General features: G+C 39.5%; 2 protein-coding genes across 3 annotated transcripts in view; both read right to left on the bottom strand.

Moving 5' to 3' along the window:
• Positions 1–29,693: 29,693 nt before the first annotated feature.
• LOC150087391 (serine/threonine-protein kinase 32B) lies at positions 29,694–90,909 on the bottom strand. Of its 2 annotated transcripts, none has more exons than XM_090371166.1 (12): positions 90,320–90,909; positions 75,913–75,968; positions 58,105–58,269; positions 57,716–57,876; positions 49,820–49,857; positions 46,177–46,266; positions 41,592–41,695; positions 39,817–39,933; positions 37,074–37,199; positions 36,727–36,861; positions 31,353–31,420; positions 29,694–30,258 (listed from the first exon to the last, which is right to left on the bottom strand). In XM_090371166.1, exons 1-12 carry the CDS (start codon positions 90,396–90,398, stop codon positions 30,186–30,188), a joined length of 1,212 nt encoding a protein of 403 aa, XP_090227292.1. In that variant the 5' UTR covers positions 90,399–90,909; the 3' UTR covers positions 29,694–30,185. The 2 variants fall into 2 exon arrangements, with proteins under 2 accessions (XP_090227292.1, XP_090227291.1); XM_090371165.1 differs by having other exon boundaries at positions 31,353–31,423.
• A 42,713-nt stretch (positions 90,910–133,622) lies between these two features.
• Positions 133,623–144,179, bottom strand: part of LOC150087392 (dynactin subunit 1-like) — a gene marked incomplete in the record, with an annotated part of 260,166 nt that continues 249,609 nt past the window's right edge. The window contains 2 exon segments of the mRNA XM_090372464.1: positions 133,623–135,744; positions 141,980–142,075. Coding sequence (XP_090228590.1) covers positions 135,604–135,744; positions 141,980–142,075 — 237 coding nt within the window.

Below are 144,179 nucleotides of genomic sequence, written 5' to 3' on the forward strand. Positions count from 1 at the left end.
TCTTATTTTTTCTAATTTTATCAATTTATTCACTAATGATTTCACTCCTGAACACCCACCTGGATAGAGGGGTGTACGTTAAACGGGAAAATTAACTACAAACAATTTTCTTACAACTGAAACCGATTTATAACGTGTGATATACTTTCTTCTTCTTTTTTGAAACAGTAATTTGCAAGTATTCGTATTAAAATCTTAAAATTCACGGTAATCTCCCTTCGAACGAGTCTTCCATCGACTACCCCCCCCCCCCCCGTATTCAGTTCTAATGTGTTATTTATGGAAGTAGAACAAAAGAAAATCTGCGTATGAAAAATGGACGTGATCTGGCGGACTTGAAAAAGGGATGATTGTTGGGCACGTGTTGAAGGGTTATGGAAACTGCGAATCTTGTGGGCTGTTCGCAAAGTGTTGTAGTTGGGGTGTACCAAGGGCGGACAGAGCAACAGTCGGCAGCCCAGTGGTGGGCGTCCACGCCTCATCGATTAGCGTGGTGAATGCGAGCTGCGCTGTTTTCACGATACACGGAAACGGTGGAACAGCTGACTGTGCACTCTAACCAGAGGACCATGAGCCAACGAACTCTCCTCTGAATGAGACTGGGGAGTAGGACAGAGCCCCGTCAAAGTACCCTTGCTCACGGCCGCCCTTCGCCAACGAGGCTTACCTTGCATCTGAACGACACCCTTGACGACTGCAAAAAAGTTGCCTTTTCTAGTGAACCAAGTTTCGTGCGGTGACGGGATTCGTCTGATTTGAATCGCGTAGAATATCTCTGGGATTACGTGGACGACAGATCCCACGTTTGGGGCCTCCACCATGAACTGTACGTAGTGTTTAGGGTGAGGCGCCACCGGCGGTTTCCCACAACTGCGCCTTTAGTAGTCTTGTGAGATGAACAGTACTCTGTAAATGCCAGAAGTGTGTGGTTTATGTAGATTTGTGCCATGTTCTGTTGTTCTTCTGGCTACTTGGCTTCGGGTCCCCCTAGTGGGATTCCACATTGCCCGTGCATGCCACTAGGAGATGAGCCAGGCAGTAGAGATTGCTTCTTTGGCTAATTGCGCCAGGGTCACCTGAGCTTCCAGGATGGAGACCAAAAAAAAAATATATATCTATAATAAAAGTTAGAGTAAAGTGTATTTAGTGTCCGAGGGGTTCCCCCCCATCTCCGCGTTGCTTTCATTGTAGGTGTAATTGTTCACTGTAAAGGACAGAGATTTAAAAGTGTATGGATCATGTATATGTGTAATGTTGTGTACTGTTGTTGGTTTGGGCCCCTGATGGGACCCAACGTTGCCCACACTTGGCCTCGTGGACCAGACCAGGCACCCAGTAGCTCTATATTTTACTGCGGCAGGCCATGCCGCCTAGTTTTCTGAGATTTCATTGGCTAGGACTTATGTAAAAAAAAAAAAAAAAAAGAGAGGAAACGCTAGAAGTGGAAAGCCAAATATCGTTGATCGCGGTTCAGTTTTGATTAAATTTAGACATGTGGGACGTACGCCGGTCTATAGATAGAGTAGGGGGACGACACTGAAGGCTTGGGGGAAAGACAGAAGTATAGGGACGACAGAGAAGATGCCCCCAGGTGGTAAGTGAGGCATGCTTATGCCTCACCAGGAGAAAAGAGGAGCAGCAGGAAGGGGGAGACAGTTGTCTCTCCCCCCTTCCAGGGAGTATGAATTAAAGTGAGCAAGGCTAGGGCCCGGTTCGGATCCCCCATTGGCGCGCTTTCAACAAGGTTCGTTGTCCTACGTTGGCAGTTGGTCTGAATCTTGTGTTGTCACGTCAGGTCGAATGTCATAATTCTGTTATCTCGCTGTAAATAGTGCTGTAGATGTGAACATTCTCTAATTCCTTGTAAAATTGCAAATTATGATTGTGCTCTCTTTCTATCTGCCTGTCATGTTAAATAAGGCAATGATATGTAATATAATTTAAACAATGTATAATTTGTATGATTTATAAAGACGATTTGTATAAATTATAAATGGATAATTATGTATATAACTTATATCTGTATATATGAATGTGCACCCCCTGGTTAATAGCTGTAAGCGGGTGTCTCTTAGGAGAAAATAAAGATAATAATTCAGGCGATTTTCTTGTGCTTGGTCTCATCCGTGTTGTCGGTCACATTCAGGAGGTGTCATGTCCACTATTACTATAGGTCCACTTCCTTGGGATACGGCATTGGATTTTCTTTTCATTCTTGCTCTATTTCTTGATACTGCTGCGGCTCTTCTCGTGAAGGGATCTTGCGCATACTTTGTGAAGATCTTGTACTCCTCACAGGAGTCCAGGTGGTGGTGGTTTTTCTGGCTCTGGGGTATGTAAGCAAGCTGTGCGATGAAGTTCCCGCGAAGGTCCTCATAATTTGCGCGTTGGTGCATCAAGTGATGCCATGTCTCTCTTTCCCCACATGAGCATTGTGGGTCCTCAAGCAGTCCGAGCGCTACAAGTTTGTCGTTGAAAGATCCGTGGCCCAGTAGAAAATATGTTGAGTATAGTCCTGGTTTGAATCAGGGTGGTGATCTCGGATAGAATTTGTCGACATTAGGTAGGAACTTTCGCGTTATCTCTCCTTTGGTTGAGGTTGTCCAACAGTTTTGCCATTCCTGTTTCATTTGAATCGCCAGTCGATTCTTTTCTTCTGTCTTGCCTTATGTGGGTACCGTGGTGAAACCCACAAATGTCGTTGAAACTCATTTTAACAAGTGATAGAGTAGGCCGCGTCTTACAATCTCCAGGTCTAGAGGGATGGTCCCCACCAGGACCTGCAGTGCTTGTGTACTGACAGTGTTACATGCTCGGGTCATTGCTAGGAGTATTGTTCTTTGGATTGAATTCAGGATTCTTTTGTTTACTGCCATCGTTGTTTTATGGTATCAGATTGTGGCCGCTTAGCAAATCATTGGTAGGAAGGTTGCTTTGTAGTATAGGGAGAGTGATCTCTTATTGAGGCCCCAGTCACGCCTGGAAATCCTGGCGACCGATTAGAGAGTAGTGAGGGAACAGGGCAAGAAAGGGTGGGTAAATGGGAGGATGTAGAGGAAAGCATCCCCCAATAAATAGTGGAGGCGCGAACGGTCCACTAGGCAAAGGAAAGGAGGGACCCAGGAGAGAAACCCCAGGGATGAGGATGAAAGTTGTACAGCAAGTTTGCTGTGTAGATCACCAGTGGCATGAATAGTCAGGGGCTGCTGGCAACTGAAAATCCTCCCAGCAAACCGGGTCAGCAAGAGCAGTCCATGACAGGTACGAAGAGTCACTGTCCTTGAAGATAAATGTAGGGGTAAGAGCATGTGAAGGTAAGTGTCCAGGTTTGTCAAATCCAGAGTCAGGTGTCAAGTCCAGGTTTTGTCTTGTTTAAGAGATTAGAGTGTAGTCCGATTAGTCTCATCCTGAAAAAGGTGAGGGTGTTAATTACTTGAAGAGGTACATACAGTAATTTCAAGTCAGTGGTTACCTTTGTCCTTTTATAGGGGGTTTTCGGCGTAGTTGCGATCTTGGGTCTGCAGACGTTTCCTTCGAATAGGTCCTGGGCAAACTGAGAGAAGGCACGATATTGCTGCCCATCGTTAACTAGGGGGTGCTCATAACCTCGTGATATTTGCTGGATTCTGGTGAAGATTGATCTTATGTCTTCATAGGGCAGACAGTCACAGAAGAGGTGCTCCAAAGTTTAATTGAGCCTGCAGAGGCAGCTAGGATCCTGTACTATGCCCATTGAGGCGAGTTTGTCATTGATTGAACCATGGCCCGTAATAAGGAATGTTGGGTACGGTTCCGGACTAAACCATGGAGGAGGCTTGGGACAGAGCTGGGCAACATTTGGCAATAATTTTTTTTAGTAATGGGGCCTTTGGTTTTTTCTGTCCATCCGTTTTGGCAGATTTGGATTAGTTGGTTTACTGTTCTTTCTAGTTCCTGTTTGACATTTTTGGCTGGGTCAATGGAGATGTCCAGGGTGGATGCAGGAAGTCCTCTAGAGAGGCGATAATGTAAACTCCCCGTCTAATTACCTCCAGATCCAAGGGGAGAACGCCTGCTAGGACTTGAAGGGCAGGCAGGACTTCTAGTCCTGCAGCAAGCACGTGTAGTAGCTAGGCGGATTCTACGCCGTATAATGATCAATTTCCGTTGATTCTTTACCAGAGTGGTTCGCGGATACCAGACTCCGGCACAATATGTTATGGTGGGAGAAAAATGGACCTGTATGGTAGGGCAAGAGTGCGACGTTTTAAGCCCCAGTGACTTCTGCTGATTCTTATGACCCTGGCTGTATACTTGCTTACTTTCTGATGGAGATATGCCAAGTGGGGAAAGAACGTGAGCATGGAATCCAGGATAACTCCGAAGTACTTTATTTCTGTTTGAAGTTTGCTTGTTCTTTCCGCTATCTTAATTTGTGAAGGCCTGGTGGTTGAGTCACAATCCGGTCAAAAAAAAAAAAAAAGAAAACAAAATCAACTTTCTCCATAAAAAGCTCTAACAATTGTGCGGGACACTCTTTCTTATGGGGCTTTTGAAGAAGTGAATGCAATTTCTGAACCCATGTTGCTTCCAAGTACGGAAACTCGTGCATTATGGTTCAAACAGATCCATGGCTAATGTTCACTTCTGTCTTCAAGAATTCTCTGTTCCATTTGAGCCACAATGGCGGGCTCTGTGGCTGAGGTGATCTTCCTCCTCCTCTTGGGTCATCGTGCACACTGCTTCGACCACACATGAACCCTACTTTCCACTTTTTCACAGTCCCATGATGGGCAATCCGTATACACTTTCGTCATTGATTTGTTTCGCTTCTTTGCCTCGCAAATTTTATAACGGATCTTAGCTCTCGCTGTATTCGTGGCTCTGGTTCAGTAACTGATGGATCCAGAACAACAAATATAAGCAAATATTAACTCGTGAGATTTATTAATGTAATATGAAATCCCTAACTGAGATATTTCTATTTGGGTTGATGGGAGAGATGAATAAAGTTATTGTATATAATATGTAATATATTTTGAACTGAGATAGGAAGTATTAACGAGGCCCCTGCCCCACATCGAACGAGGGCTGATGATGACAGGGGGAAAGAGAGGGAGACTTCATTTCCCTCACCCGTAATTAAATGATAAATTTAGCTCCTGCGATTGATTTACGATTGGTAAATCAGCTTACGTTCGGTAGATGGCGCCACTGCACAATGATCATTATTATCTATTATAAAAATTACGAACAACCGAGTGGTTTACTGAAATCTCTGGATGAATGTACTGTTTATATTTGTGACTATTGTAAAACTGCTCTTCGAAGCACAGAGGAGGGAGTCAGAACTTCGTGATCTCGGAAGCTTTGTTAAAACGTCGGTTCTTGTTAATCAGCGTTATTAGCAAGTGTAAGTTTATGGATCGATCTTGCGTTAACATCGCTTAAGTTTTTCACACACAACTATATCTTCCACCTGTTTTGTTCGCTAGCCCTTAATAAATAAATCGGACTACAGCGAGTTGCGCAGTCCGTTTGCGATATTTTCTGTAGAATGGCGAATCCGGAAAACCACTCGAAAATCAGGAAATTGTTTTCTGTAGAATGGCGAATCCAGTAAGTTCAGTACGTTTAGTCAGAATTTCCCCTTAAATATCCCGCATAAAAAGAAAAGCAAGCGCGTTATTAAAGCAGCCCAACAGTGGACTTCGATGGAGCAGTTGAGGGCAACTTTCGGTTTTAATTCATCATCTGTGCATGGTGCGAAGAAGAAGAGACACAAGGAAACGAATGTCAGCGTACTGCATATCCCTTTTTTTCTTGGTATAGGATATGCTACACCAGTGTTGTCCAACCTTTTCCCGTACAGGAGCCACCTTCAAATTGGCGTCCCAAATTTTCAACCACATTTTCCATATCTTGTTAAAATTTCTGTTTTCATGTTACCGTTTTTCATTTTCAGGCTAGTTATAAAAAAATTCAAATTCCCAACACTTATGTGCAACCAATCTACGTCACTGATTTATTTTTTAGATTTTATTAAAATTATATAAATAAGACTTTTTTTTAAATACCTTAAATTTGCTTTTAAATGCTCACTTTAGAAAATTTACAGCCTAAAAAGAATCGCTGCTTTTCGATATTAAGGGGAGTAAATAAATAAATATAATGATACACCTAAAGTTGAAAATTTTATTAAGTACAATACACAATTACATTTACTGAACAGAACTTAACGTTTAATGAGATGATTGAGGCTGGATATTTTTAGATAATTGTTCAAAATTTGGTCGAAAATTTGGAACGCCAATTCACAATACGGAATAAAGAGGCTCATTTGTTATTCTGTTTCGTTTTAAATAATTATTTGATTTCATGGATGAAATAATTTCCTCGCAAACATAAGTTGATCCGAACACAGTAGCCATTTTCGTGGCATTATCTTTTATTAGTGGGGAATCTTCAAATGGGAGAGCCTTGTAGAATTCAAGTAGTTTATTTTCGAAGTCCATATACACTGAGTGGAGAAATCACAGGATACCTACCTAGTAATGGGTAGGCCCACCATTCGCCCGGTTAAGGGTAGTCACACGGCGAGGCATTCAGTCCACAGGTATTTCCATCCATGATTTATGCACCGCTGTCCATAATTCCATCTCATTCCTGGGTGGAGGATCCAAAGCTCGAACGGACCTTTCACCCCACAGCATCCCAAAGATGCTCCACGGGGTTCATGTCCAGTGAACGGGGGTAGACTATTCCATGGTGGTAAAATCTGCGGAATGCTCTTCGAACCATGTTATAGTCACCACGGCTCTGTGGGGAGGCGCATTATCCTGCTGGAAGAGTCCATTGCCCTGTGGGTGCACAATGGCCATGAAGGGATGCAGGTGGTCTGCAAGGATGAACACTTAACCAGAGATTCGTCTAGACGTACCAGAGGTCCCAAAGTGTGCCAGTTAAACACGCCCCAGACCGTTACCGACCGTCCACCTGCCTGAACAGTTCCATGTTGACATGACAGTACATAGCTTCGTGCGGTTTCCGCCAGATACGCACCCTCCGGTCCGCACGAAATAACTGGAAACGGGACCCATCGGACCAAGAGACCTGTCTCCAATCATTCAAGGTCCAGTACCGATGTTCTTTCGCTCAGTTGAGGCGTCGAGTCCTGTGTGTCGTGGTGTTAGCAATGGGACTGTGGTGGGTCGGCGGCTTCCATAACCTATTGCGGCTAATGATCGCTTGATGGTCTTGGTGGGGATGTTTCTGGCACCTCCCTCGTTAAAATCGGCGGTGATTTGTGCCACTGTCGCTCTCCGGTTGGCTGAAACAATGCGAGACAGACGTCGACGGCCACGTTCATCCACCAACTTTCTCCGCCCACAGCGCTGTCCACGATAAGATGTTACTCCGGATGTGGCGTATTCCCGATACACTCTTAATACCGTCGAACGGTGATAGTACAATTTCTGTACCACCTCCGCGATAGAGTGACCCATGCGTCGGGTACCCACTATCGTCCCTCTTTCAAAGTCGGTTAACTGAAGACGTTTATCCATTCTGACATCGAATTACTGTCCACGTGAATGCAGTGAACCTATATACCTGCCAAGCGGTGGGTTCGCCCACTAGCGAGAGAGATGACAGCGTTGCGTTTCCCAGGAACCTTTCAATGTATTTCTTTTTGAACAACGTTTGTCTTGAAGAACAATAATTTCAGGTTGGAATCTGGGATTGTAGTTTTCAGCCATAGAAGTAAATGGATTCTCAAACAAGACATAACCGTATGTCTTTTTCATGGGATCTTATATCAGCAAATCGACTTTCAAACTCGTCAAAAAAGTAATTGTAACAACGAAAGGCAACGATTCTTTGGAAATGTTTCTCTTTTTGCTCGGTATAATATTCAAAGTGAACTGAACGTTTGCCCAATTTGGGATTTAAATAATAACAACTTATTCTGAAATGATTTCATGTCACCATACAAATCAGAGACTAATTTTCCCTTCCCTTGTTTTAAATTAAGGGCATTTAACTGACTAGACATGTCTGTAAGAATTGCAAGATGAAACAGCCACTCGGTATTTTATTGGTTTTCCTTTTTCTGTTATCAAAACATCAATTTCATGACGCAGTTTAAAGAAACGATATAACACTTTACCATGACTAAGCCACATCACTGCGCCATGTAAAATTATATTTTCGTATTCAGCTTCAATTTCTGAAAGAAATTGCTGAAACATACGATGATTAAAGCCACGTGATCTTACAAAATAGCCACATGATCTTAGCGTATATATGGCTGCATTGGACTACAGGTACCCAAGTGATACAGTCGAGCTCTACGCTTGCATGCCTGTACACGCAGCGGCGCGACTCTCTAAAATGCTGTTTAGTTCACTTTCTGCGCGGGCTGTATAAAAATTATTTTATGGCCCTCAAGCCATAGGTTGGACACCACCAAAATTCCAGCGGCGGATTTTGCTATGTCAAAGACAGTGTCTTCTTGGTTTTGTCCTACGATGTTTACAAGTTATATATTGACCGGACACGGATCTTTTCGTGACAAACTATTTTCAAAAGGATTGGAGCCTGATCCGTGGTGTTCTTGTGGTGATGCAGAAACTTGGACGCACGTGTTGTTTGTTTGTCCTTTTTATGGATCAGAGCGTCGTCGACTTTTCGACGAGGTTTCTCCCTTTACTGAGGATAACGTGGAGATCCTTTTACAAGATGCATCTAGCTTCCGGGCTCTGCAGAGATTTGCTGCCGCTGTGTTTGCCAGAAGAACAATCATAAGGAACTTTTCAGATCTAGAGTTGGCAGCATATGTGAATCATGCATGATTGCATCTGGGTTCGGGTGCTTCAGTCTGGGAAGCTATTTGTCCGGTCTGTGGCTCCTGAACATGTACCACTACGGTGGTTTTTTTTTTTTTTTTTTTTTTCCTTGGTTCTCGGGTTTGGGCGGCCTGAGACCAGGGATGTTGGCACCCAACAGTATTGCACTTCCTCTGTTGGGTGCAGGTTAGTGCCTTGCACTTCAGTATACAATAGTAGAGACAGGTCCGGCTCCACGTGCCCAGGGTCGGGCATCAGCCTACAGCTGAAGATATCAGCTGTTTCCTGATGGCAGAGTGACCTGACATAAACAACATACTAAGTTCATAAACATTTCTTTAATACAAGTTTAACCTTTCCTATACAAAATTTGACTATTTTTCTTTAGATATAATTAGTGTAATTTATATCTAAAAATGCTCTTGTTTTGAATATTCAATTTCTTAGCTATGTTTCAGGCCCACTTTACAGTTATCTGTTTTATTTAAAGAATTAGGTGGAGATGGGCATATGCCTGGGAACCACCCCGACACAGTATACACACACACACACACACACCACCGTGCTACACAGTAAAAGCTTAAATATTTCTGTTTATCAGGCTTGGAACTGTGCCAACTGTTTGCAACGTTAGGAATTTGGCTAATGCTTTCACGTTGGCCCCATTAGTTTAAACTTGAACAAATATTAAATTTCGGATGTAATTTCAGATTGTAATATGCATTAATCTAAAATTTATACTTACTATCAGATTTCATACCAATTTTATACAGCAGCATTATGTTCATATAAAAAGGCCAAATTAAACCATTTTATCAAGGACTGTAGTATTAAAATTAATTAATATATATAGGAGGCGGGCAAAATAATGGAAACACCTGTGATAAGGGTTACAGGTATGCATTAATATGGCGTTGGGCAATCCTTTGCTTTTAAAACATCTATTCTATATGGAATAGACTTAAATAAATCTTGAACTGTCTCAAGTGGAATAGTGGAGCATTCTTCGTGGAGAAATGTTACAAGCTCCTAGTGATGAAGGTGGAGGAAGTCTGCTTCTTATTATCCTCTGCAAATATGCCCACAGTATTGTTTGTCTGGTGATTGGGTGATGTTTAGCCTCGGTATCGTACTTCTTAAACCAAGATTGAACACATCTAGTTGTGTGTAGAGATTATAATCTTAAAACATGGCATTATTTATGGGAAACAATGTTTGCATCATGGGATGAACCTGATCACTCAGAATCCGTTGTTGTGGAAGTTAATAGCTTAAATAAATTCAAGGAAGAACTGGACAAACTATTGTAGGCATTGGATAAGTGAAACGGTTGGCACAAGACAGTCAGGCTGATGTACAGTACTTCTTTTGGCATTCGCCAAAGGTAAACCCTCCCTGATGTTGGAAAAAGTGGGAATGATGATTCGTCTGAAAATATGAGATGTTTCCAATCATTAAGTGTCCAGTTTTGTGATCCTTAAATCATTGCATCCCCTTTCTGACATTACCACCAGTAACGAGTGACTTGGCAATGGCGGCCCAGCCATAAATTTTAGCTTTGTGAAGTTCTCACCGAACTGTTTTGCCATAAAATGGATTTCTGAGACTCGCATTAAGTTCTGCAGTTATTTTTGAGGCAGTAGTTTTATGTTTTCGGACTACAGTCCTTTTCAATGTCCAGCAGTTTCTTTCAGTCAGCTTCCATCATCTGCTACAGTTCGTCCTGTCGGATTTTGTTTTTCCATACTTGGTGGATGCAGACATCACTTTCGATTCAGTTGCTCTGGAAGATACATTAAGAAAACCAGCAGTTTTATTCACCGATGCCTCTGCTGAACCTTCATCAACAATTTGACCTCTTTGGTATTCAAACAGGTCGATCATTTTCTTCATGTATCATTTTTTTATTACCTCTAAATAAATATCAGCTTTTATCGTCTTTCCTTAGGGCGCTTACACGTAGAACGCAGGTAGTCAATTACCGCAAACCAGCAGCGACATGCAGCTGTAGCTTCTCACTAGCTATGAACATACAGAAAGCAGTTGACCAGTGCAAACTTCCCTCCATCGCATACTGAGAAGTTGCATTGTTCAACTGCTTTCTGTGTGTTCATAGCGAGTGAGAAGCTTCCGCTGCATGTCGCTACTGGTTTCTGGTAAGCGGCTACCTGCGTTCTACGTGCACGCACCTTTACACTACCACCTACAAGAAAAAAAAGGGAGCAAAATCATCGTGGTATGTTCATAAATACGTCATATAGCCATCATAAAAACTATTACTTTTATATCAGGCGTTTCTATTATTTTGTCCACACTGCTGCTGTAGACGTGTGTGTGGGTGGTACTTTGATACTCTTAGTCTGTAGTTACTTCGGTTGGCCACTAATTACTGTCCTCCATGACAGTATAAATGTTGGGTTAAGAATGAATGCGGGTGTTGTATAGTTTGTCATTTGTAACTCCTTTGTGGAGAGACTTGGATTCTAATCCCCTTCGAGACTGGAACTATTCTTGTGTCTCTTCAACGGCGTTGTAATTAGGCGTGTTTAGAGCACTCGCCTTTGTCTTTACTGAACCTTTATAGTTGATTATTCTGCGATACTGTAGTTCATCAACCTTCATTAATCTCAGTTAAAGATGTTTTAGCTGAAATGGAGCTGCTGGGGCGTCTCTGATTCTTAATTTGTCCACTAAATTAGTTTTAAAAGAACATCTAAATAATCTCATTAAAATATTTTTTTATGAGAAATTTGCGATGAAGATTTTTGGCTGTATTTTTTCTCATGGACTTAAGAGAAAAAAAATGCAATTTATTTATGCATTAACTTGCGAACGTCAGTAGTTAATGTGATCTACTCGCAGTTTCATAAAAAGAGGTAAAAGGGGAGAGAAAGTGTCAATAGCACGTCTGTTACTTGGTCTCGTCAAACTTTTCTTGCCATCAAGCAATCCGATGTGATGGAAAACCGAGTGATGCCAGAAGTTTGAGTTGTAATTACACTCTTGGTGTGTTTAGTTGATTTATTTTTTTCATGGTTCAGCGGCAAATAATAAAACCATAATGAAGCAGAACCAGATTTATCTCAGATCATATTTATAGCCGTGTAGCGGACCATTTAAAACCGTATTTGTTGCATACTAACAACAGGGTCTGTCAGCGCATCCTCCATTAATAGTTGTCTTATCTGTGCACTGTACGTGTGTGCAGTGTGCACGCGCGTGCCTGTGCATTGTACGATATATATATATATATATATATTTTTTTTTTTTGAAGGGAGTAACGGATTATCCAACGTTTTAATTTAAATTAAGAAGAAAGATCTCACTGCCCTCTTTTTTTTCTTCTAGAATTAAGAGTAGCTTTAAATTACCCACACGTCTCGAGCGATTCTTCTTACTATTCTTTGGCGGCTACTGAAAATTAAGTGGCTCCTCGAAAGATGTAAAGGCAATTGGGCATGTAAAATGTGGGACGCACTATCTTAAATTACGTGGCTAAACATTTATGTACGCACGATTTTATCTGTTGTGGGCTGCTCCCCATCCTCCGAGATGTTTCTCTGCTCGTTGGTCTGTTCCGAATGCGCAGATTTTTCCCCCGCTGTCCTTTCCTTTTTATTCAACGTGTTATTAACGCGTTTCTTCCTTGACTCGGGCATTCTTTCCTTGCTGCTTTCTTCAAGGCTGCCTCGCCTTTTTTCTTTTTTTTTTTCTGCCCGTCAAAACAGTCACTTTTAAATAGTGAGGAGTTGCGTGCGTCGCTTGTACTGTGGGCAGTATCGTGCATTCCCAGACAGCGGCCCTCGACAAGAGAAAGGAAGTGCGCTGCACCCTTTTCTTTATCGAACACACTTAGGATGGCGCGAGTCACGTTTCTTAAACGCCGAACATATTTTTCTTTATGTCACGCATAATTATATTTCGCTGTTTGTATAACCTCACGTGTGTGCCAATTCGAGCCCGACTACTCGTTCGACTTTACTGAGACTTTCCAATGCCAAATTCTACTTTTGTGCCCTTTCGCCGCTCAAAGGAACACCTGTGGACAACCATTAGACTCCACGAGAAGTCTGATGAATGTCCAAATAAAACTTTAATAATGGCAGGCAAACCAAGATCTGTTTCTTCTTCTTTTTTTGTTTCATACCGTTTTTTTTTATACTTTTACATACTCAGTATGGATAAAAGTGATGGCACTTCATTTCAGAAGTTCAATTAATAACTCAAATTCGGAATCAACGGGTTTGTTGTGTTGGTCTTTGGGGAACTTTTAGGCCCAATTGCATAGTCTCCCTTTTTAAAAGTACTTTTTCAGTAATCCCACCGATGTCTTCTCATCACGTAGTGTACAAGCACTTCCTGAGTTGAGTCCTCCGTGACAATATACGTTACTCTCCAAAATGTCATTATCCGGACACTCCTGTTTTCATAGGCAGCTGTGCCTTCCTGGACAAACACGCGACTCTGATCCACATATAAGGATGAACCACATTTATTCTCATAATGGAATTGTTGATTCTTGCAATGGCAATGCAAAGTCCATCGTCGACGATGATTTTCATGAAATATCAGCCAATAAAGGACAAGAATACTGTGTAAAGTCATCTCGTGTGACCAGAGGGTATTCAGAAGGGCAATCTCGTCAGCTTTACCCTCAACCTCAGTTTTAATTGGAGAGCAGCGGCGCATGGATGGTTCGATGAACTCGCCACCAGTTCAGTGTGAACCAGCAGGAATTGGAATTCGTCAGGCAACGTTTTGCCAATCGTCCAGCGTTAGTATTCTTCAGCCTGCTTTAACCGCACCCTATTTTTTTGCATTCTAAAATGCCTCTTCGTTTAGCACTGATGCACCGGGTTGTTATTTAATTGATTGCAACCTTCTGTTACCCTGCGCAATTCTAGTCGTCCTCCATCAGCCCCAGCAAGGTTGCAGTTTCCTAGATAACGGCCTTCGTAGCCGAGTGGTCATGAGCGGGAGTGCAGTAGCGCACCTTCTTTGAGTAGACCAGGGTTCAAGCCCCTGACTGCTAAATACGGTTGATCTGCCAATCCGCACTGGATCAGCGTGGCAGATTATGGTCCATTTCCGTCAACATGGATTGTTGAGGAGGCTTTCATTCTGCAGTGGATTGATAATGGCTGCAGTTTACTTTGATACCATCTTTGGTACCATCCTTTGATATCATCGCTTGATACCATCCACAGATCTGTCCTCCTTTTGCTTACTCGTGCCTGCCGCACAGTGAGTACGCATGCCCTCCAGGTGCTGGCGGGTGTTCTCCCACTGGATCTTGAAGCTGCTAGAACAGCGATGATATATTACCTTGCCAAAGGAGTACAAATTACTTATGTGGGACACACCACCAACCCCGCAAACAACCATAAGATGGAGAAAACCAAGCTGATTAAACACATGAGGTAGGAATGGCAGAGTAGATGGGCCCCACTCCACCAAGGGAGAGTCACAAGAAAATTCATACCAGACATTGACAGGGTGTACCCCCAGTCTCCTCCCTGGTTCCTCCCAGGACTAAACACAACCTATCTGATAACAGGACATGGCCCTTTTAATGCAAAATTGACAGCATTTGGGCTGGTAATTCTGCGGAGAGGCAGAGACCTGGCATCATTTGATGCATAGATGCGAATACTACGAGGATCTACGATGCCTCCTAATTACCAGAATGAGACATACGCTGCAGGACCAGGAGCTATATCTCCTAGACACAGGAGGAATACAGGGCACTTTCGCGATTTGCCCAAGACTTCTTCTCCAGAAGAAGAACACTACTTACGATTCACGGACCAGACTAATTAAAACAAGATAATTAACACCTTATAACTTGGATGCTAGGCTGACTTCATCCTTAGACCTCCTACAGCTTGACTAAGACTGCAGCTCTGCTGCCACCACCAAAGAACCAGGAACATCATCTCCTGGACACAGAAGACGAGCACACACCATTCAGTCGATATGCGCAAAATGCCTACAGCTGAAGAAGAATTGAACTTGCCTTCCACAACGACCGACAAGCCAGGACATTGACTTTACCTGACCAAAACTGAAAGGAACAGCAGAAAACCAAAACTGATGAGAAAACATACCCACCAGGATAAGAGTGAACGGAGGATATCCCCAAATGATGTTGGACGGAGTGCAAAGTTCAACCCTCCGATTGCACACTGGGACATCGGGTTCGACTCGGGCTCATATCTAGAACTGAGATAACCAGACTTGATCCTGAAATAACCTTTGAGAAAACGAAACATAAGCCGACCAAGTGGACTGGAAACCCTAACATCACAACCGAACTGAGTAGCAGCGAATGCTGCCACATGCCCTATTGGTGACCTGTGCTGGGCTCTAGCCCAACACACTTTCATTCCCTTCCCTGACGGGGGGGAAGTGACAGTGCTCCTGTCCCCCTCCTCTCCTCGCCACCCCCTATTTTTCTCCTGGTGGGGCACGGGCATGCCCCACTGTTCTGCCCTGGGGTCGCCTTCCCTATCGTTTCCACCCATACTTCTCTCTTCCCACCCCCCCAGTCTTCAGTCTCCTGCCCTACTCTGCCTGTATCACCAGCGACGCCCCACACAATGAAAAATTTTACCGCATACGTGAACCCCTTTCGGCTTAACTAGATTCTAGCGTTCATCACCCCTATTTTTTTTATTATACACATATATATATGTGTATCAGGAAACTAAGTGGCAGGGCCTGCCAGAGTAAATAATTTCTCAATACTGGTGTACCTGGTCTGCCTCCACAGGGCCGAGTGTGGGCAACGTTGGACTCCAGCAGGGGCCTAGCGGCTAATTGGCCAGAAGAACAACAACAACGATACACAACACTACACTCATACAATATCCATACACTTTTAAATCTCTGGCCTTCCCAGTGAACTGATACGCCTATAATGAAAGCAACGCGGAGATGGGGGAAACCCCTGGTGCCGTGTCACACTAAATACACTTTACTTTTGTTTTTAGATACTCATACAGGTCTGGTGCCGACTACATTATCACATTGAAAGTCACTTAAATCTTTCTTCTGCCCATTCTGGCATTGAATTCCATATGTACAGCATCCCTACGTATTTTCCCACCCGCTTTATATCGTATGCTACGGACATACGGTATGAAGCGGATGCTGTTACTCAAGGAGCACTCCATTTCCTGAAAAGGACAGGCCTACTGCATAAAGTAGCCGCTTAGTGTTCAAGTTTCATAACTTGCGACTTTGTTCTAAATTGCTGCGCTTTGAAATAAACTGATTAAAAAAAATCGGAGTTTTCGATGGCAAAGCTTTCCTCTCCTTTGTCCTGTGGAAAGCGCTCAGCGCTCTTTGATATTCCTTTACAAATAAAGCTCTTTAACATTCGTAAAGCTGTCCCTTTCGAAACGGGAAGTAGAACCCACGTTGAAGACCACTTGGCGAATGATGGTCTAATAAACAGCGCTACATTGTGGCTGTTGGAACTGTTGCTCAGAGTTGTTCCGTTTTTCTTTTACCACCATTGTTTTCACTTTGAAATTCCAACGAGTTCATTCACGGCCATTAAACCAGTTTCGAGTCTTATCCTGTACAAACGGTTCTGGTGCTCCGAATTTTGTGAACAGTTTCCTTGGGCACGAAATGCGCGCGGATAATTAGTGGCAAAAGTGATATTTATTCAGTCGATCTCAGAACGTGACGAATGTCTTGAAGAGATTTATGGACTCTCTCGTTACTGCATCCATCTCTCTTTGCCGAATATGAGTACTTATTTTGGTTTCTAATTTGGTCTTCTCGAGAGCTTCCTGCGATTTCTTCTGTTTCCTCGAACATATCGCGGGGAAAATCTCGTGCGGTGCCCTCAGAAACTGCCTCTTTTTATCACACGCATGAATTCCCCTTTTGTGTATCTTTTGATATTCTCGTTTCACGAGTTTCGCTTTGTACAACGAGTGGTGTGTCGTATCGGCGATCCTCACGCATGATTGCTACCGCCTTTTGAATGGGGAAGTGCAACGATGCTTTTGCTGCCGGTATCCAACGTCATTTGTATTATTTCGAGGACAATTTTAGATACACCACCCCGAACTTGGGACCTTTCTTTTTCATTCACTCGGCATGATTTATTAAAATAAGGCTTTTTCTATCTTGCTCGTTGCAGAACTATACTTTCCTTTGTTGCAATCTTCTCCCGTCTATTGACATCTGCACATCCTGGCAGCCACAACAAGACAAATCCTCTCCTCATCCCCAAAGCACTTGCGTGTAGCATAGTGGATATAACCATGCCCTGCCCAAACCGGGTGACTGGAAAAGGCCCAGTTCCAATGTCTTCAGTGACGCAAGGAAGTTTATGCGCTTGTTTCACATCGTGGTTAAGTTAGTCAGTCCCAGTTGAGGGTTGCATACTTTACCCCTTTTGGAAAGTCAGGTTTTCCGTCCAACGAAACCGACCGTACAATCACGTATTTGTTTTTTGTTTTTTTCCCTCGTGGGTAGTACAGTTGGTAGAATCGCCGTTCTTCCATAACAACAACATTATTATTATTTTGTTGATGCTGTATAAGTTAGCTTTCTTTCATCATTTGCCCCTACTAATATTAATTCCAGACACGATGTACTGACGACTTAGTTGCTTTACCGTTTGACACCACACTGTGTCTCGGTGTGTAAAGATTTGTCCAATAACATCCAGCCGTTGGCTATTTGGTTATTGGATCGTTGTGGAGATACTGCGATCAGTTCCAGAGGCTGACAAGATTGTCAGAAGGGCTCGTCAGTCAAATAGCAACCGAGTACAGCGGTGATAACCAAAGAGGTATTACAGGATGCACAACTCGTACCTTGTCACGGATCGCAGCCGACGATTGAACCCAGTTCAACAGCTATATATTAAATAAATATATAACAAGAATGTACAGTTAAATGGGCTCAGGAATACCAACAGTGGAACAGCATGAAGAAACAGTCACCGAGATTCTGATGAATTCCGGTTCCCATTGTTTCACGCTGATGGGAGTACCAAAATATGGCGAAAACAACACGAGGCCATGAACAGATTTGGCGAGTATAGACAGATGGTGTGGGAAGTGGTTTTGTGGTGCACATTGGCCTTTTATATCAGAGGAGGAACATTTAGACTTGGGTCATTATGATATTGTTTTCGACCAGGCACATCCCTTCATAAATACAATGTATTATCCTATTTCATCCAATAGGATAATACATTTTACGAGGCCAGAATTGTACAGAACTACTTCCAGGAACATGAGTGCATTCATCCTATTGCGATGGCCTTGCAGTCAACAGATCTCAATCCAATCGCGCACCTGTTGATTGAGTGGAAAGAACTCTTCGGAATAGAGAACCATGCAGTTACAGCAACTGGAAGACGGATGAGTCAGCATAGACCAGCATCCCTGTGGCACGGTTTGGGCATCTCATTGAATCCATGCTACAATGAATCGAGTCTGTTTTTTTTTTTTTTTTTGGGTGGGGGAGACTATCAGGTAGGTCCTATTTGTCAGTTTCGTACTTTGGTCCTGGCATCGCATCTCTGCTAGCATCAGAGCAGTGGTGGGATGCCAGCACCAGAGAATTGTCACGAAAGGCTTTATTACTTGAGGTCACCGTTGTTTCTAACATCACCCACAAAAAGCCAGGGTTTTATTCTTCTTTCACCCATGACTCTTTAAATGAGAAATTAAAAGAAAGAGGTGCTTCTGATACCATTTCTCAGAAGACGCGTCACTACCGTTGCAGAGTTATTGAGGATTGGGTCCATGTCTAGTACGACTGCAAATCTAATCATATGTACTAGAACCGTTGTTGTGATTAATATTAGTTCCTCCTTTAGGGGAAAGGAACAAAATCCGATTAAAGACAAAATAAAGTTCAGATATTTTAACACCTTTTTATTGCAGCTTTTTTAGCAGGATTCCAGTTCTCTACTTATTTAATTAATTAATGGGAGATGTGTAAGTCTGCTGACCTCTAAGGGTGGGATTCTTTTATTTTTGCTAACACCTTTAGGGGTGGGGATCGTGCATTTCGGTTGTCTTCCAATTCATTTAGGGAATTGTACATTAATGAGCCCTTTGGCAGGGACGGGAACCAGCAAGTGACCTTCCTGATGATCACTACTGGTTAGTTGCTAAGAGGCCGGTCGTAACATAATATTGTTACTATAACCATAAACTAACATAATACACGTGTGGTCGACGAAGATTTTGTCCAACAACCTTAAATGGTCTTCAACCTCCTTTGCGCACTGCAGTGTCCCCATACCGAGCTAACATTTGTCAGTGGATCGAAGGGATTCCCTCCTTCAGATGACGAAAATCGACCTATTAATGCACGTAGCAGCGTGGATCAACTATTTTAATATACACACTGGCCAAAAATATACGAACCTTTGTATTAATCACAGTCAGAAGAAATGAGAATAAATTCAAATATATGCAACGAAATCTGTGACGTGGCATGACTCTTTTTGTTCACAGTAAAGAATGGGGAGAACACATGATCTATCAGACCTTGAAAAAGGGTCTTATCGTTGGTGCACGTTTAGCAGGAGCCACGATTCAAGAAACAAAAGACCATAACTGGCTTCTGAAAAGTATCCATCTCAAAGGTTTTTAATCACTGGAAAGCAAGCGGTTCTTTCACATCTCAAAGGCACATATTGTTTTTCTGCCACAATTCTATGTGGCAGAAAAACAATACCTCAAGAGCGAAGCCGTCGTACTCTAAGGAGGACATCCACTGTGCAGCAAACAACGTCTGAATTCAACCATCTCAGAACTCCACTATTTAAACCGTACCATGCTCAGGGAATAGAAGAAACTAGTTATTTGCAGTCGCCTGCCTATTCGGAAGACGCTTCTTTTTTTTAGAGAAAAAACAGAAAATTCCGCTTGCAGTGGTGCCGAGAACGTTATGTACGTTCTCGGCACCAGAACGTACATAACGAACGAGAACGAAGAAAGTTTTATGTAGTCAGACAAATCACGATACACTTTGTTTTTCACCTGATGGTAGGCAGAGAGTGTGGCGAGAGCTTCACGAAGCGATGGACTCTGCTTGCCTTGTTAAGACAACCCAATCATCTGAAGTTGGTATCGTGATATGGGGAATGTTTTGTTGGCACGGACTGGGTCCGTTGTTGCCGATGGAAGGTAGAATATCATCCAGTGGTTACCTTAATTTTGTATCAGATGTACTGTCCCCTGATATGTTATACAGCGATCTTATTCTGAAGGTGATGGCCATTTTATGGATGACAATACAACAGCACATCGTGCAAGAATAGTTCGGAGAACATGACACGTATTTACACCATCTTCCCTGGCCTCCACATTCATTTGATCTTAGTCCTATTGAGAATGTGTGGGATATGCTGGAGGGCGCTATTCGGCAACGAAGTCCTTTTCCTCCAACTTTGAGCCCAGCTACGCGATATTTTGTTGGAAGAATGGTGACAATTAGACCAAAACGCACTAAAACGCAGTCTAAGAATCCAGCGAACACTTGCTGTTATTTGAAATGAAAGTGACCCGATTCGATATTGACGAATCAAGGTTCATATTTTTTTGGCCAGTATGTGTGAGATACTCTCCTTATATAAAATCTCTTGGCTTCCCAGTATATGTTTCACTGCCTTCTGCACGGATTATCCTGATGAGCCTTCCGTTTCGTAGATGTTTCCATTTCGAAACATGTAACACAAAAAAACTTATCGATTGTTTAAATTCACAATTGTAAATGGAGGAAAAGATTAGTTCTTACTCTCTTGCTGCCACTACGTATTGGGTAACTAATCCTAATGTGGAGATCAGTGTATCATTTCTGTAATAACACACATGTTTGCTGGGATCGGGTTTCCTTTTGCAGGATGAAAAACCCATAAATTCTATGGGAAACCGTACACCTCCATCTGAAACTGAGTCCAACTTTCCATCAAGGGTGAAAAATCCGCCATAATCCTTCCACTCTGCGACGTGAATCGCATTAACTTCTTTCCAGACTCGTGAGACTGCGTATCCCCTTCTGCCAATACGGAGGCCTTAGTTTCAATAAGCAAAATGTCTCTTCAGGGTTTATCCCTTAGTAAATTGAAGCTACCGAATTTCGCGGTTCAAGTCCCCGCTACTTTTTTTACAAATTCAGTCAAGTTCGCTTAACTGGCACGCCTCTTTTCAGCGAGTGGCTGCAGATGTGTCAAAAAAAAAAAAAAAAAAAAAATCTGAACTCGTTTAAAATAAGAAAACGTTCAGCAACTTGGACGTTTTCCTATTTCATCTTAATCATTTTTTTTTCTTTTACGCATTTCTCATCGCCACACGCACACATGCATTAGTCAACCCGGCGGCCATTTTCACTTCCTAAACTTTCGAAGAAAATAATTCCTCTCCTCCCAAGACGTTGCTGGAAGGCAGAGAACCAAAGAGAATCGATCTAACGAAACAAAGAAAATGAAAAACTTCGAAGCCAAGTGCTTGAAGAGCTCCATTGACAACAGATAATTAAAGCGATTTCGCATTGAAGGAATTGGCTCAGATTCACGCACAAAAAAAATAGTAAATCGTATGCGATGTTCGCCGGGTGTCGGAGATGGCTCATTTAAGGAAAAACGGGAACATAAGTGATAAAGATCTTTAAAAACTAATTAAGTCAGCTTCCTTAAATGCTTCGGACGAAACTCTCTTCAATCAGATAAAAAGGGGGTAAAAAAGATCAATGATTTCCCTCCCCCCTCTCAAGTACTGCGCTTAGCACATAACCCAACAGGAATAACCCTTACAGGTTTCACCTTCATCCGTTAGGTGGCATTTCGACTGACAATCAATTTAAACTGACCTTCCACAGAAGACTTATCGTAATAATGCAATCATTTTTTTAAAAATTATTTACTGTTTTTTAATTGTTACGAGTAATCAACGCAAAAAGGCACGAGAATTATACTCTGGACACAATCTTCTGCTGAAGGACCGGCAAGATTCTTGAGAGACCGAGCTGTTCGCGTATAAACTTTGTATGCTCGCAGCTTGGTGGATAATTGATGTCGTTGTTATTGAGATCTGCTTGTCTGTTGTCTTTTCGAATTCTTTCCGGCCTAATTCGATTATCCTTTGCGCTGTCTAAGATCAGCTTTCCAGTCTTGAAGGGGGGGAACGAAGAAAAAAAAAAAATGGATTAAATATCAATTTTCTGTGAGTGCAGTCAACATAATGGGATTAAACGTAATATGGAGTAAGTTAGGAAACACGTCAGAAGGAATTTTCATTTTTGATTAGATTCGTCGCATAACTAGGCAGGGATGCTTTTGTCGACAAAACATGTTAGTGGGTGTGGGGGCGGGGGGGGATTCTGCTCAAAGGCACACGCGGTATAAAACATATTTTTCTTCTTACAATATTTACTTGATGCCAAAAATAATGTTTAAAATTGTCTCAGGATTTTTTAATTTAGATTGAACTTGATGTTCCGTCTGAAAATTATTATAAGCTATTCAAGGTATTGTTGGTTGTCATGGTCACCCATTATCAATTTCCTTTCTGAGCAATTAAGTCCACGTCATGCTTGATGGTTGGTTTTTTCTTTATGCTTAAATTGATTTCCTGTCTTCCAAGATTCTTTTCACAACAGAATGAGGAAATCTCTAACTGGCTCAGCAGAATGATTAAATTGTGTTTAATAACGGAATGGATTAGATGATGACACCTAAATATAGCCAATTAGGCTAATTGCTGTAGCTGAGATTGAATTTATTTTTCTCGCAGTAATTGCTGTACTTATTTAAAGATATGATGCTCTCTGAGGAGATTCATGCGAAAGTTTTCCGTGTGACGCCTTTGCCATTGTTCAAATTTGAACCCTTCCGGACTAGGTTTGAATAGAAAAGCCCAACCTCTTGAAATCATGAGCTTCTCAGACCCATTGGATCTTATAAAAAAAAAATCTCGCAATTAGAATTTCTTGATTATAGCAAAAAGAAATTAATAAATTTCAAGAGGTCAGTGTTTTAGATGTCCTCAGGTGTAATGGAGGACACTGCTTTTCCATCTGTATTCTAATTAGCCCGAGGGATATTGAATGAAAGTTTTTTCTTTTTGCGAAAATAATGGCCTCCATTGTGATCGAGTGATGTTGATTGATTGATCAAGAACAAAATGAAAGAGCATGTTCTCGCTTTCAGTCTTTGTGGGAATGCACGAAAATTGTCCAAGATATTTTTGCATTTGTTGACCCAAACTCTTTTGTAGAGATGGGATGCACGTGAATAGAATGCAAAGATCGCATATTTAATACTTGCACCGTCATATTTGGGATGTTCAGTAACTTCGAAAGTTGTCGCGAGATTACAGGGGCAGTTCTTTAATACGAATGCAGCACAAGGGTGAACTCGGATGTAAGACAGTGCAAAGTTAATGGGGAATTTCGAAATTACAAATAGTTGCAAATTCGTCTATTGATAGGTGAATGCGCAGTCGAAATAAATAGATGCTGCATAGCTGACAATAGTAATAATTCGTATAAATAAATAAATTGCTATTTTTAGATTGATTTCAGTTGTTTTGTGAGTGTAATTGAAGAAACTGCGCACCTTTTTATATCTTTAAAGCGTTGTTGTTCCAGGCCTAGAACAAAAATGAGCATTGAGTTGAAGCTGGTAACAGACAAAGTTGCGGGGATAAAATGTAAATTTTCAAGGGGCTGAACAACAGGACAAGTATAAATTATTCTGTGATAAAGTTATTTAGGGAGCAGTGATCCGTTTATGCATAGGCACATTAGCCATGCGACTAGGATCCCCGAAAAAGTTGAAATATACGAGGTGCATTCAAAAAATTTCCCGGAATTTTACTGTAAAAGTTTGAGTGAAAAATTGGACTTATTAACCTAATCACCTTCAAAGTACCTTCTGCGCGCGCATACACACGTTTCATCGGTTTTTCCAGGGTTTGAAACATTCTTTAAAATTGTGTGTGTGTGTGTGTGTTTTTAAGCGCATGTAGGGCCTCTTCGGCCTTGTTTCTTTGATGTTACCCACTGCAACAAAACGACAACCCCAAGCCCCATTTTTAGTTTATTCAGAAGTCTGACGGTGCAAGGTCGGGGGAGTAAGGAGGCTGTTGCATGAATATGATTTCCTCCCCCTCCCTCGCAGCTAAGAACTGTTGAGTTGCCATCGCCGTGCGACTGGGCACATTGTAGTACGACCCAACCATTCTGCCATTTTTGAGGTCCTCTTCATCTCACGCAAACGTATCAAAACCTCAACGTAGTAAGCAGCAGTAATTCTTCTACCCTAGGTCACAAATTCGTGGTGCACTATGCCCTTGTCTTTGGAAAAAAAAAAAAAAAAAACCCGATCAGCGTGACTTTGACTTTGATGTTGGATTTTGTTGCATGAGACTTCTTGGGCCATGGGGACATTTGTGTGCCATTCTAATGATCTCACCTTGGTCTTCGGGTTGTAGGCGAACACCGAACTCTCATCCACAGTGACCACTTTTCTTAGGAAGCTCGGATCCTTCTAGGTTTTTCGAACCATCACCTGCAATGGCTTTCTTGCAGTCCATTTGAACGTCCGATAGCAAGAGTGGAACAAACTCGGCACACACGCGACGCATACCTAAATCTTGCGTTAGGTTGTGTACAGAGCCTAGACAGTCCAATTTTATGAGCAATCACAACAATAGTTTGCTGGTTTTTTAAAACATCATCTCCATAAACTTTCTGTAATGCTTTCAGCGTCTCTATAGCACTTTTCCCGACTTTAAAGAACTTGATGTTGGCATGCTGCTCACACTGCGACGTTCCGCATTTACTCAACTGTGGCGCACGATTTAAGTGGTTGAGCCAGTTCCTATTTGGCATGTGTGCGCATCAAGGTCAACGTCCCACGAAACTTCGTGGCAGTAGCGCAAACCATTTAAATACCACCAGCGTGAGATTCCGGGAACCTTTTGACTGTACTACGTACAGCTAAATACACAAAATTTTAAATAAATCTTTATTTGTCCTACCAAATTTAAAATATATGAGTACATTGGTAAGCGACAAATTCCCTTCACGGCAGATAATGCCAGGGGATTATCATAAAATGCGAATAAAAGAATGTCTAAAATATACAAGAAAGGTTAAATATACACGAAAAGATGACATTTAAACTACATTTCTCTTCACTACATTTCTGTCTAGAGTCCTGGCAATTGTAATACAAAAGTTCATCTTAACATCACATCCACTGATCAACTTGTGCGAGATTCAATTGCGTACACATAGTTCTTGACAGAAATTCACACAACTACTAGGCAACAGTAGCCTCAGAGAGCCACACTGCGGTTTGTTTCCTATATTTCGGGTCTTCTATGAGCTTTAGTAGGTCAATTCCGATATGTGTTAGGCACTGAATTGATTCTAACGCACTAGCGGGTATAAACCTGTCGGCCATCTTCAGTCTGTTGGTCTTCATTCTCAAGGATTTTGTACCTCTTAATGCAGATCGCGGGATGTGCCACTCACAAACCTGCCAGAAGCATGGTGATGATATCGTGCCAGTCATCATTTTGATTGTGGTTATTAATCGTTTCCAGGAAATGATGTCTGGTAAACGCTGCAGTTTAAGCTGTTCAGAGAGCTGCGTGGTCCTTAACTGTTGTGGGAGGTGGTGCTTATGGTTTGCCCACTTCAGCAGCCAGAATTCATTTGCATATATTCTCCTAATGTGGGTAGGGGTGGCTGACGCCCACTAGGGCTTGCATAAAACCGAGAAATTTCAAAACCGAGTTTAACCGAAGTTTACTCTTAAAACCGGTTTTAAAACCGATTTTCTCAGACTTAGGGAAAATAATTAAAAGCTTATAACACAGGTATTTATTTTATCTTGGGTAGATTGTACAAATCGTAATCAAATCTTTTAAACAAAATCTATCACCTCTTTTCACTTCTACTGCTAGTTGCCTCCACAATTTTAAATTCTTTGCTGATTTCCAATTCACTCGGATATTTTGAAGGCTATTCAGTTAATCTCTTTATTACACTATCATACTCTCGCACGAGTGTATCTCCAACATCGGAACTAGACGAGTCTTTGTTTTCTTCTAAAGGAACAGTTCGTTTATTTTCAGTTTATTCATTCAACGCTAAGACTCCTTCCGAATGTTTTGCAAATAATCTCTGATAAATCTCTTCAGCATGATTTTTCAAAACTTGCTTACTTGGAAAATCAAAAGTTCTTGAACCTGAATCTTCTTTCCTAAACTTTTTGGGGTTGTGTAGATAGCTCAGCAAAGCCACAGTTTGGCAATTTCGTCTTGCATTGTAACGCTGCAAAAGGCTTTGGTGAAACTTTAAAGCAAATGGGTTTTCTGCTGTATCAAGCTTAGCAAGCAGAAATTCTATTGAAGACTCTGCTTTAAGTAAGTCTGTATCTTCTGAGGTTATAGCCTTCAGAATCATTTCAACTGGTCGCAAAGTTTCACATAGCAATTCAAGTGTTTTCCAGTCATCGTCAGACACAGCTTCAGTTGACAGTACTGCACATAGAGCATTTGGAATGCAATTTTTCAATTTCAAAAATCTCTCAATCATATAGAATGTGCTATCCCATCTAGTCTTGCAATCTAATATAAGTTTATATTCTTTCCCATTATATTCTTTCCCATTTAACAAAATTTTGTAATATGTCATTTTTGGTAGGCGATTTTCGAAAAAGCTTGCAAATTTTTCTGACTTTGTTAATAGTTTGTGCAATATTGGCCATTAGATTGAAGAAATAAATGAGCTCATCGGTAAAGTCGGTTTGATAAAGCATGCCTTGCTGTCTTTCTTCAACTTCTTCATCATCACTACTTTCTTCATTATTTTCATTTTCTTCATTGTCTTTGGGAGACTCAGAGACTGTGGCACCATAATTGATTGCTTTTTCATAAAGTACATCTATAACTGACAGATGTATACAATGGGCGTAATTTGCTTTCCAAACTTAATCATCATTGCTGCTCCATCGGTGATGCTGGCAACAATATCCTCATCCAAGTTCAAACCAAATTCCTTCAAGTGTCCATTCACAATTTGTTTAGTTCTTCTGCTATCAAGTGAACCATTAATCTCAATAAGACCCAACGACCAATGATTGTCTTTTGAATGCACATTTATATTCATATACTTTTTATTTTGTATAGACGTATATTCGTCTAGAGTCAATGAATACCGTGCACTCAAAACCAATGAATTTTTGAAATGCTGAATGAGTTCTTCTTTCTTAGTTTTATAATAATTCAGAACCATATTTTTAATTCCATTCACTGAGGCTGGTGGTAATTTGTCGTATTTATTTCTCTGAAGGTGAAGGCTTGATTGTATAAACTCGCTCTTGGCAATTGAATTAAAAGAAAATCCATCTAAAGCAGCTAATTTTGAAATCTCTTCTTCCATAGATTTTTAACGATAAAATTTTCTAATGTTCTTACCATTTTTACGGGAGGTTCACTGTTATCTTGTTTAATGTCAATCTGATGCATTTTCTTTAAATGCAACATCAAAGATGATGTAGATCCTCCAGACGACTTCATTATCTTCTGACATTTCGAACATTGTGCTTCATCTTTGCTTTTTCTAGCAAAATAATTCCATACATTTGATTTCATCTTAGACATATTAAGAGTAATAAATATTAATTAGTAGGAATTTATATCACCGACAATTTTAAATAAAAATATTGAAGATAACAAAGGCACAATATTACGTCACTCCCGCAAGCACTGAATGACGAGTAAACGAGGCAAGTTTCAAAAGATACAAGTGGGAAGATAAAAGGTACCCGTCCTAGATTTGGGCCACTTGCCCATGAGATTCGTACCTAAACATAAAATAAAATAAAATAAAAAACATGTTTAAAACATAAAGCAGTTGAACGATCCAGACAAACGAACAAACAAAAAAAAATGTGCGTAACAAAAAACTATATTCGAGGGCTAACTAAAAAAAAATATTCGAATCCGGTTTTAGAAGCTCGGTTTCGGTTTTAACAACTCAATATGAAAACCGGATTTAGCCGGTTTATAAAACCGGTTTGCAAGCCCTAACGCCCACAATTCAGCGCCATACAAAATGGCTGAATTTATAAGAATAGAGGGGCTCAAAATCTTACAGCGCCTTAGGTCCTCAACTGATATACTTGCGCCTTTAGGGAGTAAGAAATGCTTTGGAAAGGCACTGGTGAAGTGCACGATAAAGAATTTTTTTGAAATTTTTTCTGTGATGTGTGAACACTAGGAGGAAGGGGTCAAACCACATTGGCCCATTAGAATAGCTTATAGCTTTTATTAACATAAATTTTGACTTAAATAAACGGATAGCTGATGATGAGCTAAATTTTTTTTTTTTTTTTTTTTTGCGTCAATATTTGAGCATTCTTTTATGCATGACAGTGCTATTTGATCAGGTGACACATATTGGGAACTAGCCGAATGCGAAATAACTCAGAATTTAGAGAAATTGTCATGCTTGAATGTGAAAAAGGAGTTAATTGGGTGACATTGAACGAAGCAGCAGAACGGATTGTTAAATCCCCATCTGTTATAAAGAATGCATCTCTGGATCAGGGTGAAGTCTCAGCAGATGTCTAATTCCCAAAAGTGGTTCCAAGGGTGAAATGGTAAATACAGACCTGTAAGTTTAACTTCTGTGGCAGGGAAAGTTATGGGATCCATGATAAGGATATACTTGACAGGAATGGAATTATACGAGGAACACAGCATGGGTTTGTTAAAGGCAGATTATGTCTCGCCAATCTGATAAGCTATTATCAAGTTCTATTAGAAACATTAGATGCGAAGAATAATTTTGACATACTATAAACTTTTTATGCTGCCCCCACATGAATGGTTTTTGTACAAATGGAAGAACGTGCCAGAAGCGAGAATAATTCTGTTGTAATAAATTATGCACCACCACCAGATTATCGGATGGTCCACGTTCTGCATATGTTGGCTTCCCACCCCCTCGCGGTGGGGCACCTGGCGGTATTGGTAGTTTCCCACTGAATGTGCGTGGTGAGAAGATATCGCAGTTCATAAAGAATTGCTGAAATGATTGAAAACAAAATGATTATAAAATGGCTGTTGCTGTGAGGAGATCGGCTTTCACCAGGGTTTAGTACTCAATCCCTTATTGTTTCTGATATTCGTTTACTTATTGTTTCTTGACATCCATTAATTTAAGGCATGATAATGTTTTTTAAAGTTTGAGTCGCTAACTGGTGGTGCTTCGATAAACTGTTCAGTAGGTTTGAAAAGTGATGGTTAAAATATAGTAGTGCACTGATAAATGTAAGGTTCTCTATTTGGGCAACGGTAATCCCACATTACTTTATTACTTGGGAAGCAACAAGTTTAAGGCAAATGACGGTTAAAAGTACTTAGGAGTAATTGTACAATCCGGCGAAGTTTTCCTTTATATCCATTTGTAGAATGGATATAAGATGATGGATCTTTGGCAGAACAAAAATTAACTGCTCTAACAACTTGCCACCTACTCTTGTTGAGCCAGAGCTTGTATAAATTTAAGGTAGGGTTTGATAGATACTTGGATGAAACCAGGTCAGCACCCCCGCCCCAAGGCCGATACTAAATAAGCCTTGCATATTTGCATCACTTTGCTTCTATCTAGCCTTTATAGTTCAAAGCTAGACTCGGTATTTCAGTATTATGTACTTTAAGATTGATTAGCAGACCACCTTCTGATAACATCGTGTCACAGCAGCCTGTTTGCAGATTGGACATCAAAAAACAGTGCCTTAAAAAAACCTGTTTCTTTTTTTAAAAGTATTTAATCTTTTTGTTTATAGTACAGAGTGTCGCCTTAATTTTTTTTATTGTAAAACGTACGCTCAGTCTATTACATTACATTACAATACGTGAAGATGTAAGTAGGCATTTTGCGCTACCTTTTGGTTTCCTTCGGATGTGATCCAGCAGATGTTTTCATTGACTTGAGGTAACACAAAGATGCTTTGGTGCGAGGTGATGTGGAAGATATCACATTCCAATAAAAACGACAGGAAAATAAACTGTAGGATGAAACCAGAGTGGAAATACAGCAAGCGTGGCCTTCTATCCCGGTGAGCTTTCCCGCATTCAGTCCTGTGGAAGCTTAGCGAGGCGTGCGACGGTGAGATCTGTGGATTTCCTTAACTTCTCTAAACGCCAATGTTCACCTTTTCAGTATCACGAACAGGCTTTCAGTATCACGGGATTTTCTTTGAGCTGTTCGGCATTTCTCTCTTTTCGAGATAGTGGCGCGCACCATCACCTACTTTTTCAGGGATCTTTTCGTGGCGAGGCTCCGCTGTCATCAGCTGACGATCTTTTGTAGTTCCTCGTCCCACTGACGTTCTTTCTCGGCCATGGATTGTTTATAAAGTTCCCTGCATTAGAGGAAGAAACGAAAATTACTGTTATGTTTCTGATATTTCTTTTTTTATTCAACTCAACGCTTCAGATAAAAATATATATAAAAAGACAGATGGCCAGTGATTCTCAATCTAGTGTGTATAACGATAACGGGGTTACATTTTAAGTTTAACCTCCCCTGTACCGTATTTACGTCACAGCCCCTCAATTTTTCAAAAATGACCTTTTTCAGTATTGAAAAGTAACTGCATTTATTCAGAAAAATCCATTAACTTTTAACCTTCAGTGTTTGTTTGTTTTCTGTTACAAAGGATTTCTTAAAATAATCGACTAAACACGGGAGTTAAAACCTATAAATTGCCACATATAAAATATTGAATAAATCTATGCGTATTAGAAAGAAAAGTGGAGGCTAAGAATGCCTGTAGCAGATATTAGTGTTCAGAATAAGACATAGGCTGGTTAATAAACCTGAAGCAAAAAAAAAAAATTACTAAAATTACTGCTAATCATTAGAAACGGATATATTGAATGGTACTTTATCAAGGGCTAGCACTCAATACATCCAAATAATAATCAGAAAAATGTATCTGTTTCTGATTGCTACTTGCAAGTAATCACGGGACGTAATGATAAGCCACGAGGTGGGCCCTGATTAATAAATCAGGGCCCATGGGTCCCATGATATTTCAGAAGTCATGTACTCGTAGAAATCGAAGAATATGTAGTGAATTAAATAAATGAGAATATTGAGAAAAACCCTTAATTTTAAAGAAATGAAAACATCAAATATTGGAAAGGCCTTAATGTAATAATTTATTAACAGTTTACAATATTTGATGTTTTCATTTCTACTGGATTTTCAGTTTGTGTCAGTTTGTCACATCCTTGTTGAGAAAGACTGGATTCGTACAGCTGCTTAAAAGTAAAATATTAAGTTCTCAATTTTAATTAAACGTACCGTATTAATAAATTAATTTTACTGGCTTTCTAGATACGTCGTTTATTTTCTACACAATTTAATGCAAGCTAAGATTAAATGGATACATTGTATAAGCACTACATCAGGTTTGGTAAAACAGTTATGGTTAATAAGAATTTTACGTACTTCTGTCTGTTGTATATAATAAACTGCTCCTGGATGGAGTTGAGACGTTTCTCTAAGGCACCAACCTCCTGCTGGAAAAGAAAAATAATGCGATGTATACAGGGATAAGTTAATTACAATATATGACAACGTGTCCTTAATTAATAAGAATAAGGCAAATGCTAAATGAAATTTCTAACCATAAATAGATAAATGCTAAAATATAGAAAAATAAGATACACCAAAGAGCGTAAAATACAAGAGGTATTATCAAAGATTGTGGCGAACAAATTTGAAACAACAAGATAAAGAAAACCGTTAAATGCAAACCATCCAGCGAAAGAATATAATTATTTATAATTATTAAATTTCATAAGTACATCTGCGCCTAAAATATATTGGTTTATTCCGCCTAAAATATATTGGTATATGATAGGTTTCACATTCCAATGTGAAACCTATCTGTGGATATATTTTAAAATTATCAATATACTGTATAAATATTATGTTGGGAGAGAGAAGAGATTGAGAGTTCACTAAGTAATGATCAAAAGCTAATAAGATATGCAGGTTTTTTGGGATTACTGGAGAAAAAAAAAAAATAAATTGCCATAACTAAATTTTGATTATTAAGGAACTACGAAACTTCCAATAGTTTCTGTGAAAATCTTTAATTTCAACTCGGTTTAGGATGTTATTCACCAAAATCTTTAATTTCAACTCTGTTTAGGATGTTATTATTAAGAGTGCAAATAGAAGTTTTTCTTAATAAAGATTTAAATGGCAATTCTTGATGTAATGTGTTTTGCAGGGTAAATTGCTTACAGAACAGATTATGACATGGTGCATGTTGTTCTTATAATTTTAAATTGTCCTGTAATTGCAGTGAACGTTATCGATTACCTTGGGAGGGTTTTATTAATAACTTTTCTACGATAATAACTATTAGTAACGGCCGCACGGCGCAAGAAAGCTCATGGCTTATGCTGCACCAGGAAAAAAAAAACCCGAATAAAACAATAATAATAAAATATATATATAAATAATAATAATTAATAAAAGAAAAGGAAATTAAATCTATCATCCTCTGCGCTTCCCTCACCCGAAGGTACTATCCAGATGACCTTTGAATTTCCCCAAACTGTCAGCCTCTACCACCCACGTAGGCAACTTATTGCAGTAATTTATAACTCGCTGGCTAAAATAAAACTTCCTGCAGTCCAATCTAAACATTTCCCCCCGTAACTTGAATTTATGTCCCCTAGTTCTAGCATCATTTATAATCTTGAAAATTTCGTCCTCATTCATTTTACTGATGCCTCTCAGAGCCTTAAACACATCAATCAAATCTCCTCTAAGGTGTCTAGTTTCCAAACTCTGCAACCCACATATTCGAAGTCTTTCTTCATAAGGACGCCCTTTTGCCGATCTCACCAGGCGAGTTACCTGTCTTTGCACCCTTTCAAGAAGCTCGATGTCTTTCTTTAGGTGAGGTCTCCATACTTGAACACAGTATTCCGAGTGTGGGCTAACAAAAGCCTTATATAATGGGATTATCACGTCCATATCTCTACTTGGCAAAGTTCGATAGATCATCGATAGGACACCATGGGCCTTCCTTGCAACCTGTTTACAATGCTCAGAGAATTTCATGTCTGACCATATCGTAACACCCAAGTCCCTTTCCTCCAGTAATGGGTTTAGTTGAACTCCACCAAGTGAATAAGTTATTTTGGGATTATTGTTTCCCAGTTGTAAACCTCACACTTTGTTGGATTAAAGCATAGCTGCCATTTTTCTGATCATTCCTGAAGTCTATCTAGGTCTCTCCGAAGAAGCTCAGCTTTGCAGTGATCATTAACTACTCTACCAATTTTAACATCATCTGCAAATTTAGACATCACGCCCTTTATCCCTTCATTGATGTCGTTTATGAAAATTAAAAACAACAGTGGTCCTAATACTGATCCTTGGGGAACCCCACTTCTTACCTCAACCCAATCTGAAGAATAGCCATTTATCACAACCCTCTGCCTCCTGCCCTGAAGCCATCCTGCTATCCATCTAAGGATTTTCCCAGTGATTCCAACCTGTTCCAGCTTATAAAGCAACCGCTCATGTGGGACTGAGTCAAAAGCTTTGCTGAAATCTAAATAAACAATGTCGAAATTATTCCATAAATCCAGCTCGTGAGTGACCCTTTCGAAATAGCGAACCAGATTTGTTAAACATGATTTTCCCTTTACAAAACCATGCTGAGTATCCTTGAGAATTTCAATTCTATCCAAATGATCCTGAATTCCACCCTTGATCATTGCCTCCATAATTTTCCCTACTACTGAAGTCGGACTGACAGGTCGATAATTTCCCACTTCACTCTTAGAGCCACCCTTATGTATTGGAGATACATTGGCACTTTTCCAATCCAAAGGAATCTCCCCAGAGTCTAGTGATGCTCGCATAATTAGCCTCAATGGTTCAGTTCACGCGCTTGCCGCCTCTCTTAAGATTATAGGGTATATTCCATCAACTCCAGGAGCCTTACTGGTCTGTAGGCCCGAAAGTTTTTTCATTAAATAATCTTGCGAAATTTCAATATCATTAATTACATATTTTTTAACTTCGCTCCCACAATTTCCCATTGCCACAAAAGGCTTTTCATTTGTAAATATCGATGCAAAATAACTGTTGAGTTCATCTGCAACGGCAGCTGGTGTATTTATTACTATCCCCTTTCCATTACGTAAAGGTCCGATCTGGTTTGTCCTTCTCTTCTTGGCATTTATATATGCGAAGAATTTCTTATCCCCCCCCTCTTTGCTCTGTTTGCTAGAAATTTCTCATAAACTGCCTTTGCCTGTCGAACCTTTTCTGTGGCTCTATTACACATCACCTTGTAGCTGTCATGGGCTTCAGTACTTTTTTTTGCTCTGTAACCTTTCCATGCTACCTTTTTCTGCTCAAGTAATGTGGCAACTTCACTATTCATTCAACTTGGAACCCTCCTCGTGGAGTATTTTTTTAATGGTATATACGCATTCAAGGCATCTGTGATTAATGTTTTAAAAGCATACCACAGTTCAAATGTATTCATTCTCTGCGCGATATCTACCCAGTTAAAGAGATCATGTAGTACCTTAAGGCATCGTAATTTCCTTTTTTGAAATTATAACCCATTCCTTTTCCTATTACTGCTGCTATCTCTCTCATCATCATCCACCGTAGAACTCCGTGATCACTGTCAGCCCTGTTAGGTAATCTGATTCATGGGTGATGATGAGTCTAGGATATTCTTTTCTCTAGTACTTTCCCTGACATGTTGATACAAATAACAGTCATCTAGTTGATTTAAAAATTTTGTTCCCTATGTCGAGTTTCCTTCCCATTTACTCCAATCAATTAGAGGCAAATTGAAATCACCCATAATAAGACATTGACACTTACTTGCCCATTTCATTTGCATGTAGAGGCTTTTGTCATAATCTTCACAATCACCTGTTCTGTAGATTACTCCTACTCGCATTATACCTTTGTTTCCAACTGTCTCACACCATACAGATTCTATACTAGTGTGTGAAACGTCTGGATCCGGGAAAGCTATCGTCGCACTCAGGCTGCTTCTGATAAGAAGCATTACCCCACCACCCCTTCTATCTATCCTATCCTTCCTAAATACATTATACAAGCCGTACTGAAACTCATCATCCCCAATTTCCGGATTGCACCACGTCTCTGTAAGCCCTATTATGTCCGCGTTACTTGTTTTAGCCAGCAGTTCGAATTCGCTCATTTTATTGACGACACTTCTAACGTTACTGTATAAACAATTAAGATTTACTGTTCTTGTATATTTAACAACCCTAACACAACCCTTGAAGTTTTTAGGCTCTCTTCCCTGGGATTAGCTACCCGCTCACGTGAAATGTTTCTGCCCCCAGAACATGTAGATAATACGTCCAGTTTGGGTAACAGATAAGAACTCTTAAGTAAAGTATCCAAAGAAAAGTGTTAGCGTATGGGGGGGATGGGCTATTTCCCCAGTCCTCAACATAAATTGGTTAAGTATTTTGACATTTTCAATTTTTCAAGTAACTTAATATACATTTTAAAAGAAAAACATTTTATTAGGGTTATTTATGTACCAAGCAGGAATTATTAAATGTATATTCTGTGTACCGAACGTGGCATTTGATGTATGGTGTAGCAGTTTCGCAATGGTCAGGGAATAATCTGCTACTTGCAATTGTCAGTCTTAAAACGCTACTTTTAAGGCCATTATTTTTTAACCATAAACCCTTTTAGCTTGCTGATGTCACAAGAGTTATTAGTAATTAAAAAAAAAAAAAGAATTAAGAGACGTAATTCAACATCTGTAAATGTTTAGGCTTAGCAAAACTTATTTTGATAAAATATTTCATATCCTGCTCGATTATGCATTCAGATTAATAAAGAAATTCAGATAAGCGAACACACCTACCGTCCGTTAAAAAGCGTGTGTTAATAAGCCAGCAGCAGTATTTCTCGTGACTGTTCTATTCAGCTTACCACCACTAGAGGTCAGGCGTCAGTATAAGAATTCAATACTTTTATCGGTAAATCTCTCGCCAGTTTGTCAAATTACTCGAAGTAAAATCATCGTGTAGAAACAGTGGGTTGTTCCCTCAGCTGACTTCACTTCCTCTTTTTTTAGCCTCGCCAAATGAATCACAAACGGGAAATTTATGTTTTAAAGTTTAAAAGAAAAGAAGGCGTGAATATTTTTTTAAAATAATGAGTTTGCAAATCTAATTGCTGAATGTATTTTTAGATGGAGCCCTGAAGTCGTTGTTCGAGTTAATTCGTCTTTTCAAGAAAAAAGAACAACAACTTCAGTTTTCTTGAACTGTCAGAAGCGAAGTGGCATTTACTTCTGCAACCAGAGGCATTCTAACAGTAATTGAAAACAATTTTTTGCCTTCTGGCTGAATTAGTCCGTTTTTACCCCATATGAGAGAGATAGAGAGTGGTGCTGTTTTTCATTTCAGTTTGTTTACTTATTTTTTTCTTTACCAAGTCTTTAAAAATGCTAAATGGAAGATGATTTTCCTCTAGCATGGCCGAGGAATAAAGAATAAGACCAGAAAAATCATTATAATTGCGAAATATACTTTTGTATAACCCGAAGAATGTTTTAGATATTATCCAGAGATTACTATATTGAGAGAGTCAGCTGGAAGTGGCTATTTTATTTTATTGCGGTAATCACACATCAGCTGTAAGGCTTTGTGTGATTGCTGTAAATTAATTACAGTAATTGATTAAAAAAGTAATTGACACACGTGTCAACTGTCATTTTGGGCAAATGACACAAAAAGGCTGCTTACCACTACTCTAAAGTGTCGATCGTATCCCTTACCTCGCAGCCATAGTTTGAGTTCCCCCGACGAGAGGAATTCTTCTTCGACAGACGCTTCTTTTTCTTGTGTAGGGGTTTCGTTTCTATGATCATCTCTTCGAGCTCGAAGGTTGGATCACAGTTCAGTTGATTTTTCTAGATGGTAAAAAGAAGATAGTTGCGGCTAAATATCATTTAATGATTATGACAGATCAACAGTAAAGAAGGAACCTTGCGAACTCAGTTCCACAAATACAAAGTCACATCACGGAATCACAAAAATGTTTTTATGACAATCGCCACGCATTATTTTAATAACTTTCCAAAAAACTGATTACGTTTAAAATCAAGCAATTGTACGAACTTACGTCAGGGATGAAGGGTGGTGTTATCTGCATGTTTTTAACAGCTTGGAAATCTACCACAGTTAGATAGGGATGGTGTTGCATCTCTTGTAGAGTACCGATCCTTTGAGAAGGGTCCACACATAGTAACTGCAAATAAACATGATTGTCTATCAACCGATATGGCATTTCTTGCTAAAAGGACGCAATCAACAAGTACTCGTGTCATAAGTATTGTGCTATAAAAATGTATATAAAATTAATTGCTATTTGTTAAGCCTCGGATGATGGCCCTCATAACTCAATAGAGTTCAATGTTTGGGTGTGGTCTTTTTATGTGTTGATCTAATATATTCTAGAGATTAACTGTTCTGTTGCAGGTTCCAGCCTGACTATGATAGTTTTTCGGTGAAATTATCAAAGATTCAAGGTGATTTCAATGTTATTGATATTCCCTTAAATATTTGAAAAAATTTCAGTTACTCGTAAAAATTAGAATTTTCATATTTCGAGATCCTAGTCAACTTTTTGGAACTACCTTGGTGTAAAAATACACGCCTTTTATGGAAGTTTGCTTTAATTTCTTTGGTAACTAAAGGAATTCAGTTTAAATAAAGTCTTCTTTTTTACAGCTTCACCTCGTTTATTGCCTACTTAATATTCTACGGTTCGAGACAGATTTCCGATATACTAGTCATGCCTACTAGTATTTTTTTTTAAATACACTATTACTGTTTGTTTTAATAAATAATGATAGTGTTATTTTATGAAACTGCTTATGCTGCACCATCCAAAAAAAAAAAAAAAAATCTGACTTACCCCAGAGAGCGAGAGCGAGAGCGAGCAAAAGTCAAACGTAGAAGGGAATCACTAAAAAAGAGAAGAATGATGATATCCAACTCAGGATCTTGGGTGTGCAAAGCCCATTCTCACCAGATGTGAGTCCCTGGGCTTAAGAGAAGTATTTTTTGATTAATTATCGTAAAATACATTTTACAGACGAAAATTACAATATCGGAAGCGTTTAAACTCGTTAAATTATGGTATAGATATAATCATTTTGAATCCACTAAAGCCGCATAACCATTTTATGGTTATATCCACGGCTGGTTAGAAATCGAATACTGAATTATTTGCAAAATAAATTCTATCGCGGCTGTTGAATTTTTTGCGATCATTAGGTATCAGGGGTTTAATCCTGTAATTTCAAAATAAAGTCTTATAGCAGTAGGTGGGCCGCAACCCACATTATTATACTACTTTTTGAGCCCAAGCAACTAAGGCTTTGCCGCAAAATAAAAAAAATAATAATAAAATAAAAAGCTCATGTAAGGCTCCAGTGTATTGTGTCTGTATTCTGTGGCTGGCTTGCTTGTTTTGTTGGATGAAAAACAAGTTTCCAGGGAAGGTGGAGTTATGTGCAATCTCGCTCAGGAATGACCAACTCAGCAACGCTATGCAAAATAAAAAAGCCCATAAAAAATTCCTCTAGTCTTGACAAGATTCAAGTCCAGGCCTTTTCCATGGTATGGAAGGATAGCAATTTTAACAATTGTCTGTAAAGCTGTCATCAGCAACCCACTCCTTTTCTTATATTACTTGTTCATGTTTTCTCTGATTATGTCATGGTTAGCTAGGTTTAATGTATTCTTATTTTTCATTCATTAACTTAAATGTTAGGAGGGTTTTATCATCAGCAAGCCACTGCCAGCTTCTATTGTCACTAATGTGGAACAGCAAAAATAGTTCTCAGCACTTGACAACTGATGTTAATAAAATTGGAAATCTTGCATTGTTTAATGTGGGACAAACTAACATTACTGTACTTATTATTAAATATCAAGGATATTTAATGACAGACTTTAATGTGTCCTTGCCTCTAATGGCCGTGCTGTTTGGTGCTTATCGTGTATATTTTTTTTCCATGTAAACCTCAGGAATTCACCTAGATTCCGTCAGTTGTGTATATTTCCCATTTCTTTTCTTTTCTTAAAGATTTTCTAGCTAAAATAAAGGACTTTACACACACACACACACACACACACACACATACATATTTGTCTTGGATGTCTGCACAAGCAGGTGTTTGTATTGCCGATTGTTGTTCAGGCGGAAAAAACTGCAATAACTGACGGGGGGGGGAGAGCCCCACTTCTCTGGATTCCTTAAATTCCTATGATAATATCTAACGCTATGTATGTTTACGTAAATTACTGTGCGATAAGTTAACTCTTCCCTACCCCAACTACTTAAAATATTTGTCTGAATTCCTGTGCAAAAAACCTAACGTAGTCTCAAGTTACCTTAATTCAGAGAAAATATAATATAACCTCACATACGGAAAAAGGTTTTAAAGTACTTGAATCCCATGAATAAGAAACATGGTTTTTATGGATCCTTGAATTATATTAAAGCGTTTCCAGTTCAAGTTGAAAAATTTGGTTATGCTAAAGAGTTTAAACCTCATTCGGTTTGATTGACAGTCGCTGTCAGTCACTCACTACCAGAAACGACGAATCAAGTGGATGCTGAGTGCAGATTGTTTGTCCAACGTTTCATTTAAATTAGTTTAAACGGCTACGACAGAGTTGTCAACTAAAGCTGACAATTTTTTAGCATTTTAAAGATGCGTCTAGATAATCGCATGATTTCTAACCCTCTCTAAAAAGATTTGAGCGAGAACTGCTGATATATATAAAGCGCAACACTACAGTCACCAAATCTGATTCGTATTCTGTGTTTTCGTATTCTTCGTTCTTTTTCTTACCTGCTGTAGCAGACTTGTCATCCCTCGGTTGATAAATTTGGGAAACCGTAAACACGTTCCGTTGAACATGTGACTCACCTCCTCCGCAGTGGTACCCGAATGGATGTCGTAGGGCCTCTGCAAATAGAAATTATGATCGAATTAAATGCAGTCTGTAATTTCAAGTAATTTAAGCAGCCAGCGCTATAAAAGAAGTAATTTTTAAAATTGAAGAGCGTGAAGGAACTTTTTTATTAATTAAGACGCTTGATGAATTTGTGATGCCCACAAATAAAATCGTTTTACTTCGGAAATTATTCTTGAAAACTAATCCAGTTGGTCCACAAGATCGCCAGTTTGTTTCATTTAACAAACGAGAATCGCATCTTGGATGTTTCCATTTTATTTTAAATATGCAAGATTCTGCATGCTATATTGCATAACATGCAGAATCCATACTTTTTGCTGAAAAATTGCAGTAACTCTCAGAACCAACTTTTCATCATTTACCACTTCTGCTCTTTGGAACAATCTCCCTTGTATTTCCCGAAAATTGCAATCTACAGAAATCCAAGTTCATTGCTAACAAGTGTCTTCTTAGTCCTATGTTGGAACTTATGTTATAGGTTCCGATATCTTGAGTGTTTAGGGTCACCATAAAAAAAAGTCTTTGCACTCCAGAGCAGTAGAGCTGAAATTCACAGGGTTTAAAAAGAAATCTTTTTTTTTTTTTCTTTCTCTGTGAGTCGAAATTTTTCTTTTATCACCGGCCAGCTAATTTTTGCGAGGATTCATTCACAGATAATGTTAAAAAAGCGAGCATCACTGGCAGGCAATCAGTCCAAGTTTAAGAACACTGATAGAGCTAGAAATCGAAAATAGGAATTAGATTTTTATTGATAATAAGAGGCTTGAAACAGCTGCGTCTTTATTTCTCCGAGATACAAAATTACTAAAGTAAATTCTTATGGGTATACTTGACAGTAGAGGGGAAGAGGAACAATGTTCAGATCCCTATTACATCCCGATCATTAAATTTTATTTCCTAAAATTGAAAATCGACTTTTATATTGTGCTTTTGTTGAACAGTCGCTTCTTACTGTTGAGTCACCAACCTTGCTTTTTCACATTACCATTTAGAAAGGGTCCAGAAGAGAAAAGTCGATGACTGTGGTATAACATATGACAAAGCCTCTACTGCAATCGATAATCCATTGCATTAAAGAAGCAATTTTACCAAAGGGGTCGCTTAAAAATATAATTTGCAGGTGGAAATGGAATTCGAGCAACTGGAACAGGGGTCCGTTCGAAATAAAACACGTTGGGGAGAACCTTTTTGTTGGTAAGGGCCAAACTCGGATTTGTGGAGTTCTGAAGAAGGTGCCAATTCATTAACTAGTGAAAGTAGAACGACTTTTATTTTTCTAATTAATCAGAAGATGGGATCTACGTGATTGTTCTTCATTGTGCGCTAATGAATTGATTGGGACTACGCTGTTAATCAAATGGTAGATTTAAGTAATATATTACTGAATGCTACAGGTGAACAATTGAAACATTTTCGGAAACTCATTGTTTCCTGTCTTCAGGTCTGTGGTTAGAATATTGGTTTGAGATTCAAATTATACAAACTTTTACAAATTCTATTAATAATAATCTAATTATGTTAAATAATTAAAATTATAGAACTTAGCGAGGCATAATTCATTAGCGCACAGCGAGTTTTATTTTATTTTTACTGTGAAGTTGGTTAATGAGAGAACGCAGAATAAGCAACGAGCACGATTATTACTCACGTGTCCGCAGAGCATTTCATACGCTGCTACTCCCAGAGACCACCAATCAGCCGGAAAGGAATAGCCCGAAACGACGTCAATGGCAGTTTCGAATACTTCGGGAGCTGAAACAAAGGAACGCTCATTTTATAAAGAAAAAACTTTTTGGTATTATTTGAAATAAATTCAACCGATTATTCAAAATACAAACGTAAGAAAATTTTTAATCATAATGTCATCAGATTTTATCTTAAAGTATTCAAAAATCAATCCATAAAATGTTTTTTTTTAATTAGGCGAAACACCACTTTCAGTCAATTGGCAGCTGTTCACTTCAACTTGACCATTTCGGTTTTCTGATTTTGCTGCAGCAAGATTAAAATTAAAAATGTATTCGGAAATTTTAAAATATATCATACTTAAAAACAAACGCTTCCCGGATCATCTGTCGTGAGCTCAGGTAGCTGGAAAAATTACCAAAACGATCGCCACGTAAACCACTTTCAATGTGGGATTTTAGAGTCCACTTGAAGTACCACAATGATTCTGTATCGTAGATTGAATTACTCGCTGTTATCAGGTTGTTAAATGCTGAAAACACACATTCCATTTGCGCACTGTGTACACAGAGTGCAGATTTATTGTAATCCTGCCGCATGAATTGATCTAGTGAGATCAAACATCAACTCCTTTAGAGGATACTGGCTAATTAATTTAGAACCAATGCGCATCCTTCTCGCCACATTAACCTTTGGCTTTCTCGGATGTTTGTACGAATTATCTCTTCTGTTGTGACATTGCATTTAAGTAAATTAACCTTGGATATGGCACTCATCGCTTATCGCTAATCACCAGACTCCTGTAAAACTATGCCCCGTTTATCAAGAGGTCTAAAATAGCTTGTAATTCTGAATAAGACAATACTAAAACATCAACAGTTGCACACTGGCTTTTGAAATATAATTTGTAAAACAGGTTGTTGGTACTCGTGGCATGACATGTCAAAAATATCTTATGCCCTTGCGGGAAACACAATATTAATAATTGCCGTTCTCCCATAATTGGTGCCCTCGTGGACAGTACAGTTGGTATAATCATCATCTTCCCAACACCGGGTGGAAAGGATCTAAGTTCCAATCCCGTCAAACTCTACAGGAATTTTTATGAATTTTGTCACAACTTGGCTGAGTCAGTCGGTCTAAGGAGATGGTTTCATGTTCTGCCTTTCCCCCGCAAACTTGAGTTTTTCATCCAGCAAACCGACGAAGAATAACACCGTTACGCACGCAATGTACTGATGCCTCAATAAACCTATCCCAAATTTCCTTTTTCCCAGATAAATTGTTATTCTTCCTCATAGTGAACCCTGTTTATATATCACCGTTTAAAATTCTTAAAGTGTAATTAAACAGAGCGCAACCTCCACAATGTCAGATATATATTAGAATATTTTCAAGAGGTAAAACAAAGAACCAACAGAGGGACATGAAAGTCTAGAAAAACGTTGCCTACTGGTGAAATAATAGTTATCGTGCAATACAATGTGATGTTAATCGGGTTGCTTAAATTTTACATCAAGGCAGCTAATGCCATGAGGTTGTCGGTATATAGTGTAAATTGCGTTTATTCTACTATACATGGTTCGGTTTGTTTGTTTGTTTGTTTTGCCGGATGAAAAACCACCCTTTCTACTAGAAGAAGAACGTGAAACTATGGCCCAATTGTAATTCCGACAGTATGGAAAAAGCCCATAATGTTCCTCATTATGTGGAGGACGGGACTCGAACCCATGCTTTTCCGTGCATTATGGAAGTACAGCGTTAAAACAAACACAAATAGCGTTGATCAGTAGGAGAAAATAACTTAGCAATGCCTAGTACTCTGTATGTAACATATGATCTTTGATTTAACGTTTATCAAAATAGTAGTACCCATCACGGCGACAGTGTTGGGGTTTCGCAAATGCGCATCATTTGATATGGGCAAAAATTACGGAGGTGCAGCTCTTGTCTGTCCATTCAGCCGTGGAATAAAACGCAGCTTAATGGAAAATTATAAATTGAGAGATGGAATTATTACAATATTTACATTGGAAGTCGTCTTGCTGCTGCCATCTCAACTTGGTACTCTCGATGTTGCCATTCTCTGTGATAAAAAAAATGGGGCATCGATATTTTCTATCTTTTGCGGACTCTTAATAGTCTGCATCAAGGTTCTGAGCAGCTTGAACATTTGACCTGGGAGAAACTTGTTAAGGGAGAGTTTCCTAAGGAGCATAAGGACTGTTTAGATCTGGCATATATTTTCCAGGATGTTAGGGGGGGGGAATTAGTCCCACACGCAAGTATTTCTACCATCGTGATGTCTTGTATTTTATTAAGGATTTCATTATCTCTAGGGATGTAGTTAACTCTGTCATTACTATTGGGATCGGATATTAATGGAATGGAAAGTGTTGTTTTTTTTCCTTCTTCTTTGAGGTGTAAAAAGTAGTTATCCATTTTTGTGTTGAAGGACTGATGGATGAATTTTTGTTTTTGTCTGTAAAAATAATCGGACGATGAGAGGAGATTTTTGAATTTGTGTGATGGAATTCTGATCTGATTTTTCACGATGTTGCTCTGCATAGAAAGGACGCTGTTAGTTGGAATTAAGAACCTCTATCTGGACCCAACAGGACGCGAATCGGATTAAGAATGCTGGATGGGCATTATGAGTTATTAGCAGATAGCTATGGTCTCTTATCAACTGGGTTGGAACCATGCTCAAATGAACCATGCTGCCTTGTCAGCAGAAGAAATGCCTAATCATCAACTATATATTCCTTCCAGTTTTTTGCCTGAGGTAGGTGGCTTGTAACAGTAACTTCGGCTCTTGTGAATTGTATTCTCTAGTCATTTCATAACTTCTGGATGATCAGATGTTATGATTTTTGATACCCTTTTATGTTTTTCTTTTTTTTTGCTGCATTTTCTATACTCCTGGCCAATGTAAATTTTCTGAAATTGGCATTATTCCTGGTATACTAGGTTCTTGCAAAGGATGGAGGCGTAGTAATGCAGTTGCTCTAAGACCCCAAGTTTGCGAGGGGAGCCCAGACCACAACCATTACTGTTTGTTCAAGGGGAACCCCCCCTTTCAACTTCGTATTGAAGCGAATATTATAAGACTTCTAAAATATGTGCCCCAGGTTGTCAGACTACCTAAATCTGGAATTCGATCCCTGCCCTATTTGAACAATTGTTTAATATGATTGGCTCCACTGAAGAATGTTATACTTTCTATCAATTTTATTGCTAGAAAGTATAATATTCTTTGTAGAGAATGATAATATGGGAATAGAGAAATTGCTGATGATAGTTGGGGCACATTGGGACTGTTCGTATATTTGAAAATGGACAATTTTGGTAAAAATTGATTGTTAATGAAGGTGGATAATGAATTTCTAAGTAGGAACCTTTACATAAACTGAAACACTCAAGATTTAAAACCGGATTGTATTTGTTTTTGTGTTGTTTGACTGGAAATTCAGAAGTCTGCCTGAAAATCATTTTAAGAAAATTATCAGATGTTTTCGGTTTAGCATCCAGAAAGGGGAAAATATTTTCCCCTTTCTGGATGCTTACCTGACAACATCTGAAAACTTCGATTTTTGTGGCTTAAACTTATAAGAATATCGTCAACCAATGCGAATCGGTTGGGTCTTAAAGGTGCGAGCAATGAATAATTCCGAATTTGATATAAACGTCTTTGTTAAGACACTAAAGACATTTTGGTGCATTTGGCCCGCCCACAGAAGACTGGTTATTCACAAATCACTGAGACGTGTTCTGATATCTTAATAGTGCATCAGCAATATTCATGCATGAGTTATAGTCCATTGCTAGCTGCTGGAATGGAAAGTGTTTTGTTTTTTCCCTTCTTCTTTGAGCTGTAAAAAGTAGTTATCCATTTTTGTGTTGAAGGACTGATGGATGAATTTTTGTTTGAAGGGGAAAATCCTGTAAGCGAGACAAATCAAATATTAAAGCAGATTTGCGCGAATAAAGTTGTGTACAGCAAGAGTTTTTTTTTGTGTTTTTTTTTTACTGGATTAGAAGATTCAAAAAAAGACAAGGAAGACTTGAATATTATAATTCAAGCGGATTTCAATAATTCGTAAGATTGATGAAAAATATTAAAGGGTGACAGATTTTGTTCTTTCAGGCAGATGGCTAAGTTGGAATTAAGTTTGGCTAAAGAAATATAGCTGGTGGTGAAACTGGAGCGTTTCTTTATGCCCCCTGAATTATTAGGGAATGGGAGATAACTTATTTTACTGATGCGACTTATTTGATAATTAAGATAAACGTCATCAAATATTAAGAATAATCTACTTTAAGAAGATCGGCAGTATTTGCGTCATTCCTTTTCTCTTTCATTTGCCTTAATAGAAACATTTTTGATTCCAAAATGAAAGCAGGGGCATTGAACAGTAGGGAATTCCACGCTTAGCGACCGTGAATATTTCCGCGCATTTTATTTCGAATCCTGTCTATTCCAATAACCGCCTCTGTAGGGTGGAAGTGAGTCAGGAAATGAGTAAAAGTTTAGCGGACAAGCTTACCCATATACGGTTTCGTTCCGGACATGGAAACAGCCATTTCTCCATCCTGCAGCACTGTGGCAATGTTGAAATCTGTGATATGGGCGTGACCTGAATGGGATAAGAAAAGAAATTAGAACTCATTTCCTGCATTGAAACACGAGAGTGGATATGATAACTAACATTTGCTGAATTTTTAAAATATATTAAGTTAAAAGCAGAGAGAAACAGACGGACAGAGGTTAAACTAGATTAGCTGTGCGTCTTTCTATAGAACCAGGTATTGCACGGAGATAGAAAGCGGGCGAGTAAGTGCGCAGATGTCGAAGGTTCAGCGTTCACTGAAAGGGCTTTAGAAAAAAAGCCTCTTCATCGTGAATGTGACATTTGCCGAGGTCCGTGCATCAATCTTGCTGTCCTGGAAGGCGAAAGAAATCGCATCGTTCCAGCACGGCAGTCTTTTCCGCCTCCTCCGTCTTCCGAAGCAGAAAACAAGTTTACCCCTCGTACGAGTTACAATATAATTCAGCGAAGCGGTGAAGAACAGCCGCTTATTTCGGAGAAGGAGTTGGCACCGAAGGTAAAAATATACAGAAAGTCCAGTAGGGGAAGAATTGAAAAGAAGTTTCTAGAAGAGTTCTAAAGGAATTTATCAGAAGGCCGAATATGGAAGGTAAAACAGCGAGGGCAAGTGTTGCGGAATGATCGAAACGTGTTATTGGAGAGAAGAGAGTTTTCAGACTTCCAGCTGGAGGATTAAATCGAAAGAAGACGAATATCACTTGAGGAAAACATCCCTTAAGTGATATTCGTTTAAAATTAAAGAAAATGCTACCTCTCCTGGTGGCAGGTAATTTAATGCGAACTAAAATTAAGTAAAGTAAATATGAAAATCACATTGTCGATTCCTTTTACTTATAGCGCAGAATCGCAGTACACTGATTGATTTCTGTGAAAGTAGTTAAGAGAATTTCGCTGCAACTTTATTTAAAAGAATGGGTTCTGCTGTACTAACAGCGCTTTTAATAACAACAGATGGAAGTTTGTTTCAACAATCAACTACCGCTGGCTGAAGGACAACTTCCACACATCTATCCTGCAACCATCCTTCTTCAATTTGAATTTGTCCGCTTCACGTGTGCAGTCTGAGCAAGAGGAAGAATGTAGTAGTAGATCAATGTCATCAGCATTCCTAAAATGCGGCCTCCAGACTTTTTGCAGTGCTTAAGATGTGGCCTGACCATTGCCTTCTACAATGGGACAATCACTCCTTATCCTCTCCTGGAAAAATTCCTGTATATCATTGACAAAACTCTGAGTTGTCCTGGCAACCTGTCTGCAGACTGGCTTCACATCTGACTGCGCAATTACCCACATGCCTTTTTCATTTTCCTCTACCCTGGGTGTACCACACAGTTGGAATCTGAGATTACTGCTACCATATGCCGTACCTTGCATTTGTCAATGTTAAACTTCAACTGCCATTTGTCAGCCCATCGACCCAATTTTATTAGATCTTGTTGCAGTAATTCATCCTGATTACTGTCGTTAATACCTACCAACTTTTGTAATATCTGCAAACTTAGACATTAAGCCTGATATGCCTTCATCAATATCATTAATAAAGATAGCAACGATGGACCCAGAACTGAGCCCTGGGGGAGACTCCACTAATAACATTAGTTCACGAAGAGCAGTGTCCATTGTTAACCACACTCTTCTTCCACTCAACCACCCCTTTATCCAGAGCAGTAACCTCCCCTTAATGCAACACTATAATTTATATAGCAGTTTTATGTGCAAAAGTATCAAAAGCCTTTCTGAAATCCAAGTATGTGATATCAGAGTTATTATTTGCATCCATTCCTTTATTACTACATCGTGGTCTCCTCTCAGATTTGTCAGACAAAATTCCCCATTTAACAAATCCATGCTGTGACTGCAGTATAATTGCACTCCTGTCTAGAGGTGGTCTTGCATTATTTCCTTAACCAGCGACTCCATTATTTTCTCTGGAACAGATCTTACGAAAGTATGTCGGTACATTACCATTTCTTTCTTAAAATCACGTTTATAAATTTGCCGTACATTGCCTGTTTTCCCATACAATTGAATGACCCCTAAATCCAACGAATTTCCCACAATTAACCATATTGGTCCGCATTCCTTCGTAACTTCTTTCAAAAGAATTGGATACATATCATCTATCATGAAGGTCTCGCCTTGGGGCTCAAACATTTTTCAATCAACCAGTCCACTGCAATCTACAGATAGTTGATTTAATATTCAGGATCATCAGCACAGCTATTCCTTCACATGGTGGGCTTTCGTCTGTTAAGATCCATACCTGTAAAACGTCTTTCTCTTGTGGTACTCTCTGGAGCACAGTTTCTCGTTTCAGCAACTTTCAAATCTTCGCTTTTAGTGCCGTTTCGCCAACTACAAATAATCTCAACTTTTTGGAAGTCCCATTTTGCGAATATATTCTTGCTATACCCTCAGGGAAACTTTTCGAAGTATAAAGAGAAGTATTGTATCTGTTTCAGTTAAAGTTAGAGCTCGGAATGGACGGAAACTCATCGGAACGCCGTTCTGTTTGTTGTAAGACTCGCTCAGAGGTGGTACATTTAAGAATTGTCATTTTGATCAGCTGTACAAAATTCATGGTGCCTTTGGCAGTTGTAAATCTTCAACCAGTGTTATGCCTTTAACATATACACTTTTGTCAAATAAACAAAAGTACTTGAAGACCATGACGTATCGGTTTGGTTTAAAATTGATTTTGAAATGGCTGCTCTTGCAGGTTTCAGAAAAGCGCAACATTTAGGATTAACCGAGATTTATAAGGAGGATGATCATGGTGTTATATTGTAGATGTGTGTAGCACATCATTTACTTTCTCCTCTCAGAGGAGAAAGTAAAACGAAGAGAGAAATTTTCGCTGTTAAATGATTCTATAATTAGGGGCCACTTTCAATTATGGTGGGATTGGTTTAGACTGGATTGCAGAAAGTTTTATTTTAGCCAGCGAATTGTTGATTATTGGAACAATTTGCTTCCATGGGTAGTTGAGTCCGACAGATTGGGGATGTTCAAAGGTAAACTGGATAGGTACTTTTGCGAGGAGGGAGTCAAAGAGGAATTTTATTTTTGTTCATCTATTTTTATTTATTCAAGAGAATAAAATATCAAGAGACGAAAATATAACGATGATTATATCAAGTTTCGAATGTACTGTGTCATAGGCATTACATTTGTTTGAAGATCCGTTACCTGCTCAATTGGTAGGAAATAGATTTAAGTTCTTTTGTCTTGTTTTTGCTTCGGGGATTCAATAAATCATTCAAAATTACGTAACTTCGAGTCGAGTTTCGAATTTTTAATAAAAGTTGACTCTATCAAGTGTGCTTTTCATAAAGTGCATCATCATACAAACAGCAGCATGAAAGAAAGAAAAGAAACATCCACAGCTGTGGCGTAATAAGAAAACTTAACAGATATTTCAACTGATATTGAGTTAAACTTTGTCTAACGAGCTTTTAGTTAGATTTGAAACAATAATAACCATTCCTTTTGCGAAAAAGCAGTTAAGAAAAGTAATTAAGCATTATCCCCTACATAAATGAAATGGAAAGATATTTAACAACAGAAAGATTGCACTCACCAGCATCGTCTAGGAGGATGTTGTCTGGTTTGATGTCTCTGCAAGAAAAGTAATTATGAACTTTTAATCACTGGTGGACAAAATGGAGATAGCAATCACAAACTAGAATATCTTTTCTGTTATGCACGATATATAAATGAATGTAACATGCAAAAATAAATATTAACTACAAAACTGCTGCCCTTGGAAAAAATGCTCCAACAGTCAGAAGTCAATATGGCACAGGATCGCTTTGATGGCTACGTACTTCTCACACTGCATTTCATGCTCTGACTATCCATCAGAGAGCGAGGCAATGAATTCGTTTTGTACACGGGAGGTAATTTCAACTGACCAACAGTCCTAGGAAGTGAATGACAGCTTTCAGTTAGCTTCCCTAAAGCAGCCCTTTCTGGTTCGATAAGGTTTAGGTCAGGTGACCATACTGCCATTCACAGATATCTCCATTTCCAAGCGCTCTTATTCGCGTTTATCTACCGGATATGCATGTTCTGTGTCGTTCTCTGTATCCACACCTACGTGTCGCTTACTTTAAGCAAGATATTGTCTAAGGAAGGAATTCTCAGCCAGGATGCTTTGGCGCTAGACTAGTCTAAAGACTTGAGTTAAATTTCGAAGAGTGCCTCGAGCAATAAAAGTTCGAAAACTCTCCTAAAAAAAGTTTAGGAGAGTTGTTGCTCAAAGAAGTTCTCGGAAATAAATTGAGCTAAAACGGGGTGTACTTAATTTGGAATATCATAGCACTATAATATCCTAAATCGTCACTAAAATCATTCCACCTCGTTTAGCAGTTTAATTTTTCGGCGACACTATTTTGATACGGGTCCGTTCTTGTTTTGGTCAGTAAGTTTTTGTGCCTCCTACGATTGAGATTGTGTTTTTTCAAAATTATATGCAGTATGGGACATCGGGATCAAGTTCCATAGAAGGATGTTCTTTTGTGATGGTAGGCGGTGAGCTAAATGAAGAAGGTTTTGATTTTCTAAATTTAAATTATGTCACGGGTGTAACTTTAGGGATCGACTATGGGTGTTCGGACTCACGTGACTACTAGATACGGTGCTATCTCTTTTGACCATACGTCTCGGAGAATAAGCAAAAAAACTGCTTGACCTGCACTTATCTTCAGTTTTATCGGTTTCAAGACATCCTCCTTGCGGAATCCGTACAATCCCAAATCAGTCTTCCCGTGAAACATTTTTCCACGTATTAGGAGAGGCACCTAAATCCTCTCTATAACCCCTTCTCAACTTCTTACCAGAAGAATCGAGATGTATCTATGTACGTGTTTGATGTTCGGCAGCACCTGAGACGCCATTTAAACTCCGTGTATACACACACTGTGAAGGTACTCTGTAAACTACGCCACCTGTAATTACTATATTCTTTGCGTGCTCGGTATCATGTGTTGTTTGGCCTTTTTACCACCGGGAAGCAGCGATCACGAGGAAACTGCTGTCCAGTGCCCATCCCTGGCATGTGGAGCTGGCCAACTGTCTCGTACGTCTCCATACCAGGGAAAATACCGCAACCACTGAAGGTAGTGCTATAACAGTGGGTGCCAATCGAGAAGAGCTATAAAGAGGATTTAGAAGTTGATGGGGCTGGATCTGTCAGACCTACGTACTCTCTAGCCTAAAAGTTTGGAATCACAGCGTATGACAACAGTTTTCGTTAATTTTTTTGAAATTAGTTATGGTAATGTAAGATGTAATATTAAAAAAAAAGCACTCGCAACAAAGTATTTTAAGATTTTTTATTTTATTAAGCATTAAAAAATTTACTGCAAATTTTTCATCAAAATGTCCTCCACGAGATTTTACACTGCCTTACTCAGACGCGGCATTATTGCAAATAATTTAAAAACTAGTGTCTTGACTAACATTATTCCAAGCCCTCTGCAAGGTTCCCCACAAATTTTGTGAACATGGGCAGGCTTGGCGGTCTAGATGATCGCATTAAAGTTCTGTTGGTTCAAGTCAGTCGACTGGAGTAGTCACACCATAATTTCAATATCTCCTGTTTAGTTGCTAGAAAGTCCCTGCACAGCTTAGTTTTCAAGTCATTGTTTTGTTGTAACATTAAATGTCGTCCACAAAGTCGAAGTCCACAGGATATTTCATTATGTTCAAGAATGTTTTTATAGCCTTCTTTTCTTAAAATTGCTTAAATTCTGACGGTGTCACCCAGTCCAGAAAAACAAAGCAACCCCAGATCATGATGGAACCAACCACCGTGCTTGACTGTAGGCACTAACAATGTGCACCCATTTTTTTCTCCCTTCAGTTGATTGTCTCACAAACTCTATGCATGAATCAAAAATTTCAAATTTGGATTCATCCATCCACAGTGCGTTTTCACACTCTTCAGTTTTCTCCAACGTTGATGGCTCTTAGTCCAAGCTAACCGTTCCTTTCGATTTTCCGGTTTTAATTATGGTTTTCGGACCGCTATATGACCATGAAGTCCAGCTTGTTTAAAACGAAGTTTTAGAGTGAATGTAGACAAGGGAGTTCCTCTGTTCCTATTGAACTCAGTCCAGATCAGATTTCAGGTGCAGTAAGTCGTCGATTAAGGACTCCAAAGGGGAAATTTTAACAGACGAGAACACAATCAAAGGAAGGTGGAAAGAATACTGTGAGCAGCTCTTCCGAGCACCTGTTGGCACTAATGATCTGCCACTCCCTTTTCAAGAGTGTGATCATGAATCAGTTCCACTGAATGAAGAAGTCTAAAAAGCCATCAGAGAACTAACGTGTGGCAAGTCACCTGGAATTGACGAAATACCAGCGGAATTGATTAAAACTACAGGTGTGAAGGGCGCCGAGGTTTTTCATAAAATGATTGTAAGAATTTCGGAAACGGGACGGTGGCCATCAGATTGGAAGAAATCAGTTTTCATCCCCTTGCCGAAAAAAGGAGATCTGAAAATTTGCTGAAATTACGGGACTATTAGCTTACTTTCTCACGCTAGCAAGATTCTTCTTAAAATCATATTGAACAGAATCTCAAGAAAACTTGAAGAAATGCCAGAAGAGCAAGCAGGTTAGTTTCAGAAGGGGTAGAGGAATCAGAGATCAGATCTTAAGTCTACGACTGATTATTGAAAAATGCAAAGAATTCAATGTTCCAGTTGTTTTGTGTTTTATAGATTATGCAAAAGCATTTGATTGTGTTCAACATGAGAAACTATGGAAACGATGACTATAATGGGTTTCCCAATCCACATAATTCAGCTGTTTAAGCTACTGTACCAGGAATAGGAAGGAACTGTGAGAACGAAAATGGGAAACACGGACTTTTTCACAATAGATAACGGTGTCAGGCAGGACTGTATTTTGTCACCTCACCTTTTAATCTTTATGCCGAAGATATCATGCGTGAAGCTTTGGAAGATTTAGAGACTGGCATCAAAATTGGAGGATTGAAGATAAACAACCTTCGTTATGCAGATGATACTATGCCCATTTGTAATTTAAGGATCATCTTAAAGAAACTCTGAGGAGAGAATGTGAAGCAAGTAAGAAAAAAGGATTGTTTCTGAATGTGTGTAAAACTAAAATTATGGAGAGATCATGATCTGCCCCTAAAGACGAAACTGAGAATCACTGATTCCTTAATTTTTCCAGTTGCCACTTATGGATGTGAAGGATGGAATCTGAAAATAGTTGGTAGGAAGAAAATTGAGGCATTTGAAATGTGTTGTTATGGGAGAATACTGCGTATTTCTTAATTGGACCTAAGAACAAATGAGTGGGTATTGAATAAAATTGGCAGGCCTAAAATTCTTCTTATTCATAGCATCAACAAAAGGACACTCAAGTTTTTTGGTCATATAGTAAGAAGGTAATGGAAGGAAAAACTGAGGGGAAGAGGTGCAGAGGAAGACCTGCAACTAGGTGGAAGGATGCGATCAAGGAATTTCTGGGCATGACACTTTGCGATGCTGCTCGTATAGCACACGATCGATGCAGTTGGAGGAATTTGTTGGTAGCCACAACAGCTCCTCAGGGAGCTATGTGATTGGAAGAAGAAGTCGTCGATTGTGTTTAGAAATCAGTGTTATGATCTTAACTAGTATCTCTGTTGCTACGCGCCATCGTTCTAATCGTGATTTTTTCCTTAAACTGCCAGTCTCCTTGAATCGTCAAATAGCAGTTTGTACTCCTTTAAAGGAAACACCTAGTTTTTTGCCAATACTTCTCATGGAATAAATTTTTTTATACAGCGTTTATAATGGCACTTCTTTTTCTCAACGCTCAGTTCCGTGTTTTTTGCCATGTTTATCAAGAAACTTTGATATACAGTGCCGTGCCATTAGTATCCGGATACCCCTCCATGGATGGGAAACGTCCTATGCATGCAGCACACGTCACAGAAGCTGCTATAAATATGCATGCTGGGCTTCACAGACAATTGCAAAAGTGAGTATGCAAGATGACACGTTCAACAGAATTACCTCAACAGTTCAACAGAATTACCTCAACAGTTCAACAGAATTACCTCAACAGTTCAACAGAATTACCTCAACAGTTCAACAGAATTGATCACCTCAACAAATGCCAGACGCCGATTAACATGGTGTAAGGAGCGCGAATCCTGGACTGTGCAGCATTGGAAAGGAGTCCTATGGACAGACGACTCGAAGTTCGTACTCTGCCAGTCTGATGGCCGTTCCTGGGTGTGGCGAATGCCAGGGGAACAGTTCCTTCCTGATTATATCTTACAATTGTCGTATACAGTAGGATTATGACCTCCCTATCTACAGGAAAACGTTCGATAAATCATCGATAGGATACCATGGGCTTTTCTGGCTTCCTGTTTACACTGTTCAGAAAACTTCATATCTGTCCGTATTGCAACTCCTAGATCCCTTTCCTCCTCCACTGTTTTTAATTCATCCCTACCAAGTGTATAATTATTTTTGGATTGCCGTTTCCCAAGTTTAAGACATTTAGAAGCATTAAAACAAGTCTTCCTGAAGGAGAGCTGCTTAGCACTGATCATTAACGACTCTACCAACCTTTACGTCATCTGCAAATTTTGACATCATGCCTTCTTCCCCTTCATTGATGTCACTTATGAAAATGAGAGATTCAGCATTGATACACGAAGGCATTAGCCGCACTAGAGGACTGACAGTGGGCATGGAGCACCCCACTTCCACTCTTTCTTGTATGCGTCCATCAACAGTTAACAGGAGGAAGCGGGATTTTAGTGGGGTGGTATTAAACGTTTCACATTTTACGGCGATCACTGTTTCCATTCACGCATTGTTGAAAAGAAATATCGATATTCTGTTCAGACACGAGCTTAGTGCAGTGCCTAAACCTAATTTCCTTTACTTTTTTTTTCCTCCGGCAGATGTGGGTAACCACAGGTGGCTTCCCACAAAAGGAAAGAATACGCATAGTAGAGAGAGAGAGAGAGAGAGAGAGAGAGAGAGAGAGAGAGAGAGAGAGAGAGAGAGAGACTGCAAGCCATTTGGCAGGAATCTTGGAATGAAATTAGAAAAGGTGCCACCACCACCACCAAAATTTTTTTTTCTAATGTAGAATTTCCTAGCCCAAAGCCTCCTCCCTGGTTTTCTCTTGGGCTACAAGTAACATTTCTGTTAACGGAGCATGGTCCATTTAATCACAAGCTGACAACCCATGGAATTCAGCAAAACCCTATGCACGTGTGGTGACGCTGAAAATTGGGACCACGTTATGTATATATGCCCTGAATGTGAAGAATATCGCATTAGACTTATAACTAAAATACAGCAAAACCCACGAAACCAAGAGTATCTCCTCCTACAAGAAGAACTCTATTCCGCACTTACTGAGTTTGCACAATCAATATTCCAATATAGACGCTATTCAGAGGCGGTCTCCATAATTTGATATCCATAGAACTGGGCAAATGTGTGCTGAGCTAAAAATTCCCAAAGTCATATTACACGCCAACTCCTATATCTACTGGATTAAACTGTAACAGAAATTATACAAATGGATTCCGGACCAATAGACTTCCTACATGAAATTGCAAACCCTCAATGCTTCAGGGTATTATTGCAAACCGTTAACCTCTGGATACAATTTGCAGTTCGCTAGTAGATTGCCAAAAGTGCACCTGTATACTGTCTGGTGGGTCAGGTACTGCTGACATCTGCCTCTCGAGTGTGGGATGCCATTCTGGCGCTCCACTTTGCAGCACACCTTTGCCCTGCAAGCTTTCTACTTTCCCTAGGTCTGAGTGGGCCTCTCAGCCCAAGGGGGATCCAACCCTTTACTACCTCCATCATCAGGAGGATGCCTTATTTCCTCGACCTCCCTATTTCTTTCCCACATTGCTTCTCTTCTTAAACTGTCTCCCTTACTCTCACTTTTTTTTACTTGGTCTCCTACAGAAAGCTTGGGCGACTCTGGCGGAGACTATCCAGAGATCGATGGACTGCCTGGCTCACCGGTCGATGGGCAGTGACGGGTGATGGTGGTGGCGGGCAACCTAGGGTTCCATTAGGGGCACTACGGCTAAGAAGCCAGAGAAACAACCGAACCCAACACAATACTATACTGTACACTTACAACATACTACACACACACTTCTGGAATTTCCAGAGTACTGTATACTTCTCAAGAGTACAGATGGTGCAGATGTGGGAGACCACCGGTGGCGTTCCTCCCTGAACAATATGCCTTTACTTAGCTATACGCGTGCGGTGCTAGATAACACAGCCACCTCCCTTCAGCATCGATGGTGGACTCATATTGATTACAAACATACAGTTCATTCTGCTGTAACTGTTGCTCTGTAGTTCCTTGTGCTGCCTAGCTGTTGGAATGACTAGTATTTTATTTATCCTGCTTGTCCAGCTCACTGTGCTCTGGTTAATTTCAGGATGAACATTTCGTCGTCAGTAATCAATACTGCTTCTTCTGCTGCAGTGGAATCAGAAGAACATGCTGCATTGCAGCGCAGTTTCTTATGTTATGCAGCTGTTGGAGTAACTTCGGTATTCTATTTGTCCTGCTTGCCCAACTGGTTGTGCTGCAGTTGAGTTCGGGATAAACATTGCAGAGTATGGTTACTTTGTCGTGTTTTTTCATAATTGAATTCATTGATCAGAACGTTTTTGGCTTAGGAGCCGATTTACTCAGTAAATGAAATTGATGGTGGACTTTACGCATTTTTATATTTTTATTTAATTACAGGAAGGAGGTCTCGATCCAGACCGTGATGCTTTTTCTTCTGATCTGACTTCTGCTTTTCGTTGGGGGCTTTTCTAATCGATGGGCAGTGATTATAAATTTTGGACACATTTCCACCAATATATGTCACCTTCGCTTCCTTAGGGATGCACAGCCCCCCATAATCATGTCCCTCGTAAACTCACTAATGTCGCCCGCTTTTCCCTCGACTAAGTATTCGTGGCGCCACCTGGGCTATGCAGCTCCTTATAAGTACGTTCATATTTTTACATTACTAAGGCCATTCCATTTATATTCGATAGGAGCCGTTCACATATTTGTAATATCTGCTTCTGAAATATTTTGCTGCGCAGTGAGTCTGAGTTTCAGGAATAAAATGGCTAAATTGAGGAGCTCATTAGTCTAACGAGTTCGCCCGCATAAAAGCATTCGGAAAGGAATAATTTCGTTTATTGTACAGCGGGTTAAACTGGTTAACTCTTGTAATGATTTTGATAATAATTCAGCTAACGCTGCATAACAGAAACTTATTTTAAGCAGCGCTTGCGTGACTAACTATCCTAGAGTTTGCCGATTGCACAATTTACGCTGAACCTTGCCGAATGTTATTTGCAGCTTCAGCGCTCGAAGTTATATTTATTCTGGTAATTTGATCACGATCGGCAATTATTTGAAAACTACTTCAATAATTTAGTCTTACCTGTGTAGGATTCGTTGAGAACGTAAGTAGTCTAACGCGAGCGCCACCTCGCAGATGTACAGAGAAACGCGTTCCTCATCAAAAGGGTTATTCTGTTGAAGGTGGTACCTGAGATCTCCACCAAGCAGCAGGTCCACCACCATGAACATGTCCTCCTCGTCCTAAAGAGAAAAAATAACGGATTCATTTTTATTCTCGGTTTGATTTCTCTTCTTGCTGGGTTATTTGCTAAAGTGCAAAGACCAAACATAGTTGTGTCCATGGAGGGTGAGGCAATGTTATCTCGCTGCCAATTTTTTAAAAATATTTGACTGCGTTCGATTATTAACTTCGTTAATAGGCTTAATGAAGTGGCATAGGTTTTGGTAGAATTGAACGAAGACACTCACCTGAAAAGTAAACCAAAGATTCACTAGGAATGGGTGCTCCAGAGTTGAAAGCACTTCGATCTCTCGGAGCACATTTTTGAAAGCGTCTTTCTTTACGCACTGCGTTTTGTTCATGTACTTCATGGCGTACATTTTCTTGGTGTCCTTCTTTTGCACAATGCATACCTGGAAGTTCATTTAAAAAAAAGAGTAAAACTAAGCTCTTGAATTATTCGTCAAGTCTGTATGTTGGAAGTAAAAAGACCTTAAAACTCAGAAAAGGCATGCATATCGTTTTTTTTTAATTAATGTTATTACAGTATCCTTAATTAACAAAATCAGTTATAGTAATTTCTATTATTTGGGATTGTTACCAATCAATAAACTTCTTGCTACCAAGAGTACAAAATAAACGAAATGCAACTCCCATTTAAGCATCTTTATTTCGTTAAATACTTATTGACTTTTTTTGCAAATTATAATTACAATTCCACTTGTACCTCTCATTACAACGTTTAAGAATTTTCTAATTCTCAAAATTAGAAATTATCTTCGATCAAAAAAATCATATTTCATTAGAGAGAGTGAATGGGTGAGGTTCCGATGGAAAAGCTATCGTAATCAAGTTGTGATTTGAGATGCATAGAGGACCACTAACTTTGAAAGGGTTGAGGAAAATATCCGGAGCATGGGATGAGTTTTTAGGATTGTGTGTTATCCTGGTAAGTAAATGAACAATCTGTGTGAGGTCATTAGTAATTGCAAAAACTTCGAAATTTCGACCAGCGAGGTCTGTGTAACTAGAAAAGTGAGACGAACTGGAGTTTTGAACGTTAGAATCACCAAGGAAAAATTACCCCACTGTTAAGAAAGTTGGACTGAAGAAAGTCGAGTTTCAAAGAAAGGAAGTTAACGAGGTCCGAGTGGTTATGCAGTTAGGAAAACGATAGAGACAGATGGTTTTGACAGAATTGGGTAGAGAGATTTTAAGCCAGAGGAGATCAGAAAGAAAGAGAAGGTGGCCAAATTAGGAAGTTTCTGACAAAGAGAATCAGATCAGACATTGTAGAAGGACCATATTTGAAGCCAAAAGAATCGTCGAACAAATAATTAGGGCAACTGAGATGAGTGGAGGTTGAGGCAACCCATAGCTGAGACTGTCAGAAAGAGTAAGTGGGCTTGGCGGACCATAGATAGAAATGGACATCATTAAGATTGGACCGAAGCCACATATGATTGTGAAAGTTTTTGGGAGGTTTAGATCTTTTCGCAGGTGAATTTGTTCTTTTAGTTTGACTATTCATGATGCGTTCAGTAGATAAAGTGAATATGTTGTTTGAACTTTGGATATGGCCTTCACACAGCCAGAATGCATCCAGCTCCTTGACGTACTGTGTCACGAGTTGGTATAGTAAAGGTAGCGAGATTATACACCATCTGATCCAGATGCCCTCTATGGAGTTACCATTGGGTTCTGTTTAGCAGATTATCCAGCGACCGGTCTGGAAAACCGTTTTACCTCTTGGCTGCCGAGATATAAAGGGACTCGCTACCTAATTAGGTAGTAATATTGCTGTAAAATCTCACCCTAAGATTTTCAAGTTCATCGTTAGTCAATAGGTATAGGTCGAAACAGTGATTACATTTCGATCACGTTTTTGGCAACTATTCGATAATGCCGACACAATTAAGTGTTTTCGCTGGAAGTAACATCAAACTGCTGAACTCCATCACCAGATAGTGGAAGTTTTCATCCAGAGAACATTATAGAACCCGATAACGTGGCAACATTCCACCGTATTATGCATTAATGAGAAATTTAAAGACGTAAATACCCGAGTTGGTGTGTAAGGGAGGGAAGCTTCTGAAACAATACATGTTCCGACCGAAAAATCTACAATTTTAAGTTGTAAATAATTCCTCATTTGGGCTATAGTTCCACCTTGACTCCATCAAAGGATTTACATCGCAGACAGATCACAAATTTCTGTTACAAAGACGTAAATTAAATTGCTTTTCATTGTGTTTGGATAAGCGAGTAATCCGCTGTAAACCACGTTGCTGTTTACTGCGTTATTTTTGTTACAGTGGAGCAGTTGATGTGGACGATACAAGGGAATCTTGATTTAATTAATCCCATTTTGTAAAGTGCAACGTTTTCAATTTTTGCGAAATGTTAAAAATAAATAATTAAATGAAATCCATTAATGAAAGACACCCACCCTGCTGTGTACGTTAATCTCTTTAAGTCGCGATATGACCACAAAAGTTGTTCAAGTCCAACACAAAAGAGCTTTTGTCTTTTTGTAGCCAGTTGATTCAGTGGAAATCCCTCTCTCATTCAAAATGGGCTTAACTGATTGTTGCAGATACCTCGATGTTTTTTCTCCTTTTCCTTTTTAATGTTTGAACAGCGTGCCATCAAAGGTGAATCTCCTAACGCAACTCGAAGCAGTTTTCAATAACCATCCACAGCATCGAGAAATTACAAACCCTAAAGGAATCGCATAGATGGGGATGGTTAATGGATTTTGAGCCTTAACTGTAATAAGTGGACGAGGTTTCCTCTTGTGTGAATATGAATTGTTTTATTGCGCTGTTGCAGCCTTGTACTCCCGCTCCTCTCGTACTGAGCCGATTGATTTTCTCGTTGTCGTGGTAACCACCGTCCGAGGGTATTATTCCGAGATTTTTGCGGCCACCGAGCGGCACGTGCCATTCGGCAGTCTCTTTATCACGGCGTTATCTACTCGAGTTCATTTCAATCAACTAATTTGACTTTGGTTAAAAAAAAAAAAAAACTCTCGAAGCCCCCTTCATTGTTTTTGTTCTCGGATGAGAAGTGCTTTTTGGTCCTCTCCTTGGCAGCTTGCCAATTATCCGATTCATTAGTTCTTCGCGCGCATTAATAAACGCTCATTCGTCGCAGCTGCCTCATCTTTTTCATTAGCCTTAATGGCCGATCTGCTTGTGACGTGTGCACATTTGCAGTTCTCATTCGACCCGCTTATTTTGCCCCCGACAGCAGCCAGAAACGCGTCTTCCTGTACAACGGCAGAGTCGTATCGGAGCAATCTGGTCCTGCCATGTGCACGCGCTCCATTACACAATACGCTTTGAGTGTGTAAGGTTGACTGGGCACGTTGACATCCGCAGTCGTAGCGAACCGATCGGGCACGTTTGATGCCCGCAATGCTGCGCCGGATTTATTTGCGAGAATATTGAAGCAATTAATTCCATTCCCGGGCGCTTAAACAAACAATGATGGCTGTCCTTCCACGGTCAGGAATTAGAAATGATCTTGTCAGAGTACAGACGGGCACTTTGGCAAATCCATTAGCTTAAAAGAAATGCTTAGTAAAAAGCCTCCTATAAATAGGAATTAGTCTACGCAAGAGTCAACAGTGTCAATGCCATGCTCCTCCCCTCATGGTCCGAGGACCAAGATTCAGGCTGGTGGCAGTGCGGGTCTGGATAGCCCTGGTGTCCCACTCCCGAGTGTATTTATTGCTCGCTGGATAGTGGGCGTCCTGTTTGTGTTCATGGTAGATGGGGAGTCCGGGCACTGAACAAAAAAATAAATAAAAAAAAAAACCCAACAATTCTTCTGCTGGAACCTCAACAAGGTCGCTATCAAGAAATTATAACACCAATTCAGAAAATGCTACTTCAGCAAAAAGACCCAGAACCGAAGATACATCAGGTTCAACACCTCGATACCTGCCCATAAAATACTTGACGATAAAAGCCCATATGAAAAATGTTGCCCTTCTTCATCTGGAAGAGCTAGCAGGCTGTAAATCGGTTAAATTGGCGTCTTTCTGAGGACATCTTTGTTGAAACTAAAACTAACAGGCACCAAGGACAGATCCTCCAAGCAACATCTATTGGGGGAACACCGATTGTAATTATGCCTCCACAAGATAGAAGACATCAAGGCACTCCTTTAAAAAGCATGAACAAACCTGCTTTTGCTTACAGGAGACTTATCTAAAGGCAAATATGACCCCACCATGCACAACGTTAGTATTATTCATAAGGATGGAATTGTGGTTTGCCCTGCTCATGGAGGGGTCACTACCCTCATGGGCAACCAGATCCCATTTCAGCCTTTGCTGCTTACAACCATCATACAGGCTGTTTAGTTCGCCCTACACAGGCATTTTTATTAATAGCCTACTCTATTTGTTTACCACCTGTGACTGACATCCCCAAAAAGACCTCGCTCTTGTTATGCAGTTGCCTCCCCTTTCTTTCTTCTTGAGGATTTTAATGGACATAACGCTCTGTGGTATAGTGCTGACAACATCGATGGAAGGAGACAAGTCATCGAGCATATGCTCACTAACAATTACCTCTCTCTTCTAAATGTGGGAACAAACCTTTTCCACATGCCTATCCGTTTACTTTTTGCCATTCATCTTTCTGTCTGCTCCCCTTCTCCTACTTGGGAGGTGGAGGAGAACATGTATGGAAGTGATCACTTCCCAATGAAAAATTGTTTAAATTGTGAGAGACCGTGTCTCACACCTGGGTGGAATATTGATCAAGCTGATTGGAATACCCTCCAAGATTTGGAAAATTTTCACATTACTACAGTCAGTCAGGAGCCTGTCAATGATGCAGTTACGTGCATCGCTGAAATTATCGTCCAAGCAACTGCAAACTCAAAAACCATGGTGGAATTCGAAATGCACAGCAGCAAAAGGCACAAAACAGAACTTGGGGGGGGGGGGTATAAAGCAAACGCTGTTTCCTATTCGTGGATCATATTCAGACGATATCCCACCACAGCTAATCTCATTAGCTGTTAAACACCCAAGCGCTAAAGCACGTTTCATCCGACGTCACAGCCAAAAGGGAATCCTTGATCCGGTTTACTTCTATTACCCAGGGAACAGCTCTAAGGTGGTCTCGGACAAAATCCGGAAAATGAAGGAAATATACACAGCGTACCCCTCATTGGTACTGGAATACAATGGATATGCTACTGCAGACTCAACTGCAATATTCCACTGCTCTTGGGGAAACGTTTTCGAACGTCTGAGCAATATCACCTTACTCCCAGAGTTTCTGGTTCTTAACACAAAACTGAGAAAGGGAAGCTTAATTTTACATCAAATGGTGTTTACTCATATAATGGGCCATTTATCATTCATGAGCTGAAAACAGCTGGCACCCTTACGAAGGCAAGTGTTGTGGACCAGATGACATCCATTGTGAAATTATTAAACTTTCACCACAGTCCATGAACCAACTGCTCTTCCTATACAATAGGATTTTCCTTGAAGGGCAGTTTCTGGTACCTGGCGCAAGACAACTATCCTTGCTTTTGCTAAGCCAGGAAATGATCCTAAAGCTTCAACAAATTAACGCCATATTGTTCTGACTAGCTCTTTGTGCAAAATATTGGAGAGAATGATCAACGCTCATTCTTTGTTATTTAGAATCAAATGATCTTCTTTCTCGCTTAATTCGAATGGAACGTCTATTCGAGATGCATCTCTAGAAAGAGAGCATGTGATGTTCATCTTCTTTGCTAGGGAAAAAGCTTATGACAAGAGATTACGTCTTTAAAAGATCTTTATAACCTCTGTCTAAGAGGTCATCTTCTCATTCCATTAAAACTTTTTATCCCTTCCTTTTTTTTTTCTCTTTTTTTTTTTCAAAGTTTGAGCAGGATCCACCCTCTCTCCGTCCTTTTGTCAAGAGGAGGTAGTACCGCAAGGATCTGTCTTAAGTGTTATGCTTTTTGCCATTAAAGTTAACTCCATTACCTAACATCTTCCTCCAACCGTAAACAGTGCACTCTACGTTGATGACTTCAGCATATTTTCTCAATCACGCCACATGAGGGTTATTGAGAGACAACTGCAACAAGCCGTCGACCGTCTTAACACCTGGGCCATGGCCAATGGTTTCAGGTTCTTACCGGAGAGACCTTTTGCTTCCATTTTTGTCGCAAGCGTGATCTTCATCCCGAACCTGAATTAAGACTTGGACAAAGCACCATTCCAAGTAGTAGCGGAGACGAAATTCTTGGAACTGGTATTTGATTAAAGGTTGACAATTCTCCAACACATTCACAAAGTGTATGTGAGGGCTGAACATTCTGGACTCTCTCTTCTGCTTTGGGGGTGCAGACCGATGCACTTTACTCCATCTGTATCCGAGCAGATTCCTCCGGAATGCAGCATATACATTGCAGAGCTGTACGCTACAGAGTTAGCCTTGGACCACATCAGAACTCGCGAATACCAACGGTTTATTATATGTACACTGATTCTTTCAGTGCACTACAGGCTTTATCAGCGATGAGATACACTACTCAACAAACTGCTGGATCCCCAGCTACATTGGGATTAGAGTAAAGGATTTGGATGCTACCACAGCTACATCAGCAGCCCTGACGAATAATCACGGATCGTATGGAGGAAGTTGTTCTTGCTCGGCTCCGAATAGGACACAGTCACATTCCTTTCTGTTGAGGGCTGATGACCTCCTGTATGCGGGCAGTGTAACACCTTTTTAACCGAATGTATCAATTTTATAAATGTACATTTTACCACTTTTAACCATCTGACTCAGCCTGTCGAAGCCAACTTGAACTTGCTATTGATTGTACGTAGTGTATATATTTGTTAATACTGAATCTTGCCCTATTAATGGAGCTTGATGGGTGAAATTTGGTCCATGATCTTTGGACTTTTCTTTCTTTGCTGATCATGATACCAGGATGGGATTTTTGGTAAGTTGCCAGGTCGCACAATATAACACTAGAACAGAGCACAAAATTTACACGCACATGACTAGACGTGGCGCAAGCCTCATCACAAGAAGTGTAAAAGCGGCCTAATGGGGGAACCCTGGGGTCCGCAACAACTGCACTTAAATACTTAAAAAAATACTGACTAAGCCTTATGTAGACTCAGTCAGATTTTATCCGATAATGACGATGTTCCAGCAGTTTTTACAAGAAATTAATATACATAAAATATAAATGTGTACATATTATTAATATACACAAAAACCAAGATCTCCGACACTATTTGAAGGAACAAAGCGCTTAAAATAGAAATGGACAGGTCACATATCAAGAAAAACTGACGATAGATGGACAGATCTAATTTTGGAATGGATACCGCTTTACTCTAAACTCTCAAGTAAAAGATCAAACATGAGGTGGATCGATGAAATTGTGATATTTGTTGGTGGACAATGGCGACAGAAAGCACAACGCAGTTGTTGGAAACTTGTTGAGATGGCTTTCACCCTGCGGTGGATCGACAGTAGCTGAAGACGATGATAATATAAAATATGCCATTTATTGCTGTTATACTGCTTTTGCTTTTCATTTATCTGCATATAGCCTTTTAACGAGGTGGAATTTTTAAAGGTTATCGAGCTCTCGATTTGTTTGAAATTTTAACTTTGCCTTGGCGCACTAAAATCCAAATTCAAATTCCCGATTGAAGAGAATTTTAGAAATTCCTCCAGTTATAGACGGGAATCGAACTCAGACCTCTCCAAACGATTGACAAGTAGCAAAACTTTTTTTTTTTTTGTGTGTGTGGGGAGGCGACTACTTTTGGTCATAATATCCCGGGGCAAAGGTTGGCGAGTGGCGAACCCACCATGTATTCTGTTATGGAGGGCTGGAAATGCTTCGCCAAACGATGGTTCTGCGCATTACGCAGTTAATAGAGCAGCGTGGAATGATATCAAATAAACAATATGGGTTTACATCTGGAAAGTCAGCAGAGGATGCTTTAGTGGACTTTCGAACACACATCGAGAGTTCTGCTTCAAAGTATGAATTAGCCATTTTTGTGGATTTTCAGGATGCCTTTAACTCAGTATGGTGGGAGGCTGCTCTTGCTCAGCTGAGGATAACTGGATATTCTCAAGAATTATATAAATTGTTTGGAAGTTATTTTAGTGACAGATATGTAATTGTTAAATCTAAAACCTTTTATATTAAAAAGCAGGTTTATCGTGGTTGTTCCCAAGGTTCAGTCTTAGGTCCTTTCATATGGAACCTTGTCTTGCAAAATTGGTTAGCTCGCTCTTTTTCCAATTGAAGGACAATAGATTTTGCCGATGATTTAACAATTATAGTGGCTGGGAGTTCGAGGAGTAGTCTTGAACATAATGCTGATATTGTATTGACTGATTTGCATCTCTGGGCACAAAACTATAAGTTAACTATTAATCCGTATAAAACTAAAATGATGCTTTTTAAAAGCAAATTGGATCCTGGTCGACCTCCACAAATAAAGTTAAATGGTATTCAGCTACCAATGACATCAGAAGCTAAATATCTAGGAATAGTAATAGATTATAAACTCTCATTTTTTCCACATATTTAGGAGCTAAAGTGAAAAAGTTCTCTGGTGCTGTTATTCGTGTTTCTAAGTCTGACTGGGGTTTATCCCACAAGACTCTCATTACATTATAAGGCAGTGTTTCTCCCCATGACAACATATGCAGCAGGCGCTTGGTTTCAAGCAAAACAACTCTATACAAAGATCGATGCTTCTCAGCATGTTGAGGGTGTGTAGGACCATATCATCTACAGCAGCAAATTCAGGTGTTGGCCGGGGCTGTTCCTTTGGACTTGTTCCTGATATACTGAGGACTATGTTATCGGATTAAGAAGGATTCCCGCTACGTTTCATAACATTACAATTGATACTCAGGCAGATATTAAAAGGGAAAAGAAGTGATAGATAAAGGAGATAATTAACCGATGGCAAACGAGATAGGAAACTGGAACTGCGGGAAGGGTGACAAAGATATTTCTTCCTTAGGTGACGTTTCTCCTAGATAAAAGAGTAGTTGAATGGTTTACGCCTGGATTGGAGTTGCTATATATGATAACAGGCCATGGCTCATTGAATGAGAAACTATTTGCCCTAGGATTAACAAATACTCAATTGTGTTTTTGTGGAGTCAAGGAAAATTGGTTTCACATTTTGTGTGAATGTAATATTTATGATAGTGCGCGATCAATAATTAATGATCTCCTGGTGATTGTGATTCCTAGACAAGCGTTTCATCTCTTGATAGAATGAGATAAACTTCAACTGTTACAAACCTTTGCTAAAGCTGCATTTGGTCTAAGTATGCTTCTACAGTTAAGAACTGGTTTAACTTTGGATAATTAACTGTGATTAACGTGGTGTTTGCAGTTGGCGAGGTTCTATTTATTTATTTTATTATTTATTTAATTTTATTTTATTATTTTATTTATTTATTTATTTTTTAACTCTGGAGCGCGCCCCAGAGTCGTGTTTTTTTTTTTTCTCATTTTGTCTCAAACTGAGATCTAAGGCGTCCCATCTACTGGAACTGGCCCACCTTCCTCCCGTGGTGTGGACGAGTATCTGGAAGCAGCCTTCCTGGCAATCGCTGCTTCTAGGTAGCCACAACATTCATAAAATACACAAAGATGACACTACTCCAAGTCTGGCCTAGTTTATAGAGTCTGTTAAAACCTACGGTAATACGAGGCAGATTTGAACTAACGTTCTAAGAGCCCTCCTAACAATAACACATGTCCACATTCGCAAACGTATAGCTGATCTAATCTTGATTTCTCGAGGTATCCAGTTCCTCCAGAAACTGGGGTTTTTCCTCCAGCAAACAAACAAATCGACCATAGAACACACGCAATTAACAGACGTAAGACACAGCACGGCAGATGAATTTAATTATTCGGGTGGCCTAAATATAGTAGTTTGGTTGTTTTTTTTTTGGTATCCAGTAGAGGTATTTTAATAATATCCACAGAGGGCGGAAGCAGCCAGAAAGGTGACGTCTTGAGGAGGTCAACTCCACTCCAGTACACTTATTATTATTAATAGCAGTATGGTGTGCAAGGAAGCCTGAGGCTTAATGCTGCACCAGCCAAAAAAAAAAAAAAATATTCCCGAGTTACCCTGAGAGAGAAAGAAATCATCAAGAAAGAGAAGAATGATATCCAGCTCAGGACCCTGGGTTTGCCAAACCCATACTCACCAGATGTGAGCCCCTGGGCCCCGCCTACTTCGCCGTGGGCGGGGCCAGAAACATTTTAGGGGAGGACAAAGACGCTTGTAAGGGGGTGCACTGCGTTTTGAAAATCTAGCAAAATACAAAATGTCTCTAATTTAAAAATTAAATTATCTAAAGTCGAGGGGGAAGAACCTTTTTACCCCATTAGCTTCTGCGTGTTCAGGCATTCAAATACATACACAACTAGCAGTGAGTATTAGATATGGCGCATTAATGAGACTCGTGCTGCACGCATAGTCTCCATCTGTTCGAGACCTTTCACATTACAGAGCTGGGTGTGTTATTGCGATTCAACAGTTCGCGAAATGCATTAGTGAGATAGCCAACAGGCAGTGTAACTTACTGGAAGCTGACTATTGCGTGCCACTCAATGTAAATCAATGTCCCGCGCCGAGTGTAACGTCGGAGCACTTGCAAATCAAGGTTAACGGCTCCCAGGGGGCATCTGCGTGTATGACACGCCAAGTAGCGCGCTAATTCTTTGCGTCTAATGCGAGTTCGATACGAACACGTCTTGAGCGTGCGGTTCATGAAAGATTAATGTCCACGGTGTCCCACGACACGTTACCTTTGATAGAAAGCTATTGATTGGCAGATCTAACGTGCGTGTCACTAAGTAGCATCTTCACCAGACTGCTTACCTTCTCGCCACATCCGGGACACGCCTCACGCCGTGTCAACAGGTACTATTAGCGGCGGCGTTGATTTCTTTCATTTCAAACCCCCCTCCCCTCCAGCACCTTGTTCGGAAATGGTCGTCATGGCGACAGACACGGTTGCAGGCCTCGTGCCTTAAACGACAAACCAGGACAACCGGGCGAGTGATGATACAAAGATTAGACCTAACAAAGATCCCCCCCCCCTGTGAAGTACCGCCATCGAATGATGCGGCGAAACGACTTTGCTGTAATGTACGTACGTATTGAGGGCTGGGGGAGTTTTGATACTTTTAAAGACTTTCCTCTCCCGGTTTCAGTGATTTGCAGATCCGTATAGTGGATGGAGATCGGTTTTTAACGTCAGAATTGAGCGAGACGCCTCCCTACTTTTGGTAATAGGTATCATTAGTGAAAATCAGAAAGTCCATCGCTTCAAATCCATCGTGGAATGCTGCTCTGTGCAGGCGTTTCTTACATTATTTTCGAGGACGCCTTCAACAGAAGTTGCAGTTGAAGTGAGAAGTTGCAACGCCTTGAAACCGTTACGATTTCAGATGTTAACTTTGGCAGATTCAGTAACTGGACTTGCTAGTCGGGCCAATCATACCCACCGTTCATTTATTTGAATGTTATTCCTTGTTCTCTGGATAAGCACCACGCTTAATAGCATTTTGATTTTCTCGTATCACAGAATTTTTAGCTTAAACTTGTACGTTGATTATTGGGAAAAAAATCAAAAGAAAACAGCCGCACTATTTACAGTTTAGTTAATAAAACAACAAAATTAGAATTCTTTATTTTTTTGTTCAGTTAATCGGTTTCTTGCCACGCTATTTTTGTTCCGGAGAAGCTCGAAAGGATGGTATTTTAATTCCCGCGTGTTGTAATCCTAGAAGACACGAGGAGTTTACAGACTACAAGAAAAGCGTTGTATCTTGTCAAGATACGCACCTTTCAACAGCTGAGCAAGAGAGATTAGCAGAGTGACGCTAATTACGGCATTCTTATCTTTTACGTTGGAAACGCGATACCTTATCTCATCGGGGACCTTGTTAGATGTCGCTTCAGGGAAATCGCATCCTTCTCTTATCGTTTCCACGTTTGACCACAGTGTTTATTCAGGGCTTACAAGTTCTGAGTGCTTCATATCTAACAGGACAGCAGGACTTCACGCAATACACCAGAGAAGGATGCGATATTAAGAAAGGTCAGGAGACTGGACCAGAATTCATCTGTGGCCGATTACCGAGATGGCTCACAGCGCAGATATTGAACTTTAAATAAGTTAAAGAAGACCCTTGGGTTCCATTCCAGTCTTAGTTAGAATCCATATATTTAATATTTCATTTCTCAGTTTTAGCTTCAAGAAAGTACAGTAAACTTTGTAAAATATGGCACGGGGAGGGCAGTCGTGGTTAGTGGAGGCATTGCTCTTGCTGATTTGATGTGCCATACTGAGAGTTCCTTGGGCAACCGAGTTAGCTTGCCTAGAAGTCAGGCAAGCTAATTCGGTTGAGATGATTGACAGCTGGATGCAGAGGAAGCAACTGCCTGCACCACAGGCAAAAACAACGGTTCCGAAGGGAAAAATTACGGACTATGGGCTTCCCCTCACGTCCATTGTATATGAGGAGGCTCAGTTGAGAAATGGTGAACTGAACCATGAAGTAACTAACCGGGAGGAAGTTAACTGCAGTCGGCGAAAGCTGTGGGGGGTGGGAATTGGCAACGAATGACTATGAAAATCACTAAAGAAATCATTATGAAAGCCCCGCACACAGTGGGATTTTTATAGCGATTCCTCTGGTCGGCGAGAAGAGGTAGAGCAGCTGTATTAATGATAAAATTGCAGAGTTTGTAAAATAATTGATACTCAAATCGATGAAATTTTTTATGGAAATGCATTTTGATGTGATGTCAGAGTGTGTGAGTGAGCTTTATGAGTGGGACATTCGGAAATACATAGATTATTTCATTCGGTTATAGAGTTTCATAGAGGTTATAGAGGTTATAGACTTTCATAGGGGATGCGATCATCTCTGGCAGTCAGGCGACATTCCTATCGGACTTTCATTCCTCCGTCTTCTAGAACAGCGGTTCGAAACTCATGTAAGGTTCTGTGTGGGTGTTGGCTGGCAATTTCATATTTATCTCTGTATCCTTAGAAATCTCACCCATAATCAGTGGAGTTCAGGTCAGGAGACATCGGAAGATGCGATCTCCAAGGTGCCTTGACGTAAAAAGACCTTTGGTCGTTTTACATAAAGGTTAAAAGCCCACTTTTAAGCCAAGGTATCCACAGGAGTGGCTCCCGAGGTCTGAAGTTGGACCGAATCTGAAAATATCACAATGGTTATTAAGCTTACTAATGCTTCAGAGACCTAAGAAACAAGCATAGATTCCAACGACTTTGCCAGCCACCTAGCGCAAAGTTGTTCAGAAGACTTTTCCTTTCCTTTCGGTACGAACTTCCAGGAACGCAGATTGGAGAGATTATTATGAGGGCACTTGTGTGCGTGTAGTGACAACAGACGGAATCCCGAGTCAGTTCACGCTTCTTGGGTTGCATGCTTGTCTTATAAATCAAGCATTCAATAGCTGCTGGCGTGAAGATAAAACTGAATATACTGTTGCAAGCAATAGCATTTATCTATAGTCCATGTCTTGTATATCCAGCCACGCGCGTATCAATGAGTCATCGTTCTCAAACAACGTAGCGCATCTTACAGTACTCCGAACGCGTGGACCGAAGATCAAGATCTGAACTACAGGTTAGATGGGAAGCACGATTCAATCAAGTTTGATATTGCTTCACGAGTTGGCAAACGTTTGTGAAGTGCATTGTGTTGAAGTAAGATTTTTGTGACGACGAACTCGCCAGAAATGCTTGTTGAATTTTTGCAGCGTTTGCAATTTACAAGGGAGTTAGATTGACATCACTCCAGGATTCATCTCCTCTAACAATTCGAGACAAAAAAAAAAAAAAAAAAAGGGAATTAAACGAATGAATTTGTCTTCAAGGAGGAATGAGATTTGTAATCTTATTGGCAGGATGAAGGCTCAGTCTATGAGTTGTCCAGTTGTTGAGGGGGTGGTCTCATAAATAAACCTTTGCGCAACCTGTATCTAAATTTGTATGATCTTCATGAGTTGATTATGTCCTTCATTGTTTTTATGGAGGTTTGCGAGTTATTTTTCAGATAGCCACACAAAATGTGATCGAAATTCTGCAGTAGTGATGAGATATTTCGAAAAAATGTGAAAATTAAATTTTTTTACGTTAATCTAGATCTCTGCGCATGACTCGATGGAATACCATAGTTTATAAGTTGAATTAATAGGTGTGGCACAACACTGATGAATAAATTTCAAGTAAATTTATATGGAAATATTTATACGGTGGGGGAATAAATGGGGAGGGGAGTTTCCCTTTGGTCGTATTGCCATTATTAGAGTTAAGGCAGCGAAGTCGAGAATAATTTGTGATATTTACGAGGTTTTTTCAAAAATGCACTCCTTGGACTGTTCCACTTCCTCCATGCAATCTCCGGCCTGCTCTTCAACTCGATTGCAAACATTCCGGAAAGCGTCTGATTCCACGAACAACCTACCTACTTTTATTGAAGAGTGGCGTGGGAGTGATCTGAGTGGCTTGTCCAATAGCGTTGACGTCTGAGTGGTTTTTCACGTCGTGGAACAAATTAGTCGCAAGGATTGATATCCGAATAATGAGGATGAGGGTACAAATGGCGTTTCAGAATTAGGCAGGCGCTTTATTTACGTCAGAAGCTGTTGTGGTCACAGTTCTGGAACTTGGAGAGCGGGGTCCACCTGCGTCTCATCCCATTTCCACCCATGATAAGGGATATCTCCAGGAAATTGGCTTTTGTCGTATTTCTAGTCGCAGACGGAACGAGTGTTAGTGCACATTGAGGTCATTGTCTTGTGGAACAGCGTGAAGTATAACGAGCCTCATGTTGTTCCGCAATGCTGAGCCGTTCTCAATAATTAGCGACACTCGCGTATTCTCCGAATGTTTTTAGATGGGGAAAACTTAAGGTAGCACCATTCATTGGATTGGTGTTTGAACTCTTCGAGCAGCGCAGTTTCATCCGGTGGGAGGGACTATACTTTTCAAAGAAACGTCGTGAACATAGCTTAGAGCACCCGCAATACACACGTCCATAGAAATGACTTTCACTTTCAGTACGTTTTTAAAACTACCAGACAACTTCTCTGTCACCTTTTATACGTAGCCTGTTCCATGTGATTGCTGCTCTCGAGCGTCTTTACAGGACAGTGTCGTCTCTACTTTTTGAACAACCTCGGAATTTGTGGAATTTAGTGTGGAAAGGGACACCGAGGGCAATTAATTTGCATGAGCTTGGGAGGGTAGTCTTAAAGCTCTGTTCTTAATAATGAACGCGAGAACTGAGGTGAACAGTTACATCACTTCATGTCGCTGTTCGGTTATCGAGTACTTAGATTATAGTAAATACCATGACAGTTTTAGCTTCGAATAAACATCTTATGAAAGAGGACGGACGTGGAATAGGGGAGACCATGTACATACACAAAGAATATAAGTAGTCCTAGAATATCTCTGGGGACTTCTGTCCGCAGGGTATCCAGAAAGCAGCTTTCAGAGAAGATGTTAAGTATTGCTCGAAGACTTTAGTGGTTCGCAAAGTCCATCGAAGATGATCCCCGCTCTGATCGCGCTTCAACTCCTAAAACCAGCGATTCAATCGCACGTGCTCGTGAGTTGATCACGAGTGATCGACCTTTAACTATCCGCTGAAGTAGGGCGCCAATCAATTTTGACAGGATTTGAGAATGCGACACGTTTCAGTCAAATTTGTGCTTCGAATCGTCACTGATGATCACAGAGAGATGTTCGCCTGTCAGGATCTTCGACAACTTGTTGCTTACCGATTGGATGCATCCATCATTACCGGTGACAAATCGTGGGTGTATTATTGGCTGTGACCTGAAAAAAGGCTCAATTATCTCAATGGATGACTTCGTCTTCTACAAGACTAACGAAGTAATTTTTTTTTAGGATTTTCATTAATACCAGCCATTTTCAAAACTTTTTGAAAATGTTCGAAAATGGCGGGTATTAATGAAATCGCTGAAATAAATTCGAAGTAGATGCAAGCGGTTATTAGTTTGCATTTCTCCTTTTCACCTTCTCGTGGCTAGCACAGTGGGAAAGTTCTGGGCTCGAATCCTGTTGAAAGAAGAATTTTTATTGATTTTTTTTTTTTTTTGATTGCCTAGTTTTTTTTTTTTTTTATCTGTCGGAAATTCTGGAGATAAAAACCGTGGCAAACAAGCAAACCAACCAAAGGATACACGTGCACGCACACACCATACTCCTTTTTTTCAAGTGCACATTATAGATCGAGCCTTTGCGACGCTACTTTATTTTCCCCAAGGTGAAAGCAGGAGCGAGTCCTTTGCAGACCAGTGGATACCAGTCTGCAAACTTCAACTGCTCGACGACCTTGACCTTCAACCAGTGGAAATGGGAAGAGGTTTCGGATTTGTTTGCCCTAGTGACTTGAAATACTCGGGGTGTCGAAATATGATGAATAAATTGGAAAATTCATTTACGTGTTCCTGAAACGGGGTCCAAGAAGAAGAAGAAATCAATTTCCCTTTAACAAAGCGTCTGCTGATACCCGGCTAATTAATTTTAATGGGACTTGCGGAGGAAAGGTAAACACTGAGCGAAAAACGTCAGCAACCGTATTGGCTACGCATTATTCTACTTGGCGATGTCACTTCTCCAGGATATTCAATTTGATGGTATCCGTTTTTAAGATAAATTGTTGTCGATTGTATGAAGGATGTACAGACACCAACTGATTATTGATCAGAAAAGCCTCCCTTTCAATTTTTCTTAATAAGTGAAGCTTGAATCGTAATCCTCTTTCCCCCCCACCTTCCCCCATTACACACTCTTCCCTTCTCCAGAAAGCCCTCGATATTCGGATGCCACCGGGTACGTACTCTTCTCTCGTGTTCTAGCCCCGACAACAGCGTTCCGTTGTCGACTGCACAGAGATCGCTTTGTTCAAGCTCAGAAATTCTCGGCTTTTGATGCACGTGTTCGGAAGAACGCTTGGTTAGCAGTTCGATTCAGAATGACACTCGAGGACGGAAACTGTGGCGGCTGTGAAGTTGCGGGTCATTCCATGGAAATAAAGACGCTTCAGTTCTGGAAACAGTAAACACCACTCGCGTCTGCATAAATCAATTGGGAAGGAAGATCGGTTGGTCACCGAGTGTTTTTTTAAGTCCAGTTTTCTCGGCTTGTGTTGCCTGTCACTTGTATTTTGGGCTCCATTGTGTTCTGTCGAGGTTGCGCGTTTTTCTTTGATTTCTGTGTCGTGTCGAGCTCGCCTTTATTTTTGTGTTTTGCTTTACGTCAGTGGTTTGTTTATTTGTTTGATTACGTGTATTTATTTTTCTTACAGCGCCACCACTTTTTTTTTTAAAATAAAGTTTCCATGGAAACGGCAGTAATTGGTTTTTATAATCCCGGAACCTCGCTATTTAATCCCTTTAACTGAGATCTATTCAATCCGGATAGTTGTGCAATGGACCAAATGAAAAATCAGTTTTAGTGTTCTTTGCCATCGGGTACTACAGTTATAATCAGTGGCGTATTCAAGTATCATTGTAAGGGGGAGGGGGCATGTAGACCAGATCCTGACATCATCGTAATGTGTGTGTGTGTGTGGGGGGGGGGGGGGAATGGCAACCAGGCTTCTGAGTTTTTTAAAAAAACGCCTCCTGCGTTCTTCTTGAATTTCAAATTTTTGGTTACGGGAGGGGGGGGCATATGCCCTTCTGTCCACCCCTGAATATGCCCCTGGTTATAATCACGGCCTTCCCCACTTTGGTGGAAAATGCCCGAGTTCGAATCTCGTCAATACGCGATTATATTTATTTATTTTTACGACATGGCTGGAATAGTCTATCTCAAACGAGGGTGTTGCAAGATCCCTTCTATTCTTACCCCTATCTGCAAGAAGAAAGAAGTAGTTTAGAGAGAGAGAGAGAGAGAGAGAGAGAGAGAATGAGAATTTGTCAGAATGCTCACCTTTCCGAAGCTACCTTTTCCTATTGCTCTGAGGATCTGGAAATCGTCAAAGCTCACTGAAAGAGAGGAAAAATAAGACGTTGCTTAAGAATATAAAATAATAAATGGGATCTAAAAAAATATTTTTACTTCAAATTTACGAATAAGCTTGACTATAACGCTGATATTGCAGACCAGTTATATCCCCGTTCCTTCTTCCCATTCCTTTCCAAAGCTTCAGCAGATCTTCCAGCGTGTTAATTTACTCAGGGTTTGGATTCACTGTGTCCTCATATCAGAATAAAAAATCAAATTATTTTATATATATACAAAATAATTCCAGAATTGAAAAAAGGATGTTGCCACACAACTTACAAAACTTGCCTCTCGTCAGGTGTCAACGACCAGGACTGCAAGAAAAAGGGCAACACGTTTCTTCGTTTCTGATGTAAACCACAAGACAGAGGATGAAAAGCATAAACATGAATAGAAATGAGAATAAAATTTATTGTTACCGTAATATAAATGAAAATAAAATTTTGTGAGAAAAATAAAATTTTTTACAAGGGATTTTACTGTATATAAGATAAGAGGGATTTATTGAAAATGGCGTGTGAACAGTTGACACTATGAAGAGGAGAAATTAAAAACTGTAATCGACAACAGAAATTTCTAGAAACACGTGAGGAAAAGGTGGCCACTTTTTCCTCGCGTCTCTACAATGTAAGTTATATTTTTCCAAGGCTACTTGTCTTTTACTGTGTTTTAAAATCTCTGTACCTTTACTAGAGTTAGACTAAGTTAGGTTTCTAGAAATTTCTGTGGTCGATTCCAGTTTTTAATTTCTCCTATTCATAGTGTCAACTGTAAAGTTCAAGCCATTTTCGAGAAATCTCCCTTTTAATCCTTGCAATTTTTTTTTATTTTGCACTTAAAATTTTATATTCGTTTTCATTTATTTCACTTAGAAATTTATATTTCGGTAACAAATTTTATTCTCATTTTTATTTGTTTATGCTTTTTACCCTTTCGCCAAGTGGTTTACACGAGAATTGAAGAAACATGTTGCTATTTTGTTTGCAATCCTTGCCGTTGACACCTGACGAGAAGGCCGGTTTTGTAAGTTGTGTGGCAACATCCGTATTTTGTCAATTTTGTAATTATTTATCTATTATTATACATTTTTTAACCTTATATTCCCCTTCTATCGCTCTCTATCTCCCTCTTCTTTTTTTACTCTATTGTCCATGCTCTGCATAGGTTTAGTCGCCTTTGATTGCGCTAGAATACTTCCTCGTTTTTCCTTTTTTCTGCCTTCTTATTGCCACTTTCTTGTTATTCTATTCGTCATATATGAAAAAGCTATCTCGTACTAAAGCTGATAGAATCCAATATAAGAAGAGGATAAAGTTTCCTGCTTGAGGTAATGCAAATATTTTTCAGGATGAATTCTCATAAGTCAGTGTGTCAGCCAGTTTCAGAACGTACTTCTTTTTGATTCGTCTCGGTGGGCATTTCAAAGGACTCACGTTTTTCTGCAATCATGTTACCAGAAAGGACAATTTTTTTCAAAATTTCTACTTCTTCATTGGTGGGTTCGAGAACGGTTTCACTCTCTGTCACTATGAGCACTGAAGGCGCCTCCGTAGCCAGGTGGGAAGGAGCAGCAGTGCGTAGCACACGCTTCTTGATTAGACCAGGGTTCGAGCCCGTGACCACCAAATACGGAGGATGCGGAAAGGTCAGGGAATGACCACCGCATATCCCCGGAGCAATATGGTCTTAGTTGCTAATGCTCCTAAAAACCAAATAACAAACAAACCAACCTTTATTTTGACCTCAGTAAGACTTGTAAATTTTTCATTGGGGTATTTGAAAGCTGGTCTGTCATGATCCATGGCCTTAACAAATTAATAAGTCCCTATTTTATGTGTAGGGGCCGTAAAAGGATTTTGCTTGGTCAACTAGTGGACTGTAATGGGCATTTTTTATCCCTGGATCGAGTGATTGCCTTGAAGGCCAGTGTGCAATGAGAAGACCGTGCTCTACTGTCCCATTCGCAGAGAAATGTGCAAAACTTTGTTGCTGCCGCATTCCTAACAAGATGGCAATAACTTTTAAGTCACCGCAAATCTGCCATTGGTACTCCTTGTAGCTGATGGATTCAAAGAGCAGCTTCATGTTATCGTATCGTATAATTCTTTCACGTGAACTGCATGGTTTATTGGAATTGATGGTAGTAGATGCACTGCTTTTAAACTCAATTTAGAAGAATCTGTGAAGAGTCTCCACTCTTGAGAGTTGTGGTTAATATTGAGTCCATTAAACCATTGAGGTCAGTGCAGGCAAGAAAGTTGTTTTCCATTAAAAAAAAAAACAAAACAAAAGTGGGTTAAATCTTTTTTGGCGGCAACACCAGTGTACAGACACTTTAACATTATCCTGAAAGAGATTCCACTGTTCTGTCTTATATTTTGATAAATCAAGATCTATGATAAGTCACTTAATTCATTTTGCGTAATTTTATGTGACTCTGCAGAGGGAAATTGGAAATAAAATCAGGATCTGTTGATGTTGAGGGTTTAGGTGATCTATCTCGGCCCTCACCTGACTCTTCATTAGATTCTAAAACATGTTCAGCTGGTGGCTCACAAACGGGAAGTCCTTCTCCGTGGGGTACAAAATCACAGATGCATCGCCAGAAACATAACAAAAATTATTCGCACTATTTTACACACTTAACGCGGAATGGTAAATTTTAAGTTTTTGTTCAGTTGAAAAGAACAAGTGTGGCATGGACAGATGCGTGGCTCAGACTAGCTGACGCGTCTAGACAGGAAATAATGTGACCCAGCAACAATGGCTGCAGTGTTTCCTCACAAACTGTGCCTCAAGGTCGAATTTCCCCAAAATGCGCTGAAAGTGACATGTACAGTATCATCAAAACTAGAACTAATATTCCATTTTGACTGTCATATTCGTATTTGCACATTAATATTAGTCGAATTGACTAATTTTATTACAGAAACATTTTAGCCGTTTAGAAACAATTACAGTATTTTTTTGCATGCAAATAATTAACAGATATATTTTCCAGGAATTTTGGTAGTGAGTGTGAGGTTTTATTTCTGGTTTTAAATTGTGTATAACAAGACGCTTAAGTTTATCTTAAAAACAAACAAAACTCGTATTTATAAATTGGAGTTACATAATCGGAATGAATCTTTTTATCGGAATGAGCATTTCTGTGAGACAGATAGAAATTAATTACCTTTCCTTCCACACCAGAAGCCCTTTTGGACATTCACCTTCTGTTGAAGATGTTCAAAGTGTAAACAAGCGATCTTCCTCATCTGCAATTTTCTGCATTCTCTTATTTCTTGTAGCCAGGTTGTTCGTACTTTGTCCATTGGCAGAGTTGGGTCATAAGTCATTCCCAACAACAAAGATGAGTTTATGGGAGATGAAATATTCTCTACAAACGCGGTGGTATACAAAAATGGCTTCTTTTCATTTTCCAACGTCGCCTACTGTAAATTGTTTGGTGTGCCGAGCAGAATATTATTTCTCATTAAAACTGTCTACTCCTCTAACGGCAACAAGTTCTTAATACTCCAGGCTCTTTATTCATAAACTTTTCCACCAGTTACGTCCTGGAACTATGTTGCATCTCGCTTCACTAAGCAAACGAGTCCACGCAAGTTTCAACACGTTGCGTGTTGCTTATTTTATGCGATGATGTTCTCAACACGTGTGATCGATTACCCGAAACATTTCTTCAAATCTTAATCTAATTTCCTTCGTGGAATGACGAATGTATTTCGCTGACGCATGCGCTCTTTTTCTCGGGCGAATTTCCCGTCGACGAAATTTCATTATGGGGTCAAGTCGTGGCATAAAACTGCAGCAAACAAACTTTCTTATAATCCAGCTAAGTGTTCACGGTCTGGTAAAGATCGCAGCAAACGTTAATGGACGCATTACGAAAAGATCGATGTCGAGTGCGGAGAAGAGCAGTAATTGTTGAAATCTCCATCCACACAGGTCCATTTCCTAGACGAGAGGATTAGAGGCGGTGAGAAAGCCTTTGCAAGGTTTCGAGGAAGTTCCGTTGTTGAGCACAGCGTCTGTAATTAGCGGATGAGGAATCAGCGGTCGGCACGCCGTTGAGATGGAGGTACACCGTGCTCGCGGTCGCTTTCCAAACACGTCCCAGAACGTAGAGATCTTATCTTAGTGTTTTATTGAGGAGAGCTTGGAGATTTTATAGCAACAGTTTCCGATCATGAGTGGAGTTGGCTTGATTTAAAAGGATTGCAATGTTGCGCTCAGATGCTGGTTTCAACGTCCTGCAAGTGAAAACCATGGGTCTGGGAGTGGTTCTAATAGAGACCGGTTGTACGCATATTTTTGTCTTTATACTGCTCTTTTTTTTACGGGTGGGGCGGCGCAAACATCCAACATTTCGGGACGGGGAATTTGACTTTGGTCTGAGACTAGCGAACTCAGTACCACGTGAAGCCTTAAGACACTGTGGGATTTTGGTGTCCCGACAGGTACAAAATTTTGTGTATTTAAAATTTAAATAAGAAATGAAAATATATTTTAATGGAAATTGCAAACAGAATGATGTGTTATACTTGGATTGATTCGTTGTTGAATCTTTTTCATAATCACGAGTTTATAAAATTCTCAAAAAATATTTCAGCCTTTTGGAATCCCCAAATATAGAAGCCCCCAGACACTCGTGGGAAGTGTAGTGGTTATAATCGCCATCCTACTACACCGGTGGAAAAGATCTGCTTGGAATCCTGTCACTGACACCAGGAATTATGGGCTTTTTCACAACGTGGCTGAGTTAGTTGGTCTCAAACGACAGTTGAACGGTCTCCCAGAAATTCGGCATTGTAGTCCAGCAGAACAGAAAATTGACCGAACAATTTACTGTCAAGCGGCACCGAGGTCTCCTCCCTTCACCCCCATAACTCCGCGTAGTATACTGGGTTGCAGTACCAACTCTGTAAAGGCCAGAGATGGTGCGAGTTTTAGTGCATCGTTGGGTTGCGTTGGTCTGTTGTTTCTTCGGCCATTTAGCCGTACTGCTCTCGTTTCCCGTCCATCACCTCTGGGGTAGGGTAGATATAAAGTCTATGGCTGGGGCGAACCCTGGGCTTCCCGAGCTTTCCAGGAAGGGTCCCCTAAAAAAACCTCGAAGTTTTTATTGGAAAAGAGCGTGGGGTGGGAGTGATACGAGTAATTCGAGCTTTGGCGTAAAGGTGAAGGTAAAGAAGATGGATTGTAGGAAGGTTCCACCTAGAAAACTGAAGTTAAAAGGATAGATGCACCCCTGTCGAAGGAGCCCCGCTTCCACACGGGGACTGTTAAGAACAGGGAAAGTTTTGTGGTTTTAGAGTCTACTAGACGAAAAGTTTGAAGTACAGTACTTGGTTGTTTGAAATCGCACACTGGCCAAGCCAGGTGAATCTAGTGTCCTCAGATCCCACTCCATGCCCTTGAATGAGGTGGCATGAGGTCAGCAAGGAAAGTTTCCTAATCGGTTGCCCCAACTACAGTCTAACTGGGAACCTGTCAGAACAACACACATTCTACAAATACTCGGCCCATCGATGCACCAGTTATCCTTACACGAGCACTTTTTTTTTTTTTTTTTAATAAAAACGTATATTTAGAGGCATACAGATTTTCTGCACATAACACTACATTCTCTCACACATCTGCCATCTTGCATCCATCGTCATACAAATGGACAGGACGTAGGTACCACCCTAATTATGAGCAACTGCCAAAACAATCACCTTTTTTTTTCTTTATTTTTTTAATCTAATCCTAGTCACGAATATTCACTCAGTCACCGCACAGTTTACGCAACTGATCTGGCGTTCACACACATTTATACAACTTAACCTGCGAGGATGGAGAATGTATTTTTTTTAATATACAAATGCAGGGTACAAGTTGAAAAAACTTATTGGATATTTTCATGCACTCACCATTTATCCCACACATATCCCACTCACTACCGCACCCTGAATTGGACGGCACACCCGTGTGTTTTTTTTTTTATTTTGCAGGTTAAGTGGACACATTTCTCACCCACTGCAGATAGACATACCCGTATTGACATTCATACATACATTTTCATGCGTTCGCCCAAACATACATGCGCATTGACACGCATGTATGTTTACACTGCGCATTTACACTGGCACGCGCACACATACCCGTGTGCAGTCGAGATGTATAATAGAGTGTAGACTGCCACCTAATTTACTGAGATTTCAGTGGCAAGGACCTTAAAAAAAGAAAAGAAAAGAAACCCGCAATAGATAGGGGTCAGCCAAAAGGAGTACTAGTTATGCGATTTGATGTTAAGTTTTTGGGTGTAGGGCTCAAAGAATTTAACAATGATTCGAACGCTAGCTGTAAGTTAGAGAAGGGTAGGTAGACTGAAGACTGGGGGGAAAAGACAGATACGGGGTCCATAGAGAAGACGACCTCCAAGTCGGTGGAGCAGGCCCATGTCCCACCAAAGGGAAAAGAGGGGCGAGAGTGGGGGGGACAAGACCATAGGTCACCTCCCCTTCCGCCCGGGGAATGGAGGCAAAGGACCACGCAAGGGAACGTGGCTAGGGAGGCCTAATGGCAGCAGCTGAGCTGTGCTGGTAGTTGTGTTACTCCTAGGACAAACCAAGGAAGGAGTTTTTTTTTTTTTTTTTTCCTTTCTGAGAGGACTGTCATATTCAGGAAGTTTCTTATTTTTTAAATAAATTTTCTGTTTATACTCCGGGACGACCAAACAGTCAGAGGAGTTTACAAGATACACAGAATACAAGAAACAGCACCGTATTCAGCAGTCACAGTCTTGAACCCCGGTCACTCAAGGCACGTGTATTTATGCACCCGCGCGCCTGACCACTAGGCTACGGCGGCTTGATCTTCAGTGGGTGGTGTTTGGGTTCCTACCCGTCTAGCAGTGAAGACAGACTGCGCAAACTCGGTTAAGGCGGTGTAGCGCTGCTTGTCCATCATAATCAGGTGCTCATAATGCCGGGGATTATCTTGGATTTTGGTGGCAAACCTTAGCCGGAACGCGTCATATTCATGGCAATCATACATCACGTGATCCCACGTTTCTCCAGCCCCGCAGTGACACAGTGGATCATCTTCAATGCCTAGGGATGTTGGCTTCGCTTTAAAGGATCCGTGGCCTGTCAATAGAAATGTAGTGTGGAGGCCTGGTGAGTACCAGGGAGGAGGCTTTGGACTGATGAGGTTCACAGAGGGAATGAACTTTTTTGGTTATCAATCCTTTGTTGGTGGTGTCCCATGTCTCTTGCCAGGTCCTGTAAATAATTTCAGTGATTCTCTTCCTTTCCTGTTTGGGGTTGTTATCAAGGTTAAGAGTGATGCCTGCTGTTTCGGTGGGAATACCGTTCTTCAATCGTTGATACAATTCTCTTCTTATTACCTCTAGGTGTAGGGATATACATCCAGCTAGCACCTGTAGGGCTGGGGTGCTTACTGTATGGCAAGGAGCATAGAATGCTGAATGGAGTCTAGTTCACAGCGATTTCGGTCGAAGGAGGCCCTAGTACACCATACTGGAGACTCCATAGCAAACTATTGGGACAAATATGGCATTATAGATGAGGGTCAGAGCCCGGCACTTGAGGCCCCAGTCTGCACGGCTTATACGGTTGATCATGGCCGAGTATTTTTTATTTTCGCTGACATATATTTCAAGTGAGGATGGAAATTTAGCTTCGTATCTAAGACGATTCCTAAATACTTGATTTCTGGGTATAATCTTATGGAGGTGTTGTCAATTTTGATAACCGGTGGTCTTCGTAGTTGGAGCGTTCCCTTGAGCAATATAGATTTTGTTTTCTCTCCCGAGATCTTTAGTCGGTTAATGGCTGCCCAATCCTGGAGCTTAGTTAGTGCACAATTTGCGCGCTCCTCTAGATCAGCTCTTGAGTCATGCCCCACCAGAACCAAATCGTCAGCAAACGCAAGGGGTTGAGGAACTCGTCCAGGATTGATAGACCAAAAGAAAGTCCCAGGACCGAATCCTGTGGGCAGTCTCGGGAGACCTGGCTAGCGACAGATTTGTACCTGGTACTAACATGGACAGTGTGGTGTCTCCGGTACTCCTTGACAGTTATAAAGTTTGAGTAGTGCTTTCTGAGAATACTTGGCCATCACAGCCGATCAAATGCTCCAGCAAAGTCAACTGTGATTGCTAGCGCATATTTGGCTTTGAGTACTTGAAGCAGTAGATATTAATTTATGAAGAGCATCTTCAGTGCTGCAACCAGCCTTGAAACCATACTGAAGTGGAGAAACGAGGTTTTCTTTAGAGTAGCATTTTGACACCCTGTTGAGTAGAAGCCTTTCCAGAATTGCTGTCTTGCCGAGGATCGGCAAGAGAGCAATTTGCCTGTAAGATTTTGGCTCTTCAGGTGGTTTGTCTGGGTTCTTCAAGATGTGTTTGAGGCATGCCTCCTTCCAGATAGCAGGAAAGTGGCCTTCCATTAGGCATCTGTTGAAAGTGGCGAGCAGAGTGTTGGGGAAGTAGGTTGCAAATTTCTTGATAACATCCACCTCGAGGAGGTCATTGACAGGAGTTTTATTTTCTTTAGTTTTGTCCAGTGCAGCTTTTAGATCGTCATGGGAAAAGGTTCTTCAGTATTTTCTGTTGTGTAAGAATCGTTAGTAGTAACAATCTGTAGTTGCTCTTCAGTTAGCTGTGCATCATCTGTTGAAAAGAGGGCATTTAGTATGTTATGGATAGAGTCCTCCCAAGTGAAGGTGGAAGAACCACCAGGCTTTACAGTTGTACCGAGATGTATAATAGTAGGTATGTACATTCGCGAGATGTCGGAAACAGTGGGACATCCAAATTTAAAACTGTTGGAAACATCGTACGCCAATAAAGAAAACGCAACCATTCCTTCAAAGCCAGGTAGACCACCGTTAATGATCCCTCTTCTCCCAGAACATGTTGAGAGTGAGAGGAAATTGCAAGACACTGTTAATCAACTGACTCGAGAGACGGTTGACAGAAACTGGAATAAGTGTAGGATAACAACAATCAGATGAACACCTCACTGAATTGGTCACCCTTGCCATGGAGCTGCTCGTAAGCTGTAACTTTTCGTCAGTAATGCAAGTCACCGCTAATCCTGGTGCAGACAACGATAGTATTGGACCTAACAGTAGTGGCAGATTGTGACGTGGAGTGATAAATCACTCTGCACAGTCAAAGCATCAGATGGATGCATCTGGGTGTGATGTATGCCCAAAGAACGATTTCACCAAATTGCATTGCACAAAGTTCAGTGGCAGTAGTGTGGCGTTGTGGACATGGTCTGCTGGCTGCCATCGCTGAAACAATGAATTCAACTGTCTCTTTTGATATTCTGAACAATTCTGCCCTGTGCCAGTTCTTTGGAAAAGGGCCGTATTTTTATCAGCATGATAACGCTTCATGGTCCAAAGCACGGCGAGTACAATAGGGTTTTGAGGAGAATAATGCGATGAACCTCTTATTTATAATTGAGTTGAATCTTGCGATGTTTTGGCGCACTAGTTCAAGCAGAGATCTAGCCACAGCCGTAGTCTGCGCTGGTAGCATAGGGGTTACAATTAACTTCCCACACCGGGTGGAAAAAGCAGGAATTCAGATCCCGAAAATGAGAGGAGGGACCTTCATGGACTCTTTTTTACTCTGTGGCTGAATTAGTCGGTCTGATATTAATGCATTTAAGGGCTGACGGAGTCAAACTAGGTGAGGCAGAATTTCCGACTTGAAATCGCGCAAAATATTTCTCGTGGTTCCAGCAGTACTTATGTTGTACAATGCAGTTCAGCGGTATTTTAGTTGCTTTGGGTGGAGCAACAAAAATGGGGTACTTGATTACAAAATGGGACCGGCAGTCGAGAAAGATAAATTAATTTCATTTAAATTTCCATTTGACTCCGGATTCCCCTGAACTAGGTCACAAACAGAAATCGATTTATGTGTGAGTGGCTAATGGGGAAGAGCAATGCTGTTTAGTTATGCCCTTACCTTGGATAGACAATTCTGCTTATTGAGGTTTTAAATTTTCTGGTGACGTAGAATTTATTGTCGTGTCGGTTACATAATTTGTCCAGATGATGAACTCCATCATCTAGGGACGGGTTTCAGCATATTTAACATTTTTATCATGGCATGAATGTTGTTGTTGTAAGGGTTTAGGTGCATCAGCAGCTTAGGCCGTATTGCGTCGTATATAATATGTCTGTAAACCGCATGCGTTCTGTGGTCGATTTACTGTTTGTTGGACGAACAACCCGAGTTTCCCGGAGAAAAAATCCAACGCTATTCTCGCTTGAGACAGACTAATTCAGCCACGTTCTGAAAAGGACCCATAAAATTCCACGCGTTATTGACGGAATTCGAATTTCGGTCTTTTCCACCCGTGTGGGAGAGAACTGTGATTATACCAATTGTGCTACCGCGAGGGCCAATTTAGCAAAGAAAGCACTCAAAGATGATATCGCGTGGTATACTTCGTTATGTTGTTTTGGACGTTTTGTTTAGTGATTGTTCTGCTCATAGTTCGCAACCTCATGTATAATAATCCGTAGTATCTTTATCTTCTACAAGTTTGTGTTCAGGGACCGATTTGAATGTTGTGCTGGTTGAAAAATCCAAAATAATTGAAGGGAGAATCCCCTTGTGAAATAAGCTGACTACAGCTCAGACTGAAGAGGACTTTAAGAATTCATATTTCATAAATCTAACGGATTTATGAAATTTTCTTAATTTCAACCGAGTAAATCTGATTGGTCACGGAAATGATTACTTCATCCGCGGCCTCCGCCAGAGGCGCTTACCACCACAAATCTGTTCCGAGCACTTGACGCCGTGGTAGTGTGATTAGAGCGCACGATGCATTTTTCGTGACCAGTACGATATCTCGAGTTCTAGTGAACCGATTTACAAAATTCAAACGACATTCGTTTGAATTTCTTCGAATTGCGTTAGAAAAGAACATTAAAATAAATAATTTTGGAAAATAAACTTTGAGCATTCAACGATGCCGAAGCTAAGTACAGAGCGTTCTCGAGAGTATCAAGCAAGAATGAAAGGGACAAATCCTAAGAAAATAAAGATGGAGGTCTCCTAACAGTGACATACAGGATGTAATTGACTTCATTTCGTTTTGCTATCGTACTCAATTCAAGGTGCAGCGCTGTTAAAGAAAGATTTACATAAAAATACCCATGATCATTAGCAGCAATTTCAACGTGTAGGCCTGACGTCGTAGCCGAGTGATCAGGAGCGAGAGTGTTGTAGCCTGCGCTCTTTGAGTTGACCGGGGTTCAAACCCGTGACTTCTAAATACCATTAACGTTTGTATTGATTTATTGTAAACTCTACTGACCTTGTTGTCGTGCCGGAGTGTAAACAAGAACATTTTTTTAACTTCGAATTGGAAGAAACCAAACCGTTAAATTTCGAAAGACGATTTTCGTGTTCAAGGTCGGCTTTGCGAAGGGAGTAGCTCCCTCCCTCTTCGGTTTGAACCGTCTGACCAAACCTGACTGAAAACATTATCAGAAATTTCTCCAGTCTAAGACTAGACCCAAACCTTGGCGCCCTTTACAAATGGGCGCCAAGTTACTAAAGCCACTATATGACACAAAGCTATTACACAAGAAAAAATATGATAAAATATTGTGCAAAACTGTTTAGTGAAGATGCACACCTTTCGGCGATTCTTGCACGTAAATGAAACGTTAAAGATGAATTCGTGCTACCATGAGCGTTTAGCCATTACTAGATGATACTTTCATTTTTCACAGAATCATGCAACTGTCAGCATTAGCTTCCGTTTAGATGGCTGTCATTCGATGAATGTGCCATGACTCGTTTATTTCAACTTCCTGTACAGGCAGAACCCCTACTTCTCGGTCAATACATTCAGAGATAAAGCTCTTCGTGTACATTATTATTATTATTTTTAAAAAATGGTACCGCCCGAGATGGGCAATTGTAATTACCCTGTTGTTCCAGTTTACTTAGCTGTCCTACGTTCTTCTTTCTCCTGGAGTGTTTGTGCTTTGTGTGTAGCATGAGCAGTGAGTTGATATAATCCCAAATTTTATGTAATTAAGATAAAGGGACATGTATATTGAGTTAAAGCAGCCACTTACAATAATGCTTCATTGTATGGCATTCCACATCTCGAGTATATGGCGTTGAAGGCCAATTTCCGGTTCATTCTAGGAAGTGGCTCGTGAATTTCAAACTGTCCCGATGATCACACAGTGTATGGCAAGACAGCATTCACGGTGAAACTTTATGCAGTCCATCCTGCTTTGTGAATAGAATAAAACATTCAGGAGATCTGAGATCCCGGTCATCTTTATTTATTCATTTCTCATTCAGCAAATGCAGGACTGGTTTGTCGAATACGCTGTAATGTGGGGCTGTAAATGATTGACTAGAGAGAAGCATGCGCAAAGAGAGATACGTATTTGGGAAAAATGTCCGCTTATTCTCGTTATGGCTGAGTTAATTGTTAAAAATACATAAATGTTGAATAAATAAAAACAAAATATATTCTTCCAACAGCTTAACGCAGTAGCGGTGTTTAGCATTTTAAAACGTTTTACCATCAGAAAACATTTGTTGAAAATATAAGATTATATTTAATAATTGAGTATTTATTCCAGAATTATTTTGTACACTTTCATTTCCCAGGAAAAATGAAAGTGCATTTGATTTAATTAAATTACGTGACACATCTCAATTCCAAGCACATTATCTCTTCACATTGTACCTTGGGTTACAATGGCAACAGAGCACATGACGTCGTTAGATATGAAGCGAGATATTTTTATATGGAAGAAGACGGTTTCATTGCGAAAGAAGTTTTATTTGAATAGCGGCACGGCATGTACTAGTGCGGTGCGAAATATGGATATTTCTCGAGAAAGAAATTGTGTTTATTTTGGAACTTTACTTTTCATCCAAATTCTCCAGTACTCTGGACGAATGTAAACAAAACATTGAGAACTGCATTCATGTTATTGATGAACATCTTAGAATTGCATCACACGCCAAAAAGAGTGAACGCATTTCTAGCAATTATTAACAACTTTTGTTAATTGCTGTCACAAATGGAATTAGAAAATGGGAGGGTCGTCTTCACTGGCTCGATTCAGGAGGACACAGTGTTAATTTGCTCTGAAGATATTCATTGCTCGGTATTTATCAAGCTGATCGAAGTTGATTTAGTATTTCACAGAAACCTGTATTTCAATCTCTTCTGTTTAAAGGACGGGGTAGTTCAGGTTGAACAGTCAACCCGTCTCAGGGTTCCCGAAGTTCTTATGAATTTGTCTCTCATTTTGTCAGACTGGGTACGTAACATATAGGGAGAGAGGGAGGACACGCTTGCTGTCTTACTCATCGTAAAAATAATTCGAGAATTCGATTTGCATGGTACGTATATTGGATATATATGATTTTGTAGTCGTAATAATGAACACGACCTGGATGCTCCTTTCTGCTTAAAACGAACTGCCAGTGTCGTTTTCAGCATGCTTCGAAATTCAACCTGCTTTCCTAAAGAGGAACATTTTTTTTATTATAAAAAAAATATATATTCTATTTTTTTCTGTTTTCTGCATTCATTTCTCGCTTTTCCTTAATCCCATCAATGAGGGATCAGCTTTTCGATTGCTTCGACGCCATTTCTTTCTTTCTATCCTGGGTAAAATCCTCTCTGGTCCGCATTTTTCCATGATCCCTTCCACGACCTCCATCCATGCCCTCTTAGGTAGTCTCCCATGCTTGGTCACCCTCCATTTACAACTATAAAATCTTATTTATAGGTTCATTTGGCTATCTTCTCTTGTCACGCTTGAGCCATCCTACTCTTCTCTGCGCTGGCTTTTAAAAAATCAAAATAGGAAATAGATTCGGAGTTGAACTCTTACTTGGACTGTTGAATCGTTTGGGCCTTTGCTTCCTCCTCTTCCACCCAAAGTATTTTTTTGTCTTTCTCTCCCCTGAACTTTACTTGTAAGTAGTTTTCTCCTTATGAGTTTGAAGACTTGTTTGGACCATTTCAAGCGACACGGAAGATCTACGAAAGTCATTGAGATCCCCCTCCATTTAATTCGCTTCGTTCTGGAGAGTTGGTTCATTTCATTGCAGCTCTTTAATCATAGGATTTTTTTTCGATGGGCTAGTCTTCATCCACTGTATAATCGGGCGAAGACTATCCAATACGCAACAGTCTACTCTTACAGGAACTCAACAGTTAAGACTCTGCGTTCAGCTATCAACTAAAACGTGAAAATGGAGTAACGTACACAAATAAAGTAGAGCAAAGAACTCACTCACCTTCCCCGTTGTTCCTGTTAACTTGCGAAATACTGAAATTGTTTTTCTTTTTTTTCTTAATGGAGAATCCACTTCCCATGGTGACATACTTTAACCGGCTCGCAGGAGTCACTCGCTACGCGTCCGTCTCATGGTCACCTTCGCTAAACTCGAATAATCCTTAACGTCCACCTAACGCACATGACCTTTTCAAGATTTGCCAAAAGGTCAGCAGGAGCAACTGGGAACGCACTAGCAGCGAGAAGTGTGGCTGTTCGGTGTGCGGCAGGGAAGGTAGAGGCACAGCATCCCCTACACGGTCGTATGGCGGGAAGATTCGCAGACTGTAGGCCGCAGGTCCATCCCACCAACTGTCACGCAATCACACACCGCTATGACCTGCCAGCCTGAGATATAGCGGCGAAAGACGCGTGCGCACTGCTGCAGGATATCCGGTTTGCCGATAAATGCGAGACACGCTAGTGGGAGCAGGCGGTGGCTGCACGAGGGCCACAAGTTCTCCGTTTCTCTATTAAATATGACGTGTGGCCAAGTCGCAGTAACCCCTGCAGTATCCCGACCCTACGTTCAAACCCCGGCTTCGTGCCCGACTGTGGCACCGTCTGTTGTGTCCGATGAGGCCCTCTAACCTTGTAACTGACGGAGCAGAGGGCGGATGAACACCGAGTGTCACGAAACGGCATTCCACCAAGATAACCGCCAAGGTCACTGTCTGTTCCTGGAGACTCATGGCGTTGTGCGTGTGTTTTTCCAAGTTTTTTTTTTTTTTTTTTGTCTTTCAGCTTTAATGTTCTTGGTTATTAACGTTTTATTAGAGAGAGAGAAAGAGAATGAGAGACAATGGTCGCTGATGTTATTCAGGTAGGCGTAACCTGTAGGAAAGATCTGTGAAGAATCTATCACGTGATTTCTTATCCATGCATGCAATGCATCGCCTGTTTCTTACTACAACGTCTATTTGAGAGTCAGTGCTGTGGCATTTTCTCTTACCCAATCCCATAATCCAAAATTGTTCTTTGGCATTACGTTCGGACCACCCCAATCAGGAAGTACTCCAGAAATTTTCAAGAGGGAAGTGCGTAATGATGGTATGCGCGGATGTGGTTATTTTTCGATTGAAAATAACATTGAAATTTATTGTTTACTCGGATCTGAACCCGATTTTATTCTGTCGCGAAAAGTAAACTAACATAATCGAGAACGGATCTACCGAGTAGTCGATAAAGGGGTTCCAAGGTCGCGGAGGCCCCAGAATAATGCAATTACTATTAGTTAGGGCTTCCGCAACCTTATTTTTAGGACCTCTGAAAGTATGTGTGGCATGACCTCAGTCTGCTTAAATCCGACATTGAGCAGAGTTGGAACTAGGTTTCAAAAAATACAAGAAAATTCAAATTGTGTGATATTTTAATTGTACTTATTTTGACATTTTGCCCTTTTTAACTATTGTTTATCCTGTTTTAGATATTGAAGGAACTCTACATGTAAAAGAGAAATTCATTGAATCTGCAACTCTGCCTCGATTAATTCTCTGTGACTTCTGTTTCTGACATCTGTCCAATTCAATTTCATTAACGAAAACACCCTTTCTACAACAGCATTTGAGCCAGGAACACTTAACAAATGATCTACTGATATTGGGTACATTTTCTTTAGGAACTTTGGAAAAAAAAATCAAGCCACTTGTGCGCATCACTTCCTGTACACTTAACACTTTCCAGCAACTTCAACCGATTCTCACAAAAGTCTTCATACAACTCGTCCAGATTTACACATCCTTGGAGTTGAAAAATATCAATTGCCGTTTCGAAATCTTGATATTTAATTTCTTCTGTTTCCAGAGAAAAGTTTATTAACTTAGAACACTTATTTTTCTCACTGAAGTCAGTTTTTTTTTCAGGTATTGCAATAGATTTGAATAAAAATCACAACATTCTTCAACAATCTTTTTCTGTTTGTACTGGGCAACTTTTTAAAAAAATATTTGCGGAATTTCCGAAGTATAGATCGTGGATTATTTGATTTATTTTATTTCTGATTTGTATGAATTGATTTGTATGAATATGATTTGTCATTGATTTGTATGAATCCATAATACTCAAGAATTTCAGTATTACCTCTAGCAATTCTCCAACGTTAACAAAAAAATTAAAAAGCCACTCGCAGTTTTATTTCTGAATCTGTATCCTCGCTTTGAAATAATTTGGAGTAAAATTTGGGGCAACCATCAATATTTTGGAAATAGCTCTTTAATAGCGGGCCAGTTTTGAAGTAATCTTTTGACAGCTGGTGTTAAGGACAACCATCTCGTTGGTAGCTGGTGTACCAATTCAGACCAGTCCAGCTCCGCACAGTCAAAAAATGATTCGAAGTTTTTCCTTCTTTTAGCTGGTACAGAAAAAAATGTACGTTTTCAGTACAATGTTTTCTGTATTGACTTCAAAAAAGAAAGAAACGGGAAAAACGTATTTTTAACTTATTTTTTAATGTGTACAAAACATAGCATATAAGTTCATTAGGTGATGGTTGTTTGAGAACTGTAGCAGGGCGTAGGTTTCTTCAATAACCATTCTTCTGCAACCTGTGGAAAGACATTGATCTTTGCAAATTCTTGAAGATCAATGTCCATGTCCTTGGCAAATTTGACTGTGTTAGCTGGGAAATGTTGCCCAAACAGATGAAGGGTGGGACGTATCTGCGCTTTCTGTTGGTCTTAGGTGCTCGATAAGTCTGTGGATGTCTGGAGCATCAAGTCTTCTCTTATAAGGTTAGCAAGGGTGGCGAGCATATAACTGAATCTCACTACGAAGTTGACGCAATATGCAGATTGTAATTTAGCCGCCTTTGTAGAGGTCACTGGCATGGCTATACAAAATAATTCAGTCCAATAACCTCACTCTGTGGAATACCAGCCATGCCATCCGCCTACGTTTGTTTCTTCTCTGGGTCAATCTTATATTGACATTACCCTTTCAAACTCTACTCTTGGTTATGGCATTTCCAACTGTCTTAGCCATACTAAGCAACAATCCTAGGGTAATCAGGTGCTGTTTTGACTTCTCGCGGTTTAAGACAAAACACATTGATTGGAATATCTTTGGTGTAAAGGTTCGTGAGCTTATTTCAGAAGAAATAATTGTCCAACTTGGCTCGCTTCCTGCTGATATGCAGGTTTCTAGGGTTCAAGAGATTCTAATTACTGTCTGTGAGTCCACTCTAAAAAAGAAAAAAAACGAAAAATGAATAGTGTTTCATGGTGTACCCCAAATCTCACAATTCTCAGAAGAAACTTACAAAAATCTCGTCGTAATTTTCAGAGGGCAAAGAGAGCTAACAGGCCCAGAGATGAGATTGACAGACTTGGTGAGTTGTATAAATCCAATAGAAGGAGTTATTTCAATACCATTTTCCAAGAGAAGAAACTTGCCTGGGCAAGGTTTGTCCAGCATAACATAAATGAAGATCCGCGGGGATTGCCCTACAAACTTGTTACTAATAAGGTTCATCCCGGTGATGATCTTTCTTCTATTATTGTAAATGGTAATGAAACCCTGGACTGGAGTTTGTCAATTAATGCCATCTTGGACGTCTTGCTCCATGAGGACACTGCCTCCTGTGAAAACACCATCCAAACTACAATAAGATTAGATCATTTATCATACCAAGGGCCCCGAACCGAAGCTCCCTTTACGGATACTGAGCTATAATCTGCTATCTCAACCTTAAGGGATGGTAAATGTCCTGGACAGGATTTTCTTGAGGTTTCTGTACTTAAATATTTTGGAAAAATTGCCCATTAATTATATTAAATCTATTGAATGCTTGTCTGTCTTCGGTATTATTCCCGCTGGCTTGGAACCAGGCTAGGCTTAAACTTCTGCTTAAGTCCTTTGACAAACCCTCCAATTATCCGGCCTCTTACAGGCCCATTGCACTGTTGCCCATCCTTGGCAAAGTCTTGGAAAAATTAATTGTTTCTCGTCTTCTAAATTACTATTTAGACACACTTCAATTTGGCTTTACACGTGGAAGGTCTTCTGTTGATGCTATTTTTCAGGTTTTGAGTTCTGTTCAAAATTCTAATTCTAAATATGTCCTCGGTCTCTTTGTTGATTTCAAAGGGGCATTCGACACTGTTTGGTGGCCGAGTGTCGTGGCGAGGTCCAGAGAGGCCGGGGTCTCTGCTCCTATTTACCGTCTCCTTTCGAATTACTTTGATTCTAGCAGCATCACAGTTTACCCAGGATTCTGCTCTGTCTCCAGATCTGTTTCTAGGGGCTGCCCTCAGGGCTCTGTTCTTGGCCCTGTGTGCTGGAACGTGGTCCTTGATGGGTGGCTCTCGGTTGATCGAGACAACATCCTTCAGACAGCTTACGCAGACGACCTTGCTATTCTGATTTTTGGTAATTTCCGCCGAGAGTTAGTGCAGAGCAAATGAAGTTCTCGAGGACTTGAATATCTGGTGTCAAACACATAAACTTCAAATCTCGACTAATAAAACAAAACAAATGTTGCTAAAGGGTTCTCTTGATGTGAATAGACCACCTGTTATTAAGTTGAATGGAGAAATGATTAGGAGTACTCGGCAGCATAAATACTTAGGAATTTGTTTTGATGACCGTTTTAATTTTAATTATCATGCAAAATAAAAGCTATAAAATCATTAAAATTACCAAGAGTACTTTTGGTGTAAAGAAATCTATTAAATTGTACTACTATTGTATATTTATACCAATTGTGTGTTATGCGGCTGGGGCCTGGGAATATAGAATTGGTAATTCCCTTGTTCAAAAATATCTTACTCAAGCACAAATATTTTTTTCTTCTCGCTGTAAGCAGAGCTTGTCGAACTGTCTCTACAGCTGCTCTCCAGGTCCTCAATCATCGATTGCCAATCCAATATGAAGTAACGTTACACTATATTTTATATTGTAGAAGAAAAAATGTTCCTGCGGTTGTAAATGGTTTTACTTATAATACTGACTTACATGAAAATGTAGACATTAAAAGAATGAGAAATAAATGTTGTAGAGCGTGGCAAAATACTTGGTCTGCTTCTGCCTTGGGTAGGGAGACCTTTAGGTTTTTTCCCGAGATTTCTGACTATGATAAGAAAATGGACTGGTTCAATCCTGGCTTATATGTTACGTTTCTATATACCGGCCATGGCAGTCTTAACTCTAAATTGTTCTCATTGGGATTAAGTAACACTCCTCTCTGCAGTTGTGGTGCTCAAGAAACTGTTGAGCACCTCGTCTTTCATTGTCCTACGTATGATGATTTAAGACTGGACTTTCAACTTCTCATAAATGTATTCGATTGCTCTGAACTGCCAAGGTTAGTTAACTGTCCCAAGTATTATGCTGCCTTCTCCACCTATGAGGAGAAAAGGTTTAAACGGAGGAAAAGAATTCTTACTTCTGAGGTTCAGTAAAATACTAACTTAATGTGAATCGATAGTAAAATACCGCCGTCTGTCGGTTAGTTGGATAGATTTAACTTTAGATGGAAGGGTTTAGGGCCTTTTTTATTGTTTTGGAAACCAGAAATTGTAACCATCTTTTGAAGTATAAATCTTTGTAACAATCAGCTGGTTGTTGGGGACTGATAACCTTGGCTTGTTGTAGAATGTTTTCGTTTTTGGATTCTCTTACCTGATGTACTGATCAGTCTGCTGGACTCCAAAGTCCAGTGTTTATTCTGCATCATTATCATTGTAAGTAGCCTTTATGTATCATCATCATCATTGTCTGTAGTTGCTTTAAATTGTACACGATGTACACTGTTACCTTTTAGCGGCGGATAGGGGGAACCCTGGAGCCCGCAAAACTTTAATAAAATACTTTGAATACACAAAATAATCATAAATTATGATTTATCATTTGATGTGAAGAAATCAATTCCTTAATATCGCGCGTGTCGAATAAGAAAATTTATTTAATAATATTAAATACTAAATTAATTTAATTTAATTTAATTTTAATAGGAAAAACGAATATTTATTCAGACTGTTATGCATCAGGCGACACAATTTTAACGATAATTCTGTGCGCTGCCTACTTGTATTGGCATGGGCGTTCTTAGGGTATGTGGCGTACCCCTTAAATTTTCTTCATATGCGTACGTAAGTTTTAGGTTTTCAGGCCCCTTGAACGTTAGCGCCCGAGTGCAGTGCACACCTGGCACCTTCGGGGCGGCTCGCTCCTGTATATTTGCATGTTTGTTGGACTACTGCTCCATAATACATATGGAACTTGATTTTAATTCTGAACTTTATGCAAAATAAGTTTTTTTTTTTTTAAACTGCAATATCTTTTGGGCGTGAAATATCTTCTTGCTAGTTCACGTATCTTGGGATTTTGTATGTATTCGAAGAATGGTTTGTGTTAAATATGAAAGGAAATTTTATGAATAATGAAGGAAACCATCCTGCTGGGATGAGGGAGAGAAGGAGGGAGGGGGAAGTTAGTTATTGAGCTGGGAGAAAGGTATTCCTCTTGGTCTTCCCTGTCCACGGAGGATGGTTAATTTTATAATCAGGCAGTGCCTTGAAGTGTGGCAATTCGGGGACTTTTTTTTTTTGAGACGTGGCACGAGAGTAACGGGTGCTTTGTACTCTTATCGCGGCATCTGTGTGACGGAAGGTGGAACATGCGATCTCGACGTTCGCTGCTAACAAGGTGACTGTCGGAGTGAAGAGGTCATTAGAAGCGACAGGGATGATGATGCGGCCACGTGCACGGGGAGTGCCTTGGCGGATCGTCGAGTGGTCCTGACTTCAGGCGGCAGAAAAGAAACAGCGGCACTCATTGTTTCGGCCGACCTGCCGGCACTCGGCAAAGAGTGCGGGTGTCATCGGCGTAGAATACTGTAGCGAAGTCATGTCTACAGTGGCAAAGTAACCATGGTGATCAACAGACAATGCGTTTGTAAAGGACACTCGACTCCCTCTCTCTTTGCGTGCAATTCTTGAACGGAGATCGCACGTTCAACGCTCTTGCACGTCTACAGGCTGTGCATAATATGCGCTTGGACATTTCGGAAAGCAAATCGAGGCGCGGGGGGGGGGGGGTGAACCCAATACGGTTCCCTTATTCTAATAATGCTCATTTCATTTTTTTCATGCGCAGATGTTTTCAGTAGTGATCGATTGTTTGCTGAAAGTATTTCGACAAAGAAAAGAAACCATTTCCCTGGAGTTGAACGGTGCTTTAGCCACGGACCCAACTACCTGAACCCCACTATAAAGAACAGATAAACAATTGCAAACCTCCTTGACCTTCTGTAGAATCAAACATACCCTAAACAGCTGAGGACGATATAGGCCTTCTTGTCCTTGACACGCATCAGCATACGTTAAATGCTCCAACATCCCCTACTTATAATTTTTGAGAACAACTTCAGAATTACAGGCCCAACATAGTCAAGCTTTTGAGAGAACTACAGACTGGAAGACATTCTCGCGATGAATAACAACACTTGTTTCAAATACGCCGTAAACACAGGTATTCCCCAAGGAGGTGTTCTGTCTGCATCCCTTTTTGCTGCAGCCCTTAACCCCTTCATGTCGCTGCATAAGAATCTTATTTTCTATGCAGACGACCTTAAGATGTTCGTCGCCTCACAAGAGAGCAAAAAAGGGTCCCTTACTTATCTTAAAGCTTGCCACACGCGAGATTTGCGGAGCTTATAGCATGCCCTTTGGAGTGCAAAGCAAGAACTTAGTGGTGTTTGTCATCCAAGTCTTCTGACTCAATATCTCCCTCCACTGGACTCAGTGTCCTTAGCATAGATGCTGAGTCTTTTGGTGGCTAAGCAGGACGCTCGGAAAAGCCATTTACAATTCTGAAGAAGCTTTTTCTGGCCACCTTTAACTTGGACTTCCCTTGAGGTTAATCAGGAACATCATCATCACGCTGGCGAAATTACATCAAGGATAAATGCACGAAACCTTTTCGGAATGATTTCTCTTCCTCGAAGGCAAAATATTGCACGTGGAGCAGAAGTGAGGCCACTAAACTCCAACTTTGACCAGCTTAGAAACCTCCAAAGGATGATCCATCCAATACAGTAAATCTCTTGGATCGCCTTGGCAGAAATAATAGCAACAGTGTGCCAATAAGACGTAAAGAACTCAATTTTTCTTCTTCAAACGTGTTAGCTGATGTGCTTGTTTTACGTACATCAGCGACTTGGGCCAAATTGCGTCGTGTATATTATGTGTGTAAATTGCGTGTATTCTGTGGTCAATTTTCCGTTTGCTGGACGAAAAACACGAGTTTCAAAATGAAAAATCCGTGCTAACCTCGTCTGAAACCAACTTTTTGAAATGGCCCATAAAAATCCTCGCTTCATTGACGGGAATCGAACTCGAGTCTTTTTCACTCGTGGGGAGGACGGCGATTCTTCCAACTCAGCTACCCGCAAGAGCAAGCTGATGTGCCCAGACTGTGGCACCCGAGAACCTAGTTGCAATCGTGTGATGTCACACATCTTGCAAAGTTTATGACTCTGAGGAATAAATAATTTGGTATCTGTTTATTACCAGATCATTTATTGGTACTTTTACGACCGTGATATTGTGTGTAGAGAAAGGCTTTTGTTCGAATATCGGCAAGACAGAACGTGAACTCTTGCATAAGACGACGGTCTTATGCAAGAGTTCACAGTCCACCAGATACTCGAGTTTTCATCCATCAAAACAGACAAACCGTACAAAGAATACACGCAATTCATGGATGTGCGTAAAAATGATAAAGGTACAAAAACAGCATGGCATATGAGGGCGAGTCAGTTAAGGTGAATTTCAATGTAGAATAAAAACATTTTATTCCAGAAACGCGTGAGTGCACTGTTTCAATTCAGTGCACTAATAATCGCTTTAATAACTCCAGTGATTGCCATCCTTTCTGAACCCATCAGAAAAAAATGTCTGGGGACAGATGGGGCAATTATGCATCGCATTTTGAATTTCTGCATCCAAGCAGATCTCAGTTGTGTGGGGAGGTTAAGTTACATGTTTTCCTCAAGATTATTCGGTAAGTATGCTTTTATATGTGCGCCCCCATCTCGAAACATGAATGGTGGATTCATTATGTTCAGCATTATTCTTGATGTGCATCTTTAACGTGTCCCAAACGTCAAAGAATGAGAAAGATCAGAGCTGTACGGTGAATGTGATGATGGCGTCAAATTTCAATTCCAGTGTTGTTCGGAATGAACACTGGGGCGAGGGCGAGGAGCCCGTGTTGTTTTTCTGCAGCACTGAAAATGGTGGCCAGTATTTATTTTATAACAGATTTTTTCCAAACTAATCCGTGACTTCTGAATTGGATTATGAGCATATTGAACACGTCACAGCTTCAAGCAATCTTCCAGGCGAATGTTCTTGCTGCTGCACTTGAGCCAGTCCCGAAGGTACTGTACTGCTAGGTGTGCCACCGTGCAGGGACCACAAAAGTCAATTAACCTAACGGTTAGTATCGAATGGTTGTTAGGGCACGGGGAGTGGAGCGTGGAGTTCAAGGATCTCGCGAGGTTTCCACATTGGTAGTAACGTCTTTGACTTCGGCGATCATGTCTAAACAGTCCACGCAACTTTTACCTCTCTTTGGTGGGAAACAGCCATTACCATACTGTGCACGCATTCTGCTTCCAGTTTCGCTTCGTTGAATTCTCCAGACTTGAATGTTCATCAACAGCGACTTTTTCACTACTCCTACCTTTAACTACGAAGGTCATTTCAAATGGTTGTGACTTCTTGAAGTCCGAAGTAGGCGCTTGGGTAGTTTGGCCTTTGAGACGGCCCTGTTCCAGTGAAGGAACGTTTCCTATCCTTTATATTGTGTAGCAACTCAGAAGCGATTTCCTTGCTCGGAGGGTTGTGATACTTGTCATGAACAAGCCATAAAGACACCTTTCAATAGCACAGGTGGTTAATTATTGTATTCCATCTTCTTTCACTAATTTCAAGCCGACAGAGTGTAGTCTGAAGTGACTACACTCGGTATGTGACAAGTCGACCACGTCGGATGATCTCATCCACAGTTCGTGCATTGTCATATGTTACTGCTGAGATTGGCAGTAACATTCCGAGTTTGCGAATATTCCCTACTTCTTTCTATGCTTTTAAAGCGCTCAGTTCTTTCTTTACTGCGAGGGTGGCTAGATTAAAAGAAGTGGATTGGTTACCCTGGTGGAATGGAACAGTATAAATATTCTGTTTTATTTTATCACTATTTTGTTCTTTATTATTATTGTTGTGTATACATAGTGGGGCAATTGAAAAACGAGATTGATGCTAGAAAAAAAAAAAAAAAAAACCCATCACGATTGCATAACCTTGGTTTATTCAAAGTAACTTCCTCCCGCGTACACGCGCTGCAAGCAACGATCACGAAGCGATTGGAACGACGGGTGGAAGGTACTGTTCAATCTTCTCTCACAGCTCTTTGAATGGTGTTGACAGGGCCGGCGGAACACGGTAAGCAGTGCATAGGGGTGTCAACCTGGGGAATGTGAAAACTCCCGGAACAGTGTATGGCTTGGTGTGGTGTCGTGTAAGAGGAACCAACTGCCGTCTTCTCTGTACTGAGGCCGGAAACGACGGATTCTCTTCGACGTAGTGCGAGTTCAGCTCACACTACGTTCTGAAATGTTGGCAATTTCCACTAAACTTTACTGCGGAGCTCGAGGAACAATCGCTCTTTCATTTCATGTTTACTTCTAGTAGATGGAAGCACCAGCACTCGTCCCATAACATCAGGCTTTCTCCAACTATGCACTGGCCCTGTTCACAAGACGGAGAGCTCTTATTGCAGCGAACAGCAACCAACCACTGACACAATAAGGAAACGAACAAATCTCGAAGGCAATCGTCCCACAGAAGACGCCTGGAACCCAATGGCCTCTGATGATCAAGGCACCAAACCCTGAAGTGGACCTAAAGTCGAATCAATGAGAAATGACTCTAAAAACAACAGTGACGCAAATATCACATGGATGGGAAATGACCCAAGAAAGACCCCACAAACTCCGAAAAGCAAACCTGGACCTTTTGACTGTAAAGACTGCAGAACGGGCGGGAACCATCCCATGAACGATCACGCTCCGGTCCGATCTCTGCTGGGAACGGACTAGGACCACCAGCAGCTCCGCTGCCAAATGCTACATGGCGATCTGAATGGGGTACCCTAGCCCTATTCATCTTTAATTCCCTATCCCCCGGCAGGAGGGAGAGGGGATAGATGCTCTGTTTCCACCAGAACCCACTCCTAGTCACAGAAATCCCAGGAAAGTAAGTGGCGGGACCTGCCAGAGTATAATTAGTCTCTTGGTACACCCGGCCGGCGTCCCCGTCGCTAGGTATGGTAACGCCGGGTCCCACTGGGGGCCCGGCGGCCAACAGGCCGGATGAACAATGGGCACAAGAAACTACATACCACATGACCCATACATTATTTTTAAACCTCTGCCATAGACAGGGTACTTTCACTCGATACATAGAACATACGCGGAGATGGGAGAAATCCCCGGAGCCGTCAGACCCTCAACATACCTATACCAGAACCCACTGCCTGACGATATCAACAACAAAGACGTCCTCCATCCTGCTAAAAGGCAAGCTTGATATACGTAGACCGCCACAAATAAAGGTGGGACCTACCACAATAAAATTAGTGACCCAGTTAAAATATTTAGGGGTTATACTGGATGGTAATCTTACCTTTAAACACCATCTAACTTATATCAGAGCCAAAATTAAAAGATACTCTGGATTGGTGGCTAGGATCGCCAGGCGGGACTGGGGGTTAAACCAACGCACCCTGTCATTGTTTTATAAAAACAACCTTTCTACCCATCATCACTTACGCCTCAGCAATATGGTTTCCCAAAACAGCAACTGTAGTAAACCGACGCATCCTTGATGCAACTCAAAGAACCATCCTACTGACAGTTACACGTGCTTGTAGGACAACCAGTACCCACGCACTGCAGGTCTTGGCCGGGGCTCTCCTCTTTGACTTAGAGATCACGCGCAGGGGAATGAACTACCACATAGAGAAAGGAATACCATGGCTATACTGTGGACGTTAATGCACCACAAAAAAATGAAAAGACAAGACTGCAAAAACACCTGATGCAAGTTTGGCAGGAGCGCTGGGCCAACTCAAATAAGGGAAATATCACCAGGAAATTCATTGCGAACATCGACAGGATGTATCCCAGTCCCCCAACTTGGTTTCAACCTGGCTTATACACCACGTATTTATTGACTGGTCACGGGGCCTTTAAAGCCAAACTGACAGCGCTGAGGATTGAGGAGGATCCGAGCTGTGCCTGTGGGGAGCTTGAGTACTGGGAGCACATTATGTACGATTGCACACATATGAGGTCCATTAGAGGAATATAGGGAGCTAAAGGGATATGCCCAGAAACTAATTGCTAGGCGTAAAACACTGATAGCCATCAACAGAAGAAATAGATAAAAAAAAAAAAAAAAAAAAAAAGCACAGAGCACGCGTGGAGAGGACTCAAGGAGAACCTCCCTCAGGAACCTGCTCACTACTAATAATCTAATACCTAGCGAACGGAAGAATAACCCAGCGGAGATGCGGATCTTCTCATGATGAACAGAACCGCAACCATTGATATCGGACTGACAACGAACCTGACCGGTGTTCAAAGCTGAGGAGGACAAACCTGGATACTAAAACCGATGACAGAGAAGATCTCCAAGTTTGCCGCCTTTACGGAGCCATATTGGCTCAAGGCTCTGCACTTTCTTGTGCAGTGCAACCCTTTTTTCTCATACACCCGGCAAGGGGGGGAGGTGACTGCTCGCTGTCTCCTCTTTTCCCTGCCACACCATTCCTTCCCTCTGGTGGGACACGGCCATGCCTCACTGAATAATTGGGGGTCACCTACCCTATCGACCCTCTTCTTCCTATTTCACCCTCCCAGCACTTTCTCTTGCACAGTGTATAGCCCTACACGTCCAAATTTAAAATACACCAAAAGAAATTTCGCCCAACCTTTTAGACACTTCAGAAACAGGCCTTCAGCGTTAAACCCCATATTAGCGCTTTAATGTAACTGAACAATGTAATGAACTTTAATGTAACTAAAATCAACCGCGCTCGTTCCAATTTTATTTTAGGTCCTAGCCACTAAAATCCCAGGACTTGCCAGAGTACAATTGACACCCGGCTAGCATCCACGTGGCGAGGTATGGGCAACGTCGTGTCCCATTAGGGGCCTGGCGGCCAATAAGCCGGATAAACAATGGGCACAACATATAACACTACTCATGACCCACACACTTCTAAATCTCTGGCTTTGACAGGGTATTGTCACCGATACATAGAACATTCGCGGAGATGGGAGAAATCCCAGGAGCCGCTAGACCCTCAATATTCCTCATACCCTCCCCTGCCGACCCATCTCTTCGCCTGGGTACTTTCATAAAGGGATTAATGAGTGGTGTATACAAGAGGTGCTTATCCACGAACAATGCGAATTCACTTTATTCATTGAATTACCCTGATATACTTGGTAATATTTCTTTAATACTGTACTTATTATTCACGTTATTATTCGCGCTTACCCTTATTACGTAGTATACAATGTCCTTTATGGAACATAATTTTTGTTGTGGCGAAATAATTCATCTGGAATTTTCTTCAGCACTTTGATACTCCCAGAACAATCCTTGCACTTCATGAATGGAACCCGTCGCTGTGTATTAACGTTAAACAACAAATTACGTCCAGTTCTCAAATAAACGTAATGAATTTGGACATCTCAGCTGCACAAAAGCGATCGAGGTTTATTTAGTGGAGTACAAATGCATGTTTGCCATCAAGCAAAGGAAAGCAGTTGTGTTTTTTTATGAATTATAATTCATTTTGATCTCCAATTTATGTCCTCAGATGGCGCATTGATGTCTTAGAAGCTGGTTGACTGTTGTTTATGGACACATCAAAATGTCGAGTGGCATTCAATTTTGAACTTAACATGACACTTAAGCTCGGTGACGAAGTGTCTCTGCTTAAGAACTGTCTCATAGGACGAACAAAACATCCCTTATACATCTATAGCGTCTAGTGAACCACTGTCATTAATTACTGTCAACATTAATACGTTATTAGCAATTTGTAGCATTTTAACTGGTCATTTAATAGTAATTAAGTCTGATTTATATTAGATAAGCACCGAGGCAGCTAAGGCGTAGAGGGGTTAGTATGTCACATCTAAAAATTGTTTGTATTAATTACGGTCGGTATGTCTATTTGCTGGATGAAAATTCCCGATTTTGCGGAGGAAACTTCGTCTCAGACTGAATAATTCGGTCAGGTGTGAAAAAAGTCCATAACTTTTTTTTTCCCTGCCTAGAGAGGGGGGAAGGACGGATTCACAGTCACTGTGCTAACCGAGAGGGTCGTACTTAGTAATTATATTATAGGTGCACGAGACTTTTCGATCATTATCTGATGGTGGCACGCATTCTCGTAGCTGCGCGTTTTCTTGGCAGAATAGCGCTTCTCGATGCATTACATACGCATGAATGCCTCTGAAGATTACTCGAGGAAAGAAAAACGTTTTCTATACAGCCTGACAGTGAGGATGTCCTTTTCTAACTCGGAGATTTCGCAGATTTGCCTTCTGCTTCAACGTCAGGAGATTACCATCTTACGTGATTGGGTAAAGGCATTTTCGGTATTCTTGGGGAAAAGGGCTTCTGGCTAGAAATAAGCCGTCCTTTAAGAAAGCTGGTTATCTGACAGCGCGGAAATCTTATTCGATGGGCCAGGTTTCTTCGCAGAAGCGAAACCTCTAGTCCCTCTCCATATTTTCAGGAAATCTCTCAAAACAGGCGAACTATGCTTCCTCGTGTAGCACGATGACACTTTTGAGATAGAACTGTACATCGATGAAAATCAATTCCTCCACCCGCCTCGCAAGTTCTTCCCCTTGCGTCTTCTTTACATTCGGAAGGGTTTCTTTGCCGGACTGAGAGATACGTGACGAACGGCGTGTTGCTAAAGGATGCAGAAAAACAATTTTAGGAAAGTGTTCGCCGCGCATCTAGTTACAATGCTGTGGTTCCTAACACCGAAGGAGAACCGTTGGATATGAATATCACTAAACCGTAGTAGCTCGACATAGAAAAGAAAGAAAAAGGATAATACAGAAATCCTTAAAAGGAATTCGAAACCTAAATTCCTCGTGTAAGATGGAGACTTTTTCAACTTGGACTAATGAAGAGAAATTGAATCCAGCAGGTGTTGGGAGTGGGAAAGTAGAAGGATGGATATCCACTTTGCTACTTGTGAAGGTCCCTTGTGGTAATTGAGTGACATCTCTCATAGTTCTGTGGCAGCTTAACTCTGATGACCAATCCCGTTCCAGAACTGATGACCAATCACACTCCAGAACTGACGCACTGAAAGCAACCGGCATTTCGTGGCCCATGTTGTTAGGAGTGGAAAAAAGGCTCTGCGTGTGCTACAGTGGAATGCGATTTAACTTTTTCAGGGGGAAGCGAGATATTTGAGAAAAAAATAAAATAGTTATCACCAAAATATGATTGTGCAGTGCACAAAGTGCAATAAAGCAGATTAAGCAGACTTTAAGTGGAATTCGAACAGTATTGACATGAGTACTCTAATTACAGTATCAAACAGAACATAGAGGACAAATTGTAAGATGTTTCTGGCTATTTCTTATGAAGTGAATCTCGAAAGATAGTACGACATTATATGAATTTAAGCACCATATTTCGTGGATTTTGTGATAAGCTCGTCAGTTAAAGCAAAGGAAATAGTGTGTACAAGATAGAAACATATAGTAGTACATAACTTTTATTTCTTAAAATAAAAAGGTGAGGTCTGTAATCTGACTAAACGAGGCAGCTTTCTCTCTTTCCTGTTCAATAATTCTCGCAGTACTGACATTATTAATCTTGAAAGAACTCAGAAATCTGCGGGTTGATGTAAACCTAGCAGCTGCTACTCCAAATGTGGGTACTGGGGAATCCCCTAAGTCATTTTTCTCTCTGTGACATCCATTTTATATTCTCTTGCGCTGCATTACATATTTCTTCAGCGCTTTATAAGATGTCAAAGTGTCGTTAGGACATTCCCACAATTTATAAAGTCATTGAAGTTGCATTTGTGATCTGACTTGGTCTTCTTCATCTTGCAATCCTTACTCGTGAACTGCAGAGGGGAACTTAAGCTTTTAGAAACACGCGATAATTACTTCCATAATGTTCTTGCGATGTCTAGTTGCTGGAAATATCGAACTTCTATTCTGCTTTTACTCGCCCAAGACAGCTAGTCTTCTGTGACGCTGCTTCTGGCACTTTAAGCTGTGGATGACGCTCGGGTCTAACAGGCTTTAGCTTTTTATTGCAATTTGCAGGAAGGAGGATTACCTTTATATTTCTTGGAAATTTTCTGAACAGCAACAGACTGTAAAGAAAGTACACTCCATCGACAGAAAAAAAAGCAGTACTTCTCTAACAGCAGTTCCCATTTTTGTTACAAATCCTCTGAAGAAGTGAAAGAAAATCTGTAGTTAACCACGTTTTTCTATCATTTACTTATCTGCAGATCGCATAAAGATGTTCCTAAAACCTCTGACTTGCAAGTTTTACGCTCACTGAGGATTCATTGTTTTTTCATTTCCACCTGCGTTGGTATTCCTCACAGTGGCATAGAGAATGAGAATCAGAGTGAGTGGGGGATAAAATTACTTTCTGTTATCAGATTTATGATGCCAAAAACAACACGAAAATAGTTAATACGTTTTATGCAGTTAAATTTATTTTATTCAATAACCGTGATGTTTTTATTTTAATCCAGAAGAATTACAAAAATGATTTCAGCAGCCCTACATATCCATATATACGATCCCCCAAACGAAACTCGTTCTACCAGCATTGCAGTCCTTCCTCCTCCTCCTATGGGAAATACAAGACAAATGAAATGTCTCACCAGGGCCGCCCGTTCCCTTTCTGACCCTGCCCTCGTAGCTACCTGGAACGTATCTGTTTTGACAGTGTGGAAAATATAAAAAGAAAATCTAGCGAGGTGCTCGTCAGACTTTGCGCAACATGGCCCTCAGAGACCCGTGGAATAATACCCTTAACAAAGCCATCGCTGTTCCGCGAGTATAAACAGCGCGAGAAAGTGGATCAGTCAACGCTTGCGCTGCCGTGTTGTGAATAATAAGGCAGCCAAACGAAAGCACTTTGGATCTTTTTTTATTCTACTTTTATTTCTTTTCTTTTGTGTAAGATGCCTTCTGCTTTAAGAAAGAGCAGTAAGGCGTGCGATTCGCAGAAATGTTAAACGAGATTTTTTCACGGTTTCATTCCTCCGGTTTGCATATATTGTAAACAAAATCCGCGTTCAATATAAGCTGTTGTGAACCTTCTGCTTCATTAAATCTCTCCTTAATTGTATTGCGCCGCTAGTAATTGCTCAAGTATTAAACGTGGATTTCGGTATGTTATTAAAGATTGTTTAGAAAATAATCGCTAAGCTTTCGAGAAAGTGTTGTAGAGTTTTTAGGCTCATCAGGGACTTAGACCATATTGAGCCATGGTGTTAGTTTCTCAGTGTGGCAGATACAGTGTCCTGTCCTGTCAAGATTGAAGTGCCCAGATGCAAACAAGAAAATGCTATCACCCCCCAAACATAAAAGAGTCTGTTTTGCCTCCTGGCTATTCGCAGTTCTTGCTCAAAGTCAAGATCTACAGTTTTTTATTTAAAGAAAATCTGTGCGTGCCAAGGGCTACTGCTGCCTTTTACATGCACACTCACAGATTCACCCGAGGTTACAAGAATATATATGAACCTCTGCAAAAGGCCGTTCAATTCTAAAAATTGTTTCTGCTTGTTATGTTGCGATAATTTAACTAGAAGGAACCTTCATACCTACGGGTGGAGATGCCCAGTTTATTTCTATCCTGCGAAGGGAGAAATGTAAGGGAGAAAGATCTCCCTTACATGTGCTACTTCGCAATAATATTTAATGAAATATATGCACAAGAAAGGGTTGTTCTTTTATGATTACAGATATAATCATACAATAACATAATCACCTTTAAAAAAAATTGTTTATTAGTAAAGAGTAAATTTTTTAAGCTTATTGTTTTACAGATTCTCCTACGTACGTGTGAATCGTAACACCTATGAGGGCCCATAGTAACCAATTTGATCGGTTACTAAGATGTGGTCACAAAGGAACTGGATGCATAGAATTTTGATATCATGTATTTGGATCTTAAGAAGGCTTTTGATACTGTTGCACGTGGAAGACTGCTGTACAAATTGGAGCAGTATGGCATTAAGTGTAAGTTGCTACAATGGATAAAAGGATGGTTGAGTGGGAGAAGACAGAGTGGTATTCAATGGACACTGCTCATCGTGGACTAATGTTATTAGTGGAGTCCCTCAGGGTTCAGTATTGGGTCCATTATTATTTTCTGTATTTATAAATGATATTGATGATGGTATATCAGGCTTAATGTCTAAGTTTCCAAGGTTGACAGGGTTGTTAATGACACCAATCACAGTATGTTGCTGCAACAGGATCTAGAAAAGTTGAGCAGATGGGCTGAGAGGTGGCAACTGAAGTTTAACATTGAAAAATGCAAAGTACTGCATAAGGGTAGCAGTAACTCCAGAGTAATATATCATCTGTGTGTACTACACTCAGGGAGGTGGAAAAGACCTGGGGATAATTGTGCAGTCAAATATGAAGTTTGCTGAGCAGTGCAGACAGGCTGCAAGAGTAGCTCATGGTGTTTTGTCAATGATATGCAGGAATTTTGCGAGCAGGGATAAGAAGGTGATTATCCCCTTGTATAAGGCAATGGTCAGGCCACGCCTTGAGTACTGCTTACAGGTCTGGAGGCCTCATTTTAGGAAGGATGTAGAGCTGTTGGAACGAGTAGAGAGAAGGGCAACAAGATTAGTGAATGGAACAAAGGGGTGCCCTTACAAAGAAAGGCTTACGTTTTGAAAATTACAGTGTTTGGAGACTAGGCACCTGCGAGGTGATCTGATTGAGGTGTATAAAGTCTTGAATGGTTTGAGCATGCTCAATGCTGATGGGATTCTTCCTCTTGCTCAGAATAATCACATGAGAGGGCATAAATTCAAATTGAGGAAAGACACAGTTGTAGAACAGATGTGCGGAAATTTGCCTTTAGCCAACGGATGGTTGATTTGTGGAACAAACTTCTATCTGTTGTTGTGGAAGTAGATTCAAGCCAAACTAGACAAACATTTGGAACGAATAGATCAGTGAAATGGGAAGGTTTTTTTTTTATCTGATGCTGTATAAACTTTTTATTGCATCATAAAAAGCAATAAAAAGTGTCTATTCTAATGCTAAAAGTGGAATTTGTGATAAAAATAAACTGATGGGAAGATTAATATGCCACAGATTTTTTTTTTCAGGAGAAATTGGTTATTTTTCAAGGTATTCTTCAATGTATTATGTAATTGTTGAAAAAAAATCATGTCGCCATAACTATATTCATATATGTATCACTAAAAGATTTATATTTTCTGTTCTAATTGATTATTATCCTTCTATTCTTAAGAAAGCTCTTGTTTTTGAGGGTGGAAACATTTAAAATGAGCGCGAAGATAAAGCTAGGGAAAGAAGCCTAAATAACTCAAAGAGGTGAGTCAGGGTAATAGAGAAGAATACTTAGTCTTAACAATGTCCAGGAGCGTTGTCAATAAAATTCAAACTCCTGGTTAGAACAACTAATGCTAATATAATAGGGCTAACAGAAACGTGGTACCATCAGCAAATTGGGGAACGAGTTCCACTATGGTATGTATAATCTACTTAGCGAACATAGAAAGTGTGGTGGGGTCATGTTTCTTATCAAAAGCAGCCTGAGCGTGAAAAGACTTTTTGCTCACTCAGAAGTTACGCCTGCCGGAGTGGTTTACTGGAAGCAACGATATAATGAGAATGGGAAGTAATCCTCAGACCAGAGGACTGTGAAGTCTGACGAAGGTCTCTCCGTGCAGATGCAATGGGCAAACAAGTGTGAATGTCTTATTATAGGTGACTTCAATGTGCCTCTAATTGATTGAAATAAGTGGGAAAAAACCTCACTTCAATCTGGGGGAACAGAAATTTTAAATAAATTAGATTATTATTTCTACCAGTATGTTAGGGAAAATACCAGGGGTAACAATATTCTTGACATCATCATTACTCACGAATCAGATGACATCAGAGCTTAAAGTACAGGAACCGGTGGCAGGTAGAGATCGCGAAGTCGTTAGTTGGAAAATGAAAAAAGATGTTGCAGTAGTTAAAGTCTGACGTAGCCGAGTGGTCAAGAGAAAAAGTGCAATAACCCGCGCTCTTTGAGTGGACCTGGGTTCAAGCCTGTGACTGCTAAATACGATTAACGTTTGTATTGATGATTTATTGTCAACTCCACTGGTCTGGTGGTCGTGCCGGAGTATAAACATTTTAAAGGCATGGGTTTTAATTTTAGAAAAAGGGGTCTATGGCAGTTTAAGGTCTACACTGCATCTATTAATTGATCTATCGTGGGGTGCAGAGATAGATGAATACAGAGCTGGCCAGTCTAAATTGAGAAGTAAAAGAGAGCATGGGAAAGTTATAAAGTGATGAAAAGTACTGAGGCCTACAACGGGTATAAGTTGATCTGTAATAGTTAAGGATGTGGATCTGCTGTAACGGGTGCATAGAAGGGCAACGAGATTAGTGAAGGGAACAAAAAGGTGTTGCAGCCTTCCTTATCAAGGAAGGCTTCGTTGTACAAATTAGGCACGTGCGAGGTGATCTGATTTGAGGTGTTAAGGTTTTGAATGGACTGAGCAAGCTCAGTGATGATGGCATTCTTCCTCTTGCCTGAGCAAGAGGAAGAATGCCATCAGACTACATACGTGAGGGGACACAAATTCAAATTGAGGAAGGATTATTGCAGAATCGATGGGCGGAAGTTTGTTTCAACAATTAACTATCCGTTGACTGAAAAGAAACTTCCATTTGTTGCTGTGGAGGTTGGGTAGTTTGAATAAATTCAAGGAAGAACTAGACAAATTATTGAAGGTGGACAGGTGTTTTTTTTTTTTTTTTTTTTTTTGGATGATGCTGTATAAGGTTGCTTTCATGAATCAATTGCCATTACTAATATCAAGGTCAACCCAAACGCTTGTACGTCGCGTTTGATCACGGTGGACTTTTCAAAACAACACATTTCAGCTATTTAGAATGTGCATAAATAGGTGTTGCATACGAGCAGCAGTAATTCCAGAATAACAAACCAGTTGGTAACGCATTCAAGCTGGTGGAGAACAAAAGACACTAGGGAGGGCAGGGGTAATTGTACAATCCGACATGAAGTTTTTCGAACAGCGCAGACGTTCCGTCAATGATATATATATTCATTAAGCTTGTGCGGGTCAGCTGTATTAGACCCATACCCGCAATAACTGGAATCGAACCCGATCCACAAAAAAAAAAAAAAAGACCTATTAAAATTTCTAGTTGGCTTAAAATAAATCAATCAGTAATATTTTATTGTATTGTATAAATGAACCGTGGCCATTGTCGATCTTCTGCAGGATCGAGGCCCACTGAAAAAACTGTCGAGAGAATGGACCATAATCTGCCACGCTGGTCTAGTGTAGGTTGGCAGGTTGACTGTATTTAGCAGCCAGGGGCGTGAACTCAGGTCTACTCAAAGAATGTGTGCTACTGCACTCCCGTTCCTGACCACTTGACTATGGCGGCCTTTGTATTGATTAAATATAAATAATTTTTTTTAATATGAAAACCTCAAACACTAGATATGCAAGGGTTCGATTGAGATTATTGGGAGGGAGGGAGTGCTGGAAAATTTGCTCTGGTGACTAAACATGAGTTTCACAACTTCAGTTCCCCAATAAGCAAAGTGGTGGTATTACACCGGTTGATGAGTTATCTGCCACCTAGTATTAGTATTATATTATTAGGGTTATTTTATATTAGCAGTTTTCATGGACATCACTGGACCCTCCCCTACTCCAGATCGTACTTTCTCATTGTTTCGGACTAAGTTTTGCTCTACATGGTAACGATGTATCGAAATGGCACTGGACACTTGACAACGTATCACAAGCTCATCATTGTGCAGGAATGCTTCTAGGATTATGTCCAAACATTTTGTGTGTGCTCCCTTGGCTGCCAAACTTCCCAACATCAACCCCATCGAATATTTGTGGGATGCAGTCTACACTGGTCCTTGAGGTTGTCACAGACATTCTCTCAGATATGCCAGACAAGCTGTACTTGCTACCTGGGAGTCTAAAACGTTGATGGAACTGATATTCGGGTGACACTCAAGTCAAGTGGACCCAATTTCGGCGAAGTCCGGACGGTCTGTGACAGCCAAATCCTCTGCTTACACCTTCACGATGGTGGGACTGTTAGTAATCCTGGGTATAACCTTCATGCACCAGTACATGGTGGGTGACCACCCAGTTGTGAACCAACGTAAGCAGGGGTTGAGGTGTGGCGCCCACACCACATGGAGGAACGCCAACCCTCTATGTTACAAGGCAGTACTAGGTGGTAGATGACTCTCATCAACCGGTGAAATACCACCACTTTGCTTATTGGAGGCTTGAAGTGGTGGAACCCATGTTTAGTCTCTAGAGCTAAGTTCCGGCCAACCCTTCCCTATCTCTTCCATCATGCAGTATGATTGATGACTTTTGAGGTTATGATGAACGTCGTGGCGAGATCCAATATTCCTTACATTTCGAGGGTACAGCTCTAAAACGGTGTTCGCAGGCCGGCCGCTAGTTAGTACACCGGACTGAACCTATTGGTAACTCTCTAGGAGGCTTCCGGATCAGCTAGTGTATAATCTTGCTACCTCTACTCTGCCAGATAGTGACTGGAGGGAGTCCGAGTAGTGTGTATGCGGGGAGCATTGTCGAGGCCACGCTATGTCAAGGATCTGGATATATTCTTACCACATGTACGCCATATCCAAAAATTTCATTACTTCATACAGCATGTCCCACCCACTTTTTCTTACCATTGAATACACCATGAACTGTCAAACTAATAGAGCAAGCTTATCTGCCAAAAGATCTAAACCTCCCAAGGATTTCCTAATTCATTTCACAAATATACGTGGTCTCAATTCTAATCTCAACGATGTCCATTTCCACTTGCAGTCTGCCAAACCCCATGTACTTTTTCTGACAGAATCTCAGTTATCGGTTGATTCATCTCAGATGCCCAAATTATTCGCTGTATGATTCCTTTCGCCTCAAAGGTGGTACTTGTGCATATGTCCATTCTGATATTCCCTGTCAGAGACTTGGTAATTTGGAATCTCCTCTCTTTAATCTTCTCTGGCTTAAAATCTCTCTACCTCATTGTGTCAAATTCATCTGTTGTCTCTACCGTTCTCTCAACTCCACTAATCACTTGGAGCTCCTTGACTTCCTCTCTTTGCAACTTGACTTTCTCCAGTCCAACTTTCCCAACAGCGAGGTAATTTTCCTTGGTGATTTTAATGTTCACAACTCCAGCTGGCTTCCGTTTTCTAGTCAAACCGACCCAGCAGGTCGAGATGCTGAGGCTTTTGCAATTACTAATGACCTAGCACAGATTGTTCATTTACCTACAAGAATACCGGACAATCTAATCATACAGCCAATACGCTTGATCTTTTTCTCACAAACAACCCTTCTAAGTACACGGTCGAAGTGATAGTTCCTTTAGGCACTTCAGATCACAACTTGGTCATTGTCTCTTCTCCAATGGAACCTTTATCTCATGGCTATTCCCAACCACGTGTTGTTTGGCATTACAAGAATGCAAAATGGGATGACCTGCGCGACTTCTTTTCTTCTTTTCCTTGGTCGGATTACTGTTTCAAAACTTCTGATGTCAACGTTTGCTCAGATCGTGTCAGTGAAATTATTCTTGCAGGAATGGAATCCCTTATCCCACACTCCACTTTAAAATCTCGTCCTTTATCTAAACCTTGGTTTTCCAATAAATGTGCTAAGGCTGTCCAAGAGAAAAATTTTGCATATCGTAATTGGCTTGTTTCTAATTCTTCAGTTTCATTTTCTGCCTACACCAAAGCTCGCAACAGTTGTAAAGCAGTTATTAATCAGTCCAAACTAGAGTTTGAACAGGCTAAGAGTAGAAAACTTTCTTCTTTCCCTAATGGTAGCCGAGCATTCTGGTCTCTTGCCAAAGCTATTGGCCGCAACTTTTGCCCATCTTTGCTCCCACCTCTGTCCAAACCAGATGGTTCTGTTGCCACTTCAGCCAAGGATAAAGCTGACCTGCTAGCATCCCATTTTTCTTCCAGCTCATGTATTAATGATCTTGGTAAAACACCTCCCACCATTCCCAACACGCTCCATTCAATGCCTTCTGTGGGCTTCCGTCAAAAGGATATCAGAAGGATTTTGATGAATCTTGATGCTAAGAAAGCTCCAGGTCCTGATGGTATTTCTCCACTTGTTCTCAAAACCTGTGCTCCTGAACTTACTCCTATTCTTTGCCGCCTTTTTTCATTTTCTTATTCCAAAGGTGTATTTCCTTTTGCTTCGAAATTTGCTCATATCCAGCCAGTTCCTAAAAAGGGTGACAAATCCCTCCCATCCAATTATAGTCCCATTGCAATTACTTCTACTCTTTCTAAAGTAATGGAGAAATCAATTAACCGCCAACTCTTAAACTACCTAGAAACCTTCCGTCTGATCAACAATCACCAGTATGGATTCCGTCAGTGTCGATCCACTGGTGATATTCTGGCTTATGTTACCCATTTATGGACTAATTCAATGGAAAGGTTCGGTGAAACACAAGTAGTTGCTCTTGACATCTCAAAGGCTTTTGATCGTGTTTGGCTTTTGATCGTGTTTGGCAAGCTTCCATCTTATGGTTTGCCAACTGTTTTTAGTAATTGGTTATCCAGTTTTCTCTCTGATCGCTCACTGAGGGTGATGGTAGATGGCTCTCTGTCTTCTAACTTCTCCATTAATGCCGGTGTCCCCACAAGGTTCAGTTCTTTCCCCCACTCTTTTCCCCTTGTATATCAATGACCTTCTTCCATTGACTGGAAATCCTATCCATAGTTTTGCCGATGATAGCACATTGCATTCAACTTTCCATTTTGAGAAACCTTGTCCTGCTCAATCAGCTTCAACTTCTCGAAAATCTGCTACCAATTCCTTAAATGCCGATCTTCAGGTAATTCTCCAGTGGGGCAAAGACAACTTAGTTGATTTCAATCCTTCTGAAACTCAGTCTTGTCTTATATCTCTCAAAAAGGATTCTTCTGCTCCTATGCTTATCTTTAGTGACACTCCGATTTCTAGGCAAAATGATATATCTCTTTTGGGGATTACCCTGACTTCTAATCTCTCTTGGCACAAGCACATTACAAATATTTCTTCCTCTGCATGTAAAAAACTTGGTTTTCTCTTTCGCTCTCGGCGTTACTTTTCTTCCAAACAGCTGCTCACTCTGTATAAATCGCAAAACCGCCCTGCCATGCAATATTCTTCCCACATCTGGTGTGGTGCCCCAAAACCTCTCTCAGGCTTCTTGATTCCATTCAGAAGAGGGCAGTTAGGTTAATTAATGATTCTTCTCTAACAAAATCTCTTCACTCGCTGTCTCATAGACGCACTGTTTCTGCTGCATGCCTCTTCTACAGATACTTCCATGGGCAATGTTCTTCTGAATTGGCTTCTATAATTCCCGCTCTCTCTTTCAAAACAGTTCGAACACGTGCCGCCACCAGCCAACATCCATTTACTGTCCAACGTCAAACCCACAGAACCAACTTTTCATCTTCCTCATTTATTCATTCAACTGCCGTTTTCTGGAACAACCTTCCTTCATACGTATTTCCTGAAAATTACAATCTACAGAAGTTCAAGTCCAATGTCAACAAATATCTTCTTTCGTCTTCTTAACCTCAAACCCAAGCACGGTACTAAGTACTATACGTTCTAATACCTCTCGTGTTTGGGGTTCACATAAAAAAAAAAACAAAAAAAAACACACCAGTGGCTCTCTCCTTTGCCGAAATTCGAAACGTCTTTCAGGACAGCTGAGAACGCGTTCTCGTGGAGTCATACGACGACGTTTGCAAGTGGTTGTCACGTGGCCTAACACTTTTAGGTAGGTAGTCATAATAAAAAAATAAATAAATTTTATGTTTATATTCTGGTCTCTTGCCAAAGCTATTGGCCGCATCTTTTGCCCATCTTTGCTCCCACCTCTGTCCAAACCAGTTAGAGGAGTTCACAAGGTAGAGAGAATACAAGAAACAGCACCGTGTTCAGCAGTCACGGGTTTGAACGCGGGTCACTGAAGGCACGTGTACTGATGCACTCGCGCGCTTGACCACTCGGCAACGGGGGCCTCAAAATAATATTTTGGCTCATGAGTGTAAACTTGCTTCCCTGCGTCATTTGCACACCATCCACCCCGAAAAGGGAAGTAATAACACAAATATTTTAGAAAATGTTTCGCATTAACGATTCATCCACTTTCCGAATTTTAAATAAGGACATACTGAGAATACATACCCTACCCCACAAAAGATGCGATATTTTTTTCGTCTTGAGAAGTAATGATATTTTATTTTTAGTCATTTTTTCCCCCAATTACTTATCATAAGCAGTTTTAAGATTTCTCCCCGAAATATGTAAGAAAGTATGTAAGTGTACATTCTTTCACAAATCTATGATAGTGCAACAATTTAATACAAAAGTACTAAGGACATTCATGAACAATCTGTTTCTCATTTTGATAATATAATCACAAAAAATCATACAAAAGACATAATCGAATATGAATTCCGCGCATGTATTTAATAAGTTTGACATTTTCGGTATTCTAAAAATTTATAATTACATAATCTAAAAGAATTGACACATTTTAATTAAAGATATTTGAGTTTCGCAATTTAAAATTGCTCGTACTGCTTCTGTCATTGCAAAATAAATGATTCGTTTACCCATAAGATCCCGCTATTAGGGGGAAACTGCAAAGCATATAACTTCACTTGCGCTCGGTGTTTGCGCGGTCCACGGTAGCACAGTTGTAGCGTGCTTGTTCGCTGAGTGGAAGGGCCTGGGTTCGAATCCAGCAGAAGGTATTCAGGAAGTTTTCTTGCCTTCTTCCACTCGGTGCTGAGTTAGTCGATCTCAGCCCGTGGAGTGAGGTTTTCTCCGGGTACTCCGGTTTTCCCTCACAGACCTAAAATCGACCGTAGAACACCCACGAAGGTACAGACCATTACACTTCGCGTTTCTTGAAAATTCAATGCCCCGTTTTGGGGTATTGAACTTTCAAAGGTTCTCCTACGGGAGCTATCCCCGCCCGGGAGAGGGTAGTTCCTTGCTTCCCCCCAAGAAAATGTTTAACCACTTTATTCTTGATTAAACTAATTATGTTTATTCTTGATTCATACAACCGTGATCAAATTTAAATTCATGTAGTCTTGTTTTTTGCAAACAAACCTATTTTTTCTGATCCAATATTCACTAATATTCTATTTCTGGCGAAAAGAAGTAAAGATTATTACTTAATTTTGTTTCTTTGAATTTTTAATAATAATGCTCTGAATAATACTGTTTCTGGGTGTTAATTTTTATCCCTTAAGAAATTGTTTTTTGTGACCTCGCCTTTATCATTCACCTTTGACCGTGTTTCTGAAAGGCTCAGGTTTGAATTCTGTCAATGACTTGAAAGTTTTTAAAACGGAATTAGAGTAGGCAAAGGTGTAGGGACCTACTCCAGTGTTTCACCCTGCCAACGGACACCACTACATACTGACACTTCATGGCGTGAATCGCCTCTGCACTAACCCAAAATAATTAGAAAGTGATTATTCTGATATTGTGATAAATGTTTTTGTTTATACTTCGGTACGACCACAGGGTCATTGGAGTTCACAATAAATCAATCAATACAAATGTTAATCGTATTTAGCAGTCACGGGCTTCAATCCCGGTCCACACAAAGAGCGTGTGCTACTGCACTCGGCTAGGTCAGACCTCAATTTCAAACGTAGAGGACGAGCCAAAAGTTATGTCCACATAAACAAGCAAAGTGAATTTAAAAGTTGCGTAACAGAGGAGGGTAGGAGCACTTTTATATTCCATAGCTGAGAGATCAAATGCGAGGATATGTAACGCGCACTTTAGTGACTGTGGTTCAGCCTGCATGACTATTAAATACAGTTTTGTTCTTGTATTCGCTCTATCTTTGAATTCCTTTAACCTTATGTGGTCGCCCTGAAGAAATTTATTATTTGTAGCAGTTTCCAGATATTAAACTGTAATCACATTTTTGATGCTCCAACAGAAATAAATTCCACACGAATGACCATGTATAAATATTGAATACACACAGAAACTTCAATTGACATGATACAATTTATCACATTTTTGATTCTCACAAATGTGATACAATTTTTAACAAGTCTGGCGCGGTACTAAGATTATTTACAAAAATCAAATCGGCAAGTGCACTTCTGAGCTCAAGTGTAAGCCTTCGTTGTTGTAGGAGCATCAATGACTAAACTCATATTACTCCGTGTATGCTGTCTGTGAATTGCGTGTGTTGTGAGGGCTTAGCCCTCATGAGTAGCACAGTTGGTGGAATTACCGTCCTCCCCACACAAGATGGAAAAGACCAGAGTTCGAGTCCTGTCGATGACATGAGAATTTTTATGGGCCTCTTTCATCACGTGGCTGAATTAGCCAGCCTCTGGTGGGGGTTGCTGGGGTTTTTTCCTACTGGAAACTCAGGTTTTTCGTCCAGAAAACCACAAATTGACCATAGAACAGACAGACATTATATACAGCACAACATGGTCTTATTTTCTATGTGCTTAAACTCTCTAAAAACAATAACTCAAAGTGTAAATATATTAAAAGAGCAACAGTCCAAATAAAATTTGAAGTAGTAGTTCAACTTGAAGCACAAGAATCTAAAGGAAAAACACAGAACACTCCACAATATGAGAATGGCAGTGATACTTAATTTTAATCAACTTCTGTGACACGAAGTATGACATGTAGCATAGTGAAGCACCCACGTCTTGTCCTGATCACCTAATTTGCAGTCTTCCTTTAATAGGGGCATTTTAGACTCGTGGTGAGATTTAATTTGGTAATCACCACACACAACAAAAGATATCTGGTGAATTATCGTTGACGTGACATTTAAAAGTAAGTTCAACTGATATCAAAAACTATAAAAAGAGCACAACTTTACTAATATTGTAACAGCCTTAACTCATACACTGCAACTGACTGACCCATCTGAGAGATTTGCTTTATACATTCGCCTACATGTAGGTGAAATAGAATTGTGTAGAAACTCACTGCCTAGTGAGATCTAGAAAAGACCTTCACAATCACACTCAACTAATATGCTCGAACATAGACCAAAATGTAAGTAAACGGAAATATACAATATCTTGCAAACTGAGGGTGCTATGGAAAAATAATATAATTTGTAAATTTCCGCTGGGAAAACAGGATATCAGCAGTTTCTGGATTCAACTGCACTCTTCTTCCTTGGATTAGAAAACTTCCTGACTGCACTGGCATCATTGGCAGGGATGACAAGAATTAAATCCCTCTGGTTTTCCAACTGAGCCTTGTATTTGAAAGAGACTGGACAAAACTGTTATATAAAATGTTACCTACCATATTGAACTGGATACTGCATAACTTATGCAGATTGCGTTATTGGCCAAAACTTCAATCTCCGTTCCCCTGTATCTCTTCCCCCCCCCGAAAATTTCCAGCTTCAAATACACAATTTCATAATTATATAATGTATTTTTTTCTTCTTAAATGGGTACTCTATTTTACACCTTTATCTCCTTGCATTTGCCACACATGGCTTATTCCTATGTGCCATAAAAATTCAAATCAAATATATTTTGTGAAAATAATTGTAATAAACAGTGAAAATGCAGATGATTTTATATGTATGACAATAGAGCTACTTAAATTATACAGTAATTTTGAATTTACCGTGATGAATGCAATCAGAAGTCAGCATTCTTTATATCTCTAATTTTTAGGATACTTTTAATGTTCTTCTTTCAGTTTTATGATGAAAGACTTAACTTTTAGTGTCGATTCAGATTTATAATTCTAAAGCATTGATTGCAAATTTCATAATCAGAATAACTTAGAAATCGAAAAAGATGTCTTCAAGTCTCGTGCGTTTGGCAAAGTGATATTGAGGTGGGGATTAAAAAAATAATTTTAAATCTAGAAAACTAATTGTACCTTTTTGAATGTACAATTAATTTATGAAGATAGTATTGTGTGTAATTAAAACCATAATTTAGTAAATAATGTAACAGTTACTTTATGAATTAAAATATTAAATTATTTACATTGAAACCATACCCGACCAACACTGTGGGTACCCTACATGATGCAGGACTTTAATAGGATTTTGCCAGCTGGTACAAGAAAGTGATTATCTTGTAAAAGGCAGTGGCTAGAACACATCTGGAAGTGTTATTTTAAGAAGGATGTCCATTTCCACTTGCAGTCTGCCAAACCCCATGTACTTTTTCTGACAGAATTTCAGTTATCGGTTGATTCAAATACTGCTCATCTCAGGTACCCAAATTACTTGCTGTATGATTCTTTCGCCTCAAAGGTGGTACTTGTGCATATGTCCGTTCCGATATTCCCTGTCAGAGAATTGCTAATTTGGAATCCCCTCTTTTCTGTCTTCTCTGGCTTAAAATCTCTCTACTTCATCGTGTCAAATTCATCTGCTGTCTCTACCGTTCGCTCAATTCCACTAATCACTTGGAGCAACTTGACTTTCTCCAGTCGAACTTTCCTAACAGTGAGGTGATTTTAATGTTCACAACTCCAGCTGGTCGAGATGCTGAGGCTTTTTCAATTTCTAATGACCTTGCACAGATTGTACATTTACCTACAAGAATACCACACAGCCAACACGTTTGATTAATGACCTTCTTCCATTGACTGGAAATCCTATCCATGGTTTTGCCGATGATAGCACATTGCATTCTACTTTCCATTTTAAAAACCTTGCCCTGCTCAATCAGCTACCAATTCCTTAAATGCCGATCTTCAGTGAGGCAAAGACAACTTAGTTGATTTCAATCCTTCAAAAACTCAGTCTTGTCTTATATCTCGCAAAAAAAGGATTCTTCTGCTCCTATGCTTATCTTTGGTGACACTCCGATTTCTAGGCAAAATGATATATCTCTTTTGGGGATTACCCTGACTTCTAATCTCTCTTGGCTCAAGGACATTACAAATATTGCTTGCTCTGCATCAAAAAAATTTGGTTTTCTCTTTCGCTCTCGGCGTTACTTTTCTTCCAAACAGCTGCTCACTCTGTATAAATCGCAAATCCGCCTTACCATGGAATATTGTTCCCACATCTGTGGCGGTGCCCCCAAAACCTCTCTCAGGCTTCTAGATTCCATTCAGAAGAGGGCAGTTAGGTTAATTAATGACGTCTCTCTGTCTCATAGACGTACTGTTTCTGCTGCATGCCTTTTCTACAGATACTTCGATGGGCACTGTTCTTCTGAATTGGCCTCTATAATTCCTGCTCTCTCTTTCAAAATAGTCCAAACACATGCTGCTACCAGCCAACATCCATTTACTAGTAAATTCAAACTCACAGAACCAACTTTTCATCTTCCTCGTTTATTCATTCAGCTGTCGTTTTCTGGAACAACATTCCTTCATACGTATTTCCTGAAAATTAGAGTCTACAGAAGTTCAAGTCTAATGTCAACAAATTTCTTTTCAACCTCCAACCCAAGCACAGTACTAAGTACTATAGGTTCTAATACCTTTCGTGCTTGGGGGCTTCATAAAAAAAAAAAAAAATGTAGAGAAGAGCAACAAATGTGTACATGAAAGTCTTCATGTCTGCAAATTGCAGCACTTGAAAAACTAGGCACATGCAAGGAAACCTGAATTGAAGTGTTTAAGGCTTTAAATCAACTGAGTAACCAAATGTTGATGGTATTCTTACTCTCTGTTGGCCATCACATGAGGGGACATAAATTGAAAGAGGATGGATGTGGGAAAATTTGCTTTCGGCCAGAGAGAGAGGTTTGTTACAACAATCAATTTAAACTTCCACAATCTGGTGTTGTGGAAGTTTAAATAAATTTAAGGAAAAAATCAGCAGACAAAATATTAGATTGAGTGGGTAGATCAGGTTGGTAATTTTGCTGCATCTGCTGTGATTTTTTTTCACCACAGTACATGTTAATTTCAATGAGCTTATCCTTGAATAGCATTTGCTTGTTCCCAGGAGTTAAGTTTGTGAATTGTATGTTGAGATCCACAGTAATCAAAATTATAGGTCAGCTGTAGAGGACCCATGCTTTAGGATGAGGAAGTTGTCTACACACACTATTGAATGCATTGGTAAAGAAGCTAAAGCCATTAAATTGATTTTATTATTCCAGTGGGGTGTTAATGAGGGTCTCTGGATGGTTTCTGTAATTATTGAGAATAACTTGCCTGTTTGTGAGTATCCTTTCCAGATCCTATATGGCTCACATTGATAAATGATACCAGTTGGTATGGTTTGAGAATGCTTGACTAGCACAGCATGTATAAAACTTCTTTTAAATGAGAGGTGGCAAATGAAGTTTAACATTGACAAATGTAAAGTAGTACATATGGGAAGCAGTAACCCCAGAGTAATGTATCAACTCTGTGGTACTACACTGACAGTGGTAGAGAATGAAAAGGTGGTTATCCATTTGTATAAGGCAATGGTCAGGCCACACGTTGAGTACTGTATACAGGTCTGGAAGCCTCATTTTAAGGACGTAGAGCTGTTGGAACAAGTACAGAGAAGGGCAGCAAGATTTGTGAATGGAACGAAGGATTGTTCTTATGAAGAAAGGCTTAAGTTTTGCAGATTACAGTGTCTGGGGACTAGGCACATGCGAGGTATCTGATTGAGGTGTATAAAGCCTTGAATGGTTTGAGCATGCTCAATGCTGATGGGATTCTTCCTCTTGCTCAGAATAATCATCTGAGAGGGGATAAATTTAAATTGAGGAAAGACAGTTGTAGGATAGATGTGTGGAAGTTTGCCTTTAGCCAGTGGGTAGTTGATTGGTGGTACAGACTTCCAATCAACTGGCGAAAAGGGTAGTTTATTGCTAATATGGTATCTAACGATGTTTTCTACTAATGCTAAATCGACAATGAGGACAAACTTTTTTTGTTAGGACACTTTCAGTTCCTGTTCTGGTTGTCAGATGTGAGATTTTTAGTAGATGTATGAGAGTGCTGCACCAATGTGTCATAGAACACTTTTGACTAGTTCTTTGCAGCAGGAATGTATTCCCAGAGGCATTCAGTAGATTCAGGTGTGGACTTTGGATGGCTAGGTTGTTCAATTTCACTTTCCTCAAACGAGATTTTTATACTGCTCTCTATATAGGAAGGAACATTGGGGGAGGGATACCGCACAATTTTCAGTGTAAAACTTGGCAGTTTTGATTTTGGGCAATCTGACTCTGCCTAGTCAGAGCTTCACCATGTGACATTCTTCAGCATTTGCCACTGCTCTGAAACTCTAATTTCTTATAGGCCATGGAAACATGTTCATCCACTCCTGTGGACACCTGAAGCTCCAAAATTTTGGATGTTGCTCAGTTTACTTTTTACCTCATGGATGGTTAATTCCATCAGTCAGTATTTGGCCCACCTGTGTTGTCCTTATTCTTCCATCTTTTCACTACTTTGGCCAGCTGTGGTTAATTTTATGAGGTTCATACTTGTATGTGCTTGTCTCGTGGAATAAGATATGAACAATAAAACCTTTTTGAAAGTGTATGCATTTTCTGCTTGTCTTTGATATACGGCAAAATCCCATTACAATGAATACAGTTTTATTGAAATTTTCACAATAAAAAAAATATTTCTAGTTCCTGGCTAACTTATTATTAATACTAGTCTCATTCTGGTGAAAAACTCAGCACACAGAATTATTTTCAGTCTACCTATGCCTAACAAATTGTTTTAAATGAAAGTAAATTTTTGTTTCATAAATTTATGAACTTTGCTGCAGGAGCATTTTTCTGTAAGAAAAATATGGCAAAAGAATTCAATATTATGCCATCTAAGTTTTACACATTTTTGAATGAATTATATGTCCATTTGCAGCATGTAACTGGTACAATGTTTCACTCACTCACATAAAATCAAATTCTGGGTGGTGGTAAAAGAGGCCTTGTTTTTTCATGATTCCCAGAAGTTCACTGGATTGTGCGGGAGGGGGGAGATCAGAGTTAATTAGAATAACCAAATCCATATTTTTGTTTTCAGTGAAATGAAATTACTATTAGTAATGAGCGATAATAAAAGTTTTAAGCATTGAAAGCAAATATTGTTGTAATTAATATGTAAAAAGTTATATCTGCTATAATTCTTATGACTACAATATGCTTTAAAAACAATGCTGTCTGAACAAATTATTTTTACTTTTGTAGTACATGCATTTTATTTATTGATTTTAAAGTTGATAGTTAAGTGAAAGAAAGCAAGAAATTACTACTTCTGCATATTATAAAAGTACAGCAGAATCTGAAATATCATTTTTGGAATGAAATTTCAGTACAATGATTTGTGCATTCCCTTGAAGTTTATTGTAATGGGGTTTTACTGTGTCTGTATTTCCTGCACACTTAAGCGTTCTCACTGTGCATGCATCTCGTTCACTACACTGGGAATGCTGTCCTGTCCAATACCTGAATTTTATTTAGTTAGCAATACTCTTGCCCCCAAATTAGCAAAATGCTAAATGCTAGTGAGGTTCATTACCATATGTTTAGGGTTTACAATACTGAGATTCTGGTCATTTTTTTCCAGTATCAATTTAAAAAATAATTATCCATGATTTATTTGCATAAAGGTTATAAAATATACAACAATAAATCATTAATATTGCTGAATTTGCAAATGAGGGATTGTTATACACAGTACAAATGCAACGGGAAACTGTAAGACAAAATCTTACAAATATATTTCTCTTAGTAAGTAGTGTGTGTGGAAGTAAAGCACTTAAGGAATAACAAAAACATCATCCTGTACTTGAGGATGCGACAAGCAACATTTAGCACATTTTGGGAAAGGGTGTCGATATGAAGCAGTTCAAAAGGTATTGTGAACAGGTGATCTAGAGGTAAAAGATGAAAGTGTTTTGTTGTGTGGGAAAAATATTCTGTTTTTCCCACCAAAGGAAGAATAATGAGTTCAAAGAATAACACCGTGATTGGGTCAGGTTTAAATTAGATAGGGGGAGATACGTAAATGCGTGCAAACCCCTCTGGGGTTTGCATATAAAAAAAGTAGTACAAGGGGTGATTGTAGCATGCAATAAATAAATAAGGTGCTCGCACCAAAACAGGGGTTTGTGGTTATTGTTCAGAGGGGTTGCAGACTTAAAGTGGTAGTTCTGGGTTCAGTTCGGGTCCCATTCTGGAGTGTCCAGCTATATAGTGAAGGGTTCGGCCGGGCATGTTCCTGTGCTAGAAGTTAATCTGGAAGTTGAATGACAAGCCAGTCAAGATAGTGCCCTGGCTTCTACTACTGCTGTGGCATTTCCTGCAGTATTAACAGAGAACTGTTAAGGCGCCTCTGTGGGTAGGAGCAGTAGTGCGTAGCACACGCTTCTTGATTAGACTGAGGTTCGAGCCCGTAACCACCAAATGCGGAAGGTCAGGGAATAACCACCGCATATCCCCAGCCCGGATAAAGGGTGAGGGTTGGCGTCAGGAAGGGCATCCGGCCGTAAAAATTGCATGCCAAAACAATAAAAACGCTGACCCCATATATAATGGAAAAAAGCGAGGACAAAAAAAAAAAAGAGAGAACTGTTCTCGAAATTTTTCGTGTTAAAGAAACACAGGAAATGTTTAGTTTTGAGTTGGTTGAAGTTGTAAAGAAAATTGATATTGCAAAATTAAGACAGATTACATGGAATTGTTAGCATTAAGTTAGCAACTTATGGATTGCTGTTGTGAAGAGAATTGATATTGGTGATTAAGATTGAATTAGTTTAGTGTTTGAAGCTGTAGAGACAGAGAGTTGAGATTGTTAATTGAGAGAAATTTTATGTAAATGAATACCAGTTATGTATTGCAAGTAGATTTGTATGATAAATGACTTTTGTTTTATATTTGTGTCATTGCTCTTGAGAAACTGACAGCTCATGTATAATATATATATATATACTTGTGGGGGGGGGGATATCCCTCAGCTCCTGGAAATTCTAATTTTTTAACGCAGTCAGGTAGCTTTTGTGCCTTGAGGGGAGCTGCTGTACGAAAATCATAACAATGGCCACTGCGGGAATACTTAAGGTACAGGGAAATAAAAATTAATACCCCTCCCAACTTAGATTTGGTTTCCTCGACCAAGCTTAACATCAGTCCCTTTCTTTTGTTAATAAAGGTATAGTGCCATAAAAAGTCAAAAAGGAAATAAGATTTTTAAACTACAACTATCTCAGTAGAAAGCACCAACCAGCACAGAATCCAAAAGGACATTTTCTGTCGCTAATTAAATGTTCCAAAATTAGATCCAGTTTAAACAATAATACTATTGAGTTTTGTTTCTTAAGAGCCCACTTTATTCGGACAGATAGTGTGGATGCTTATTTTTATGTTTTTAGAATAACTGTATGTTTAATAATTTTTGCTAGAATATTTATTATTGTAATAAAAGTTTGATTTAAAATGTGAATTCAAGTAATTACTTGTTTTTTCCTAATTGTCATAAAAATTTATTGCAAAAAATGTTTTTTTTTTTTTTGGAATACCGGTATCCTGGTTTCATAAAGTAAAAATACCGAAATACCAGTATTAAGATTTTGACCGCTATTATGAGTCCTACTTACATTAATATGCGCAAGTTTATACATAGCTATTTGTTTCATACACGTGCATAAAAGGCACAAATGATGTGCGATTATAACTATTACAATATGAAATTATTTACAAATTATAATAACTTCAATTAATGTTAGTTTTCCAAATCGCAAAGTTTAAAATTTAAATACAGTAGAACCCAGATAAGAAATTCCTGTATAAGTTTTTCCCTGTACTAGGCTTGGTTTCTTAATTCCTAATTTCAACTCTATATATTGTAATGTATTACTTTCCCATATAAAAAGTACCTGATAAAGAATACCCAGTGTATTAATGTTTTTTAAATATAGAAATTCTTTATATTGAAAAAATATTAAACAACAAACATTTTGATATGGAAGTGACATATCGCAGTTCATTTCTTTGATATCCATAATTGAATAGGGTCGACCATGTGAAGTGTTTGCTGTTAAGTTCTGAATTACTTAGTGGATTGGTGCTGTGTCTTATTGTAATTGTGACCTTTTAAGGTATGTTGAAAGCTGAATTTATAATACTTTATTTCTGTAGATTAACATTATTTTTAGTAATTCTTTAAAGAATAACTGTATTTTTGTCTATTTACCATTTGGCCATAATTATTCGTTCCTCCTCCCTTCCTTGGCAGTTTTATTTTAATGCTACAAATATTAATAATTATTAAAGAAAATTCTTTCCACCTGTTTATGCTTGTTTGAAGTATTTGGTGATGAGTTGAATGAACAGAATGTTAAGCAATTAGAAATCCTCAGTTTAAAAATGTTTCCCACAGGCAGAGCAAAATATAAGTTCTGAAATAGTACTTAAAAATCATCTTTTACATATCAACTTGTGTATTTTTTTTTATTTATGTAGTTAATGTTTCATAGCCTTAGACCATTTTCCCTCAGACGTTCTAAACCTCCACTTCCTTGGAAAATAGGGTTCTGCTGTAGTTGAATTTTTTGAAATGGGTAATAAAAAAAAGTATTATAGATCCCATGATATGTTAAACAACACAATTACTATAAAAAGTCCATGAATATTTTGTACAGTTCAAGGGAGGGGTCACCGTCTGTGTTACACAAGGCAAAAGTACTCACTGGCAAAAAAAAACCCTACGTACGATCCTGGCTGGCTGTGGAGTTCCCCTGTACACAGTCGGACCTCTCTTTAGTGAACTTTGATTTCCCCCTGGTCATTACATTGAAAATAGTTTCCACATAATGAACTGATTTCGAGAGACCTGGGTACGCATTGTTCGCACCTCCGGCCTTTAGGCAATAAAGCTGTAGAAAGCATGAATTAAGAGCTAAAAGGATTAAGCATTAATCCCTTTAGCTTTTAATAGCAAAAAGGGCATTAATTCCACAAATTAAGAGCTAAAATATTTTACAATTTCATGGTTCCTGTAAAACTACAGGAGGAAACTGGTCAACCATGGTGCGGGATAGAAAAAGATGGAAGGTTCTGGGAGAGGCCTTTACCCAGCAGTGGGTCAGCAATGGCTAAAAAGAAGTAAAACCTATACAACTTATACACTACTATACCGAGAAGTCTTGCTGGTCAGCTGTCCACAGCCATTGCCAAAGATTAAGGCATATTCCCGACGTGGGCATTGGCTCTGGTTAACCTATTTTCTACCGTAAGCATCCTATTAGAGAATTAGGAGAGAGTGACTTTCCTTTATCCCAGAAATTCATCTGTTGTTTCGAAGAAACAGTCATCTACACCTTCATTAAATTTCACCTGTCTCTATTTACATGGTAGCTACAAGTGGTCCCTAATTTCAGCTCTGTTTTAACTGCTGCACAAGTAACCTTACAGTGCCTAAGAGGACACTGTAAGGTTACTTGAGTGTAGTGTGAAAAAGTGGAAGTGCTTAATAGTTTAGCTCAGAGCATTAAAAAAAGAAATTGCTTTTAAATTTGGTATTCCTGCCAGTAGTGTGTTAACCATTCTGAAAAACTGTTTTGATTTTTCAAACTGTTTGAGGAAACGGGACCCAGTCGGAAGTGTGCGAAATTATGCTTTTGGGAAGATGTAGATGATCCGAGACCAAAACATGCTGATATCAGGGCTAGTAATAAAAGAAAAGGCTACGGAGTACACATCTTTTCTGGGGCACAAAACATTTCAAGCCAGTTCTGGTTGGCTGGACAAATTTAAAGAGCATCATGGCTTACTCAAAAAAGTTATTTTTGATGAAAGTGGAGTTGCAATCGAAGAAGACTACACCCATTGGAAAGATACAGTTTTGAAAAAAATTATAGGGGACTAAGAGTCCAAAGACATATTCAATATTGAAACAGGTCTATTTTTTAAATGTTTGCTGAACAAGACACTGACTTTTAAAGGTGATAAATGTGTAGGTGGTAAAAATAGTAAGGAGAGAATTACACTCTTGGCTGGTAATGAAAAACTGAAGCTTTTGGTAATAGGCAAAAATAAACAACCCTGATGTTTCAAAGAAGTAAAGTTGTTAGGATTACAACTACAACAAAAAATCTTGAATGACAAGCGAAATTTTTGAGCAGTGGATTTTAAATTTCGATAGAAAGATCACGTTGATTGTCGACAATTTCCCTGCCCATCTTCACTGGGTAATTTTGAAAATTACAAGTGTGAAGCTTATTTTCTTCCTTCTGAATAATTCATCTTAACTGCAGCCAGTGCCATATAAGCTACAGCTTAGGGCCTCACATTTCAAGGGGCCTTTGCTCCATCTTAAAAAATCCTTTCTTAATATTGTCACAGGTGAACAGTAACGGAGAAGGGCCACAACAAGTTTAAATCCGGCCATGACTGCATTATCAAGAATTTGAAAATGCACTACCGAAGGCTCATACTGCGAAAAATTATACTGAAAATAGAAACCAACCAGCCTATAGATTTGTGGATGTGCATATCAGAGTTGGCAAAAGTGAGAAGTCAAGATGTCACGGAAACAATTGTTTTGCAAAAGCAGGTTTTGATAAAATGCTAATTAACAGAGATGAGAGGGATGAACTACTAGAAGACATTGAGAAATCTTGGGAAGAGTTCCAAGCAAGGTTTAATTAGTGGAGAAATTGTTCTTGACAAATTTTTAGGAGTTGATAATGATGTCATAGTAGCTGAATATCCAAGTGACTCCAACATTTTGGAGCGTATTTAAAGAACTAGTGACAATATCGACAACGAGTTGGATGAAAATGAGGGCAATATTAAACCTTCCAAACAAGAAACATTGGCAGCATTTTAAACTTTGCATCGAAGCCTTCAATGGGAAGAAAATATAACTGAGTGGTTAAAGTTTAACAAATTCGAAAATTTTTATGAACGGTGTACAGTAGAATCCAGTGTACAAAAAAAAAATATATATTTTGACACAATTCTTAAAAGTGTAGTAATTTCTTAATAAAATGTTATAAAATTTATTCATTTCCATTCCCACTATATTTCTGAATTTACATTATTTTTAATTGTTGAAAAGGTCATATCTCTATAACAAATTTTGTCAAGGGAACAATCGATTTCATTATAGAGGTTAGACTGTATTTCAGTTGGCTTCTGTTAATACTAGACTCTTCTGTGTAGTAGAATTCAATCTACTGTGGTATTAGTTAGGATGCTGGTTTTACAGTATCTGTGAGGGCACAATCATTAGATCGTTTGTACAGGGATAAACCTGGGGGAGGGGGGCAGAAGTGCAACACACACACCCAGGCCTCAGATCAAAATAAAGTAGGGTCAGTCCCATCCAGGAATACTGGGATAACTGAAATGTTAATTCTTGCACCCAGTCCCCACTGAAATCTAAGACCTCCCCTGGTTTTGGCCTGTTACATTATATGATCAAAAGTACTTGGACAACTCTCCATGAATATTGTCAAAAGTGCTCTACATGCAGATATAAGAACAAGACAAGTTTCATGGGTCTACCTGTACAAGAGCTCATCAGAAGTCAGTATGGGTCACTAACTGGAACTTTCAAATGGAATGGTGGTTAGATGCTACTTTCATAACCTTTTTGTGCATGCACTTATCTGAATATCCCAAAACCATAGGTGATACACCTCAATGAAAAACAGGTCTGGAGATGGTGGTAGACCCAGGATTTCGACACAGCATGGTTTTTCTTCAAAAATGTGCCATCAACTACTCCAGTGAAATTTTATAATGAAACTACATTCACCATTTATTCTATTATATTAACAACTACAAATGACTAACCATTAATTTTACTTAGGTGAACTTGGAAAACAAAAACTATCTAACTGGATATTAACTTCAAATCATTCAGTATGTACAGTTTAACTGAAGAGATTTTCTGTGCTTTATTTACATCCAAATTGCATGCTCAGCTCAAAATGCTTTCTCACTATTTTTTGCACATCTTTACTTATAAAGATTTAGTTCGGTAGCTATCAACTACATCATAGGTGATTGCAATGTCTCTGATGTCCCAAACCTGAACTCATCACAGTCTGGATGGCTTTAAACTCACAGAATGTGGTTTTTTTTGATAAACCATAAAGAGGGTTACTGGAGCCTTGCAATACACTGTCTATGGAAAAACACACTAATCAGGTCCAACAGATCATAGAAAAATCTGTCAGTACATCAACCATCCATAAAGAGCTGCATAGCATTGGGTTCATTGGTAAGGCAAGTTGGTACACAAACCCAGTGTCATGGTCACCAATGCAAAGTGGCATTTAGAGTGGTATTTCTAATGTTCATGGACTCCAGAACAGTGGCAAATGATGATATTAAATGACTAACTGAACTACATACTGTTTCATTCCAGTAGACATGCTTGGAGGCAGGGAATACTTTGTGCTGTTTTTCCAATCACCTCAGTCACGAACCTTGTCTGTCAGCTAGCAAAGTGCTATTTCAGCTGCTCAGTTGGTGTTAGTATCTGAAGCTATTAAGTCCATGAAATACTTTAGACAATTATGTGCTACATATGCTATGGAAATGGGCACAGTGCAGATGGCAATAGGCCATCAATATCAGAACAACAGTGCTCCCTTTTGAACAGTGAGGGTCTCATACAGGACTGGCTTTGTGTATTACACTGTGGCAGCTTCTTTGTTGGAGTTCAATTTTAGCCAGTTAATAATGGAAGAATAGAAAGTATGTCCAGGAGAGCTGAGACTGTCAAATGGGACAAAGGTGACTAATACATAGTAGGCGTTTGAATTAAAAGAATTTTCGTAATTATACGTGTGTGTCAGAATACTTCTGGTCATATAATGCGGTGTTTTGAACAAGTTCTCCATGGGTACTTATTTGTGATATTCCGTGCTGAGGGCTAAAAATTTTTAATAATTTAACAAGTATTGTCTGTGTAAATATAAATTAATTCTTATTTAGTACATTTTCTAGATTGTTTTTATGCTAATGTAATATTAATATACCTTAATATTTGTTCTGGTACTCCACGTTGAAATACTTTGTGGTGCTCCTTGATCTATTAAGGCTCACGAAAAGTAATAGTGTATATTAGCCTTGCACTTGCAAGAGATGCAGGCAACATTTCAGTGTGTTGTTCTCTAATATTGAATTATCTAGCATGTGGATAACACCTTGGCTAAAGGTTACAATATTATAGGCCATCTGAAACTTCTGTGATTCCATTTCTTAGAATCCCACTTCAAATATCTCATAAACCAATATTACAAATATAGGTGATGACCAAAGCACAAAACATTACAGAAACTATACTGGACACAGCAGCAAGTCATTTTTATGGATCACATAATAATGTAGTATTTGGTCCTTTTATCTTTGAAGTAGGCAATAAAGGAGAAATTAGTATCCTGTGTTATCTCTAGGTCCTTTATGATGCATGACTTTTTGATTACATGAGCTATTAATTCCTGCTGGCAAGGCTAGTTAAGGCCAAGTATTATTATTTCTAGCTACCAGTATTAGAGAAGATTCCAAAAATTAAATGATGATTTTTTTTTGGCATGTTGAGGAGCAATTCCTTTAATTTAATAGTCAATTTAAATCTTTCTGAGAGAGATCGAGATCCTGCTTTTCAGTATTTTTGTTTGAGATATTTTGATCATTTTAACTTCCGCTAATAATAAAAACAAAAATATCTCATTTTTGTTTTTATTATTAAAATGATCAAAATATGATATGTACTGCAACAATTAGGAAAAAGATCCAAGTCAAGATTTTGATTGCATTTATTGGCTTTCACTGGGTTTTTGTTTGAAAAATATACAACAGTATACACAGTGGTTTAGAGCCTCTGATTAAATAGTTCACAATTTTTTGATGAATAAAAGTAGTTATTAAAACATTGTGCAATAATAAAATATCTAAGATTAATTGAAATTAAAAAAATTTAAAGTGAGCACAAGAAAAATATGTATGAAATTTAAGTTTTTTTTGTACTCAAAAAGAAAAAAAGTAAGAGGATACTGTTTCAAATCTTAATAGCTATGGAATACAGTTATTTGTAATAATTGTTGACCATCTATCCATTCCCTCTTTGTAGGAAGCCTAATTAATGAAACAATAAAAAGTTGCACACAAAGAAACCAGTCTGTGAAAATTAAGACATTACTGCTGAGAACCATCTTGGTATTACTAGGAATTAAAGGGCATGTTCCTTTGAGAAACATTATTTCCATTTAAAGTATTCATAATAAGGTCCCTCATTCAACTGTTATAAGTCTCCTTGTGGGTGGGGGGGCAGATATCACACCAATGAACCCAACAACCCTGTCATGCAATAAAGTTGCAATATAAAATATACCAAATAGCAGTAGATATTTCAGATCTAACTGCCCAAAAAGCTCCATCTCTACCATCTTCACTGTCAATATTAAATGCATGTGTGGAGGAAGTTTAATGAAAGGAAAGAAGCCTATGCAAAGACAGGTGTCTCTCAAAACGTGTTACTGTAGTCATCATAATTATGCCATTATAGTGCTTGAAAGAGATATTTGAAGTACAAAATGGATAAACTTTTGGAAACAATAATAGTTTGAATATTAACCTCTTCAGTTTTGACAGTTCAGTTCTGTCTTCTCCACCATCAATAAGAAACCTTATTGATGGAGAAAAGCAGGTAATGCTTAAAGCTCTTTTTTGCAGGATCTGTCAATTCTATGCCCACTTGACATTTTTCATACTTTTTATTTGCACAGGGGTGCCAAGTTTGAAGTATTTAGAAGGGAGGGGATACCTGGCTAATCTCTGAAGAAAGGGTAGCATAACTGAAAGTATTTATGATGTGAAAATAATTGCCATTTATTATGAATAAATTATAATAATACTTCTCAAAAGGGGAATGCCACTTATTTGTAATGTAATAGCTAGCAATAATGTTGCAATTTCCAAAGATCAGTGCCTTTGCATAGGACTTGGTCCATTTAGTGATTAGGTTTCCTATACATGGTATAAAGTCTCATTATTACCTGCTAAGTAAGAAAGTTTAATAAAAGATGCTTTACCATGAGGTATTTAAATAGTTTATTGGTAAGAAAAGGACAAATTGACACAATAATTATAAAAAATTGGCCACATTTTGAATTACATTTAAATCGATAGTTTGGCCTGGGTTTTATGAGAAATGTATAATTTGATTGTAGGAGAGCCAGAAACTGAAGACAGATTTCAGCATAGAAATTCAAAATGTAGCCATTTTATTTTGTCATTGGGACTGTTCATGCCAACTTCTCCTTTTCATACAAATAAACTAAATATTTTGTGGGGTAGTGTCATTTATTATATATAGGATTACGGGGGATATTGAACAAAAAAATTAAATACAAGATGTTAAGCACACTAGTGAAATTATTCCAATCACAAGAACAAAATGCTCCCTGTGATCAGACTAATGCTCTTAACATCTATCTGTATTTATTTATTTAATTTTCTTACTTAATAGATAATTTAATTAGTTTGTTGGGCTTGTCTGAATTATCACATCAGTTCTTTTTTTTTCAGTCAAACGAAAACCACATTTTAAAAAAGTTCAAACCCAGTGCAAAAGCAATCAAGAATATACAAGCATATCATTAGATGAATGCAAAGAATTTATAAAAAAATTATATGATTGGAGGCATTAATCAAAACAAAGAAAAATGACAGGCACTATGTCCAGTTTCTTTTCATATACACCCATAATGGAAGCTTTATAAAAATGCAAAAAAGCAGTAGGAACATTAATTTATTTGCCGAAATTTAAGTGTTTGTGTCTGTGTGAAAAATAAATAAGATCTGCAGCTTCTGTCACCTAAACATAAATAAGCATTTTTTAAAATCATAAAACAATTATTCTTTAACTAATCAGCTTCCTATGTAAGCATCTGAGGCCATCAAAATCCATTAAGAGGGGAATTACTTTTCCTTGGGCTCTGTCTGTGTAGTTTCCAGGCATAACAACTTTCCCTACTAACTGTGCATCTGTTTCTTCCAGAACCTAAAACGAAAACAGAATCAATTTAAATTATGATATAGTAAAACTACACAGACCCATCATTCAGAATTTATTTGGAGATCCAGAAATCACACTGATGTGTAATGAATTAATGCAAGAATACTGTCATGTAATATGAATTAGCATTTTTAAATAATTTTATTGGCACTTCTCAAGTATCAATACCACAATGCTACTTCTGTCTCCTAACTTCCAAATGCCTATTTTGAAGACAGAATTACATGGCTTCAATGAATTTTTTTTTATTGCCTAAGAACTATTGTAAAGGTTGGAACAATAATAATCAGATGCACAGTCCAGACCAGTGGTATGAGAAAAACATCCCCTTTCAATGATTCCTGAGGATATTTATTGTCACTGCAGCCATGTGAGATCCAGCACTGTCTTGGTGGGAAAAGATGCCTCTGAGTCTTGACAATACTGCCATGACATTTTTGTTCAACAAAAATTCTGTAATAATGTGCTGGACAAGGAATTTGATGTTTCACTTTCAAACATTATGCTGGGTATTGATTAAATTAGTCGTGTTGTGGCTACTACAGTTAATTACAACTTCTATCCAATGTTTCCTTGCATCTTTCTTTCTTAATAAATTATATGCTTATTAGGAAACATAGAATTTAGTTTAAAATTTCTATTTCCTCTTGATTTTTTAAGGAGTCCTTATGTGCTGTAATGTAATAACTAGATCGTATGTATAGCTTAGCTTAATTTTCAGCACTCACCTCATAGTAATCCGCTTAGCTGGTGGAGGGTTTTACCACATACATGGTGGTTATAGGATTCTAATACTTTACAGGGATTATGGGTTTAAAATTAAGTTATGGGCTGTAAAAAAAATTTTTAAGAAAGGAAAGTGCACCTTCCATGGTTGCCTAAATAAATTAAATTAAATTAAGAGAAAAAAAGGAAAGGAAAATATAAGCTAATAATCGCGCACGAGCGACTTTCGAGTTTCCTCGTCTTCAGTTAGCTATAGTGGAGGGGGGGAAGAGAGCGCGCTTGTGTTATATACGGGTTGGGTTCCCGAAATGCATTTCAGTGCACGTGGAAACTTGATACGTGCTAAATTCCAAATGGGGGAGAAATTGGCGGGAATCTTTTTGTTTAACACTTTGAGTGATGTATGGCGCTTAAACCATTCAATAACGAGGGCTTCGTTTTCAAGGATTTTGTAGCTAGAATTTAATTACTGTGATGGCTGAATCGATGAGTGGGTTGTGATTTTGAGATTGGACGTGTTGTGTTAGTTCTGTACTTGCTGAATTAGTTTTGAAGCTATTAAAGTGGTAGTATGCACGCGTGTTGGAAATTTTTGATGTCCCGAATTTTGCTGTTGTACTGCCTATGTAACATGCTTGGCAATCTGATTGGCATCTGATCAAATATATAATGTTGTTGTACTCGTGTGTTGTCTTGTATGAATTGAATTTGGAACTTAATTTGTTATACGATGTGAATATTAATTTGATATCTGTATTTTTAAAAATCTGTTGAAGTCTTCTAGCGTATTGTTGATGATATGGGAGCGCGATAAGGGGTTTGTGTGTCTTATTCTTGTTCACGTGGTTAATAATTTTGTTTGGGTTATTAGTGTTATTATGAACTTTGGCGATGGTTTCTTTTATTAGTTGTGGTGGGTATTTTCTGTCGATGAATTTTTTGGTGAGGTATTGTAATTCTATAGATAGGTCTGTTTGTGTGTGGCTATATTTTACAGCGTTGTATATCTGGTTGTATAGAACTGCTGTTTTGATGTATAGAGGGTGGTGTGAGTGGTAATGTAAGAATTTACCTGTATGTGTGTTTTTTCTGTATATTTTGGTGCCTAAAGATGTGTTTATTTTGTATACAGTGAGGTTTAGAAAATTAATTTTATTATCGTTTTCTACTTCGAGGGTAAATTTGAGTCTTTCATGTGTTGTGTTAAAGGTGTTCCGTAAAGTATCGATGGTGGTTCTGTTGCCTATTAAGAGGACGTCATCTGCATACCTCATGTATAGTTTAATTCCTGGGGGAAAGGGTTGGAGAATTTTTTTTTTCTTCGATAGATGCGAGGTAGATCTCGGATAAAGGGGCAGAGATACCGAGGCCCATGGGAAGGCCGAAAATTTGTTCATAGACGTTATTTTGGAATTTAAATTGTTTGGCGTCAAGTAACAGTGATGTGAGTTCTAAAATATCATTAATGTTTAAGTCGGTACGTTTTGTTAATGTGTCGTCTTTGATTAATAGATCTTTAAGGGCCAGTAGCATGGATTCGATGTGTACGTTTGTGTATAGGGAGACGACGTCGAAGGACGCGAAAATATCGTTTTCAGATATGGTTATGGAAGTTATATATTCGTGTGCTTGTTTAGTGTTGTAGACCCTGAACCGAGAAAATCTCATTAAAGGTGAAATGATTTTGTCCGAGATCTACCTCGCATCTATCGAAGAAAAAATTCTCCAACCCTTTCCCCCAGGAATTAAACTATACATGAGGTATGCAGATGACGTCCTCTTAATAGGCAACAGAACCACCATCGATACTTTACGGAACACCTTTAACACAACACATGAAAGACTCAAATTTACCCTCGAAGTAGAAAACGATAATAAAATTAATTTTCTAAACCTCACTGTATACAAAATAAACACATCTTTAGGCACCAAAATATACAGAAAAAACACACATACAGGTAAATTCTTACATTACCACTCACACCACCCTCTATACATCAAAAAAGCAGTTCTATACAACCAGATATACAACGCTGTAAAATATAGCCACACACAAACAGACCTATCTATAGAATTACAATACCTCACCAAAAAATTCAGACAGAAAATACCCACCACAACTAATAAAAGAAACCATCGCCAAAGTTCATAATAACACTAATAACCCAAACAAAATTATTAACCACGTGAACAAGAATAAGACACACAAACCCCTTATCGCGCTCCCATATCATCAACAATACGCTAGAAGACTTCAACAGATTTTTAAAAATACAGATATCAAATTAAGTTCCAAATTCAATTCATACAAGACAACACACGAGTACGAGACACAAGATTACAACAACATTATATATTTGATCAGATGCCAATCAGATTGCCAAGCATGTTACATAGGCAGTACAACAGTAAAATTCGGGACATCAAAAATTTCCAACACGCGTGCATACTACCACTTTAATAGCTTCAAAACTAATTCAGCAAGTACAGAACTAACACAACACGTCCAATCTCAAAATCACAACCCACTCATCGATTCAGCCATCACAGTAATTAAATTAAATTCTAGCTACAAAATCCTTGAAAACGAAGCCCTCGTTATTGAATGGTTTAAGCGCCATACATCACTCAAAGTGTTAAACAAAAAGATTCCCGCCAATTTCTCCCCCATTTGGAATTTAGCACGTATCAAGTTTCCACGTGCACTGAAATGCATTTCGGGAACCCAACCCGTATATAACACAAGCGCGCTCTCTTCCCCCCCTCCACTATAGCTAACTGAAGACGAGGAAACTCGAAAGTCGCTCGTGCGCGATTATTAGCTTATATTTTCCTTTCCTTTTTTTCTCTTAATTTAATTTAATTTATTTAGGCAACCATGGAAGATGCACTTTCCTTTCTTAAAAATTTTTTTACAGCCCATAACTTAATTTTAAACCCATAATCCCTGTAAAGTATTAGAATCCTATAACCACCATGTATGTTGTAAAACCCTCCACCAGCTAAGCGGATTACTATGAGGTGAGTGCTGAAAATTAAGCTAAGCTATACATACGATCTAATTTCTATTTCCTTATTAGGAAACAAATAAAAAAAATTATCTTTGCCCTCATATGATAATAGATAACTATCTTCAATATTTCAAGAAAAAACAGACACCATCTAAACATATCATGCAAGGATGCAATTTGCTGAACTGAAGCTTATATGGCATAAGCCTAAAAAAGAAACCTACACACATTGCCCATCCATACCCTCCAAGAATTTGTCTACTTCTTCCTTGAATTTATTCAAAACCATCCACTTCAACAGATGAAAGCCTGTTCCAATACTCAACCACCTGCTGGGTGAAAGCAAACTTCCATGTAACCATCCTTCCTCAACTTGAATTTATGCCCCACATGTGTAGTCTCAACAAGAGGAAGAATGCTATTAATGTTCAGCTTACTCAATCCATTCAAGGGCTTAAACACCTCAATCACCATGCAGGTGTCTAGTTTCAAGAGTCTGCAATTTGCAGAAATGAAGCTTTTCTAGGTAAGAGCATCCTTTTGTTCCCTTCGCCAATCTGATTGCCCTTCTTTGCACCCATCCCAGCACATCTACATTCTTCCTAAAGTGAGACCTCCAGAGCTGTATACAGTACTCAAGAAATGGCTTAATCATGGGATAATCACCTCCTTATCCCCGCTAGCAAAGTTTCTGTATATCATCGACAAAACCTCATGAGCTGTCCTGGCAGCATGTCTGCACTGTTCAATCACCCCCAGATCTTTTTCATTCTCCACTACCCTGAGTACTTTGCATTTGTCAATGTTAAATTTCAACTGCCATTTTTCAGCCTGTTGACCCAATTTTCCTATATCTTGTTGCAGTAGCTCACTCTGATTACTATTGTTAATCATCTGCAAACTTAGACATTAAGCCTGATATACCTTCATTAATAAATATTGAAAAGAACAATGAGCCCAGCACTAAATCCTTTATCCATAGCAGTAACTTGCCCTTAATGCCACAGTGTATGTTCCAGTTTGTATAGGTCTTTCATGTGTAAGAGTAGCAAAGGCCTTCCTGAAATCCAAGTATATGATATCAAAATTATTTTTTGCAGCCAGTTCCTTAGTCACTGCATTATAGTAACCTAACAGATTGGTTAGACAAGACTTTCCCTCAACAAATCCATGCTGTTACAATGTAACATTATTACTCAAATAAGAGTTTATGAAATCCTGTCATGAGGATGGCCATAAGAAATAGCTTGGATCCATTAAAACTTCATTCACAACAATCCAAGAGTCATAACTTATCTTTTTTGAATCTATCGCAATGAAGTATCTAGTTATTTCTTGGTCAGAGTCAATTCAATGATCTCTCTACTTTCCATCCTCATAACTTATTTAAAGGGGACATTAACACCAGACCATGGCTGTGGGAATGTTGAGTCAAATCAGCAAAAAAATGGCAACTTGTGGAAACCACAACATATTATACAGGATTATTAAGAAAGTAGTAAACATGACAAACAGCACAACAAAGATAACTGTTATATCTTCTATTGTGTGGTTTGTGTTTAATTATATCAAAGCTCAAGAGAAAATACTTTTTTGTAATGTAATTTAAGGATAACATTTGATTTGTTGATTTTGTTTCACTCCATGTACAAAATGAAAGCTGGGTTCCCATTCCTTGCACTAGACAATGAAAGACAGAAATTTTGATCATACAGCAGCACTGCAACTTAGTTTTATGAACTGTCAAACAAAGTTTAACCACTACACGTATCTTATTTATGAATGTGATTATTGTTCTAAAGGCCAGGCAAATGCGAGCCATCAAAATTTAAGCTCAATATTTGTGAAATAGAAACCTTATTGTTCAACAACTACCATATAAAATCTGCTTCATTCAGTTAATCCAAAATTAAATGCAGATGGATTGTTGTGCCTATCTAGTTAAACTAAGCTCAAAACAATTTAGTAAAACATCAAGGAATGTTAATTATTTTGTGGATATACAAGAAAGCAATTTACATATTTAAAAAAGAAACACCAGATTTCTGGATTGTAATGTTCCCATTTTAAGCACATATAGTGGATAACTTTGGAATTTAATTTATTCTATACAAGAGAGAGAGGTTTAACATAATTTTTTTTTTAAACTAAGGTGGTGAAATATTAGAAGTGGTTGCTATAATAAAGGAGGAAAATGTACTAGTCATAAAGGACAGAAAATATCTCTGTGCTAAGCAATGATATGAAATAAAGATTATTACAAGATATGGTAAAGTTAAGAATTGTAAGAGGATTAAAGACACTGCATTAGTTCAACTAATGTTGATTTTTTTTTTTCAGTGTATATCATAATATAGGGAGTATGCTGTTATTTACTTAGATAAAATTGTGTACAGAATTACTTTTTTTTCAATAAGTAAAAACAGGATGCACTTGTGTCATCATACATTTCTACAATGGATATTATATATATCTTAGTTTACCTTAGTAAAAGATGGTGATGGGAATGAAGTAAAATCTGCCATTACTTGACCTCCAGTATGATGAGCTGCCACTAGGTTAGTGACTTCTAATTTTAGCTGTAAAATAAGACAAAAATGCACAAAAAATTATTTCAGCGAGCATAAAAGGGAACCATATATAAAACAAAATAAATAAAATATAATTTGGTATTTAGTTATAAATTTTTGTCTGACTATAATATGGTTGTTGAGAGTTGGAAAGATTTCCTTTTATGAACTTCTGTCTTTGTTGGTAAGGCTAGTTGGCTATCTATTCTTCAGCTCAGGCAAAAATCCCAATAAATACTGTCATATCACCCTGGGGCTCACATCTGGTGAGTATGGTCTTGGCACGCCCAGGGTCCTGAGCTGGATATCATCATTCTTCTCTTTCTTGGTGATTCCTTTATTTCTGACTCATGCTCTTTCTCTCATGGTATCTTGGGAATTTTTTTTTGGCTGGTACAGCATAAGCCTCGGGCTTTCTTGCACCATATGGCTAACAATAATAATCAATTGTTTCAGACTGTGGTTGATTAGTTCTTCCTTTGGTTTGTCTAATTGTAATTGTGTTTTCACAACTGAAGTTAGATTTTAGGTTGTGTGATTATTCTGAATTACTGCTAAGGCCATGAGTGTGTCTAATGCTGAAAATCCAGAATAATTCATGGCAGTGATGACACACCTATGTCAGATCCACTAACTACAGTTCTGATTGAAGAAGCTTTTAAGAATTGCTCTTGTATCTAAAGGGATTTGGCCCAGGTCTTGCCAAATGAGTGATATATGGCTTAGATGCAGTTGCCATATATTGAAAAATATAATACCATGGCTTTCACATAAGGAATAAGTAAACGGCTACACGAGCAACTTGCTGATAGTGCATATTATCTTTCAATTTGAGTTGCACAGTAAGCCTTTCTATGAGTTCCTTTGAAACTCAGAGGATGCAGCGAGGATTAGTACAAAGCTAACTTGAAAGAAGGATGGTTCTTAAACTGAATTTAAAGCAAGTAAGGCATTTTGAGTTGATGATATATACCTAGTAATTCTGAGGAAGGTGATAAGAGAGCACACAAAACCATTAGGGTTAATTATGAGAGCATCACTGGAATTGGGTGAGATTCCTTTGGATTGGAGGTGCCAATGTATTTTCTTATTGCAAATACATAAAGGCTGCTCTAATGGCAAAGTGAGTAACTACAAATCAGTCATTCTGACTTCAGAGGTAGAGAAAATCATGGAGGCAATGCTCAAGAGTGCAAAGGTTTTAGATTGAAATGGAATTCTAAAGAAAAAAAATCGTGCGTGTACCCTGCACACACGAAAGATGTTTTATGTGTAAACATCTTTGACGTCACCTATGAAATTTCGAACAGCTAGAACCAAAATCACGAACGATGTAATTTATGCTCACACTACTTACTCTACCGAATCAACATTTGGAAGAGGTTAGGCCAATAACCTAATTACTCATTTGATTGTAGTCATTTGTTGAATAGTATGATTGCAACAATACAAGTATTTGTATTGGTACAATCACACTATCATATTACTCTGTCATGCTTTGTTGCAAATTACACATGAAGCGCTAATTAGATCTTCAAGAAACGACAGAATCCACGCATAATATGCTATCGAAACTATGAATTGGCTCAGGATCTCAATGAGTACAAGCGCAAAATGGTAATGTCATACATTCTATTTTGCAATGAGGAAACAGAGATACTGTCAGATGTGAAATAGCGTAACGTATATCTCCGATAGCATAATATGTAGCACTGTATTAGGAATTTATTAGGTTAGTATAGTATTATCAATTAATCATATTAAATTTCATTGTTAATTAAACTATTTCTATTTAAACAGAAATCATGACCCAGACTAGAGCTGTGAAGCAAAAATCAGAGTAGCAGGAGTGCTGTGGCTCGGGAGACAAAGGGCACGATTCTCCAATACATCACAGTCTCAAAAAATGTGTGAAATGTTTGCAGACATTTCGGGACCAGGGAATGATCTAGCCAAGGAGAATGTCCGTGTGTGTGCTAGGTGCCTAGAAATTAGGCACTAACTCAGAGTTCTAATGGGCGTCTATGAGAGTTTGAGGTGTAGGGTAGATGCCCTCGAAGAAGTTAATATGAGGCACCCATCAAGCTCTCAGCTGCCCAACTCAATGCCAGAG

The sequence above is a fragment of the Mastigoproctus giganteus genome, chromosome 4 (genome assembly GCF_048544385.1).
Source record: "Mastigoproctus giganteus isolate SK-2022 chromosome 4, ASM4854438v1, whole genome shotgun sequence".
Classification (NCBI taxonomy): Eukaryota; Metazoa; Arthropoda; class Arachnida; order Uropygi; family Thelyphonidae; genus Mastigoproctus; species Mastigoproctus giganteus.

Bases quoted from the DNA above. Each gene is read 5' to 3' on its own strand.
- LOC150087391 (XM_090371165.1), bottom strand. From the start codon at position 90,398: ATGGGAAGTGGATTCTCCATTAAGAAAAAAAAGAAAAACAATTTCAGT. The intron at 57,877-58,104 runs GTGAGTGTCTTC...TTTTCTCTTTAG, and splicing joins ATCTTTGGTTTACTTTTCAG to GACGAGGAGGACATGTTCAT. The intron at 31,424-36,726 runs GTAAGGGATACG...TTTCTTTTCCAG, and splicing joins ACTCAAACTATGGCTGCGAG to CAGGAGGTTGGTGCCTTAGA.